This window comes from Boleophthalmus pectinirostris, unplaced genomic scaffold (genome assembly GCF_026225935.1).
Source record: "Boleophthalmus pectinirostris isolate CB_2022bp ecotype Guang Dong unplaced genomic scaffold, ASM2622593v1 HiC_scaffold_5, whole genome shotgun sequence".
NCBI lineage: Eukaryota > Metazoa > Chordata > Actinopteri > Gobiiformes > Gobiidae > Boleophthalmus > Boleophthalmus pectinirostris.
Genome location: NW_026571404.1, coordinates 24212982 through 24334096, shown reverse-complemented (window position 1 = coordinate 24334096; position 121115 = coordinate 24212982). Strand labels below are relative to the sequence as shown.

Genomic DNA, 121115 nt, shown 5'->3' with positions numbered 1-121115 from the left:
TCAGAGACCCGAGCTTCTATGGTGACACCATTATTCTACAGTATTGGTTAAACAAGTGAAAAGCATAAAGCTTTAACTTTGCATTATTCATTTAAAATTGTGTCACAGCGGCAAAAAAACATTTGGAGCTTTTCAGAAGAAAAAAGAGTAATCCTTGCTCAAAAGCAGGCATTTCATTAGCTGGACAGAGAAAATATAATTTTAAATGAAAATCAATTACAGAAAAACAAGCTGAGCAAGATTTCTGAGCAGTCTGAAGTTATAGTTCGTATGACTCATATGTGCAAATCAAATAGGCCTAGGCTGTCTTTATCTCACAGAAGATATCCATGGAGCACAGGAAGGTGACTAAGATAATGTGAAAATGAAGTATGCACGGTGTGTGTGTTGGACGGTATCTGTTTGTGAGGCAGAGCAGAGTTTTAGTGCCCTCTTGCGTTAATTTCAGGGAAATATAGTGCTCCCCTAGAGCTCAGTGAGAAGGACGCTCTAGTTATTTTGCTCACTGCACGTTAATTTAGGCTGGTTGTATTTTGTTTGATGTTTTGCTCACTCATTTAATAATAGGCAAATTCACTATAATAGGTCTGATATTGATGCATAACTCTATAAAAACTACTTTTTATAGTAACTAAATATATCGTTTCCCACAAAAAAGCGCCTGAAACTGAATACATAGTTCTAAATGATCAGTACTGAGAGCCTTTCATTGAGAACAAACGGTGAATGGGGTGAAGGCTGTAAGATACACAAGACTCTAATTCACCTGGCTAAAATCAGTGCAGATTATAAATCCGCTACTTTGCTAGCCCAAACATATCGCGATGTAAACTCCTTGAACATAAACGATTGTGACTGAACAGTGAATACAGAGGAGATTTGTGTGGACCGTCGCCAGTGCATCTTCGCCGACTGCAGCCGCGGAGCAGCGGTGGTGGCAGCGCGCCTGCGCAGAGCATCCAGGGCTCGGCGGTGTTCGGTGCTGAAGTGGGGCGGATGGCAGAAAAACAGCGGCGATGGACATTAAACCGCGGGATTACCATATACGATGTCGTTAAAGGAGCATCGGACCTGCACATTTCACCAGCTATCAGCCTAGGACACTGACAGGCCGCCGCAAAGGGGTAAGAGAGTGATTCTTGTGCTCCACAGAGCAGGCTAGCTGTCGTTAGCACAGCGCTAGCTTCTGCTCTGCCACCGCCTCCTCTCTGCTGCCACACATAACGGACCTGGGGCCGTGGAGCTTGAACCAACAAAGTGGGTGGTGTTTGATTTTGTGCAATGTGGCTACGACAGCGAGCGTCGAGCCGCCCTCTGTGCCCGGGTCTGACAGCGGAGAGGGAGTCTCCTCTCTCCTGCCGCTGTCTGCCCCCAGCTGCAGGACGGGCTAGCAGTGGACTAAGGGTCCGAGCAGCGGCTCCTGTTATGCTCAGAGGCCCCAGACACAGGCTGCGACACTGTAGTCCATCCATTAAGACTACATATGCACCTCTGTCCACTTTGACAGGCGGTGTAGCAGCGTGCGCGTACTGCTCACGGGTGGATCTGATGGTCATGTGTCTGCTGCCTCCCCTGGGCGTGAGTCACTGGAGCTTATGCCACTACATCCTGACAGACTTCCTCATTCGATTGATTCAGCCATTCACACTCAGCACAGACATAATGTTTGCTGTGTAGAACTGTCACTTGGAGGAGATTTATAGCATGTTAATAAAGGCTTGTTATACATACATTAGTAATATATAATTTTAATTATTTGGTACAGCTTTCTTCTTTAGATATAGACCCCCTTTTCTGTGCAATAGTGTATGCGAGACAGTAATGTACTAAAGTAAATAGGTAATATATGACCCATTCCCTATAACCTGAAAGACAGATCTTAGTAACATGTCAAGTTTCATACTATTGCACATCCTTAAGATCAGACAAGAAAATGGCTTTTACTGTAGAAACTTTTCTTGTTAATGTGCCACAAAAGTTAACTGATCTTTATTATGTCGATGTAATAGAACCACTGATCTCGGTGTGTCCTAAAACACATTTGATCTTCTTGATTTCCAGATGCTGTTTTTTCACTGCCCCATCTGTAAATGACCCATTCTCCAAGTTATAAAGAAGTTTAGGAAGAAACGGTTGAAGCAACCACCAGAGTCACGGAACAAGACGACAAAAAGAGAAATGGTTGTTGTTCAGTCCAGCTCTTGAGTCTTACTGAAGTCTGTCAGGGATGGTGAATCCAAGCAGTAACCTCTCTTCTCTGTGGTCCAGCCAACCTCATTGCTACATTTACAGCCAGTGTCAGAGCCATCAGTCACTTCAGCCAGCCCTCTATCATCCAGCAACAAGTTACCTCAGCGCCATGACTGCTTTGTCTCAGCTGGTTTTAGAAAATAACTAATTCATGGTAAGTTTACAATATGTTGAAAAATTGCAACCTTTTCGAAAGCTAGGTCAGGCACATTTACACTTACACAATGATTTTATGATTTTGTTCAGTGTCTGAATCTTCTCACTTCAGCACCAACCACAATCAGCCATGTGTTGTGTTTGTCTCTACTCCTGCCCTTTTCTAGTTCCTCTTCACATTTGTATGTCCTGGTTGTGTGGCCTCCATCTCGACATTTGGGACAGGTGTTGTTTGCATCTCCTAAACCTGTTTCTCGACATCTACTGGCAGGACACTACATAACTGAAAGTTGCTCCATCTCTGTGGCAAAATATTTGCATATGAGTCAGTACAACAGAAGCTTTACATTTAGGAAGACCAAACACAAGTTGGTCTGAAAGGATTAAAAGGATGTGCTATTTTGTTGCTCTGTGCTGATTTTCTTATAGTGAGCCATGGCTTTACAGGTAAGACTGTTGTAATTTTCTTTGAGCTATGGTCTAGTAATGCATTACACTGTGGGAGGATAAAGATCCCTGAAAGAGCAGTCAGAGTTTACAATAACGGCTCAGTCTACCTCCATGGCCTTTTAGCTCACGAGCAGCACATTTTCTTTTCCCCAGTACAGGCTGTTAACAGTACATACACACAGGTTCTTCACTGAGTTCTAAGAAGATGATTTCCTTTTATTTACACTAGCCTAAAGGACTTTCAGTTCCACTGTATTATCATTTAGAAGCCGCTTTTTGATGTTAAAGTATTTACTCTTGATCTACCTTGGCACATTTCCATACCTAAACACATTCACCTTCAAAGTCTGTAAAGGCCATGGAAACCCCATGGTGACATCATAGTGGCAGGCTTACATTAATTGACACAGCATCTTATACACCCAACTGAAAAAGCTATATTTCCATAACCTTACTTTTAAAAGAGTTGTTATAATATGTATAGATTTTTCTTTTTAAATATAATTCAAGTTCAGATGTGCAATTTTTTTTATGTGGATTTCCATTTGGCCATCTCCATTTCCTTTTTCCTTATTATTTCTAGTTAAACAGGAAGACCTGAAATGAGCAGCAGTGTACAGTTAACAATTTGTCAGAACATTAAAACAAACATTTTATTGATACTAATATCATAAGACTGTCATTTCGTCATCTGCGTTTGTTTTGTAATTTCTATTTGATAATTCCACACATTTATTTCTTTTTTTTTTTGATGATGATGATTTTGTTAAATTCTAAAGTATTTAATATAATCAACATTTTTGTGTATAACTTCAACTCTAAATTGAACCGAAAATTGGTTGGATAATGAGGACAACATGCATGTGTGTGGATGTGTGAATTTGTTTATAAGTGGTGCCTTTGTGTCTATTCATGTCTGTCATGCACAGAGCCTGTTTGTTTGTGTGTGTTTGCAGCCCTTGAAATGCATGTGCAGTGTGCTCAGTCTGTTAAAGCCAAGTGAAAACTCTGGACCACTGCCAAAAACCTTCACACCGTACAAGGAAGGGAATCCTCTCTATCCTGCTTGAGTGCGCTCCCTCCCCCTTGCTCCAAAACAATCATTTTGGCAATTTTTTTACACACTTCATTCTCCTGCTATTAATACACAGAAAATAAATGGATCCCAGTGTGACATTTAACTTTTCCAAAAATCTCCACACTTAAAGGTACACAGTATAGCTTTTTGGTTTGGGATTCATCACCTGCTTGTTGCTGTAAATAAGTTTTTGCTCTGCCTGGAATGTTCCACAGTATGACATTAAACATCTCTACCTTACTTTCAATTACAGATGGTTTTATATCTCAATAATAGATCCACAGATCTGACCTGTAACTTGGTCTGGTTTGGTTTCCATGATGATAAAAAGGTTTGTAACCATAATGTGAAACTTTCCAGATGAAGCAATAACATCTCCATGAAGAAAAGCTTTTGACGGACCCTCCACCAGAAAAGTTACACAATGATCCTTTAATGTTTTGTTTAATTTTGTCCCCATTTTGCTAAGTATCATGTTTGTGTCCCTAGCCCCGCAGTGTGAGTGGAGTGGAGATGAGAAAAAGGCAGGCGGCACACATCGAGGCTCCAGCCCAGGCCCCCGGACAGCCACGACCCAACACCTGTTGCCTGTGCTGGTGCGGCTGCTGCAAGTGTCTGTGGTGAGAACTCACATCTGCATTCTGTCCACAAACCACCTTTGCATGGCACTCTGCATTGTACTGTCACACGGAAACTTAGACTAGCAGATATTCACGAGATTTTGAAAGATATCAAAGGAACAATCAGCTGTTCTGCTCTAAAAAAACAACCATGTGCATTAAAGGTGCAATGTGTAACTTTTGTGGCGGAGAATCCATTATTGCTGTGGTTCGACTGGATGGCATTAAAGTAATCTCTCTTGCATTGATTTTATTACTAGTGTTTTATTGCTCAGAAACCTTACTTACATACTTGTTTTTATTGAGATAGATACATTTAATGCCATACTGTCGAATATCTAAATGAAGACAAGTCAATGTCAGATCCTCCATGAGAAAAGTTATATAGTGCTCTTTTAACATTTGTCATTGAAATTCATACATTTTAGTGATTTTGTTTGAACCCTTACTGTAATGAGAGTGAGATATAAAATGTCCAATTTAATTTTATTTAAAAGTGAATAAATATGACTCTAATTACTGTACTAGTTATAGTAGTTTGTTATTAGTTATTTAGATTTAAGCCTAAACTCCAAAAAATATGCTTTTACTGACAGCTGATTTGTTTTAACATTTGAATCATGCACTGCTCTCTTGGATCCTGTGCAGCTATGGGACAGTGTGAGCAGCAGAGCCTTACTCGCAGAATTGTCCCCAGAGCTCAGACTGTGCTCTGTCCCTCTGCACACAGCCACTGTAGAGGAGCATCTGTGCTCAGAAATACTGTCCATGGGGAACTCTGTGTAATTTACTTGTGCTTCTCACTCTGTGCAGTCCTTTCAGCAGTACATGTTCACTTCCACTGTATAACTGACCTGGGCTTGTCAATATACAAAGTAAAGAATTTACACAGACAGATTATTTTTTCTTATGGCCTCAAGTCTATATTGGATAGAACAGCTGTAGTGTGAAAAGGGGAGAAAAAGAGTGAACCCATGGTAGTATCAACCACACATGTGCAACGCCCTTAACCACTACACCACTGGCATGCACACACAGCCAGTTCATTTAGGAATAAATTGTGATTTTTTTGTTGATACTTGTAGATTGTGTGAAAAGTGTTTTTATACAAATGAGAAGGAAGGCTGAAAAGTCACACTGTCTGAGACCCTTGAGCAAGGCACTAAAAACAACATGCCCTGTGCAGCTCATCCAGCCGCCTCTCTCTTTAGCTGCTCCTGAGTGAGGAGTGAAAGAAAACATTGTTTTCACTGGTGAATGGTGAATGTGCCTCTTCTTTCACACTACTTAATCTGAAGTGGTGGCAGCTTGTGGACTGAACATGGAGTGAGTGGTCTGTGACGCTGCAATAAAAAGAACAGCTTGAGAATTAGCTTGTAAATAAATTTTGTTTATTTATGTTTCCTGCCATCATAAAACTCTGACTGAATAATCTGTCACTTACTGTAAACTTTCTTTCAGTTACACTGAGTGTAATGTAATAGTCTGCATGCTTAATTAGTCTGGGGCAGATGTACATACATTCTAATTCGTGGTCGTTTTATGGAACAATGGTGTATGAGATCTAGAGCTGTTTAAGTGGAATTAATTTTAAACCCAGTTTTACTTTTCCTCTTTGTTACCTGTAATCTCTCCCTTCATACTCACTAACCTATCCTCATTCATTGGCCTTATCTGGTCTGGGAGCTTTCTATTTCCATCCTCACATCACATGCAAAACAGCTGTGAAGAACAGCCCGTATATTTAGCTGTATTGTGAGGGCGCCCAGGGGCTGGGGCTAGCTTAGCCCATTACTGGTGCACAATGGGGACTTTGACAAGAGACAGGGAGAGGAAGGAAAGATCCTCTATGGTGGGATAAAAATAGACAGTTTGATGTGTATAATATTGTGATTGGGCTTGTGTGACTGAAAGGCCACTGTGTACGCATTCGTTATGAGTTTACATGAAGCCTTTAACTGAACCTTTGTTGTTCACTTTGAATCTGAGGCGCTGTGACTCTAGTGTTTATTATATGAGGCAACAGGGTCATGCTGATAACCAGTGTGCTCAAGAACTCAAAAGGGAGCCATGCTTCAGAAGACAGTTCTATTAGGTACACTAATGGTTTGAGGCCATACATTGGACTGTAGTTGATATACTTTCTTTTCCCAAAAACCTTTGCATTACTATCATGTGATCATGTTTCATCTATCATACTGGGCTTAAAATGTTTTCAAACGTAAATTATGTATGTTTGCAGGAATGAAGACAGGATGGAAAGGAGTGAACGCCAAACCTGCAAAATGGACACTATTGAGGCTGGAGATGAACAGTAAGTTCCTCACAATTTAAAATACACTGGTCTTGCATTGTTGTATTCAGTGTCCTATCTTCAATTACAGACACCCCACTTTGGACGAGGTGCTGTCGTGGGCTCGGAGCTTTGAGCTGATGCTTCGATCTTTAGAAGGCCGAGAGGTGTTCCGTGAGTTCCTGCGCTCCGAGTACAGTGAGGACAACCTGCTCTTCTGGTTGGCCTGTGATGAGCTTAAGAGTGAAACCAATCCTACAGTGGTGGAAGAAAAGGCTAGGATCATATACGAAGATTATGTGTCCATATTGTCACCCAAAGAGGTAAAGTGATGTTTACTTTTAAAGGTGCATTGTGTAACTTTTCTGATGGAGGGTCCAATCAAATGCTTTACTTCATGGAGATGTTATGTCTGGAATGTTTCACAGTATGGTATTAAACCTTTCTACCCTCCACCAAAAAAGCTATACATGATGCACCTTTATGTAAAGTTTTGGATAACCTAGCTAGAATGCTTGCATTATAATTCAATATGGATCTTCTTTTGTTCTTGAGACATTGTATTTTGATGAAGCCACAAACTGTGCCTGTGTCCTCAGGTGAGTCTGGACTCTCGGGTCAGAGAAGGAATCAATCAGAGTCTAGCAGAGCCCAGTAACCTGATGTACGAAGAGGCCCAGCTGCAGATCTACACCTTGATGCACCGCGACTCCTACCCCCGCTTCCTCAACTCCTCCGTTTACAGAGACCTCCTGGCCAGCAGGAGGCGCACTTGCCTCGACACCTAAGCACTCCTCTATTGCCATCCTATACCAACGATACTACTACTTAAACTTCAAATACTACTATGGTGCCAGAAGTCGGGTTTGAAAAAATCTTTACCTGGTTTGTGGTTGAAGAGACTGTATGACATCCAAAATAGCTGGTTGTTTTTTTAATTTATATTTTTAAGCAATTTATATCCAGTTCTCTGCTGGAATTTAAGTTGGCCTTAGCTGGTTGATTATTGGACAAATTATGGCTCTAATGCTGGCCAGTGATTGTGTAGCTAAGAGTTTGTGGTTTGGGGTGGCTGACTGGCCAGGCCGCTTCTCAGCATGTGTTTGAAATGGCCAACCACATGGCCAGCGGTGGGTAACTGGATAAGAAGCTAGACAAAGAAAGAGACACATAAGGACAAGCCAACTGTTCCTGTACTGTAATCCTGTATTAAGACCTTATCTTTTTTATCCTGACTCCATGTCTTCACTGATCATTGTTTCATACTTTTATCTTTTCTTTTATCACTTGTGGAAGTTAGGGCTTTACTGGGAAGCACTGGCTTTGCATGCAGCTCTTTTTCTCTACAGTAATTTGACTAAATCTGCCATGGACTGCAACAGTTGAATATGTAATGATTTGGACAGGCTACCTGTCTCTTCTTCAGACTGTTTACTTTCAGTGAAGGGAAAATACTTGCCAATTGAAGCTTAAGCTGGAGTATAGCCTCTGAAACTGTGGCAAAGACGCAGGCTGCCCATGTCCTTCCACCTGTGCATCCGTCTGTCCATCCGTCCGTCCAAACACTTTTCCTTTTTTAACATTACTGGGAGAAGTAAGGGCTATTGTGGTTGGGCAGCTACATGTACTAGTAACTCTCATGAACTTAAAAATGCCTTCAGATCTAAGGAAAGAGTTATGTGAAAAGCAACCACAGTTTGTCCATCAAATCCTGCCCTACCATCCCTTACCTGTTAACCCTCCTTCTCAAATTCAGGCCATCCTAGCCTAAGCACAGGTGCCCAGTGGAAGGAGCCACACCCACTTTGATTACAAATCCTTCTGTACATTTTCAGTAGAGAAGACAAGTTTACATTTTAGTATTTTATTACTACTGGGCTAAGGACAGATTGGTTTTGAATGGGTAAAAACACCCATGCTATCGTCTGTAAGGCGTTTCTAAAACAGCTGATGGTGGTGGTCTTATGTGACACTTCAGGTTAACCAGGTGCCAAACATGATGTCATGAAGCAGGGAGACCTTAGATGTGACCTTTAGAAAGACCACTTTGGGCTGTTGTCTGTTTTGGTCACAGACTAGAAAAGTATAGTGGTTATTGGTGGAGTCTTTTAGTGCTAGTGAGGGGAGTCTGCAAATTAATGCTAACAAGCTAATGGACTAGCCTAGAGGTAGTTGTAACACATTAGCCTTATTGTACAAGGCTACCTAGGTTTCAGCATGCAGTAGACAAGCAGTTAGCATGCTTGTGCTAGCCATGCTAATCCTTCATCCCACAGCCAGCCATTACACACTCTGGATTGTTTCATCCAAATTTGCCAGCATGCTATGATAATAAATTTATCAATGTATGATACAGTTACACACCTAACAGAAAAAAGTAAAAACTAAAGAAACAAAAAAGATATAAAAAGGAGCCTTGCCAAATGTCCCATTAACAGTTTAGTTTTTGATGATGTGAACTTTGTTCTTGGCCTGTGGATGTGCAGTAGAAAGTGCATGAGTGCAGTATATGCTATTTTAACTGGGTCTCCAGATACACCATGGTGTTACATGATGGGCTGACAACCCAAGGTTTAGTTGGTTGGTATAAAACAGTGCCACTTCTCACTTTAGTAGCTACCTGAAATCTATGTGCCAAGTATCTGATACAATTAAAGAGAAAACCCTTGCACAATATCCAAGAATAGTTGGGTCTCTTGAAGTTGTGCTAAAATTTCAATCAAAACATAGTTTATTAAGTTCAGATCTTTTCTGATTGACTTACAACTTCTGGTTTGGAATCAGAAATGTGTTCATTTTTGCCAATCACAGTTCAAGGGTAAATTCTCCTTTTTACTGAACTTTTGAAGTTTTGACATATTAGTTTTGGTTGTGTGTCAAGTTTTAGAGCCAACCAAACTTTCTGATTTGTGGTTGTATTAAAATAAATTGTTTGTACTTTAATATTTGGCAATACAGTACTACTTACAGAGGACTACATTAATATTTAAGGGCTTGACTGAGTGCTTAGCTGCTTTATTGAAGAGCTGTGCATGCCTGCCCTGTGGGGAAGCAGAGGTTATAACCTGATTCCTTCTCTCTTTTGGAACTGTTCCACGTTTTTGGGGGGGAAAAAATGTAAAATCTGACTTGGTAAAGAAATGCCAAAATGTCACTTATAACTAACAAACAAATCCCCCTCTACACAGTTCTGTCTCCTTCTTACCAAGTCTGCCGCTGTTCAGAAGAATGTTTTACCTACAAACCGATAGATACTGAAATCATGGTGCAATTAAACATGTTTACATGTATACATAGTGAAGTGTGTGCTTTACCAGTACTAAGGGTCAAAGGTCAACTGTCGCTGTGCACTCAAGTCTGGATGTGTCTTACAACCATGACTTGGATAGCAGAAACCTAGATTTATGCTTTTTGTCATTCTCACCTTATTTGTTATGACATAAATACAGTGTATATATATATATATATATATATATATATATATATATATATATATATATACATACACATAAATGTTGTTTATCTAAACAACATTTCAAATAAATATTTTACAAGCAATGAAGATTATACTAAGTGATATAGTATGTTTACGGCCTCTCCCTTGTGTCTTTATATTTCCAAGGGTTCCAAGTGAGCAGGATTTCAAACAAGGCTGATCTTTTCTCAACCAATAAAGGAGATCTGTTTCATTAAGGCAGACGAGGTTGGTAAAGATTTGGCCTTATTGACACCTTTCATTTCTCTTTTAATACAAACAAATACAGTATACATACTTGTATATATATATATGTATATATATATATATATATATATATATATATATATATATATATATATATATATATATATATATATATATATATATATATATAAAGCGTCTTTGTAGGCTTTTCACTACCTCTCATGTTGGTTAATTTATTTCACCTCTTATTGTTAATGTACGAGTTGTTTTAGATCTACTTGAAGCCTAACACTGTAAACAAAATGTGCACAGAAACATGTATTGAAAAGGGGTTGAAGAGCTTGGCCTAGTGGACATTATTGTTATTATCTTATGTTTGTATGTTTGTTTTAGATTTTATTGAGCTGAAATAGATTTGACATCTCTATAAAGAATTCAGGAAATCCACTGTCTAAGGGCTAATCCCATTTTGCCTATGCAAATCTGTTAACTGTGGCTGAGTTGAGAAAGAGGCAAGCTCGCGCCTCTTTCCCTTGTTGTAGATGGACCATGGTTTACTTTGCCCTTTGCTGATATTCTTCAATCCTGTTTGGCAAAAATGATGATATATAATGACAAGTAATATACAGAGAAAATGGCATATAGCTAAAAGAAACCTTGCTGAAAACAAATAAATGTGTTGTCTGACAATATGTGGCTGTGTGCTGGAGTCTTGGTGAGACTGGAAACAAGCAGGCTACTAATGGTAGCTCACTCTGTGCAGTATTTCTATTTCTGAGGGAAAACTGTTTAACATACAGTGCTGTGCCAACATTTAAAGGTGCATTGTGTAACTTTTCTGGTGAAGGCCCTGTCAAATGCTTTATTCCATTCAGATGTTATTGCTTTGTCTGGAATGTTTCACAATATGGTGTTAAACTTTTCTATCTTCATAGAGACCAAACCAGACCAAGTTACAGGTCAGATCTGTGGAGAGGCAGCCTAGCTCACAGTCAGAATGCCTGCTTTTTTTTTTTTTTAGGTATTTTTGAGCTATAAAACAGTAATGTGTAATTTAATAAATGTAAGAGCAGTTTAATGTCAGACTGTGGAACATTCCAGTTAGAGCAATGACATATCCATAGAAACAAGCAGATGACGAATCCCCAACCAAAAAATTACACAATGCACCTTTAAAACGAGAGACAAAGAGATTACATTATATTATTCTGTAAATGCTGCTATGAAAATTGCATGTGGGCAAAATCATGTTTCTAGATCATGTTAATATCTAGTGAAAGACATCTCACCATTTTTACATATTGAAGATCAATGTTAAAATACAGAAAATGCCGAACTTGGCAACTTTTTTATTCTGACCAGAACCAGCTGAGGTCAGGTCCCTTCGTAAAGTAAACTCTTTTTTACTATTCTTTCTGTGAAGCTGAATTAAGACAGTGGCACAGTACTGTATAACCTATCCATTCACAATTTCACAGTCTTTTCCATCCTTTTAGTGGTACTGGGGCAAACCTGGAAAACAAACTGAAAGGTCCTCTGCCTTTTTGGGATGTGCACTGTTTGTTAAGTAACATACCATTCTCTGGCTGGAAGATGCACAGTGTTGTCGTGAATTTGTCTAAATGAGTACAGCATGGTATCATCCCCAGTGTTTTCCATCCTGTTTGACTCTTTTTTTTTTTTTTTTTTTGTAGCCACATCTTACAAAAGATGATCACTGTGTTATTTGCAGTAGCGTTGGTGTGCATCAGCAGAAGTGGGTTTCCTCTTTTTTATTTGTCCACTAATGCAATGATGTTAGAGACACAAAAGACATAAATGACCATTTTAACTTAGCTCAATGGCCAATTTAAGGTTTGACGCTGAGTCTTTATTTAGGTCTGTAAAGGTCTTGTTTTTTAAAACTTTGTACAGATGTTTTAATTCCACATCTGGAATGGGAAAAATTGTTCATGTGTCCTCCCAGTGCATTGTGGGCAGTGATAACTCTTATAAGTTAATAGTTTGGCAGAGTGTTCCCTCAGATGGATTTGGTGCCTCTTTTCACTTCACGACCGACCTCAACTTTTTCAAAAGCTTTTTCAAAGTCTTTCTCACTTCCTTCCTCTCAGTGTCATCACACACACAACAGTTTAAGTGCAAAGACAACAGCGCCATGTGTAACAGCAAAAATCACACTTTGTTTCAACATTGTTATCTTTGCTGGGGTCTTTGTGATACTTTGGGAAGAAGATATTTTTCGAAGCTGGTGAAACTGAAAAAAATAATTCTCCAGATTTTAGGCAATCACTTTTCTCTTTATTGATTTCGATGCCTAAGCCTCTTGGTTCTGTCATGCCTTTGTAGATAGATAGTTGTCCTAAAAGTGACCCGCTGGTGAAAAGAACTTTACTGTCACTCAAGTCATTGAATAGTGACATTTTTCTATTCAGCATGCTTTTTGCTAAATAAATGAAATAATTCAGTTATTTGCTATAAACGATACTGTATGAGTATGTATTCAAGTACTGCAGTATGCAGACTATTAAAACACCAGAAACTCTTTTGAGAGCTTCACTGTTGTATGTTTCAGAAAATATTTGTTTTTCATTTTCTGTTTAACATCTGTCATCATTTCAGTGACCCCCTAAAACAATAGTTAATTTAACATTAACACGTTCCTCTATGGTGTTTAAAAGCATATTGTTGATAATATATTATCTTCCACAACTACAGTTAAAAAGTGTGATTTTATTAAAATATTACATCAGTGTACTATGAAATCGCAAAAAGAGGGGAAAAAAGACCAAGCATTGGCTAATTCTGGCTTTTTGGGAGCCCTATGCATGATCCTCTTTGGGGTACCTACATTGCCAGTGGTAGAATACCACAGTCATTCAAACAGGATTTTAAGGACGTGACAGTAACATAAGCTCACAGAGAGATGGCCCTGCTCACAGCAGAAGTGCCATGGTCCTGAATTGGCTCTAATGAATCATTTCTTCAACAGTCTGTAGCAGCAAGAGCTTACTGAGGCTCTGGTTTGACATGTTGACATGATTAATAATTGTATTGTCTCATGCAGCTTTGTACTTGAGAAACATTCACACAAAATTGTAATTTCATACATTTCAAAAGTATGTCAGTTCAAATATGTTGCCTTTGTTTCAGATTAGCCATACACACTGCAGATAAACGTGTGTGGAGTTAACTGAATTAGAAAATAACACAAGAACATAACACAAGAACAATTTTGTGCCAAACATATATAGGGTTAAAGGTTATTAGATTTGTGTTGTGTTTACTGTTAAAGGTCATCTACAACCATTATCACAGTTACACAATGTAAAACTAGCACTGATATTTTTGATCAACTGAAATTATGACTGTCACAAATGCTGTTCACGATTTTATCATGTACTGTTTTTAATTTATTTTAATCTAAGGGTAGTGTTAGCCCTTCAGTTCTGTCCATGCACATTTCAGAAGACAGCCCTGTGACTTCAGGCAGTACACGGTCACGCCATGTTCACTTGTATTTTGTCTGTTTACATTACGACCACATTTTGCATTAACAGAGAAACTCCATATATGTTAACTGCCCTTGAATATCTGTAATAAAAATAGTGCTGCTAGAGAAAGAAATCTAACTGTAACATCTTACAATAAATACTTATTAGATTTTTCCCAGATGTGACTGTGTCTTCATTTTGTTTTCAATTGGAATAGTGCCCACTATGTTACTAATACAATTACATTATGCTTTTAGTAAAGAGACCATATTAGGCTATTTTCTGATCTGTTATAATGTTGTTTCCTCATCAGAAACATACCTGAAGTTCTGTTTAGTTTCATTCACACGTATAACATACAAACCCTGTATATTTAGATTCTCAAGTCCTGCTCTCAAACAAAAAACACTCTGTTCCACTTTGTGAAGTCATGTGGAAGTGTTCCACTGTGTTCTGTACTCCATACACTTTCACTAAAATCATTTGGATGATTTCAACCCTGGATTTGATGCTCTCTACTGAGCAAAAGGTAAAAAGTAGGTGCTAACTTGAAAACTACCACTTCATGACATCACAAAGTGGAAAAGAGCATTTTGAGCTATGGAGATGTAGTCAGACCAGTAACAAAGGATTACTCAAACGTGAAAATATCTTTAACCCAGAGGCTCTGAAAAAATTGTATCTAAACATAAGATGTGGAGGAATACTTTTATAATAGCATGTTGAAAGATGCACTGTGTAACTTGTTATTGTATGTTATTGTAATAGGTCAGGTCTGTGGAGATGGGGAGACCATTCACAGTAAGAATACATACTTATTCTTTGGCAAGTAAAACACCAGTTAAATGACTGCAAATGCGATACTAGTGACTTTCCTGGCAAAACAATAGCATCTCCACAGAAACAAGCAGGTGGCAGAACCTCCAATGGAAAAGCGCACCTACAAAAGTGAAATGTGTAAAGGTTAAATTTTTTTTTTTTTTCATTTTTTCCCCAAATTTTGAAGTTTTATATAATAAAATAAAATAAAAAAATAAAAAACTCTCTCCACACTACAAAAAGTGGTGGTTCTTAAAACAACAAATAGACAATTTCAGAAAAGTTTCTCTTAAAAACATATTTATTCCATCATCAATATTTCCATTCTGCTTTGACTTTACATTCAGAGCCTGGGCACAACCACATGCAGAGGACAGATACCATTTCGTCCTCTCATCATATCTCATAATACCATGTGGGTTTTTTATTTGCAGTCTTTTCTGTTTATAGGCATTAGTTTGGGCACTGTGAGTGGTTTAGTTATTTCCTTCAGTCAGTTTTTTGATCTGCTATAGGCTCTGGGACAGTTGAGGCAGACTCGGACTCTTCCTGGGTCTTGTCCAATCCTGGAGCTCCGTCTCGGTCACCTGACTGTGAGGCGTCTTTCACACAAACTGCAGTATTTGAAGAGGAGGCATCTATACTCTCATATGGCTCAGATGTCCACTAAAATCAAACAAAAACATCATCAATTTTGGTATAATATATTATGAGGAGCCAAGTATTATATATTTTTAATCAATAAATATGTAAAAAGTGTGGATTGATATGTTTATTTTTTTTAATGTTGCCAAATAACTTGAATGAATAGCCAAATTTTTATATTTCTGGTGTATATTTGATTTTGTATTTACCATCTACCATTTAATGTTAACTCAATAGAGATTTTAAGTTGTTACTTTAGCTTTGACACTATAATGAGATCAATGTATTCATCCCGCAGGTAATGGTGTGCATCCGTGGCTCTTTATTGAATACATCTCTATGGACATTTTACCAGCTTACAACAAATATGGAAACAACCATCTGGTGATGTTGTGTCCTTAGGCAAGACATATTGCCTAGTAAAGCCATGCTGTGATCGTGTTAATGGTGGTCAGAGGGGCCGAAAGCACAGATTGGCAGCCTCATTATCATTAGTCTGCCCCAGGACATCTGTGGCTAAAACAGCATCTTGCCACCATCGATTGTGAATGAATAATGCACTGTAGTGCTTTGGCGGTCTTGAAAGTCGCTATAAAAATCCAGTGATTAACCAATTAGTTAATTACAATTTTGGGCAATAGCATTTGATTTATAACATTCAATCCCAATCTTTTTAGGTGCCTTTCATATGTTATACTCCCAAATGGTTTTTTTTTTCATATTTCTTAAATTGGAATTTATAAGAAATATTCAAAAAGAAAATCCACAAATTTGTTTGTTCATATTAGTGACTACAAGGTCCTTGAATTTACTGCATTATAGTAAATATTATTTGCCCACCTATAAGAATTCTAGTTGTACCTGTGTAGCGCGGCTGCTGGAGCGGTGTGAGGGTCCAGTGAGGGCGATGTTGACACTGGATGATGACTGAGTATCTGTGGTGTTTCCCCCTTCAGCTGCAGACAGGCCAGAGATAACCAGCCCACTGGAGAAACTCCTCTTGCCAAACAGAAGGCTCAGGGTGGACGAGGATGATGAGACCTGGAGCATGCACAAAATGGTAAAAACAATAAAAAAAACATACATAGTTCAATGTTTCCCAAACTGTAGTATTGCACATGGTCTGCCTCTGTGTTTATGTAAAGACAAATCTTTAATCATTATTTAGAACTACATTATCATGATTTAGGAATGTTTTACATGATTTAGTCTTATTTAAACCTGGTTTAGTTTTATATTCAGCTCTAATTTAGGCCTGATATAGTTTGGGTTTAGACCTAGTGGTACTCAGAAAGTCAAATATTGTCTTAGGCACAAAAATAAACAAATTTTAAAGAGATGCCTGTAAATGTCATAGGCAGTAAAATATGAGTATAGGTATATTTCTACTTTTTCGGAGGAGAAATTTAATTTATTAACTGGACAACGGTTTGTTGATAGAATATGTTTCGCAGCTCATCCAAGCTGCTTCTTCAGTCCTGGTCAGGTTGCTGGAGGATGAACTGCGAAACATATTTGATCAAAAAACTTTTGTCCAGTTGACAAATTGAATTTCTCCTTTGCCATGACATTTACATTTTTTTTATTTTGTATTATTATTATTATTGTTGCACTAATGATTACAATAGGATTTTTATCTCCCACTCCAATAATAATAATGTAATGCTAGTTAAAGTATATTCACCTGACTGGAGCGCTGCTGCTGTTGTGTGGCCTGTAGCTGTGAACTGATCCCACCTGCCCCCGAGAGACGAGGGACCTGAATAAACAGAAAACCCAATGTTATTACAATAGTTTCTATTGTAATTAAAAGGGCTTAAAGCTGTTTGTACCTGTGAGAATATTGAGGCAATAGAAGTGTTAAAAGATAGCTGACTGTTGGACAGACGCTGCACCAGTCCGTGGGTGGAGCCTGTGTCCAAGATGGGTCCTGACTGGCTGGTGACAGGAGGGCGCTGGCTCTGAGGCTGCACTGAGCGACTCCGGTACTCTCTCCTGCCTACAACGATGAACACAAAAAACAAACTTCTGTGTAACTTTTCTAAGCTCTGCCAAATGCATATATATCTAAAGCATATAAAATGTCACTTACACTTTTTCATACAGTTCTTACTGTATGTGTTCAAAAATCCATTCTATTGTTTTGCAGCTTTTTTTTTTATTATTGTAATCAGTATCAAGTATCAGGTTTATTGATATATTTTAGTGACATCAAGCTGGGGATGTTCTACATGTACGTGTATTGGTGTAATGTTGACCAGTTACCATGGAGACAAAATGCACACATTAGCAAACAATGTCACAAACTGTTTTTGTTAGATTATCTGAAAATTTAAAAAAACCAACCACAATTTCAGGAGCCTGTGATCAATATGAGCATTCATGGTCCTCTTTAGGAGATTGATTTTTCAAAAAAGATGGTGAGATTGATAAACTAAAAAACTGTTGTATCTAGCTTGTGACTGTAATTTAATGTGTGAGAGACTTGTTAAAGAGCAAAAATCACCTCACCTTTTGTAGTTCCAGCTAAATCAGTTCTTTATGGTCAGATTGTTAAAATAAAGATCAGATTTAAGTCTAACTTGAATAACAGAGCTTCAGAGAGAGCAATGTCTACAGTTAGCTTCACACCCCAGGTAATGTTGATGACATCAGCTGCAAATTATTCATTCCTTTCTATCAAAATCAAGTTTCAAATGTGTGTATCGTGATACTACAAGCTTGTGTAGATACCAGAATTGTGATGTCTCCGGCTGTGTGAGCTGCGTGCTCTGTTCTGGTACAGACTCAGACTGTTGGAGGTCACAGACGAGGGCCTATTGTGGCTCAGAGACGAAGACCCTCCTGCTCCACAGTCCACGTCCTCCATGTTGACACCACTGTTACAGCTGGTCAGGTTGTCCTTCCGCACTCTGTAAACACACACGCTTTATTTATTTATTATCTATTTATTCATGTGTGCATCTGTGTAACCAAACAGATAGGCATCAAATATTCAGACGGCACTGTGAACACATGCACTGAGACACAGGGATTACATCAGTCTAAGATACAACAGCGTTCATCCCTAAATGATTTGTCTGACCAGTGAGTTCATCTCCTTGGCTCTGTGGCTACTTAGTAAAATTAAGAGACAACAACTTTAACTTGATGCCAAAGAAACAGGATTAACTATCTAATCTGATCTGAAAGGAAAATTTAGCCTTTAAGAAGCTTAACACAGAGCAGAGACAAACACTTAAGATAACCCAGAGAGATTAATGCAAAGTGTATATAATAGCTACATTATAGAAAATAGAAGACAGTTATTGAGAAGGTCTAGACATAAAAGTGAAAATGATAAAAGGGTCTTGGGAGAGAGCAGCCCAAAGTCAAAGTATTTGACCGGAGTCTCAGTCTGTTTCAGTGGACACACCTATTGCACCGTGTTTTATTTAAAGTCCATTAAGGCAGCACTGAAGTCCCAAGAATGACTTTTGTTCAATCAATAAGTGTAAATCAGAGCCAGAGAGTCACTCAGTCTGCAGACACCTCTTGAATTACAATGTTATATTTACAATTCACCCAAACAGAGATTTAGGACTACCACAATGCCTAGTTGGTTATGCCATTAACACATTACTGACCTTAACCATTTTGAGCAGAACCATGTGCGGATGGCATCCAGACTTAAAGCTCCTCCCCCGATGCTGCGCAGTGTCCTGTGTGTCCCTGCAAATGATGTAGTCAGAGGAGACACATACCTGTAACACAAAACAAAACACTATTTCATTTAGGATATTAATTAGCTTCATAGATCCTTCCACTGAAGACAACAAGATGAATTCATTTATTCATTAATCATTGCATTTATATAGCACCTTTCAAGACACCCAAAGCACTTTACAGAGCATTAGTCATTCACTCCACACTGGGCGGTATGCTACTATTGTAGCCACAGTTGCCCTGAGGCAAACTGACAGAAGTCAGGCTACCAATCTGTGCCATCCGTCCCTCCAACCAGAACCAATCACACACGCACACACTACTCTCTTACTCGGCAATGCGGGTGAAGTGTCTTGCCTAAGGACACAATGCCCACCTGGTATTCCCAATGGTATCCCATCCAAGTACTAATCAGGCCCAGTCCTGCTTTTCTTCTGATATCTGACCAGATCAGGCTTTTGACTAGCCGAATACAACACATTTAAAATTTACCTTTAAATATATGTTAGCATATGTTAACTAGATATAGTAAATACTATGTTCCACCTCTGTTTTCTCACTTTTAAAAGATATTTTTGTAAATCCACACTCTACTCACACCCAGGCTCTAATCATAACCATAACCCTACAACCCAACAAATGTGTGAACTTAGAGCTGTGCGAACATAGAGCTTACACCATTAACTACAACTACACTAAACTACACTCAGTTATGTTTTTATTTAGTGTATTATTTAATCTTATAGCATACCATTTCCTGTGTTATACATATTACTGTAAGATTGTCAATTGTCATGCTCTAAAAAGGCATAAAAATGTAATAATGATGGAAGATGATGTAAGAAGATGAAGATGTAAATAGCCTCCAGTCTCGCATTGGCCTTACATGGGGTATCCCAGAGGCTGGTCGCAGGATGAGTTGACCATGTTCCTTAGAGCCTGTTTGGAGTTTTGGATGCTGCCGCGCTCAGGGTTACGATTCCTTAAAAACACCAACTCCTGTTGTTGTCCTGCCCACAGGCCTCGCACACACTCTTTATTGATCTGCACCAACAAATGTCAAGAAAGACAAGGTAAGTCAGAAGACATGGGGCTAATGCTTTAAGAGGACAGACAGTCTAAGGCAGGGGTCCCCAACTACCAGTCTGAAGCCCAAAACCGGGCTGTGGGTCATCTGGTACCAGGCCCTATGGGAAAATAGTATATATCTTTAAAAAGGAATTTTACTATTTACTATTTCAATATTTAACCTGCTAAACACCAAATGTGAGTATTCAGACCTTTTTGCAAACTATGGAGTTACACTCATTTTGCATTATTATTACTGCCTTGTCTCCTTCCACCCATCCCTGAAAAATGTTTTATGTTTATTACCGGTCTTTATGAGAAAAAAGGTTAGAGACTGTTTGTCTAAAGGTGTAATGTGACCTACAATATAACCAGGACGGCAATTGTGGGGTGGTAAATAGTGTATGTGATATGTGTTAATGTTTTCGTATGTTGCTCCCATAAGTAGGTAGCTCTCTAAAATCTAGATCTAGTAGGTGTCAAAACTTGACAAATCTTGAGCAGTTGCCACATCATAACTAGGCCTGTCACAATAAATACTGTATCAACTTATTGTTCAATACATTTACAGTGGGGACTTTTTCTTAGCAGGAAAATGTTGGTTATTTTTCTGTACTATAAGATTTGAGCTGTAGAGGGTTGAATTATTATTATTATTAATATTATTATTGTTAATCATCATACAAACTAACTGCTTAAGTGTTGCATTGTGTTATTTATTTATTTATTGCAGTTTTTGTTTTTTAACAATATTGTACATTAACAATATTTTTGGGGATTAATTTCTGCTTTATGGTTTGGTTTCAATATTATTGTTTATTGTATTTAGAATCTAGTGGGTTAGCTATGTCCATTTATTTATATAGTCTATGATCGCACTTCAAAATTTGTTATGGTGACCGGCTTAATCACAGCTATCAGCTTATTCATGGGGTTCAGCTTTCGTTGTAAACATGCCATTTATCAAACAGTTACAGTGTGGTGCTATAACCTTTTCTTTCAAGCTGCTTTTTATAATCAAGATAAATGAAATACCCTCAAGCAGGATACAAATACACTGCTTTTAACAATATAAAAGTTAAGTCATTGCTATATTTCATGAAGTGAATAGTGACTGCTGCCTTTCCTCTGTCCTGTTCATCTGACCTTAAATACATCCATCCATCACAGACACAAACACATGAGTAGATGTTTTACCTTGATGACCTTGAAGCTGAGGTGGCGTTTGTATAGCATGATGATCTTGTACTCGTCTGTACCATCATCGATCATGTGACGAAGCGTGAGCAGAGTATCACGACTCGAGAGCACCGCCTTACGCCACGCCGGGTCGCTCTCATGGCAGATCACCAGGCTGCTGCGGTAGTTTGTGATGGCTTCATACAAGATGGATGCCTCCTCTGTTTCCTCCAGGCAGGTGAAGTGATCCTGACAGGACAAGAGTGACACCAATTTTTGTATTTATTTTTTGCTACTAAACTGTGTTTCATTAGAACTGTTTAGCTCTTGTTTTTAAAACTAAGGTAAAAGCATTAGAGACTGCCTCAATAATCTACAATTGTTTTTTCTAATCGCTGATCCATGTCATTTCATTGTTATTTGTATGAATGTTGTAACTATTTGTTTAACAGCTGCTTAATCTCAATAGGATTTTTTCCTGTTTAAATAAAGTCTCTTGTTCCTCATAATTTTTTGGTGAAAACTAAATTTATTGGCAGATTTGTGGTACCTCCATTTAGGCCTATCACCATAATAGTTACTATATCAACTTATTATTCAGTATATAACAGCTGGAACAATATATTGTGGGGCTCAATATTTTTCTTTTTTTTTTCTTCTTTTTTTTTTGCAAGAATGGGGAGATTTTAGTAATTTTTGTTACAATAAGATACTATTTGAGCTGCTGGGGGGCTCGCAGGCCCTGCCCAGTTTAACAGCTCGGTTTGGACAGTGCTGTGGGTGGAATTTAGGCTTGTTCCATTTTAATAATTGTCATTATTATATTTTTAATTTTACAAAAAATCTAAAATTCTAATTGGGTTTGTAGGGGTGTTTGCATTTACCTGGTGTAATTTCAGGCTCATTCTGACAGCTGGAGCTACAACCTTCTGCAGGAGGTCCAGATCAGCAAAGACCCACTCGTCTTTGGAGCCAATGCGGAAGTCTCCTTTAAACAGTGTATTGAACCCATATAGGAATGACTCCAAGCTTTGATAAACAGAGGGGAAAAAGTTGCAAAAAAGCTTATTAGCTATAGTTAAATCAGACACATAATACAAAAGGTGCCATCTTCAGGATAATGTATCTAATTACACATCCTGGTAATCAATCTGCACAACTTTATACCTGTAGTAGAGATAAAAGTTAACTTTTTTTTTAGTTCAGTATCATCTCTTCATATTATGTTGTTTTCTGATATATGCTATAATGTTGTTTCCTCATAAAAAACATATCTGGAGTTGTGTTTTGTTTCATTCACACATGTTTAACACACACACCCCATCAGAGTGTTTTCTCAAACAGAAAATACTCTGTTCCACCTTGTGATGCCATGTGGTAATACAAGGTGCAGCACTGTGTTTTTAAATTCAGTACATCTTCATTAGAATCATTTGGATAATTTCAGCCCTAGAATTGGCAATCTCAATCTCTGAACAAAAACTAAAGGATGGATGTTAACTTGAAAACCTCTGCTTTATGACAAAATGTGGCATTTTGAGCTTTGGAGATGAAGACAGAATAATGAAGGGTTACTCAGATATGTGGGAATGAATCCAAACGTAACTCCAGGTATGTTTTGTAAGGAGGTAGCAGGCAGCAATATAGGACCTTTAACTACAACAAATACATCTGACTGTTTTGTCCTTATCACTTTCTTCCATAATTTTCTTGATTAAAAATGACAAATATTTACCTGTTGGACATATTGTGAGATGCTGTACCAAGAGATCTTCTTCCCAGAACAGAGAGAGCATAAGAAAGAGTGACTAAAGTAGAGTCTTCATCACACTCCACAGGCTACAAAAAAAGAAGAGACAAAGTTAACCAGTGGCCATTACCTCAACAGAGACTTAACATATTTAGATTATGTTAAGTACAGTTTCCATTTTGCCTGCGCAGTACTGGATCCACTCCAGGTAGACATTGCAGAAGCTAGCCCGGGTCACTCCCTGCAGACAGTGCACGTAGTCTTCATCGATCTTCACACTGAACACCTGTGGGTCACGCTCAATGTGGTGCCACTTGGTGTACGACTGCAGCGCCTCCTGGATCGACTCATCCTTCAACCAGGTGGGCAGTTTGGGAGAGTGCACCAAGTAGTAAATAATACTCTGGGAACAGAAAACGCACATTGACAAACTTTTTGCTCATGTCTTATCAGATGTTGTAGGAATTATAAATGACCTGCCATGGACTCTGTTTCTAAAAATTCACTGAAAAGCTTATCACATTAAACACTTCATAGGCTTCTGCCCAATATGATAAATTGTTCTATACTTTTGCAAATATGTTATGACTTGAAAAAGTTCCCAGTTTTCAACACTTCTTAAGGTTACAAGTAGGGATGCGCCAGATCAATACTGGTATCTGATATCGGTACCAGTATCAAAAAGCCTGCTGGATTGGATATTGGATACCAAATATTGGTATATCCCAAATCGGTATATCTCAAATTGATGTAATAAGTCTATTTACTGGTTGTAGTTGGCCCAGAAAGTCTCAGACTATTTTAACTGTCAGTTACATAACACATTTGGATCAGATTTGTCTCATTTTATTTTAGTTCATTTTAAATAAATGCAGTTTTCAGACATGGTGGTGTTGATTGATACTGGGTATCGGCAGATAATTAAAGCTAATATTGAAAGATGTATTAGAACAGAAAAAGCTGCATAGTTATAAGCTTTATTTGTCATTATAGATATAATTTAAAGTGTATAAGGACATTGCATAGATCAAATAAAGGGCTAGAAGCAGGGAGCAGCAAACTCCCCACACAAAAGCACATTCAGTTTGAAAATACAAATTAGGATCTTCTCATTGTCAAGAAACAATGCTCTAATTGTGTCACTCTAGGTAACCAGTGTTGGCCTATGAGTCTCCAACTATGTATCCCACCTGATCAAATAACATTAAAAAGATATTCACACACATTCACAGGTAATTGCTGGACAGCTTTTCCCGTACCTTCAGGTAGTATGTGATGAGTAGCTTGCGCAGGTCGTACACTTGTAGCATAGTAGCAGCGTTGTTCTCACTAATGCTGTATCCCTCCAGCAGATACTTGGTGGCCATCACCTCCCAGGCCAGCCAGCGCAGATTAAAGGCTGCATTGCATGACAACATGTGAGGAAGGTGTCCTGGCTCACAGCAGCAACAGGCATCATCCTCCTCAACCCCTTCTGTAATAGCCTCTACCTCCCTCTGCTGGCAATATGTACCTACAACAAGAGCCACAGTCAGAGATTGGGCAGAGATCGGACTTGTAGTAAGAGTTGATGTGAGACATGGAGGTGATTATACTATTATCTCTTGGATTATAAACAATAAATACTAATAAAAAAAAAACTACAGCTCTTTGATATTGATGTTGCAGTGACATCATGCTGTGGGTGTTCTACATGTATCTCTATTGGCAGAATGTTCAGTATTTACCATAGTGACACAATGCACACATTAGAAAAAACACTGTTAACAAAGTTTTAAGGTCTCAAGAAAAACTTACAAAATGGATTAAAAGAACACATTTTCAAAGTCCCGTTTAGAAGTTTGATTGTTTTTATGTGTGACTTGTTAACACTACAAATCATTTCACCTGCTGTAGTTCCAACCAAGAAAGTTCTTTCTGGTCAGATTGTGTAAAAATAAAGATCAGATTAAGTTTTACAGAGCTTCTAAAAGAGTAGTTAGCTTCACACCCTCAGAGAATATGGATGACATCAGCTGCAAAGTACCAGTAAACAGGGTCCAAAAACCATATTGGTCAGCTGGTAAAGATTACAGCTGGTGTATTTGTAATGTTGTGTACAGTGGTCATTCAGACATACCTCTGAATTCCAATCCTCTGAGTTGGAAGGTGACCAGACCATTCCCAATTTCTATCAGATGGACCAGGGCATTGAGGTAATCTGAAGCCAGAATGAAGCAGTCTCCAGCGCTGTAGTTGCCCCAGCGACCCAGCAACAAATCTCCACAGAGTGAGTGCTGCAGTGAACGCGTCAGGTACTCATAGAAGATGGAATTTAAGTTGTTATCATCACAGCCTGGGAATATGGGGACAGTGGAATAATCAATAAAATAATATATATAAAACTAAGACTTGTATGTAGAAGTCCAAAATAAAGAGTAAATATTCTCACCTGTTTCTTTGTCCACTTGGGAAACCAGCCGACTGTTGGAGTTGTCAATACGCTTTGTGCTATATTAGGATGGAGGTAAAAATAACTGTGATATTTTAAAAACACTTATTTGTGATTTTGTTCTCTAAAAGTAGATAAACATATTCGAAGTTTCCAAAAAGTAGTAGGCTGTCAAATGAAGGCTATCAGTTTTACCATTTCAGTTTTTTTTTTTTTTTTACTCACCTAAAACTGTTTACAAAATAAAATAAAACATAAAATGAAACATCAAAGCTGAATATGCTGCAACAGAATTGCATCAGTAAAAAGGAATTGATGAGTGGAGCTATTTGCGTTCCCAGAACAACAAAGAGAGGCATTAAGAGCAAATTCAGTGCAACCTTTATACATGATCAAAGTAAGGTATCAAACAAATGAACAATTGTGCTTTCTTTCTGCTTCCTGTTTATATCTTACTTGTAGTTGCGCTCCCAGAACTTGATCGGCCGCGGATAAGAGGAGATGAAGATGGCACTACCCAAGAAAGGAGCCAGAGGTGTGTAAAAGACAGTGGTGAGCAGAGTTTGTAACAGCAGCATGGCAGAGTCTGGGATCACACCTGAGTCAAGGACATCACAAATACACTTTAACAGTTAAAGGTGTATTGTGTAACTTTTCTGGTGGAGGGTCCGTCAAACTCTTTTCTCCATGGAGATGTTACAGGTCAGATCAGTGGAGAGGCAACCCCGATCACAGTCAGAATGCCTGTTTTACTAGATATTTTCGAGCTATAAAACCACCTGTAGTTGAATAAATGTAAGGTAGAGCTGTTTAACGTCACACTGTTTAAGATTCCAGGTAAACAAGCAGGTGACTGACCCACCACCAGAAAAGTTACACAATGCACCTTTAAACTGCATTAACAGATATCTCAGATTTGAATAATTACAAAAAAGTATTATTCCTTTTGTTACCATCTCCTATAGACTTTATCAATGAATACAATTTCTAGTGGATTTAATAAAGGAGGGATAGATTCATATTTTTAAAAATGTATTGTAAAAAAAAAGTATTGTCTTCAAAATTGACTTTTGAAGACAATACTAGGCAAAGAGAACTGCAAGCCTCCTATGACTTTTTCAAAAGGCACATATCTGTTTTTCCAAATGAACTGTTTACTTGTAAGTTTATATTTTTTCCAAACTTTTGTGTAAGGATACGAGGCACAGCAAAGGGCTGAGCAAACGCATGAAATGCACTTCCCCAAGCGATCTGCCAGGGAGCGATGTACACCAGAATGAAATGCAGCTTCAGCAGTAACTCGCGCATCTGTTCAGAAATAAACAACAGGTATTGAGATGAAATAATAGTATTCTTTGAAAGTCAACTATATTAAGTTCTCACTTTATGGAAGACAATGGACATGATGAAGAAATCCAAAAGGAAGCTCTCTGAGGCATGTGGACAGTCGAAGTGGAAAAAGACCAGTGTGAAGAGAAGTGTTAGGAAATGAAAACTGGGATCACAGAAAGATGAGCGGAGGAGTTTCAGCCCAGCAACCGTTGTCAGGAGAACATCACAACTGAAGTGAGACAAAACAATATTAGGTCTGTGTTTTTCATGTGCAGCAGACAGATACAACTCATGTCAAATATTATCAAGATAGAACAATAATAGTAATTTGTCTTACTGGATTCCAAGCTTCTTGCGGTGACTGAGAGCGAACCCATCATTGGTGAGCGCACTCAGGATGATGGCCGGATAGACCACATACTTCTCAAAGCACAAGAGTCCAACATAGAGACGCTCAAACCACATCAGCACTGCATCCTCTGCAATGCAAACATTATATTATCTTGTAATGTATATAGTATGTAATAGAAAAGCAAAATGAGCAAAAGACATACAGGAAAATTGTTACACAATTTACCATTACAAAATAGAGTACCAACCTCTGGGTTCAAACTGATAGTACTCTTTGGTCTTCAAAACTGGATGGGAGATCCAGAGCCAGGGGTGATGCTTTCTAAGCTGTGGAATCAGATAGTGGGTCACAAAGCCCACTGTTCCCGCCAGAGCATACAGCACGATTGTCACAAAAGGCTGTGCACAAAATAAACATAAAACAAATTAATTATGAAATATATTTTTTTAATGAAGAGTTACACCAGGAGTGGACCATACTTTCAGAGAGAGAAACACTGTACTTGCTGTGATGGCAAAAGTGAGAATGTAGGCAACTGAGCACACCACCAGGTCAGAAAGCAATATATCCTTCTATAAGAGAAAACAGATTACAAATTATTAACTATTAATACAAAATTAATAAAGTATAAACTGTGTTTATATAGTGCTTTTCTATCTCCATTAGACATTCAGAGAGCTTTATATTAATTAAATACTCTTTCACCCATTCACATATTTCTATAATAGGCTGGACCTACACTGTTGTTGTAAATTTTAAACATGGCATATCCAATCAATAAACATAAAAAATCAATTATGCAGTATTTTATCGTAAGGTATAGCATGCATTGTTTTTAACCATGGAGTTTTGCAGTTTTTCTGGCAGAGGGTCTTTGATGTCAGTGTCTTCCTCCTCTCCCTCCTCCTCTTCCTCACTCTCTACTAAAGACGGCATGAGCTTTGACTTGACCAAAGACCTGTTACAAGACAACATTATTCAGCTGAGTCAAACAGGAAATCTTTTAGTAGTTCAACAACGAGTGCCGTACATTAGCACAGTAGGGTCACTGCTCTGCCGGCTGAGGTGATATGAAAAGACCACAAGAAGGCCACAGAAACTGGAGAATAATGCAGGAGTGTGCTGCTCGTCCCAAGGCTCCTGTAACAACAAAACCTAAAGTATTAAATATTGTATGAAATGTTTTAAATTAATTATTATCATTATTATTATTGTGTTTTACCTTGAGAGCACCAAAGCAGAAACCATAAAGAAGAAAAAGGGCTATCAGGCTGCGCAGGATGCTGTAGACTGCAGAGACGAGACTTGTAGCAGCTGAAACACAAGAAGAGAGCGTACGAATTGTAAAAGTAAATAAACATGATCATCACAGGGTAGTAACAAATGCACAAAATTATAAGTCTATAATGTGGAATAATAAATGTAAAAAGAAAGAAAAGAAAGATCGTTTAAAACTATTTGTATCATCTTTTTAGAATTTTTCACTGACCTGTCCCACCAAAAAAGTGCATGTCAATCTGCTCTAACAGGTAGATAGTGAAAGTGTTGATCTGAGGAAAGAGGCCCACTAAGAACGTGATGGGGAAGCAGTAGGTGAAGCCTGTTTAGAGACAAGACAAGCATTGGACAGTGTTTGATAAGTGAGCATTTTGTCAGGTAGAAAAGGCCTACAGTTTATATTTTGTATTATTATTATTATCTCTGCACTGCCTCTTACCTACTAACATGTCCCTTATGAAACTGAGAGCATCATGGCAGACAATCGTGACTCCATACAGGTTGGAGCTGGGGAGATCTTTTATTACAAGCAGCTGCTCCAACACCCAGATCAAAGCACAGAAGATACAGAAGTAGGCTGCACGACTGTAGGCCACCAACTGATTATGACCCTAAAGACAAAATGCAAGAAAAAAAAAACAAAAAAACAAATACAATAAGACAATACTATGAATAAAATAAAGATGAACAAAAATGATCATAAGCATCATTCACTTACATGAGTAGGGGAAGCTGCATCTGGTTGAACACTCTAAAAAAAAAAAAAAAAAACACAAGTTTTACAAGATAATTTCACAAGAATGTATGAAACAAACAGAAAGCGGCACTGAAATAGAGATGTTGAACTGAAATAGTGAACTAAAGCTTGGTGATTTGTTTAGATGAAAACCTTAAAATAATCTGGTACACAAAAACCATTATCTTTTTCACAAAACAGTTCCTCCTTGCTCATTACCTTTAGTAAAGAATAATGGCAGCTGGCAATAACCAGGCAGAACTGGAAGACCCAGAAGTCTTTGAAACAGCCGTGATTGAGAAGCACAAAACCCAGAAAGGACACCAGAAATGCCATGAAGACGGCCACAAGATTCTCCAAGACATCTTGATTTCTGCATAAGACAAACCCATATATATGCTGTCATATCATAGCAGGATAATTAAAGGTGCACTGTGCAACTTTTCTGGTGAGTCCATGTTACGGCCCCAGGCCTTAGTTCCAATTTGTTTGTGTGATTTTTGCCAAATTCTCCTAATTCCTGCTGCAGGAGCCCTGGTCCATGATTGGTGGGGCAGGTAGACCCCCACCTCACCTGCAGCCACCTCCTCCTATTTAAGGAGATTGCCAGCACCTGTTCGGGGCTGCTGGCCTTGGTGGCCAGTATGCCATTTTGTTTCGTGTGTGTGTAGTTTAGTTTAGTTCTGTTTTGTGCCTTTTTTGATTTGGTCACTCGATTCTGTTTGTGGGTTTATGTGGTTTAATTTGGGGAACTTGTGTTTTAGTTTAGTGTGTGTCCCTAAGTTTTACCACTCGTTTCTGTAAGCCTGCGTGACCCCTTTTGTGGCACAAAACTCTGTTTATTCTGTTGTTCTGTTTCTTAGTTTAGGTTGTTTTCTGTATATTTTAGTCTGTCTTGTTAATTTACCTTTACATTCCTGTTAATTAAACATTATTTAATTTATTCCATTTTACATCTTGGTTTTAATTTTGTTACTTCCCTCACCCCAAACGAGCTGGGTCTGTCACCTACTTGTCTCCATTATTATGTTTTTTACTATTATTATGCTTTGCTTTGTCTGGAATGTTCCATGGTATGACATTAAACATCCATCTAGAGTGTATTCATTGTGGATGTTTCTCTTGCTCAAAAATACAATAATTCTGTGAACAGAGGTGACTCTCCACAGATCTGACTTGTGCTGTAAATTGTTGTCTCCCTTGTGATAGATCGGTTGAATCTATAATGTCGGACATTCTAGACAAGGTAGTACATTTCCATGGAGAGAGGTGGCGGACCCTCCACTAAAAATGTTATGCAGTGCACCTTTAATGTAAAATGTAAATATTATATTTATACACATATTATGTGTACCTGTCCAGTAGCGCCATCAAGGTCAACCGGTCATACAGGATATTTATCCATTTACCAGGAAATAATCTCAGTTTATAATAAATTTTCTGTTTTGGCTTTTCCTGTGTGGATGCTTCTGATGACTCGTCTAAGGAGTCTTCTTCCTAATAAAAAGACATAGAGACAATTATTGTATTTTAATAAGATTTCTGGACTGTACAGACTCTGAAACAAATGCAAAAATGTGTTTTAGAATAAACTATTTCAGATTTTCATCAATATACACTTTTTTATTAATGAATATACTCTAACTAGCCTTTAGTCACCATATGTCAACCTTTACTTAGTTAAAATATACTGGTACTTAAAAGCTAAATGTATAAATTTAAACGGTATGACCTGTACACTAATAGAAACAATAAATGCTGACAGATCAACTACTAAACAGTTGTTAATTGCAACCCTTATGCACACAAAATTAATTAATAGATCAAAGACAAAGAAATAATGATGAAATGCATAACTGGAAATAACCTGAAAGATCTCGGGGTGTGTCCTCCTCGGCCTGAGCCTGTGAGCTGGGATGATGCGCCGCTGGAAAGGACAGTCGGAGTGACCCATGAGTCCATCCTGACACTCCGAGTTGGATGAAGTGGACAGTAGGTCACTTCAGATGCAGAGAAATACATAAATAAGGATAAAGGACATTTTCACAAACATAACGAACAGTTTAGGAAGATTAAATACAGTTATATTAAAACTCAAAAGAAGCTGTAGTAAAGAAAGATAATACCACATATTTCCTGTAATGAGCTCAGCTCCAAGTGGCAAGTTTAGGGCTCTTTCTGCATATAGCTTACGTGGCCTATCTCCTGGTGGAATAAAGTAAAATGTTAGAAAACACATTTTGTAATTGATCACATAATTTAAAGGTGCACTGTGTAACTTTTCTTCAAAGGGTCTGCAAACTGTTTGCCTCAGTAGAGATGTTAATGCTTTGGTTTAAATTGTCCATTGTATGGCATTAAATGGTTTTGCAGCTACAGGTGTTTAAGGACTCAAAAAAAAAAAAAAAAAAAAAAGCAAAAAAAAAGTGGGGTCACCTCTCCACAAATCTAACCTGTAATTAGATATAAGGCAGTGTCCAACAGCAATCTGACCAGAATTGAAGAAGCAGCTTGGATGAGCTGTGAAAGGTATTCAACCAAAAAAACCTTTGTCCATTTGACAAATAAAATTTCCTTTGCCAACCTGTAATTACATTTGCAAGTCTCCATGAAGATTCATATATTTATGACCATACTGCGGAACATTCTAGGCACATCCCCATGGAGACAACTGGTGACGAACTCTCCACCAGACAAGTTATACAATGCACTTTTTAACTAAAACAATATGCGTGCACTAGTATTATCCACTTACTGTGTACAGTGTGGAAAGTGTATGCCTCTTCTTTGTTGGTGGCTTCTGGTCTGCAGATGACCTGCAGCATGGAGCTCTCAGACTGAGAGGTTTGTGATGGCAACGAGTCATAATCCGGGTCTTTCTCTGTCTGCGGACTGAAGAACAACAGTCAAAAATACTGTATAGGTTAGAGTGAAAAACCATAAAGTCATATATCTTGATAGTGATAATGCAGTGTTATATACCTGTCTGGCGAGACTATGGGGATGTGTGTAGGGGGTATGGCCTGTCTGGTGGACAGACTGGTCGGAGGTTGAGGTCTTTCTGGTTTGATATTTTCACTGGTTTCTGTAACTGCCTCCTCTGGTGGGGAGGCGGTACTCAGATTGCCTATATATATGAAAGCATTACACTTTACACATACTTATTACACTACCAGTCAAAAGTTTGCACACACCCTCTAATTTAATGTTTTTCTCTATATGTTTACTACTTTCTACATTTATACACACAGAAGACATTAAATATATGAAGCAAAATATATTGAATTACCATTTAATCTATGACACTACACTGTAATGCAATTACCTTTGGAAGCCGCCACTTCCTTTTTGTCTTCTGATGTGTCTTTCTCTTGTGCACTTGCCCCTCCCATTCGAGTGTTTAATGAGCCAATCAATGAAACAAATTCCAGGAAATTGGATTCATTGGGAAGCTGGCCTTCCTTTGCTTCCAGGTCAGACTTGGAACTTGTCATTGTTGTCTGAAAAATAAATAATGATCACTGGGTATCAAAAGCTCCCCTGCTTGTGCAAACAGATCCACATCGACAAATACTAATAAAAAAATATGACTGTATAAATAAAACATGACATTTACTTTAATTATATATTTTAGAAGTGACAGATTAAATTAGAAATTATAGTTTCTAAGAGGCCTAGTTAAAGGTGCACTGTGCAACTTTTCTGGTGGAGGGTCTGTCATCAGCTTTTCTCCATGGAGATATTGCCTGGAATGTTCTGTAGTATGACTTTACACATAATAATTTCTATAGAGACAGCAGGTGACATCATGGGGCCAAGTTAAATGTCTGAGCTGTGGAGAGGCAAGGCCACTCAAAGTAACTGTAACTGAGTAAATGCAAGATGGATACGTTTAATGCCATACCGGGACATTCCAGACAACGCAACATCTCCATGAAGACAAACAGAAGGCGGACCCTCCAGCTACACAGTGCACCATTAAGTAATTTTCATGGTGTATAATAGTAACATACTGTATTGGAGCGATCTGACAGCAGCACTGCATCTTTCCCACTGTCCATGCTGAGCCCTCGGATATGAGTCCTTCCTCCTGGTCCATATCGGCCCAGTGCAGGGGGGATACGCAGAAACCCTCTCCTGTCTGTCTTCGCCTCAAGGGGGTCTGTGTCATCAGGATGTGAATTCATATCGATACCAGAGGAACTGTTGTCATTGGTGATCTGTTGGCTGGGTGTGCTCTCTGAGGTCAATTGCAGTCCCATGTTATCCAGCCCTGCTTCAGGACACTCTACCGTGGGGAAATCTGAGCTAGTTGTTTCCCTGCAAAGATGAAACTCTTCAGTGGGACTTATTTGTTGTTTGGGTGTGTCTTCGTCCTCTGACTCCTTAGCCTCTTCTCGGCCTTTTATGTCCTGCTGTTCCTCATCTGGACAGTCAAAAGTTATGACAGGGATCTTGATGTGGCATTCTCCAGAATCCTTCTGTGCCTAAAAGTTCACAGACATAATTTAGCATTGTGAGGCACAATCCAGCCACAACATTTGACAGAGACAAGAAATTTGTGGTGATATAAGTTATTGTGTTGTATTTAGCCAAAAAATCAAGGTGAATACATCTTCTTACACACTGACTAAAAGAAATATTAAATATCTAAGATATGGGGAGTGCTGATGGAAACAAGCTCTAGCTCAAACAAGTATCTCTTCTTTCACAATATGAATATGTTTACAAATTGTCCCTGTTAAATAAACTCCATGTATCCATCTATCCATCTTCCATTTATATAGCGACCGCATCACTGCAAACACTGCACTGACCTGCCTGTCACGCTCACAAAGTACATGTGTTGCTTGAAACAGTGCAATACTCATAAAAAGTGAAACTGCACCTGTGCATTTTCAAGCAAGCTCTGCTTCACACTCTCCTCCAGCTGAGCAGCAGTCTGAGGGTCACATGACATGGTGATGATGATTTTCACTGTGTCGCTGTCGTCCAGGTGAGATGAGCTAGGGCCTGGTCTAGAGTTATCCACCAGAACCACTTCTATCTCATCTGAGCAGAAGGCCTCCTCTGCTTCTTCACACTAAAAGGAACAAAAGTACACACTTATTTGTGTATAGGACACTGTGTTAAGATTAGATCAGTGGGTGAACTGATGGTGTACCTGTAGAGGCAGTTCTGGGATGTCCACAAACTCGTCTTCATCATGCTGCGAGCTCAGCACCGAGTTGTTATTCGCATCTGAGTCTTTTTGTATTTGATTTTCCTCCTCACTCTCATCTCCACTTCCTTTGGAGGGAGGCAGGCCTTCATCGGCTGTTTCCTGGTCTGATGCCTCTTTACTGTCACAATCTTTCTCTTCGTCTCTTTTTTCTGAATCTGGTGATTTTTGTTTTTCAGTCCTTGTGAACCTTGTATGAGAGCTCTCACCGTCCTCTTCTCTTTTCGTTGTTGTTTTAATTGTTTCTGCTCCCGCAGTAGTCCCACTAGAAGAGTCAGGACACACCTCCTCCCTCTCAGCTTTGGATGGGGGTCTCTGCTGGGCCAGCAGCAGAGGGGCGGCTTGGTCAGGATTGGGGCTGGAGAGGTCCTCAGGAGATGGCTCTGGACTCAGCTGCAGGCCTACTGCCAATGGCCTCTGCTCAGCAGTGCTCAAACCTTGTCCTTGATAGATTGATAGAATTTAAAATGAGAAAACAATTTGACCATCATGGGTTATCCTCATTATTAAGTCTCACTGTACATATAAGTAAACTGGCAGCATCACAGAAAAGTTGAAAGTGTTGCCTGAGGTAACTATATGAGTTAGCCAATAAGGAAGTTCCTTGTATAAAATGTACAATTGGAGAAGTGGAAATCAACTCTTCAACTAACTTTGTTTATATACTGCACATGCAACTCCATTAGTGCTTCAGTGCTTTGTCAAATGTGTGAGTCTAGTTAGAAAGAAATGATAATTCAAAATTTAAATATTACCTTCTGGTAAAATAATCTCACCTTCAGGAGCTTTCATTTCATCTGATTTTAAGCCCTCCTGAACAGAAGACATATTAGAAACATTTTATTTATGACTTGTTTTGGTATCTATTGTTAACTTACCACTCCTATCAGCCCTGGGTCAGTTTCAGTCTGCTTTACGGTTACTTGAATCACTGGACTGGTGCGTTTCCGACCAAGCATGGACATAGGGACACTGTCTGGCACAGTACTGCTTTTCCTGACAAACAAAAGATCAGGATGGGCAAATAACATGCATTGTTTACAAACACTGAAATTACTGAACAAATTAATAAGACTGCTCCCAACCCTGCATGAACTAATCTGGGGTCATAATTTTGCTTCATTCACCGGAAATAATTCCATTGACCTATATTTAATAATAACTTCCTTTGGGGAACACCACTGGGTCATTACAAAATGAAAATAACATTGTCTGGCTTGTATTATACCACATACTTTTTGTAGGTTCTTAGACTTCTGAAATCACAATTGATCATAATTGTCCATCAATAACACAATATCAGGACTTACCTTATACCAGCAGAACATGCATCTGAGGCATTGCTCTTCTTGTCTTGAGCTTTACTGAGGTCAGAGAGGCTGTTCCGGATCACTGCCTCGCCTTCATCGAACATCACGTGGAGCCGGTAGTTGGCCATCTTGATTAGGATGAAGAAAACAGTGACAGAGGAGCAGTATATGCTTAAAGCCATAGTTGTGGGAGGTAGTGCCTGGGAGAAAAAAACAACAACAATTTGGAGAGGTTATATTTCATGCTAAATCTCACACAAATACTAGACATTTTCTACTATTTTCTAATAGAAAAAAATCTGTTATTTTCTGATACAATGTCAGGTGTGTTGTAATAATATTTTTTTTTTCTTACAGACAAATGTGAGAAAATGTGTGAAATGTCCACATATGATTAGATATAATCTTAGGATGCTGGTATGTGTTTGCTGTGTCATGTGTACTCATGATCGATAAACTTTGAAATATTAAACATGGCAGATGCTCTGAGAAGATGACATGCCTCAGAATGTGTTCACCCTATAATTAAATTAAGTTGTTCCTCCTAGCTTTCTGAAGTAGCCTTTTCTTAATTCTAGATCCCGGTTCTTCCTGGGGTTTTCAGATTTTGACCTAAAAGGCAGCATGCCACAAGCATATGCCACAAAACACAATTGTGTAACGTAAAGCAGACCTAGGGCTTACATAAATGCTAATAAAGAATGTGAAAACAAAAACTGTAATACAATGTCGGTTTGATGTTACTGCTCTATTCCTCAGTTATAGCTAATAATTAAGGCCAGAGCCTTACAGGACAATAGCGAACTACACAAACAGAGCTACACCACTACACTACATCCAGGGCAGCCATGCGTCCTCTCACTGCATGCGGGAAACACTGCGACAATGTCCATTTCTCTGGCCCTGTGTTTTCCAGTGAGCAATAAGACAACCACGACAACTTTGTTTGAACCGCAGTGTTCTTCAACGAAGAAAACAACGCATGGCACCTTCTGCTCCCTTTAGGCAGCCTATAGCGGCCTTGAACGTCATGTTATGAGTGCACACTACTCACCAGATGGAGAGACAAAGGTAACATGAGCAGGAAAATCCACAAATAGAGGTGGCATGAGTTGTTAAATTTGTTCTGATCCGGATCGTGGTACCAGCCTCCAGTCAGAGATGCCCAGACCCCCTGGCGCAGGGTCTGCACAACCTGGGAGCCCATGTCTCCCTCGCTCTCCTCCTCCCCGCTCAGGTTGGACGGATGAATGGTGCTGCTGCTAGGCTACAATAAAATACAGTTTATGGTGCGCAGCTTACGCTACGCCTCCATGTCGGAGCGATGCAGCTCTTCTCCTTATCTTTCATGGCTTAGCTCGTCCTCGGCGTCGTCAGATAGCCCTTCTTTTTCTGTTCCTCCGATGCTGCTATCTCGATCCTCATCTTGTCCTGTTCACCTCTCTGCCTCCAGCAGCCTGTTTGGTGCGCAGCATCCGTCGCGTCCTTCCCACAATTCCTCGCCCCCTCCCCCCCTTTTATCCCCATCCTCGAATAATAATAATAACAATATATTCGAAGAGGTGAAGGGGAAGTATTAGCTGATTATTATTATTATTATTATTATTATTATTCTCATTATTATTGTTGTTGTTGTGTTCTTGCCATCATTACAGAGATTATTTTAGTCTACTAGACTTACACATAGCACATTGTTCATGACTCCTGCAGAAGTGTCCAGGCCGTGATGGTCCATGGTCACAGGGCTCTTTTCCCACAGCTTTAAGGCGCTCTCGCGCGCTGCGCTCTCACATTCCTCCGCAGACTCCTCCCCCTCCCCCGGTGTTGCGGCGGTCACGTGATACTGAGCTGACCAATCAGTGTCCTCCAGCGCCAGCAGCAGAGCGCAGCGTCTCGGACTCTTCCACTGCTGCGTTGGGCTCCGAATGAGGACTATGCGATGGGGGTTGTTTTGATTAAAACGGACGAATAACTCCAGCTTTTCTTTTTTGCTATATTGAAAACAAGATGTTTTTAAGGCATTTCGATCCTCGCGATTACAACTGGTGCATACAGTACAGTATAGTTTGGTAATAATTCTTGTTAAAACAACTGAACAACTTTTTTCAAGTGCGGTATTAGACAGCGGTTCTATGCTAAGCTAACTTGCTAGCTAAAAGTGTGGTATGTACTAAAGATATGGATGTAACTTATGCAAACAGCTATTTAAATCTTACATATCAAAATATCTGCTGAACGACCTTTGCGGTGCCCTTCAGATCGGAGCCTCTTGCAGTAGTTTGAGCGCTCCGAGAGCAGGGGCAGGTGCACCTCCTGCGGCACCTGCGAAAACTTTGCAACCAACCCATCAGTGAAGTAGAGGCTAGCTTTAGCTCCTGCGCGTTAGCTTTCATCAGACCAGGGGTGATATGCTTGAGATCATTGTACGATTTGCCTGTTTATGAGAGCACCGCTTACTAAGCATTTATTACTGATGACGCTAGTCACATATTCTCGCTTTTGAAGTAACTTTGCTCTGGAGTGACCGTGGGACATTTGAGGAGCGGCGACGTGGATACGGAGTGGGTGCTCTCAGGACTTTGGACACAGGGAGCCTGCACTGCGCAGGGCAGGGAATTCCCCTTTGCTCTCATTTTCTCCTGTCATGTCAGATGCGACATAACAATGCTATTTAAACATACTTTTTACCGTCAATATTCTACAGTTTGACCTAAAGGCTCTGCACCCTATGGTGCCGCTACGGCCACTAAGATATGGATGTCTCTCAGGCCGCTTTCCCAAACGGTGAAGGGCGGCCGGAAGGCGGTGGGACGGGGGAGCATGGCTGGACTGAGCCCCCCACAGCGCGGTCATGGGCCCACTCTGCCCCTCTGTGCCCATCTCGGTCCCTGTGGACAGCTGCTTATGACTATGAGGCCAGCGGGGAAGACGAGCTCAGTCTGCGTCGTGGGGACGTGGTGGAGGTTCTGTCCAAGGACGCTGCTATATCTGGTGACGAGGGCTGGTGGACGGGTAAAGTTAACCACCGGGTCGGGATTTTTCCATCGAACTATGTCACTTATCAGCCTGCAATTTATCGTATCCCTGCCACCACTACGCCAGAGCGAGTGCCAGGCTCTCCTGTACAGATTCCATTCAGTGAACTGGTTTTAGAAGAAATCATAGGCGTGGGCGGATTTGGCAAAGTTTACCGGGGAACATGGAAAGATCAGGAGGTGGCTGTGAAGGCCGCTCGGCAAGATCCAGACGAGGACATAACAGCTACCGCTGCCAGTGTTAAACAAGAAGCAAAACTATTTTCAATGCTGCAGCACCCGAACATTATCAAGCTAGAGGGCGTTTGTTTGGAGGAGCCAAACCTGTGTCTGGTCATGGAATATGCCCGAGGTGGGACTCTAAACCGGGCACTGACGGGAAGACGTATCCCACCTCACATCTTGGTTAATTGGGCCGTGCAAATCGCTAGAGGGATGCACTATCTGCACGAAGGAGCCGTAGTACCCATCATTCACCGGGACCTAAAGTCTAGTAACAGTAAGTACAGTTGTAGCTGTTTTCATTTATTATTTTATTTAACTGATGACAAATTACCTCAATTTTTATTTGAGGCAAACATCTGGTATGCATAAAACAGGCCCATTTGAGAGGTTTTAATTGTATACTGGGCATACTCTTATCCAGAGCTGCACAAAATGCTGTCTTTATTCTTATTTGGAGTACTTAAGTTATCAGTTTTAGTTAAGATAGATCTATTAGGATAGGCAGTGGGAGGGGGTATACTGTCATGAGGATGTGAAATCGGGTCAGTTTGCTCAGCTGCACCCCAGTTCCCATCCCCTCACTCTTTTACACACACAACACACCTTCCCAGCCCCCTCATCACCTCAGGCTCTCCCTGTGTTCAAATATTCAAAGATTTACTAAACACTAACCATATCAACCCACTGTCAGGCCATGGTTTTAGTCAACTGCGTTGTTTACCACTGATAATGAGGTCATAGGGTATGACAAGCTCCAGGCATGATCAAAGACCACATTTCAGGTGTTAAACTCTGCTTATGAGCAGTATCTGGCATTCCATTTTTACAGAAATGGAATATAAACCTTTTTCTGAATTTATTTACTGACTGTGGATAGTGACATCTGACAACAAAAAGATTAGAGTCTTTGTTTGATGAGTAAATGAAAGAAGACTGCATAATATATTCACAGTGAGTCACGTAGCCCCTTCCTCCAGGTGTGTGAGTGTAACACGACCCCTGCACTTTGTCAGTGTTCCGGTGCCTCACCTGTCTGAGGCTCAGAAGCATCAAAGCAGAGTGTGCAACAGACTTAAAGTCATGGACAAACATGCAGGCATAGATCATACTTTTGCATATATTATACTTGCACGTATCTCTATTTGGTCAGTGCAGAGCAGAGTCACATCTGCTGGAAACTCATAACCTAAATTGTCTTGTATTATTATGAAAACATGTCAGCATTTGGAACACTTGTAAAGTAGAGTAAAAGTAAATGTTCAATTGTGTGATTATTTCATTCAAATGGCACAACCGAATATAATAACAATATAGAAGGCCATTGTAGTGAGCCCAGCAGATAACAGCAGGGAGCTGAGAGCGCTTGGGTCAGGAGCCTGAACATCTGTATCAATATGAGTGTTGACTTAAATGTGAATGAGTGCAGGTTTGTGTTTGCCTGTAAAGAGGACAGAGGGTTCAGAAAACACTGCTCCACATACACGCACGCGTGCACACACATGTGCTGCCATGTTTTTGCCCTGTGTGTTTAGAAAAGTTTTATAGAAGTAATCAGCCCACTCTGCAGCCCCTCGGCTAAAGGGCCGGCTGAGGTGCTGGGTGTGTGACACATCTCGGGAAGCCCATTTTTAGACTTTGCACTGTTGTACTCACAGTCAACAAAGACCCAAAATAACAGCCAAAACACCTCATCTTAGTCTGGACTCAACTTCTCAGCCTGAGCCAGTCAGTTATCAGCTCACAGAGTACACACTCTCACACAGACAAACATGCAGCTATTTGATCAATGATTAGCCTGTAAAGTAATATGTTGGAAGTCAGTGAGATTTGGCCAATCTCTTTTGTGTTTTTCAACCTAATCTGGAAAATCCCAGCCTGCAGGGAGGAATGTTGCTAATGAGGGATAAAAGCTTAACATACGTTTGCACAATGGACTGGTCAAGCAGCGGTTGCTAGGCTACTGTGGCCAAAAGAATGGCTAGAACTCGGAGGGTCTCAAAGCCCTGGTTTTGTTTTGTTCCGTTCATATTTAATCTCCCATAGAGCAGCTCCTCTTTTATTAGCTCTGACTGAGGGTTTCCTTCCCATTTCTTTCCCCTCTTAACTTACCTTTCCTCTCATGTCAGTATCTTTAGCTTTTGGGCTTGCACAAACTCAAACAGAAAAGAAAGTTGACATTAACTTGATTTAAGCAGTATGTGGCTCATACATTTCCAGTGCTATTACATGTATGTCATTACTAAAATAAAATTGAATTATCTTTTAGATTTGTGCTTTGTTTACCTTCATTTCTTTTGCTGTTTCCAAGTGATTCTCGTCAGGTGAGGAGTGGCAGCGCATTACAGAGCACTTGATAAGGTAAAAAATAATAACTGTGAAACTTGGCTTGGGGCCAGGAGCCCAAGCCCACATAAACTAGAGTTTCACTTCTGTGCAGCAGTCACTCACTATGTGAGGAATGTGTGTAGAATGCCATTGGAACTGTTGCAGTGTGCTTGGAGCATGTGCACTTACACTGTCTTATGTCATTGTCTAGGCTAATTAGGGCTTGGTAATATGTAAACAATCAGGCAGAGAAAACAGCCAAATGTAATCTTTTGTAATGTAATTTGTTATATATTATTATGAATGTATTACGATTATATATTAGGCTAAGGGGTTGTATTGCCAAAGCTTGACGTGTTGCAGGGTAGCTTTGCTCTAGCTTCCCCACAATTACCCCGGTGACACTCGGACAGTTAGTGCCTGTCCTTGTGTGCTCAGAGAATGGGCAGAGGGAGAGAGGAGGAGTGGAGATGCTTTCACACTGTTTTTTATGACCTCTCCCTGACTGCACCTATTGTTGGGGGACAGGCTGAAAAGGGAAAAGGCCCACAGCTGAGAGAGAAGCTACCTTCAAAATCCACCAATGGCCTTGCTGGCCCACTGGCACTTTAATAGATGCTAACATGGCAGAAAGGTCCTTGTGCTACACATTTTGGCTTGAATGCCTGTGTTATGAGCTGATTTGAACTTAAACACCAGAAGAGGAAGTGAGCAGACAAAGCGACCCAGAGAGACGTGACCATGATAGATGGATTTAGGCAGCCTTTAGCCTTGATCCTTTTCCCAGCATCCCCAGGGCCTGGGGGCTCTCTGGTTTCAACAGGCACACCAGAGTTTAGCAGCCTGTTAGTAAAGCAAGCACTCTTAGGTCTGGGACTCATTTGCTTCTAAAATGGAGCTAATGGCACTAATCTTCCATTAAAAGTACAGTAAAATTGGAGGAAGTAAAATGTATTACATGGTAAGAGGAACCGATTACAATCTTACATATTCAATATTATTATTTTTTGAATGGTTACTACTTGCAAATCTCATTGGTTTTACACCATTTAATACTTATACTTTACACAAGAACAGAAAGAAAAAAAAATCTCAAATTGTGCACTCAAGATGGTGTGTATAAAAGTTTAAAAAAAAGTTTTTGAAACATAATAAATCTGATTTCAACATTGATGGTTAATGAGAGTTTTCAAAAACAGCCTCCACTCACCTGGAGGCTTTTCGGGCAAAGGGAAGAAGCGTGAGAGCAGCTTTGAAGACACAGCTCTGTGTATGATCTTCCCTCTGCTGCTCATGAAAGATGGGCCTGCCTGAAGACCAGGACGGGATGGACCCAGGGTGGGGTCTGCCTCGGGGCTGCAGCCAGCTCCAGTTGCGTTGCACTGTTGTCTACACTTTTGGAAGAATAAGAAAATATAGAAGAAAGGGAGTCGGACACCTCAAAACAGTATCTGTAGATACACAGTTAAGTTTGTGTGCTCTTTCTTAGACAAATTAAAAACACCATTCCAATGGTCACAAATAATATCCCGTCTCTTTTGCACAAAACCTGCTTACTCCGCAGTTTAGAGTTGCAAGCATGTTCTTAAATGCATGATATTGTCACATATTGGTGCTCCTGGATGCGTCGTGCCCTCTGAAGTCTGAACTGATTCCTGCTGTTAAAACATACTACTACTGCATAACACAAATCTAATTGTGATTGCAATTTTTTTCAGAAAAAATAGCACAGTTTGGTATATTTCCAATCCACTATCTCCTATGCTTACATTAATATGTTAGTCTTATTGGCACATCTACTTCAGTCATATTTTTTGTTCATATGGAAACAGTATTTTATTTCATGTGAATGGAGCTCTCGATCTTGTTAGAGCTTGTTTGTCTTTGAGAGACCCTAGAAATTAGAGGAGGTCATGGGAGGTGGGCTTCAAAGTGGGGTTAGTAACAAAGCCAGGCTGGAGCACAGCCATACAGAGTGAAGAGACCAGTGTGGGTCCTGTGCTTTTGGCAAGATTGTCTCATAGTTTGGTCCACTCGCTTTTGTCCTCAATACTTTCTCAGTAGTGTGGGTTTACGCTCTGAGGCAGATAATCTATTTATAAAACATATTTACATTTTTATATAGTTCAGCTTTAATGGAACGCCATCATAAATCCACAATAAGTACTAAACCCGGACAAAAAGGGTTGTGTCCAAAAGTGTCACTTAAACCAGAAGCACACTAAAGACTGTACGATGCCATGTGAGCTGTTGTGGTTACTTAAACACAAATGTCCAAATCACTTACTTTTGGCACAAATTTTTCAGTCTTCTTTTAAGATATATTTTTATAACATTTGGACAACAATCCTACTTCTTGTACTTAAGGCTATGTCTGTGAGTCATATTTTTCATACAATATACAAAAAGACATAATTTGTGCCACAATACTTAAATACATAAATGTGTGTAAAATTGCTGTTTGCAATACTAATACACACGGCTAAATAAGATGACACAATGTAAGTGCGTGTTGATATATTCAGAGTCATATTGTACTATATGTAGCACACAGTTCAGATAGAGAGGCAATATAAGAAAAAAAGGCAGTGAAAGCATGGCAATCGTGATACTTTTCAGACTTTACAATTTGTTGATGTCCTGTGAGGTTCCTGCAGTTGTAATTTAGTGCTCTGCAAAATAATTCGATTGACTTGTTATGCTTCTTGTGTATTCATTTTAATGGCATGATAACAATATTAATGTCTTGGATATACTGCGCTTTTCAAGGTTAGTGCTTTGCAATGCATTATTCATTCAGTCCATAAACATCAGAGTTAACCACTGATTGCTATATACTTAAGACCTAATTTTCTGGTGTACCAGCAGCTCTTTCTTGAGCCCAGTGACAAAATGGCTGTACTAAAAGGTGTTTTTGTGTGATGGACGTCAGCATGGAGTCATGTGGACAAAAGATACTGTCTTTTATCAGAGATTTCTAGAGGGCTGACACTGAAGTACCAGGGAGCCACAAAGAAAGTATTTGGCATGATATTCTAGAGGCCAATCAGCGCAGACCGGGTTTATCCCCAAACCACTGTTCTGCTGGGTTGTGTAACTAAGCCACCATAAGTCATTATGAACCTACAGAGCCTGCTGGGAGGAATCTATGGAATCACTGAGAGAGAGCTTGACAACAGGAAGTAGAGGAGTATATCATTGGTGCAATGAAACCTGTTTGTAATGGAAATCCCATTGTTGCGACCTGGGTAGAGGATCCCCTTAGTGCCCAAGGCTAGTAATGGCACCATTAGCTGTGTTTTAATGCAGACCCAGAGGAGCTACATAGCGCCACACTACACTGTAGACTACTGACATAGGCCACTGTAAAGTCCACTGCAAGAATCAAATCACATAAACATGACAGATATTTGTCAAGTACACTGTTTTATTTCCACTTAAGTCAGTTTAAGTTTAAAGAAAGGACATTTTTAAGTCAATGATACAGTGACCACACAGGGTTATCAAAAATGTTATGTGTCAGCCTGTCATCATGATAATTATTATATTGACTTATTGTTCAATACGTGAAAGCAAGAACAGTATATTTTTGGGCTCTGTATTGATCCTGTATACATTTTCTTGGGCATCATGGGCAGATTTTTGTTATTTTTGTTATATTACAATAATGTTTGAGCTGTAGAGGGTAGAATAAGTAACTTATGGCTATTTATTAGTTGATTCAGGCCTTTTAATGTTAGTCTCTTATTAAAATTAAATTATTATTGGTTAAATTATTAAAATTGGTTTACCTGCTTTCTGTCAGTGGCACAAAGTAGTTTCTATATTATCGTTTATCTCTGTAGCAGTATATCGTGCTTCAAAATGTATTATAGTGACAGCCAGGCCTTTTTATGTTACAATATATACTGAGCATTTACCGATACAACCTGCTATACTGACCTGCAATTTTGAGTTCATTTATGAAATAATAGAATATACTGATTTTGAAAGAAAATAAGTAAAGAAAATAAGACCTTATATATTGTAGTATATAGTTTTGTAGTTGCTAAGTAGTGTGTGTGTTTTTTCACGTTATCATTTTGTAGGAGTTTGGTCCAAGGTCACTGAAGCAGTGATAATGCAGCCAGCTCATTCAGCATCTATGTAGTGTTGAAAGCTTTTAATTGATAAGACCAAAAATAATAACATGTAACTTTCTTTGTACAAACACTGAAAAAATCCAAAGTGTATCTTTAACCTTATCATTCTGTTGTTTTTCCCATGGGAATCTGACCACAAGGTCCAAGTATGGACAAAGGAAACAGACTGGTTTTATCACCTCCTTTTGTCTCCCTGTACAATATTTTCCCTTTAAGTTGCTCGGTTAAGGTACCTAAAGGGGCTTTTTAAACAGCTTTGAGAATCACCGCTGGAGCAGAGGAGACTATAAAAAGGTTGAGTTGCGGTAGGATCTTTGCGTGTCAATAATGAAATGGGACAGTCGGTAATGTGAGTAGATCTTGGCAGGGGTTAAAAACAAAATGTTGAAAATAACACCACAAGCATCAAAGGATCAAAGAGTCTTAAGTAGTGTGCTCACGCGATTCCATTTTACAATCACCATACCACAACAAATTATTCATATTTGTTGAAGACTGGATCTTTATTATGATCAGAGATATTTAACATGCAAATATTGAAGGTCCTATGTTGCTCAAAATTTACCTTACTAAGTTTTAAGCCTTGTTAGAATGTTGTTACCCTCATCAAAAATATACCTGAAGTTGTGTTTTGTTTCATTCACACATGTTTGAGTAATCTTTTTATTAGTAGTCTGTCTATAACTCCAAAGCTCAAATGCTCTGTTCCATCTTGTGATGTCATGAAGTGCTAGTTTTCAAGCTATCATTTACCTTTCATTTACCTTTTCAGCTATCATTTACCTTTAGTTCAATAGAGATTGGCAATTGCAGGGCTGAAATTATCCAAATGATTCTAGTGTAGGTGTATGGAGTTTAAAAACACAGTGGAGCACTTCTTGTATTATCACATGACATCACAAGGTGGAGAGGAGGGGATTGAGAGAAGAACACTGTCGAAATATGTAGGGTTTGTGTGTAAAAAAGCGTGTAAATAAAACTCCGGGTATGTTTTTGATTATAACACAGAATTTTTTTTATCTGTTATACAAATATATTATACAGATTTTAAAAAAAATCTGTATAATATAGGCCTTTTAAGCTCTAAAATCCTCACAAAAAATGGTCAAAGTTGTCTTTAAAATTGTTAACAAAAATCAGTGTATAGTTGCCTTTTTTGGTTGAGATTGTCCACTCTTGGGTTCACATGTCACAACCTTGTACCCTGGGCCTAGTGTAGTGTTACTGTGAAGTTTGGAGGGATCTTTAATGTGCTAAACACTTCTAGGACCCGAGGACAGGTGCTTTGTGGCTCTGTCAGCCTCTTGTTTCTACAGTAATATATGACCTGCGTACTGCTTTTGGCCTTTACATATCCACTGTCATCTCCTCCACTCACCCACACACTGCAGCAGGTCTTTACGATGTTATAGCTCTAAAGGTTTTTAAAGAATGTACTTTTAAATCATGACTTAACTGATAAGTTCATAGTTACACAGCATACAGAAAAGCATAAATTGAAAAAAACATAAGATCTGTGCTTTTCGCAAAGTAATTGAATTGTAATCTCATCTTGCAATTTGAAGCAATACAATGTGTATTAATGTTGCTGTTAAATACAAACATTTTATTCAGTTAAAGGGCCCATATTACATTATTTTCTGATCTATGCCACAGTGTTGTATCCTCATCACAAACATATCCGGAGTTGTGTTTTGTTTCATTCACACATGTTTAATACAAATCTTGCATTTAGGCTGAGTTCTTCTCTCAAATGGAAAACACTCTGGCCACCTTGTGATGTCATGTGATAATACAGGAAGTGCTCCACTGTGTTTCAAACTCCATACACCTTCACTAGAATCATCTGGATAATTTCAGCCCTGGAAATGCCAATCTCTATTGAACTAAAGGTAAAAGGTAGCTGTTAACTTTGGAGATGTAAACAGACTAATAATAATAAAAAAAACTTACTCAAACATGTTTGAATTAAACAAAACATGACTCCAGATGTTTTTGAGAAGGTAACAACATTATAACGTGGCTAAAAATCTCACAAAACTAAATTTTATGTGATATAGGATCTTTAAAGTATCATTGCCACCCTCCTAATAATTGCCAGTAGCCCTTATAATTTATAATTCTGAGTCTGTGTCTTACTGTGCTGTTTGTTGTTGTGTCTTTTTAGTTTTTATTACTTGAAAGGATTGAGAATGATGACATCGGGAGGAAGACATTGAAGATCACAGATTTCGGCCTGGCTCGGGAGTGGCACAAAACTACAAAGATGTCTGCCGCCGGAACGTACTCCTGGATGGCCCCAGAGGTCATCAAGTCGTCCCTCTTCTCCAAAGGCAGTGACGTATGGAGGTACGCTGTCATCTGGTCTTCTTTGAGCCTGTGATACAATATTGACTTATCATTACGCATATGATAGCTAGAACAATATATTTTGGGGGAGATTTTTGCCATTTCTTTGTAATAAAGAAAGATATTAGCTGTAGAGTGTAGAAAAAATAACTGCAATGGCTGATTATCGGTTAATTCTGCAGCTCAGGCTTTTTAATGACACTGTATATTTCAAAATGTGTTTACCAGGATCATCCTGCTTTGTGACAGTGACATAAACCAGTCTCAGTATTATCATTTATCACAGTATATATGTCTGTAGCTATATATCGTGCTTAAAAATGTGTTATCGTGACATGAAATATTGATTCATGCTGTCTTTTGTAGCTATGGTGTTTTGCTGTGGGAGCTGTTGACTGGAGAAGTGCCATACAGAGGGATTGATGGCCTTGCAGTTGCATATGGTGTTGCGGTCAATAAACTAACGTTACCCATCCCATCCACATGTCCTGAACCCTTTGCCAAGCTCATGGAAGGTGAATCACACAGCACAAGTCTGCACAAAAACAAAGGATTACAATGCATCCAGTGTGTCAATTTTGTTACACAATTCTAATAGCTTAAGTTGTCTTTGTAAAGTGGGCGTTTTTGTCCTGGCATGTCCTGTCTCATATAATTACAGATTATATTACAGATTAATTGCTTCTTTGCCATAATTCCCTGTGTAATTATGTGCTTGTCATGATTATTATAGCAGATGTTGCAACACAAGAAAAACAAATGTGATATTCATGAATGATGTTGTTCAGAATGCTGGGACCAGGACCCCCACGTGCGCCCCTCCTTCTCCTGTATCCTGGAGCAGCTGTCGGCCATAGAGGAGGCTGTGATGGCCACTATGCCCCAGGACTCCTTCCATATTATGCAGGACGACTGGCGTGTGGAAATCCAAGAAATGTTTGATGAGCTTAGGACCAAAGAGAAGGTAACAGCACCAAAGTTCCTGTTTAGGTTCATATTTCTGTTTCAGATTGGGTCAAGTCAAGTCAAATCAAGCAGAAAACTGACAACCACTGTATTATGATTTTACATTAGTGCAGTACTATTGACAAGGCTTGCCACAATACATTTTTTTTTCAATATATGACAGCTGGAACAATATTTTTTGGGGTCAATATTTATTGTGGGTATTTTTTTTTCTTTGTGCTACTGGGAAATTTTTTCTTATTTTTTGGCTATACAATAAGATTTAACTGATAAAAGGTTAAATCTTATTAGAGATCCTTAGATATCCTTGGATATCTTAAACGATGTCCAAGTCTCACGATATGATATCGTCACGGTATGAACATGAACGATATCGATATTTATTACTATATCGTGGGAAAGCTCACGATATGGTGGGGAGGCTCACTATTAGGGATGTAACAATATCCAAATCTCTTGGTACGATATTTTCACGAGATACATCTCACAGTATATTTATTGTGATATTTTGTGGAGGCAAACAAAACTGTTAATATGCTACTTCTTCTTAAAATGCCTTGACAAGATTTAGTCCAAAGAACTAAGACTTAAAAGTGCTTAGAACAATTATTTCTTCTTGTAGTCTACACTGAAATGGAGCAAAGGATCATGGTCTTTGTAGTTCCCTTTGTCTTTTTATTAGCTATTGCTGCACCATAACTCTTAATTTAAGCAAAGAGACTTATAATTCAGTATATTGTGATGGTCCACGATATTATTGTGAGAGTTTTGACGATACAATATCACGATATTTCAGTTATTGTTACATCCCTTCTCATTACAGAAGCAAACTAAGTACTAAAGTGTTTAATTCTGCTATTTATTCTTTACAGCTCTTGATATTTTTTAATAATATTGTACATTTAGAATATTTTTTGTGATTTAAATCTGCCCTTGGGTTATTGTGTCAGTGGTATAAATTAGATTCAATATTATGTTTAATCATCTCTTTTTACTTCTGCAATATTGCACTTCAAAATTTGTTATCGTGACAGGCCTGGCTATAGCACATATATTTGAAGTGTGACTATTTTGTTTATGGCCACTATTACATTGTTATATACCATGGGCATACATGTACTAAAACACATAGTAGTAATAGTCCATGGTGTCACTCTGGGAAAAGCTTAACCAGCCCAAGGTTAACCAGTTGTATTGAGTGAGCAGAATAATCGCCTGTTTAACAAAACCAGCCATTAGAGTTGAGGCGTTCAGCGGACTTCCCCTTGTTAAGACCTTAATCTGCTTTCTGTACAAGTTCCCCGTCACTGGCTTAAAGTGGGGGGTTCATTAGTGTTTGGAGAAACTGCAGGATCAGCAAATGGATCAGCCAATGGTGGACTTAATCACATTTTTTCTGCTTTATTAATAGCTTAATACTAGTTGTTTGTTGATAGATTTTTCTCATCATTCTCTTCACATGCTTTTGATTGTGATTTTTCTGCTCTGGTATATTAAGAGAAGTGCGGGGTTATTAATTCATATTAGTAATGAAAATGTCTGAAATTATGAAGAGTCAAAAATCCACAGCTGTCAATGTTGTAATTAAATGTTTTGGTCTAAATTAATTCTGGATTATATATTCTTTCTTAAAGGTGCACTGTGTAACTTTTCGGTTGGGGTCCGTCACCGTCTTGTTTCTATGGATATGACATTGCTCTGCTTCAAATGTTCCACAGCATGACATTAAACAGCTCTACCTTACATCTATTAAATTACAGATGGTTTTATAGCTCTAAAATACCTAGAAACACAGATGCTCTGTGAGCTGGGTTGCTTCTCCACAGATCTGACCTGTTACTTGTTCTGGTATGGTCTCCATGAAGGTAGAAAGGTTTAATGCTGTACTGTGAAACATTTCAGACAAAGCAATAACATTTCCATGAAGAAAAGCATCTGACAGACCCTCTACCAGAAAACGTACACAATACATTTAAATATCACACAACCTCTGTCTATTCAGATTTATATAGCTTTTCTAATTGCTCTTGTTCATTAAGAACTGATTGGGCATTATACTTTTTGAGTTTTATACTTGTCTTAGTGATTTTCCTCATAGATCAATAAAAGTAGTGTTGACGAATTTAAGAGAGAAGCTGGGTAGTTTGCTAATAAGATTGATAAATATTTTTTTCCCGTTTCCCCTAGACAAACTTGTGCTAGTTCAAATGCAGTGTTTTTGTTAGTTTTTTTAACACTTTACCACACAAACAAGAACAATTAAACAACATAAAAATTATACTAATAATACCGGGGGTGCAGTAGGAACAAATGCAGTCTTTATGTGCCATTTTATATTGTGACATGTGAGCTACTGTATCCAAGTAATTTTAATTCTAGTTTTGAGTACAAATGTAGTGTCTGTGTGCGTGTGTAGGAGCTGCGTTCGCGAGAGGAGGAGCTGACGAGAGCTGCTCTTCAGCAGAAGTCTCAGGAGGAGTTGTTGAAGCGCAGGGAGCAGCAGCTGGCAGAAAGAGAGATCAATGTGCTGGAGAGAGAGCTCAACATCCTCATCTTCCAACTGAACAAAGACAAGCCCAACGTCAAGAAGAGGAAGGGCAAATTCAAACGCTCCCGCCTCAAACTTAAGGATGGGAACCGCATCAGTTTGCCCTCAGGTTAGAATTGGGGGTCTTATCCATTGTACCCCAGATGGGACAAAGTAACTGAATTTTTGTAATTAGTTTCTTGATTTCGAGCTATGTCACAGCAGAACAAACAGAAAGTACAGCGATTAATGCAATCGGTATTATTTGAGTCTAAGATTGACTCATACAAATGAAGATTGATGCTTGAAATGGAGTGGGAAGAAGTAAGACTTTTTTTTACCCACTCCAGTGTGAATCATTTACCTAGATATATCTATCCACTTTATGTATATAGCTAGGCCAGTCATGGTAATTACCATATTGACTCAAAATGTGTTATCGTCACAGGCCTATATATAGCACATTTGTATAAACATACAGCAGTTTTTAAGTGCTGCACTAGGTCACTTTGAATGAAAGAGTCTTTATTCAGCTCTACCAGACATTATTAAGAATATAAAAAGAAGCAGAACAAAATAAGAACCACATTAAATAAACTATTAAATTAAAAACTATAAATAGACTAAAATATGGAACAATAAAATAAGACAATACGACCAAATTAATAAAAACAATAGGACAATATAAAGTTTTGGAGCAACTATGAAAAAGCTTACAATACATAAATATTTGATGCCACAACAATTCACAGTGATTTTGAATTAGTTTAGTCTGTGTATGTGCACTAAAACTGGTCCTGCTTTATTACATTATGGAAGAAAATTCATTATCTCTGTTGTTTTTAGTCTAGTGAAAATGCTGCTGTAGTCTCCTATTGTGAAACTAAACCACCAATGGCCATCTTCAAGTTTTGGAGCAACTATGAAAATGCTTACAATACATAAACATTTGCTGCCACAACAATTCACAGTGCTTTTGAATTAGTTTAGTGTGCGCTAAAACCGGTCCTATTTTATTACTTTATGGCAGAAACTTCATTAACTGCTATTGTGAAACTAAGAATAAAAAAAATTGCAGACCCAAATAAGATCCACATTAACTAAGAATTAAAACACACAAATAGACTAAAATATGGAACAATAAAGAAGACAATAGAAAGTTTTGCAGCAAATATTCACAGTTTCACAATGATTTTGAATTAGTTAAGTCTGGTCTTGCTTAATTACTTTTAGGGAACTGCTATTGTGAAGCTAAACCACTAATTGTGTTGTAGATTTCCAGCACAAGATCACAGTGCAGCCATCGCCCTCCATGGACAAGAGGCGGAGTCTGGGCACCAGCTCGTCCCCCCCCAGCAGTCCCACTCTCATCCCACGGCTACGGGCCATTCAGCGTGAGTGTCACAGCCCGCCACCCGCTCACTCAGCCGCTTGTATAACTTGCTATGGCTCTGAGCTGGGTCAAGAGCATAAATTGTAACTCGGTCAAATCTTTGTGTCAACAGTGAGCACTATTTGGAATGTTTCTCCCGTGTGCTTCTCTCCAAACTTTATGGGAGCTGTAACGTTCACAGTGAAAGGGTGCCGCAGACAAAGGACTCAGAGCCACAAGCTGACAGCCAGTTGTTTGAACAGTTTGATAATGGCTTTAGTCACGCATCGACGCCCCTGCAATAACTGGAGCAAATTCCTCCGCCGCATTTTATAGACGCTCTCACATTTGACATTTAGACGAGAGGTGTGTGAAGATCAGCTATTGTTTAAAACACACAGGCACGCTTTCATATTTTTACTGTGAGAAGAAGAAACTATTTATATAACACCACAATATAAACAAGAAACTTACCTGAAAGTAAAGGTGCACTCAACCAGCTTTTTCAGTTCTGATATCGATTCCGATACTATGTAAGTATCAACCAGCCTATAGCGGCGCAGAAACTGAAAACAGTATTTATTACCTTTAAACAAAAATAAAATAAGACTACACTGATCCAATTGTGTTATGTAGCTGTTATTTATCTGTCAAGTAACTTCAGAACAGCTTTGTATAAGTAAAAGTTCAAACATTATGAGAGTTTCTGGGCGCAAGACTAAGACCAGGGAATAGTCTTATTACATCAATGTATGTCCAGCAGGATACCAGCTGAACCAGTATTTGTACACCAATATCTGTTCCAATAAATTTTCCAGTATCAGCATATAATAATAATATTTGTTACAAGTATCAGATATCTGCATCCCTACCTGAAAAAAAAACACATGACAATACTAGATACACTAGTTATAGATATATTAATTTGATACTGGAAAAAGAATCACCAAAACTGGACCTGACTATTTTTAGGATATTTTTGCAGTATTTCATGTTTGCTGAGGTAACTCCAATGTGTGCCCCTTTTAGTGACGTCCTATGTGCAGAGGGACAGTATGTATGTCTATGAACAGGAAGTTGATCTGACCAGCGAGCACTACTCAGGGGTCCACGAGAAAGGCAAGGACTGGGCTCGAACATTGTAACAGTGGTGTGGTTCTGAACAGTGCGGTGGCTAACAGCGTCAAACTCCTCCTGTATAAGATGTGTGGTGCTTTGGTACTTAACAGCTTCCCTTCACTGGGTTTTGTGTGGAAAAATATACAGTTACATTTCTGGCTTCTTTAACATTGTCACTAACAAATCAAGGGATTTGAGCTGAGGCAGGCTTCAGCAACAAAGCCATATTTTTGGTAGTGAGAACAGTCAAGCATTTCTCAATGTATAGATTAAAAAGTTAATATTAAAGCAGCACAGTTTTCATTTCATTTTTAACTGCTACAGACTCTTTATTCAACAGTTACTAAAGATGAGAGCAATCGTACATGGGGCCGCAGCTCCCTCTTCAGGCCGGAGGAGTTTGATGATGTGAAGAAGGGAATCAAAAAGAAAGGGAGAACATGGGGACCCAGTTCAGTGCAGACCAAGGAGAGGCCGAATGCAACAGAGAGGTATTGTCCAATGTCCACACACCTTTTACTGTCCACTGTTAAGTTATGGTTTACGGTGTTTTATGTTTGTGTGGTTTCAGAGTGCGGCCTCTCTCTGACGGCAGTAACCCCTGGTCCACCACTCTGGATAAGTGTCAGAAGAATGCCCCACTAGCTGCTCTTTTTGCTGAACAAGGTGAGCTGAAGACACATTTGTAAAAGGTTGTTTGATAATAAAAGAGAATGAATTTAATTAATGGTTTCCTTGTTTGTTTTTTCAGCTGGTCTCAGTAAAGATGAAATGTTTCCTTTGGACTTTTCTGACAGTAGCATCAAACCAAAGCAGCTGAAGTTCCCCAACCAGGTCTATATAGATCTACCTCTGTGGAGGGACGAGCAGCAGCCACAGAGTCCCAGTGGACAAAGTGGGTTGGGGGACAGCAGCGCAGGTTCAGTGAGTCTGAGTGGTCCCTCGGAGACTCCTGAAGACACCACCACCACGTCGACCTCCTCTGCCTCCACCACACCTCAGCATACCCCCACCAACAGTCTGAAGAGGACTGCTGCCCGCCGTAAAACTGACACAGTGCTGTATGGGTGTGGCTCTCTGTTAGCATCGGTCGTCCTAGGGTACGACCTACGGGAGGCACTTAAGAACTCTGCCCCTGCGGAGGAGTCCGAGCCACAGAAGGAAGAGAAGAAAAAGAAGGAGGGGCTTTTCCAACGCGCCACCAGGTTTCGGCGAAGCACCTCACCTCCAAACACCCGGCCCCGGAAAGACGAGGCGCCCAATCACACCACATCCACAGCCACCGCGGTCAACTTGCTTTCCATGTCAGCTATCATGGAGTGTAACTCCACCAAATGTCTTTTACAGTCTGAGGCAGAGCTCCCTCAGACTAGCCCTGTGAAGGAGGAGCCATCCGTCACCAACAGCTCCTCACAACCTCTCAAGCAAGACCCTACAGTGAACAGTCCAAGCAATAAATCCACAGTACACACAGTACATACAGCACAGCAGAACACAGCACAGAGCAGACACCCCCCAGAGGTCACCAACAACAACCCAGCAACACGCCTGCGCCGTAAGAAGTACAACAACCATATCAGTGAGTCTAACCAACACTGGCCCTTGTCCAGCTGTTGCTGCCATTTAAGAATTAAACTCTTTATGATGTGATGTGAATGTAACACCCCCCATAGTGTTGTAAATTAGTAAATAACTAATGTCACTGTATTATCTTATTTTTATCCTTGTGTAATTAATAATAATATTGGCATCTGTTAATGTTTCAGCAAATGGCCCAACCACACTACCAAACCCCATGACAGTGCAGAAGAAGCAGGAGAAGAATGGTGGGACAGATGCGCCCCCTGCAGGCGAAGGCGGGCCCAAACCTCGGCCTGTGTCTTTGAGGGCCCTGCTGAGGGGCAGTAAAAAAAGCTACTCTCTGGGCCACCTGACTGGAGATAAGGCAGCCCAGAGCTTGAGTATGGTGCTGGGCTCAGAGGTGTCTGTGGGCTGCTCTCTGCTGGACATGGACACAGAGGGACAGAAGAGAGACTGCACTGTGCCTCTCTGCCGCATTCAGAGCTCCCCCGGGAGACCCTCGCTCTTTGAACTGGAGAAAGAGTTCCTCTCATAGATGTCCCATAGGTGACCGTGGACCAGATGTGGTTTAGAGACAGGATACTGCCTTATTGTTCTTTACTGTAGAAGCAGTCATGTTGTTTCTGCTAAGTTTTCTAGTGCCTCTCCAAGTCTCAAGGAAAGTGCTCTCCCTCAGATGAGTTGTGTAAGGCCTTAGATGTGGAACAGGATTTGCTTATTTCCACCTTTGTTCACACTTCTGCCTTCACCTTTCTCTGTTCTGTTCGTGCAGCTAAACGTTGACCGCAGCTGCACCCTTTGCAACAAAAACCCTCACCTTTATATTTATATATATTTTTATAGGTAATTTAATATGAAGAAACTTGACTTTAGCAGAGTCATGTACCTATGCTTTTAGATTTTGGCTGAGAATCATGCATGTGCCCTAAAATGTTGAACACATTTTCTTCTTATTTGTACATATGTCTTACTTCTTGATTTCTTCCAATGCTGCAAGCTGTTTGTGCTGCATATGCAGTACAGTCTGTACGGGTGCCTAAACCTGGTCTTCCCAAAATGCCAGAGTTACTACTGAGTCTTTTATTCAAAACCCGGATTGGTTTTACTGGGTCACATGTTTCTAATATAGATTATGTAAAAGTATTAGAAATAGCCTTCTCTTTTTTCTACTTTATTTTTTGTATGGTCAATTTTTAAATTCTAGTCATTGAAAGATTGCACAGTCTGGGAGTGGTCATAACAGAAAAAGCAATACTGTCACAGCAGGTGTATTATGCAACAAATGCATTTCTAAAAGTATGTACATGTCTTAGTGCCTTTCAAATATGCACATCTGAGTTTACAAAACGTTTACATTGAAGTCTTGCTCTCCCAAACACATGGGTGCTGTGTAAAAAAAAAAAAAAAAAGGACAGTGTTGAAATTGTTCAGTGCCACAGGTATATTATGTCCTCTAGTTGAAGTAGGGCTCACACTGTACACAGTTCAAAATGGCCACTCCCACATACTTCCTTAAAAACAAATATAACATCTTTTCTCTGAGCTATTGACTGATGATTGCTGATTGCAAACTTAAATCACTGTTCTTCTGAAATTGTTTTTTTTGTTTGTTTGTTTGTTTGTTTTATTGTACACTTTTGGAGCATCGACTTCCAAATTGTGTATATACTGTATTATTTTCCTTGGCTGTGTATATGGTCTTTTCAGCTCATGTTGAATGTGAACTGCTGTGTATTGTATGACTGCTGTTGCAACACTGTCAAGGCCCCACTGATCAACAGGTGCAACCGTAAACGCCTGCTATGAAGTCCAGTCAGTGCGACAGTTGAGTTCGGCCCCACAAATCATGGTTATAAAAGTGTATGTTGCCATATTTGGGCGAAACGTTGATGCTAGTGACCACTGTGCCTATGACATTCCATTCAGTTTGACATAACTGTAGCAATAATGTGAGACTGTTGGCTATGGGACCAAATTACTATTCAAGACTAAGGTGTCTTTCTCCAGGACCAAAACCACTGATCCTAGCTGCTATTGGGGAGTTTTGAACTTCTCTGTCTAAAATGTAATGAACAACCCCTCATTGTGAGCATTTGTGTATCACTGGCATTACATCAGTGATCGGTTAACTTAACAGTATTGGTTACTTCACCACTGATTCAAGTATCAACATTTTAAATAAAGGCTAAATTAAGCTCAGTGTTTCTGTGTTTTTATGGACATGTGAAGATATTTTAACACACACTGCAAAGCAAGGTAAGTTAAAGGTCCACTGTGTAACTTTTCTGGTAGAGGCTCCTCCACCTTTTTGGCTCCATGGTGTTTTTTCCTGGGATGTTCTACAGCATGGCATTTAAAGGTTGTATGGAGGATTTTTTTTGTTTTGTTTCAAATTGTCAACGAAAGTTGAAAATACAGAGACACAGCAGCCTTGTAATTATGATGACCAAAAAAAAAAAAAAAAGAATGAAAATCGTTCAACTGTGGACATAGTGAGGCCAGATAAACATCAGCCAATAGATAACGAGGCTACCTCATTTTCTATTGGCTGTTAGGTTGTCAAACTCCCTACGTTTCTAGTGTAACTGATTCGCGGCGTGCGGGGATTATGTGGTTTATGCAGCGGTTCTTAGAGGCTTTTTCAAACTGTCGCTTCCTTGCAATTCGCACAAAGTTTGTTGAGATGATGGACAAGAATCCACAACCAGTTCGCCGCAAAAGAAAATCAGTTTTTGAGGTCGCTGAAAGAAGAAGAGAAGGGGAAAAGGAGCGAAGCCAAACTGAGGTGATTATTGGAGATTCTTTCCAGCGATGGCGCGACTGAAGCAGACGAAGAAAAACTGACACCGGTCACTAAATTACTTCTAGACAGGTCACTTCAACAGTAATTCTGAACACGCACTGGATGTAAACAAGCATGATTTCTGGAGTAAGGAGGCGGGAGGAGGTGTTTCTACTGAGGGAGCAGTGGAGGAGGATGCACAACATTTGAAAAAGGACTGTCACTGTGTTTCACTTCCCTAAAAATCCTCTGTACAACCTTTAAATTCACTATCTCCATGGAGACAAGGGGGCGACATCGCCAGGCCAAGGTACAGGTCAGATCTGAGAAGGGGACCTGCTCACTGTAATAATGCGTGTTTTTTGTGGTAGTTCTGAAAAATAGAAACACAGGTAATTGAATAAATACAACATATAATATATTTGTGTAATATGATACTATGGAACATCCCAGGCAAAGCAATAACATCACTATGGAGACAAGCAGACCAGAAAAGTTACACAGTGCACTGTGTGAATCACTTAAATTAAGAACATTTTACTTTATTCAACTTGTTAATTAAAATTATTTACCAATGGAATCAGTGTGTATTTTCAGATTTTAAGTATAAAAAATTCTTATTCCTTTGATAGATCATTTCATTTGTGAAATTCAAGTGAAATCTACTGAAATCATGATAAAACTTAATCATCAATCAATAAATCTTAATTCAAATTATCTTAACTTGGCTAGATTTTTTTGTTTACATCACAGCATCATATTCCAAAGTATAATGTAATAAGTACACACATCACTTGGTTAACTATCATTTATTTACTATAAGATTTATTAGTTCAATTTTTTCAAGTAGTGTAAAAAGTTTTTCAATTGCACAATATAAGATAAACACCCATCAGGCAGTGACATGTAACACAGTAGTAGTTCACTTTAGAATAATGGTTCAATTCCCACTTCTTGCTTCCTGCAATGCTGCTGTTGTGTCTCTGGGCAAGACTCCTACTTATGGCCTTGTGTGAGCGCATGTATATAATAGTATAGGAATGGTGCCTAATTGAGGTAGAAAAGTACAGTATAAATTGAACCCTTTAATAATTTTAGCTGCATCATATGTGTACTGTACATAACAGTATTGCCAGGTGATCGTGAGATTTGCCTGATCTGTGTAACATTCAATGGCAGTCTGTAAAGGTAGCATTGGTTGTTTTTTCAAGATGTAGAGGTGTTGCATTAGTCCCATGAAGTCATTCAGAGCTCGAGGTCCCTCATTTATCTTCAGTGATGGCAGGTGAGATGAAGAGGGAGGAGAGAGAGGAGCAAACGTCAGTGAGTATAACAGAGAAGAATGTATTTGCGTATGTCCGTGTCTGTTACTGATCTAAAAATAACATGGACAGACATAATTATAGCTATTGTAAAGAATCAGAACATCTTGGATTTCTCATTGAGGAGTTTCTGTGCCCCTCCCTTTCTGTGTCTCTACGCCGCAGGCTCTTAGTGGGTGACAGTGGACATTTGACTCCTCATTTTGTCATCTTTTGTTAACACAGAGGTTGGCTTTCACTGACGATACTGCCCAGAACGTCTGTTTCAAAATGATCAGAGCTACAATTTAAACATGCAAATGAAATCAGCATGCTCTTACTTTCACTACTGGAAGAACTGCTTGATTTGTTTACTTAAAGGTGCACTGTGTAACTTTCTGGGTGGAGAATCTGCTACCATGGAGAAATTTTTGACATTATGACATTAAAATTATCTATTAAACAAGCACCAAGCCAATTTACATTTACAATTTTAATTTGTGGAGAGGCTGGCCCGTTTACAGTAGAATGTATATTTTCAAGGTATTATTTTATTGTTAAAAATAGAAAAAAAAAAACAACAACACCAACAACAGAATAATAATAATTAATGAGTAAATTTAATCCCATACTGCCGTAGAGGGAAAAACTATCTGCATACAACCAGGTGCTGGATTCTTACCAGAAAAGTTACAACATAATGCACTTTTAAGTAATCCCTAAGTATCACATGAAAAAAAAATTGCTTAGAAACAATTCAATCAATAGTTGTTTTTTTTTCTAGCTGTTTTAACTTGTATATTTTTGTTTGCTCAAACTACATACATGTTCAAAATAAACCCTCGCTGTCTTCAGCAGGTCTCAGACAATAATAAAAAATACTTTTACTTTTCAGTCCTGTTCAAAAAGGTAGTGGAGAAGAAAAGCACAGATATGTCACTACATTTGAGAGCAGGCAACAGTAAAAAGTATTTAAATGTACTTAAGTAAGATACAAATAACTATATTTGTATATGTACAGTACTTTACTACTTTTACTTTGTTTCGTTTCACCACTGCTTACTTTAAGGTGATGCATTTGACCTGGCTGCGGATGCTGCTTCGGGCCTGCAGGGGGAGTATGGTCTGGGCCTGAAAACAGTACTTCGTCTTGCGTTTGACGTCCTTTAGACTGAGTTTGTGAAAGCAGCAGTTCATCTCCAATTCCTTCTATACAAAAAAGAAATACACAGGTACATTTACACAGGTGAGCTCCAAATGATTGACAGCAACATTTTCAATAGGATTTAACTGCATACAGGCATGACAAAATAGGCCTATATCATTAGAAAACACTAAAGGTTAAAATATGTTGGAGGATGTATTGTTGTTATGTTCTTGTATTGTTGTTATTCTGTGCTCTTCCCCTTTTTTTCTTCTGTTTGCGTTTGGTATCAACAGGATTATTAAAGGTCATGTAGGTTCATCTCCAAAATGTTATAGCACAGATATTGAGTTTTACTAGCCCTCACTAGTTCTCCATTCATATATGCAACTGGTGGTGTTCTATTTACTTCATTTCTCAAACAACAACAAAATTATGCATGTAAAATACATATTAAAAGTACATGGTGTGAAAGTGTCTTGTCCAAAAACACAATAACAGTATATGCAAAGTTTCTAACTCAACCACAAACCTTTGGGTAAGTGAGCAGATGTCAACTGAGCAACTGTTCTCTCTCTTGTGTTAAAGGTGCACCATATAATTTTTTGGTTGGGGGTCCGTCATTTGCTTGTTTCTATGGATATGTCATCGCTTCGCCTGGAATGTTCCACAGTCTGACATTAAACAACTCTACCTTACAATTATTCAATTACAAGTGGTTTTATAGCTCAAAAATACTTAGAAAAACAGGTACTGTGACTGTGAGTGGGGTTGTCTCTCTACAGATCTGACCTGTAATTTAGTCTCGTTTGGTCTCCATGAAGACAGAAGATAGAAATAGAAATGTTTAATACCATAATGTGAAACATTCCGGACAAAGCAATAACATCTCCACGGAGAAAAGAATTTGACAGAAGTTACACAGTGCACCTTTAATGTGTATTTTCTATTGTATTTTCTAGTGTTAATCAGTATGGTGTACCTCTTGTCCATTCTCTTTCAAGAGATAGATCTTGTAGTACAGATCGCTGTGTTTCTTTCGGACCTGTGCACGTGGGGGTTTCACACGGACCACAATGCCTTTCTGTGTGGTATTCAACCTCAGTAAAGGTGGGCTAATTTGGGCTGAAAAAAGAAGCATGCATAAATTAAGAAAATTTAAAAAATAAAAATTGAGAATGTAAAAAATTATTAATTTTAAAAAAGTATTTGCCATACAGTCCCAACGCGGGCTGAATCTGCGAGACACAGCCCAGGTTGATTCAGCAGCTGGTGAGGTCGCTTGCACTCGGGCGTAGTACCACTCGGTGATGTCAGAGGTCACTTCACTGAGGTCACACTTGGGCTTCTCGATGCCCTGGCAGTCGTCCACGTTCACCCACTGAGGTTCGCCATAGCTGCAGACATACATCAGTCAATTAGAAAACAGTATGTGATGACATAATGCGTTTGAACGAATATCCTTACATCTTCCATTGGACGTTGTATTTGAGTGAGGAGCTGTTGGAGGACGGGGTCCACGCTACTGTGGTTTTGTAGTCCACAGAGTCAAACCTCAAATGGGCAGGAGGCAGAAGTCCCTCTAAGAAATTAAAGATTATCGTCCAAATCACCGGTGTGGTTAAAAAAAGCAATAAATATATTAAACGGTCTGACACATTATAAAGAGCCACTAGTGCTACATATACTAACATTATTTTAACAATGCTGAGACAATTTTATATTCAAAAAGTCAGTTTTTTGTTTTTTTGTTTTGTTTTTGTTTTTTTTGCCATGGACTACTAGGCTACTCCTTGTGCTCCTGGTGCTACTTGTACCTAGTACTAGTTTCTTTTCCTCTCACAGAGCAACAATATCTGCCATTTTTGTTGCTTATTAAATAAAACTAATGATTTAACAAAACAAAAATAGCTCTGCAAGTGTGCTTAAAACAGGCAAAATTGTTAAAAAAAAAAAAAAAAAAAAAAAGAGTTGAAAACATACCTTCTTCAGTGAAACCCCCTCCTATGGTCCCCAGCAGCACAGCGGCCCACAGCAGAAGTAGAGCTGTCATATTTATCATGTCACACTGACACTGAACTGGAGCTCCGAGCATCACTGGTTTTTAAAGCAGCCTCTTCTATACTTCCTCTTTTTTGGACACCTTATAAGGATACAGTTCCACCTGTGTCATTTCTGAGCACCCAAAAGATACTAGCATGGCTTTTTGTGATTTTACCAGTATCACTTTTCTTAACTGGACTCAAAATACATGCCCTGTGGTCAAGTGGTTTGCGTACAACAAAGGCAGCTTTATTTATGGAGTACCTAATGACAGACTGCAGTATTTACTTACCTGTACAATGTTGTTATATAACAACTGCAAATTTAAAGAAAACATACACAATAACACACATACACAAATAGGACAAGTAGGGTGAAAGCAACCATGGCTCCTCAAAGTGTAAAATCAGGTGCTTCTCTAGGAAAAGCAAATAACAATAAAATACTAGACCAGCCTCTTACTGTAGCACAAATGGAATGTCAATATGTAAAAAATAAAGGACTTTTATATTTGTGATCAGTGTGCACTTTATTCAAGCCCTATATGACATATATTGGGTTAAGACACTAAGAGGTTGATCTTTTATTTTTAAATATTTAAAATACCTGGGCCTCAACGTGCCTTCAGGCGATGCTTCCCGGTAGGATCACTGTCCTGTTGTTTTACTAGAAGTGAGCATAGACATTTTATTGTGCAATATATGAAATGTTGCCCTCACCATGACTGGGCAATAATGAAGGTTAGGGTTAGAAGTATTAGAAGAAGGGTTAAGAAGTATTAGACCTTATTGTATATTGTATTTTAAAGTGGAGCAAACTCATAACTTTAGTATACAAGTATATAAGTATTCCCTCTTCTGTATATGTAATGTATTTTTTATAATTATTTTTCAGATATTTTGAATGTATTCATATTTAAATAGTACAACAACAAAAAAATCATTTTCAGATTATAAAAGGAAAGCATATTCTCTTTGAACATTTAATTTTGGCTTTTCAGTTTTAAAACTGGCACTTAATTTCACATCAAATGCTCCTAACAGTGGGCACATTTACACCTCCCTACAACTTATAGTTTGTCCACATCCCTATTGTGAAATCAATTAATTACTGACATTATAGATCAGGAAGCCATGGCGAGGTAGTCACTTCTATTACAATAAGCCAAAATATTTTTCTGTAGTAGGAAAAAAGGTCCTACTCCCACGCAGTACGTACAGCAAAGAGGAAGATGAACACAACCCCATGGTCACAGTTAATCAGAGGAACAACATGGAAGCCTAAAATGTCACCACACATGTGCTTCTTCTTTACTCATGTATACTGTACCCATTATATAAATGATTAAGTGAACTGAATATGAGTCTACACCTACAGTGCTATAAATGGAATGTTGAAAAGAAATACACAAATCCAGTCCCAAGTAAATAAGCAGGGCATTCATTCTTTTATACCTGAAGCAGACAAACTTTGCACATGTATTAACAATGTGAATACAGAAGAAAGAAGTAACAATAAAAAATAAAAAAAACACAATTATTCTTACTTAATGACACAGCAGAATGACAACATAGTGGATACTGATTCACAAAGATGCTAAAACCTGCAGTATTAAAATACAGAAATTAAAAAGGCAAAAACAGACAAATAAAATCATACAATTCCAAGTGCATGTTAAGATAATGGCACAAGCCCAAACATGAAGTATTGTAAGACAAGATATGTAGATTATATACACACCCAACGCAACTTCAATAACTTACAACTCCATCTCTCAGAGCACTGCTGAGAGACGTCTTGGCTCTTAGGCCTTTACAGCACCACAGGGATGAGGAATATACATCTGCTCAGATTATAGATTATGTGCAACTTTTGAGGTCCACCTCACATTGGCTTCTATAATAAACCATTAAGCCCTGTGTGGTTTGACATTTCCTGTACATAACATGGAAGCAATGTTCAACTGTGTGAGAATTAGAGCCAACATGATCATATATCACTTAGTGTAGAAATGTAGTTTTAGTTGAACTTGGGAAAAATTTCAGTGCAACAGGATTCAAAGTGCAAATTATTTACTTGGGAGTTTTAGTTTTGGGGTCTTTCCAGACACCACAACAATAGTTTACATCTATGATGTGTTCATACTGTTTAATGCATTAAGCACTTTTGATGTTAAGATTCATCTGGTAAAAATCAAAAGGCACTATTTAAATTATTTTTATACAAGGTGCTAACACAAATCAGAGCTTGCTCTCATTTAAAGTGACATTATCTTTTGAAATGTTAGGGTTTGACAGTCAGAACAAAACAAAAAAGTATAAAATTAAAACATTTGAAAATCCTATAGCCGATATCCATACTCCTTTAGCCAAAATCTGTTCCAGTAAATGGTGTATGGTTATATCTGCGTAACAATCCCACTATTACAAATGATACAAATATCATGACATTTGTTTTGGGGAATTTAAATGAATGATAGTGAATTTACATGTCATTGCATTCTCAGTCATTATTCGCTTCAGCAGTGTTGCGCGGCTCATACGGAATAGGGGCTTCCTCATCTTCATCTAAGTACTTGCCGTCTGAGTAGCCCGTGTCTAGTGGCATTACTGCTTCCTCAGACTCCAGTTGGATTTCATTGTCTTCTTCTTTTATTCCAAGACGCAGTCGTATGGTGCATTCACCTGAACTACTGTAATCTGCTGTGTCCTGGTTTGGTGTGGATGAGTAATGTAGGGGAAGAAGGGTCCAGATGTGCAGAAGAATACTCTGACTCATGTGATTTTTGTTCCGGCCGATGACCATTGCTCTTAGAAATGTTCTTTAACACAAATAAAAAATGTGATATTAGTACGTTACAAGAAGACACTAACTAATATATTATGTTATTACAATATAGAAAAGTGGAAACTACCAAAGACTGCATAAGAAGAAAACATAGTAACCCCACAGTTAAAAAGCAAACAAAACATTCATGCACGCATGTGATTTAGAGAGTATTTACACCAAAAACAAAAAACAAAAATGTAAGAGCATTTAAATTTGAACTGTGAACTTACCAGAGAGCTTGGAAGTAAAGGCATTGATTTTGTTTTCTTGACAAACACCATTAAAACAATGAGGAGACCACCAACCACCACCAGAACAATAGGTAAAATGTAGGCAAGGGCACCTAAAAGAAGTACGGAACATCAAAATAATTAGATCACGGCTCTAAAAAAATGATTATAATAATACATACAGGACAATACAAAATAAAAAATAAAGTCTCAACTGATTCCTGCAGCTTTCAGAGGCTTCGAACAGTACTTCTCTGTAGCTTGTACAGATATTTTCTTCATCTCTCCACTCATGATCAAACAATAGATTTTCTCACTGTCATGCACTGGGAGCTTGTCCTGACATACACTCTCTGAGCAGCTGTGTTTATGTGACTCAGTCTACAAGAGGCATAAAACGTTCAATTAGAAATAATTAAAACAATTTCAATGAAAAAGTGCAAATACTGACCTGGTTAATGATGTGAATATCGTAGTGAAAGATGGGCAGGCGCATCTGGGAGTCTAGGCTTTTCTTCTTCTTGGATTTGTGACCAGGGGAATATAGAACTGCTGGGTGTGTGAAGCTCAAGTGAAGGTGTTTGTCCTCTCTGGTTACACTGACAAAGGGAAAGTCCACTTTACCTGTCGGCCAGAAGCAAAAGAACATCTGTTTACTAAGTCAAGGAAATAACCAGGAGACACAGATTTAAGGAAGGGAGTAGTAGTGTGGCATTGGCTTATGCTTTTCTCTTTACTCACATCACCATTTTTTTTAAGTCACTCCTCACTCAAAAAACACCATTCCCAATTACAACAAACAAATGCACTAATCCAAGCACAGTGCTGTCTCTTTACCAAGGACACGACTATAAGAAGAAGCAATATTTTAATGACTGTGTTCCATCTACTGCAATATAGCACGGAGAAACTCAAAAACTATACTATACTATATCTCAGCATAAATGAGTACACCCCATTTGAAAAGTAACATTTTATACAATATGTTAATGAACACAGCCAGCCATCTCAGTTTAGAAAAGTGCAGTATTAGGAACAGCAAAGAGACTGAGCAGAACACCCAGGCCTCTGGTAGAGGACCCAGGCTAGATGAGGGGGAGAGACCAACCACCGTGGAAGGTGAACTTTTTTTTTTTTTTACATATAAAATCACCCCGCATTTGGGTTACAACAATACAATACTTATATCTTCTTTCTCATTCAAAGTAGAGATACAGGTGTAGTTTTATATACTCAATAACTATTAACACTGTTGTCTCTGATACAAGCCTTCTTTGTCACACAGCCGCACATTTTACTGTTCTTTGTTTACAAAAGACATTCTTATGCAATTAACATGAATACACTTTACTAAAGTTTCAAGAGATCCAAAAGTTAAAGAATTAAATTTTTCTAGCTTACATATCATTGGTGATACGGCGTCTTTGTAATAGCTGTACTCAATCCCATCCTCAGGTACTTCTTCAGATTTTTCACTGCCGTTCACAGCAGACACCCACACTGCATAGTCTCTGTCTGGGTCTGAATACTTGGACAGGTCAATGGATGTAGCTGATGTGCTCAGTGACTCAGGTTCACTAAAAGAAAAGAAAAATATTTTATAAGTTGACGTTTATTAAAACGAAATCATGATTAGGAATTTCAACTGACCTATTAATTGACCTCACAGTCACTGTAAACGTTATACCATCAGACAGCTGGTCATACGTCCACTGTAGAGTGTTTTGCATGTTATGGCAATCCAGTGTCACATTAGTTGGAGAAGGCACTGTAGAAAAGGACAATGAATTTTAATGTAATGTACTAATGTAATGTTACCTGAACTACACTAGAGGGAGCCAAACAAATAAAAGTTATGCTTATATATATATATATATATATATATATATATATATATTTCATTTGAGATTTTAAGTGTCCATTTAGCTATTTACATGAGTATAAGCACATCCATATATATCACACATTATATACATATATATATATATATATATATATATATACACACACACACCTACACATACATATATACACATATGCATACACATACACATTATCTATGTTCATTTACCTTATGTTCATAACAATACCCCTTATTTATATACATGTGTTATGCATTTTACTTAACAGTTAATAAATTATGGGTGCCCAAAGTATGGCTTAAGGGGAAAATGCCGTCCTCTTACCAACTGTTAATTTTTTAAATTTTTGTTTATTTGAAAGGGACTTTGGACAATAAATGTATTGCATACACCAGATTTAGCTACAAGTTCAGTTTCATGTATAGTCCCTGGGCAGAAGCACAGTGACAGTAGGTAACAGTGTACAGGTACTGTATACGGCCCATGTAACAAGTACATCTTAAAAAAAAAAGCCACTGTTGTTGGCCCTCAAGCCTCCTACTGAAAATAAATCACATTTGTGAATTCACTCTTTGATTAATCCTTGTGAAAATACAATGCAATCAAGGGGGAAATCTGTCTCTTCCCATCAGGGAGATGACACCACATTTTAGAATCTAAAAACCACCAGTAGGCCTAAATGATCATATGCAGATGTACTGCAAATGTAAGTAATTCTACCACTATAAACTCAATTACCTCACATTATATTATGATACAGACCTAAAATGAATGTCCCAGGGCTTATTATGAAAGAGTGCTTTTGTGATAATTAATTAATCTCAATGACTCACTGTATTGTGATCCTCCTTTAGCTTCACCTTAATATGTGGTCAGCATACATAAAATGTTATTTTTCTTAATTCCAAAAATGAATCCAAATGTGTGACAGAGATCATTTAATAATTGGCTTGGTTTTGCTTCAGGAAACTGAAAAGGATTTCAGCCACTGCAGAATCAGCTGCCTGACCAGCCCTGCTGACCAGCAAAGGTCTGAAATCTGGGGCTGCAGTGTAGTGCCACTTCCTTGGAAAAAGCTCTAAAAACCATTACGTAGCTCTGTATCTGGCCTGAACTGCACACAGAAGACTTCAAATGCAAAGGAGTATTGTTTGCAACCAGCAGAGATGATATGGAATAGTGTTTTTCTGGCCCTTTGGTGGATTCTCTGGAAAACGCCAGTCCAGGAGCTTTTTTTTGTGTTTGTATTTCCACTTTTTAAAGACAGTGAGTTATCCCTAGCTAGATCTCAAGAGTAAAGTATGTTCAATATGTTGAGTCAATTGTTGTAATACTTTTGCTGCACAAGATTAATAGAGAAGATTTTGTAAGCTTTACATGATTTGCACAAATGAGATGAGATTTGCACTCATGAATACATTAGCTTAGCCACATAGCTAGGTATGAGAAACGAAAGAATCTCAGGGATAAATTGTTTTCTGAACGATATCAACAGATAGGGCTGGGTATCATTAAGTAGTCACCAATACCATACATACCTCGATACATAGACGACAATACGATACATATCTCGATACAGTGAGCTTTTGATTTCGATAGGATACATTTCAAATCGATTAGATACGGTTCAATAAAAATTAAAGGCTAAATCATGGCTGTGATACACAAAGTCTTTGTTAAACCACTTCTTGTGCTAGGTTAATATAAAACACAAACATTTTAATCCTCAAAACAGTGAAAATGTCAAATGTGTTGCATAAATGAGTTTCCTTCCTTTAAACAAACAACAAAACTGTTGCGCTCTAAGAAAAAAAATTAGTTAAATATACCAAAAAATACTCTTGGCAACATATTGATACAGCAGCCCATGATATCGATACCGTACCATCACATTAAATAATACGATATATCAATATTTAGATATTTTTGCACACCCCTATCAATGACAGAATACTTTTTAATTTGTTTGTGTTGGTTTTAATTGCAAATGAGGAATTCCCCACACCCGAGTCAGTACTGAGTCATAACACTCTTTCATTTTCGAAAATATGGAGCCGATAAATGACCTTAAATATAGTGAGGCATACACACGTGAAGAGACACTGAAAGAAAAAAAATCACTGAGATGTGGGTGTTAAAACCACTAGTGAGTAAGTGGGGGCTGTGGTTTACACAAGTCACATGACAAACCACAACATTAGTTTTCAAAGGATGCTCAAATTAGACCTTTGAAAATAATGTTGCCTCAAAAAGCATAACTACTGCACTATTGATTTCTTGCTCATCTATATCAGACAATAGAGGTAGGAAATTATGACATAGAATTACCCGGACATGTTTCAATGGTCAAGCCAATACACCATTTCTTACCTCTATTGTCTGATACAGATGAACAACTGTATTATTGCATATTATTGGCCAAGATTGTTATTGCTTAACTAATTTGCTAAGCAGTGTAGTAGTTATAGGCAAAACACTGTTCTGCACTTTTTAAAGAGTCCCAGTAAGTATATTATTATTAAAACCATCTAAAGTAAAAATAAGAAATGAAGGACCAATTATAAAACTGCTGACCAGGTCAATACTACAGCTATGTTAGACAAGCACTGGGGGGTATTTTGGGTGAGTCAACTGATATCATTATAATGTTTTGACTTGCGATTAATAATAGAAAACTGCTAGAGAACGAAAGAAAAAAATCGGTGCCCACATGGATAGTCCCTTTGTAGTGACATTGCGTACGATTTATTATGACTTTTGCTTTGACTACTAGTAAATCTTGTCTTACATATGTCTCTAATATATTGCTGATTCATGGGAAGTATACTTGCCTATAGTACTCCAGACAAAAAACATCTGACCGGCATAAATACTCAAAGCTGCGAAATAGATGTAAGCCTAAAAACATAAAGTTTATATACAAAAGGTACTCAACGTGTATGGCACTGAAATATGTGAGAAGCAGGCCTTCCAATTCTAAGCAGTCTTCAGTAACTTATAAATCCCAGAACCTATTGTCATGAAAAGTTAAACAGGAATTGATTACACTACTCAAAGGGCCTGGGCTGTACACAGAAATCCGAAAAGAGGAACTATGAAGTGCAAAAAGAACAAATGAGACGTTTCAAAGACTCTATGAAAGTTCAAATAAATAGTTAATGCGCAATATCAACATTATCTGTTGGACTTGTACGTACATTCTGTGGACTCTCAAGCTATTCAGCAAAACATTAGCAGGTCTACCGCATGCTACTTGGGAAGCGGCTAGCAAGATATTAGCAAGGGGCAATGCTTCCTAGTGGCTCAATATTGTCTCTTTAAATCTAACAGATGAGGTTAAACTTGGCGTTTTGGTGCCTTTATAACGAAATGCGAATGCAGCTTAGCTTTACCAAAATTCTGGAGGATACTTACGCTTGGCTCCTACCACATGTATCCAAAAACAGAACAGGATAAGGAAGGTGGGAATTGCGCTGTCCATGTTCGCGTGGCTAGCTCGTATATTAGTTACGTCTACAACCTGAAACACAAGCAGCCTTCTTCTCGTTGAATCATTGTTGGCTTATAGACCGCAGAAACCTGACTCGAAAGGACAAATAAAAAAATATGGGACTCAACAAAGGTGCGTAGACAGAGAGAGATTAGCTATAATAATCAGCCCCACTGCCCAAGAGCGTCAGACAATGGCTACGCCCCTCTGCGTCTCCTTACGTTCATCCACTCCACAGTCTGTGTTCCACACTGTTCATGTAAAATGCTCAAAAACCAAATACTGTCGACAAAACTATCAATAATGTGTGAGTACGGTCTAATTGGTGAGTTTTTATTTTACTTTTTCTTTATTTTACTTCTTTTCTTCTTCTTCTTTTTTTTTTTTTTTTTTTTTTTTTTGCTAGAACACGTGACTATGGCAGCTGTGAGGGACCTGTAATCTACGGGGAATTTTTGGTCTTCCCTTGAGCAATATGATACAGTAAAACACATTATTTACCGCTAGTTTAGACCCAGAACAGTACTATTTTAGACCTTTTGAGACTCAGAAAACCAAACAGGTTTGAGAAGCACTAGTCTAGGCGACGAGGCCAGGCTTATAGGTTTAGGGCTGATGAATAATTAAAGGGCCCATATTATGCTCTTTTAAAATCTATGTCATAATGTTTCCTCATCAAAAATATTATACCCTCACCCTTGAATTGTCTTTTGTTTCATTCCAACATGAATGATACACAAATCTTATGTTTCACCTTGTCAGGTCATGTGGTAACACGTCTACAGGAAGTGCTCCACTATATTTTTAAACTCCATACACCTTCACTATAATCATTTGGATAATTTCAGCCCCACTGAACTAAAAGTAAAGCCAAAAGTACTTGTAAACTTGAAAACTACAGGTTTCTGACATCACAAGGTGGAACTGAGCTACAGAATAATAGACTAATAAAGGGATACTCAAACGTGTATGAAACTTAACACATCTCCAGCTATCTTTTTGGTGAGGCTACAACACTGTATCATGGCTAAAAGCTCACAAGAGTACATTTCTGCATGATATAGGACCTTTAAGGCTGTGCGGTTCAACAGTTTAGAAAGGTCTAATGTGAACTAATCTGATAATGCTAATTGTGATTTTTTTTTTTTATTAAAACAAATCAAACAATTCATATCTGTATATGCATTTTGCATGAACAGGCCCTAAAGATTAGATTTATAGATTTATTAAAATAGATTAAAATGTCACACTCACCTGAAGCCCTTAAGGATTTGTAGTTCTTAGGCAGAGGAATGATGACAAACACCAAGCTTATCTGCACAACCTTTAGAGATGCAGCGTACCAACACCAAGATTTGGTTTGCACTTAAGATACAGATGTAACTTCAACTTCTGAACACACACACACACACACATATATATATATATATAAACAGATAGATAGATATAGATATATATAGATAGAGAGAGAGAGAGAGAGAGAGAATTTAAAGGTATAGGCTACTATTTATACTTTGCAGTTGTCATTATTTATTTTATTCAGTATTATTTATTTTATTTATGCATAAGCTTGTACATTATCATCATGAAAAGCAGAACTGTGTTTATTAGAATTAGTCTTCTCAGGCCTTGGCCCCACTGTGAAAGTGAAGTGTTCTCTTCATTTACAGCTTCCTCTGGTGGATTCTTTCCCAGAGTCTGACGTCATCTCCATGTGTGCTGCTTTTTCTTCCCCATCTGAGCCGAAAGTGAGTCACTCACATCTGAGCTCCAACTGCAGCACACTAAGGTAGGTTTTACACAACTATTCTACTTAAACTATACTTTGTGAGCATTTACTCTCATGTAAAGGACAACAAACTTTGTTTTCCCTTTATGGACTGTGTTTTCAATGAGTAGTACTACAGCTGCCCGTTGCTCATACTGATTTGCATTCCTGTCCATGTTATGTAACATTTTTGTCAGAAATGAAAAAAGTATACAGTTATTTCTAAAGAGAACCTCATTTTAGTTTTCATTATCATCAGTTGTTCCTTTTTACTTCTAAATGTTGTAAAATGCAACAAATATGGTCATTATGAATGCAAAATTTATGGACAGCAACATAAAAAACATACCTCATTTGTTAAAAGTCTGAGGATTCATTTGAATTGACTATGTGTAATGACTCATGTTTTTATAATTTTTACCAAAACAAAACTTTACATAAATTAATTTATAAAGTTTTCTACAAATAACCAAACCAATTAAAGACATATGTTGAAATAAGTCCAGACAAAGAAAAAGTATGAAACACGATTGGCCAATTATTCATAAACAGAAACCTAGAACTTTGGAAAGCCACCATTTGAAAACAATGTCTTCCGAGAAAATGTTTTCGTTGGAGCTTTGGTCTGGGTTGTTATAATTGTATGTGGGCGGTGATGCTTTTGTACAGCTAAAAGAATCATGTTTAAAATTACAGATCTCATTATGGAACAATTTTGCATCTCACATCTTTTACAGTTTGACTCTTTTATAGCTGTAGTTCGATTAGGGGACAGCTATGCGCTATTTACTTTTCTATTATGTGCAATCCAAGTCTTACTTTTTGGCACAAGCCCCGGTGTGTGTGAGTTCAGTGTCCACTTCAACAAGAGCTCTTGCCATGTCCGTGACTGCAGTCTGGAGGAACACACCCAGGTCAAGCTAACTGTGTGCGCCCTCAAAGACTGATCGAAGCCAGCTGTCAGTATGTCCACTTCTTTCTCTTCACATCTTGGCAATGAAATAACTCACGGATAAGAACGACCTCACAGCTTTTCACTCGAGACAGAGTGCGTGCAACAGGAATATCACCTTGTAAAAAAGAAAAAGCAATACACATGTGAGTCTGTATGAGTGAGTAACATGGTTGTTAAGCATAAGATGTTATTTTATGCAACATTTGAGTTTAAAGGTGCATTGAGTAACTTTACTGGTGGAGGGTCCATCAAATGATTTTCTTCATGGAGATGCTATTGCTTTGTCTAGAATGTTTCACAGTATGGCATTAAACCTTTCTATCATCATGGAGACCAAACCAGAACAAGTTACAGAACAGATCTGTGGAGAGGCACCCCTATTCACAGTCAGAATGCCTGTTTTACTAGGTATTTTTGAGAAATAAAACCACCTGTAAAGCAGAGCTGTTTAATGTCATACTGTGGAGCATTCCAGGCAGAGAAGTTACATATCCATAGATACAAGCAAATGATGGACCCCCAACCAAAAAGTTACACAGTGCAAATTTAATATATGAGATGTGACACAATATTTATGTTTTTTAGCTTCCATTCAAAGGCAAGAAAAAGAAGAATGAAAGTAACCAAGCTTGATAACACTAAAATTTAGCTTTTTTTTTTTTTTTTTTTAACTTTCACACTTTTCTTCTACTTCTGTTTTCAAGTATGTGGGGACATATACTTGAAAACAGAAGTCAAACTGCATTAGCGTCTTTTTAAACACCATCAGGGCATATCTGTTGGTGACTTCAGTGAAGTGCTTAGCTAAAGTTATTGTGTAGTGGTATTTTGGTTACGGACCAAAACACCACTACACAAACTCCACCAACAAAAGCCTTACGCAATCTGGTAATCATGAACAGGACTTCAGTCCTTGGGTTTTAAAATGATGACGCGAGTAACAGCTTTGGCACTGTGACAAACTGTTTTTAAACAGTCCATTATGGTTTTGTTTTGCAGACATCATGGTGTGAGACACTCTTCAGCAGTGATGGCTGCTCTCAGCCCACCTGCCTGTCTGTGGTGTGCCCTGCTTTCAGTGGCAGTGTCCCTGGACCTGCGCGTGGCCTATGTTACTCACAGTGGTCTGTACTATTACTCCTGCTTGCATGAGCCTCCTCCCTGCAGCCAGGCCACGCTCTCAGACTGTAGTTGTGAGGACCTGCAACTGTCCTCCCCTGCCCTTCAGGTTACACGTCTCACAGTTTGGTACACTTCAGCTGCCAGCACGGCACGACTTCTCAACAACTCAGTGGTGAGAAATCTGACTCTTATTCGCTGTGGAGCAGGTGGGCCCAGAGGAGCCGCCCCTCAAGACACTCTGAGCCAAGACAGATACTTTGCAGTGCAGCAGTTAGAGTGGCTGAGTGTGGTAAATCTACAGAGGAAACCCATTCTGGAAGAAGCCCGAAACACAGGACCAGAGATTGAGAATGGAGCAGACCTGAGCACTTTTGTCAACAACAGGGTCACAGACACACACCAGGACTTAAACACAGAGGCAAAAAAAGAGTTCTTCGATTTACTTCCTCCACAAAGCCAGGACCTCTTCCTTGGAAGGGAGATGGGTGCTCCGTTCTATGAGCAGGTCAGACTGGGAGTCATCTACAGCTCAGTGCTGGATTCTGGGGCAGAGCTCAAAGCCTACACTGTGCAGACGCACATCGGCAGTGATGGGCTGCTGCCTTTCCCTGAACTCCACCTGCCCCACCTCGAGGAGACCTCCACCATATATGTCAGCTTTGTGTACTGACGCTAATTGCTACTCAACGCAAAAATACCCTGTTCCTCACTCCCAAAAAACATTTGCACAAGAACATTTGGCATTGTTTTAACTGTACATTTACCATTTGACAGTTTGTGTTTTGTGGTGTGATCCAAATGCCTTGAAATAGAACCTGAAAGTGTTTTATGTGTTGTCTACTTTGGCAGCCTGCCAATATTCCAGCGACTTATTTATATTTCCTCAAGAGGCATATCGTGTTCATTTGCACAATAGTAAATTATCTGCCCATAAAAGAGGTGGTTCAAAGAAACATAAAAACAATGCTAATAATATAGGCTATATATATATTCCACATATGTCAGTGTTCCTTACTATAAACTATAGTTTACATCTCTCCCCAAATGATTAAAATGCAAAAAAAAAAAGGACAACAGAAAGATTGTTTACAGGAAACAAAACTTCCTTATGTCCACCACAAGATGGCAGCAGATGCAATTTGATAAGCGGTACATTTAGATAGGCCTATCCCAAACGACCTCTAACAGCTGCAGAAAAGAGCCCTCGTATGTTGATGTTTTATTTTTATAAAGCGTGCAATTTAAAGGTTAGGTTACTGTTCAGGTTCCATGTTGGGTTTACGAAGCTTAATTTATTTACAGGTAAAATACAAAAGGTGTATCAAGAAAATAAACTGCATTATTTCACTTTTTCATGCTTTTTATTGTGCAAACAAATATATTAATTAAAGATAAGTTGTTGTTGTTGTTTTACTGTAGCCTAAACAGTATTCAGCCACTTTCCGCTGCTGGTTCATGATTATTGATGAGCAATTTTACATTATTTTACATAACGGTTAATTTTATTCTTGGATAATCGTTGTTTCAAGACGGACGCAGCTTTCGCCCTCTTGAAGCAGCCGCACCTGCAGAGGCTGGTGAGCGCACTGAATAGCGCTAATGGCGCCTGTTGATCCTGCACCTGAGAGGTCAGTCACGTGCGCTGGAGGACGCGGCACATTCTTTCAATTAAGACATCGAATTGTATTGAGCCCAAGGCCAAGGCGATGCCTAGTTTGACACTTAGTTATGGTGCAGTTATTCTGGGCCTAGGGCATCATGGTCGAGGCCTACTCCGTGAAGCGTTTTGAGCGTGAAGGCGCACATCACCAAATCAGAAGAAAATGTTACCGCCCCCGTCCCTCAGAGCGTCGTTCTTGAACCACCCTGCCGCCGTCTACTGCGCGCCAGTTAAGCCCTAAAACATTTTTATAATCAGGCGTTATTGTTCGCTGTCTCCTTGTGGGAGATGCGCCCATGTTCATTTTTAAAAGGGCAAATCAGCCATAATTCAGTTTATAAACTGCGGCTCGCGGGGGAGAAATGTCTGGATGAATATTCATTAGAAGTGGCAGCCCAGTGATTCATTAGGCATATGTAAATATCACTCACTTTAATTGCCCCTAAACTGACTCAACATAATGTTGTCATTAGCAAATTATTACTTATTTGTGATACTAATGGTACGGTATGGCGCACCGACTGCGGGGCTACATATACGATTGTAATTGCAGCTCTTTTTATTCACGGGGCGTCTGCGAGATCTGATGGATCTTTCACGCACACGCACGTGTACGGCCATCTATTTCTTGCTGTGGGACATACTGTACTGAGTTAATGGGCCATTTATGGAGCTAAGTTCCTATTCAGAGAGGGCCAGACAGACTAAAGATAATATGAAACTTTAAAGATAAACGTTCTAATTTAATAAAAGATGAGTCAAACTAAATGTGTGCTCAGTCATGTGAAATACCGTGACGGTTCAGTCAGACTAATAGCAATGTATAGGGCTTGTTTTGTCTTACAGAGGTTTATTTGACTCTGCAATAAATGCCCCACAGTTTGTCGCAAGTAGCTTTTATTAGTGGCGTTTACTTGTGTCCCATGCCTCACCTCCTGCACTGAGACTGTCACATCTTCAGAACAAACGACAGTTTAAAAAAGTCCCAGGCTTACTGTCACTGAGTGCAAAAAAAGGACTGTTTGGAGCAGTTTTATAGAGGCAGCAGCAGTTTGAAATAGCCACCATGACAAAACAGGCCACAAACCAGAGCAGGGAGACTCATGGCGGAGGGAGGGCTGCTAATGAATGTGTGTGTGTAGGGGAGCTAATAAAGAACTGTGATGGATGATGTCCCTTCTCCCAGAGGGACCAGTACCATGTAAATTGGCCCACACAATGCATTATGGATAAGGCAGTTGAGATTATAGCTTGTTAATGTGTCCTCCCCTCTCCCCCCCTCCTCTTACATCCCCTCTGCTTAGGCTCAGGCACTGACATGGTCACCTCATGGTCGGCCGCGAGGGTCTTTTAGGTGCAGATGGAGCAGGAGAGGAGCGGGCGGCACAGATCTGGCAGGCTTCAACCACCAACTTTGTGAATGTGTATAATTCATTACTGTGCAGGGGACATAAATCAGCCCAGCCACATCATGGGAACTCAGCTCCCATTTGTAAAGCACAGAGATGTGTAGTTACAAGGGGAAAGGATTATGTGGAGGAGGGTACGCAGGAACACATAAAACTCAATTACAAATGACTGACAGCTTCATAGTTCTTTAGAATAAACTTTCCTTGTCAATGAATGTAATTGATCAACTTGTGGATAGCAGTTTTGCAGTCTGTCAAAATGCGCCCTCTTACCACTGGGTACTCAGGCCAAATCACACCAGAGTGGATCACTATGCAGTGATGCCCCGCATGAAAGAGAAATCAGGTGAAATAATATTTTTTTTAAAAGAAAGACAAGAAAGACACAACTGTGGAACTTCATTAACAATCTTTGCATTTGGCACACCTTCCTGGCTTATATAATTGTATAATCTTTCAGATAACAGACGGAGCATGTTTTAGGGATGATGGTTAAAACCCTGCTGTCCTAGTACTAGTTTTAGCCCAGTTTGTGTCCAAATGTAAACTGGTCCCATTCCAGTCCTGGTTTAGTCCTGGTCTAGTCCAAATTTGGTTCCAAATTTAGTCGCAATTTAAATATGGTGATTGATTTTTAAAGTGAAAACACCCTTAATTAGTGGCTATGTCTGACTGTGGCTGTGGGATGATGTTGCTTCAGACCATAAATGTGGAGTAAAATAATAACGGGCATAAGTTTAAAGCACTTGTGATGTATAGAAAAGAGTCATGGCTCATCATTATTTCCTGCCTGTAAATGTTGTGGTTTAGTTTCACAAAGCCTACGCCAAAAAGTTAAGTTAACCACGAAGTGTAGAAAAAATCAATCATTTTATGACCTAACTTAGACAATTACAAAGGTGGTGATATAGCTGATACTGAAATTCATCCCCCCAAAAAACTATTGCAATCTACATAAAATGCAGTGTGCAAAATGTGTATGATGTCCTTACTGTGTTGTGTGATCTGTTTTATAACCAGGGCCTGTGGACATATGTACCCTAAAGATGTCAACTGTGGTGCAAGCGGATTAGTCTCATTACTCTAAGATATTTCATTCAACTCATTTACATAGGAACTGGAAACTTTCAAGTTTTTTTTTTTTTTTTTTACATGTATAAGAAATGAAATGTTTTGTCTAACTCTAAATTCCTCCACTTTGTCCATATCTGCTCCCGTCATGTTAATTTGACTGAAGTGTACACACAGTCCCTATACAAAGATTAAATGCAAAAAGATCATAACAAAGTTATGGTTAGAATAAATACAGCATTTTAAGTTAGTGGTAACTATGCAATCCCTAACTTTTCCTTTTTACTTGGGAGGCCAGTTTTCAAAATGACATGACCCTGAAATTTTAATGATGGACTATAAATCTTTTCTGGTGTAGAAGCTGTCGCCTGCTTGTCTCCCTGGAGATCTAATTGCTTCATCTGAAATGTTCCACAGTATGGCATTAGTCTTACCTACATGACTTAAATTCAATGATATGAAAAAACATGCACAGTTACACTGCACAGGGTCACCTCTCCACAGATCTTACATATAACTTGGACAGGTGGTGTCACTTGCTTGTTTCAATGGAGAAAGATAAGTTTAATGCCATATTGTGGAACATTCTAGGTAAAGCAATTTCAGAAAAAACAAGCAGGGGACAAACTCTTCACTAGGACCACCTTTAAATGACATTTTATCTCTGCCTTATGAAAATGTATTTAAATCAAGATAAATACATTTTAAAGTCCTATTTTACATCACATCATCATCATACTATGTTAGTCAATGTTGTTACCTCATCAGAAAAATACAATGAGTTGTGTTTTATTTCATTAACACATGTTGAGTAATCATTTTTTATTAATCTGTCTGTATTTCCATAACTTAAAATGCTCTATTCCACCTTGTGATGTCACCTTGTCATGTAGCAGTAGTTTTTAAGTTACCAGCTCCTTTTTGCCTTTTGTTCAGTAGATACTGACAATTCTAGGGCTGAAATGATCCAGATAATTATATTATTTGTATGGTAAGTGTTTTTAGTTTGAGAGATGAAGTCAGCCTAAATATGTCGGGTTTGTGTGTTAAACGTGTGAATGAAACAAAACACAACTCCAGGTATGTTTTTTGATGAGGAAACAACATTATATACAGAAGAAAGCATAATGCAGGCCCATTAATTCAAGCTACTTTAACTTATTTAAGATATTTTTGGCAAGTCGCTTAACTCCATCCAAACACAGCAGCAGACGCGTAGGCCTATGTGCGCCATCCCGCCCTGACCCGCCTATTCTACCCTCACCAGCGTTCATCCACCGTCTCTTATGGAAGTGCTGTTAAGGCCAAATCAGGCTAATAATGTAGGTCTGGACAATGCTGCTCTATCCAGCTGACCACGACCCCTTACAAAGTACACTAAGCCCAGATGAGGCGCGCTGTGTTTTGGTGTGTGCCTTTGGCCAGACCCTCCAGGGCTCCAGTTTGTGGGTGGTGGCCTAGGCCTATTAGAACGGGTCAGCTCTCTCTCATGGACTGTTTTCACGGCTGTGGAGCGGATTAGGAGCAGCCAGAGAGAGGGAGACTAAGATTATGGAGAGCATGGAGAGAGGACGCAGAGGCGAGGAGAAAGACAGCGTTACAGCAAACACTTGGACATTTTGGAGAAGAGTGGGGAGTGGTCAGTGGAGTATGTGTACACTGAGAATAAACAGACAAATGAACGTATAGTCACATATAGTTTAAAGTACTACAGATGAAGGAGTGGAGTAAGATTAGGGAATTGAAATGATGAGGATAATGATCACCATGGGAGTCAGAGGAGATCCCCTTTACAGTACCATACATAAAGTATCAGAAAAACATAGTAACAAATTACTATTACACATTATCTGTTATAAAGTCTGAATCACATATTTTCTAATAGCCGGATCAATTCAGACAAGTGGTTCGATCACAGCAATTCAACTGTCAACAAAGTCTTTGGTCAACGTCTTGAAAAAGTAGCATTTGTTTGGTGAAATACAAATAGGTCATTCACACATGCTCTTATTTGTTCTATAAATGTTCATGATTAAATTAAACTTTCAATGTGGTGAAGGATGCTGATAAAGACATACTGCCATTGTGTCCTTGGGCAAAACAATTGTCTGACTTGCCTCTTTGAGCACACTGGCATATGATTAAATATTTCTATGAAATCCTTGTGTTGGTTTTATTTACAATGAACAGAAATGTTTAACTTATAACTAGAGTAAAAAGTTCGGGAGGTTAATGCTAAACACAACGCAATAACTATCAACATGCTGAACAGAGCGAGAGCTCCTTAAAGTGTCACTGAACCCATTGCATTCCCATAATGCATTGCTGCTTTGACAGACTGCACTGCTTTAACTGTAATACATAGCTGCATTTATGGACTTCATATATTGTCGTGTTTCTGAATCACCTTCCATAGAGATAATGACTCTGGGCAGAGCTGAACATTACAGCAGTCTGAACTATTGTTTTAACTGTGTCCATAAAAAAACAAACACACACATACAAAAGCAGCAGTCGCCAGTTGGTCTTAAAGAGGAAAATTTCTTCCACATTTCCTCAACATCGTAAAGCGTTCGCAGTTAAGTTTTTTTTTTTTTTTTATCCGTCTGCTCACAGATAAGGCGGCCGTTGTTTTGATTTGGGGAGACCATATGCTGCTATGTCAAACACCTGAATTTAAAGGACAACTGGATCCACATCCCCGGCTAATCGCCGCATCATTGGGAGCTTGTTTATCTAATGTGCCTGTTAATGTTATTTATTGGGAGTCTGCCCGCTCTCCGGCTCCTGCGTGCATGCTAAGGAGACAGACATAAGATATGCAAATGCTAGCATCGCCTCCAACTTTGCAGCAGTAAAACAGAACATTTGCATTTGATGTAGCACATAATAAACTGGTTATTAGCATTTTAAATACGTCAAACAAACTTGAAAAATGTGGCTTGTGTTGTTGTGCTTTTTATTATGGCTGCTTGTGGTCAAAAACACACATACACCATACAGGAAGTGCATAATTCTATACCCCAGGTTCATAAATACAGTACTCTATAGGAGCAGGAGATAAACTACATCTCTGTTTGATAAAGTTCTTTTGTCTGTTCTATTCTTGGGCCATAAACTTTCTGGTGGAGCGCTAAAATATGCAGGGAATTAATTTTATGGAGGATTTATCATCTATTCTCAGAAAGTATAAGGTCTGATTTGAGTTTGGACAGGCTCCAGCAATATACCATGGGAGTCTTATGTTTCACTTTTGATTTACTTACAGCAATTTAATGAACTTGATAATGGACTTATAGGTCAGTATTTGTAAACCAAAGTCTAATCCCTTTTATTTATGAACATTTAATCAATGGATGGTCTATACAGAGAGAAAACATTTAATAGTCTTAAATTACATATTAGTCTGTTCACTCAGAAGGAGCTTGGAGTAGAGTCACTGCTCCATCAAATCAAGAGGAGCCAAGTGGTGTGTCTATGGCATTTTTTGAGTCAGTTATATTTCTGTTTGTGATCAGCTACAGTAGTCTGACCGCAATCAACTCATTTTCTCTCCTAATAGAAGCCTGGCCATCTCAGACTTTTTATTGTTGACTTTCTATGCAGCTATAGATTGTCAAATATATGGGTCACCTTATTCCATGATATGTTTGTACATCAGCTGCTTTTTGGAGTATTCTAGATGTTGGCTGATTTTTTTTTCACTTAGTTTACCAATTCACTAAAGCTGAGGTGAGACTGGTTCTTTATCTTATTACGTAATCAATCATCTTCATAACGTTAATTAATACCTGTCTATAGACTTTTGTATGTTTGTTTGAAAAAGCAATGTATCATTTCAACTCACTTTGTATAGAGATGCAATGACAAGTCTTTCAAACTTGTTTTCTAAAATGTTTTCTGTATTTTAATTAGTTTATATATAATTCGTGCAGCTTTCTTCTATGTATTCTAATACTGATGTATTTGTTTCGTAGGGTGGGTTTACCATTTACTCAAAAATTAATGAAAGTATATGGTCCCAATAAAATAAACTAATAAATACATGAAACTGAATACATTTGGTTAGTTAACTTCTATACCAACCCCAAGCCAGCTTGGACTAACTAGTAATTTTATCATTTCTAAATAACTATTTCACCAGAAATGGAAAAGATTTTGTGGTATCACTTAATAATAACAACACCTGCATGAACAAATACTTGAAGGTGCATTGCGCAAGCACTATCTACTCATTTCCATGGAGATGTTATTGCTTTGCATGGAATGTTCCATGGTATGACATTAAACATATCCATCTAGAATTTATTCATTACAGGTGTTTCGTTGCTCAATAATTCCTTCTGTGAGTAGAGACGTTTCTCCACAGATATGAACTGTTATATAGCATAGTGCTGTAACTAGATTGTGGAACATAATAGACAAAGCAAAAAAACATTTCCATGGAGACAAGCAGGTGGCAGGCCCTCCACTAGAAATGTTACACAATGCACCTTTAATTAAGCCCTTTAATTAAGTAAAAAAACTTAATTAAAGAGTTAGGTTACAGTAAATAATATGTAGTTATAAGCCTGACTCATTCTTAATAAACTATTTGTTAATTATGAATTAGTCTTAAATCAGGCTTTATTAAGGCTATTAAAAGTGTAGTTACACCAAAGTGTAAATGATTTCTTCAAGTATTCCCTTTTCTTACAAGATTGTTTTAGAGAGTCCTCATTGTATCACTGTCACTCATAGAAACTAATACTCACTTATGCCACACGCAGACCACTGCCATAGCTACAATCCTTCTCCAGCTTTTACTTCTCTTTTTAAACATCTCATTCAACTCTGGACAATCGACCACCTCCCTGTTTCTCTCCTCTCAGCTCCTCGTCTCCTCTCCTGCTCATTCTACTGGCTGTGTCACTTTGTGTCCGCTTGGGCCCAGAGCAATGGGTGCACATGACCAGAAAATAAGGCAGGGGTCCCCATACAAGGCGCTGTTTGTGGGTTAGGAGAGATTAAACATGTGTGGTGTAAGACATGAGTGAGGGGGTAAACGGGACCCATGTCTGGATGTAGGTTACCACTCAACAGCTGGAGTGTCAATGCAGTTACAAGTGACATATGCTCTTTCCTTTTGTCACTTTTACAGGGAGTCTGATACAAAATGCATTTTATTGCTGCAGTGTTCTTCAGTAAATTACAAGGGAATAAGTGAAAAACTATTGAAGTTACCAACAATAACTAAAGCAATTGTTCAATACAGTGCACAAAACAGAGAAAAGCTTATTATAAATTTACTCTAGAAATGGCACAAAATTATGAAAAAAGTGATCCATAGGTCTCCTGGAAAGTTGCATACTCACTGCTGAAGGTCATGGCTAATGTTCTTCATTTGGATCTATCCACAAGTCTAGAACAAAGATATGGAGAGGGCTGCTCACTGCTTCTAACAGGTTGATCCAGTGCATTCCAATGGGGCAAATGTAGTGCCTAAACAGCCACTACATCTCAGATGTCAGAAGCTAAGCAGAGTTGGGCCTGGTTAGTACTTAGATGAGAGACCACCAGGAAAATCACATGCCACGCACTCCTACACCAACAATCAATGTTGGTGTAGGAGAGAAGCTGATGGCACAGATTGGCAGCCTCACTTCCATCAGTCTGCCCCAGGGCAACTGTGGCTACAATAGTATCTTATCACCACTAGGTATGGAGTGAATGAATAATGCACCAAACTGTAAAGTTTGAGCCTCTGGAAAAGTGCTATATAAGACTTTTTCATAGGACATTTTTTTTACAAGCTTTCCCAAAGAGGTTCATTTGGTCTCAGCACTTTCAACTCTGCACTGCTTTTATTTTCATTAGATCAGTGTTTGTTTGCTCTCACAGAGATAAAGCAAAATAAATAAGTTAACAGCACAGTTCAGAACACATCCTGTGATGACCACAGGAAACAAGCAGTCGACCATTGTCAAGGTGAGACAACAAACAAACACTGGACTTATAAAGAGTTTAAGTTTCTTCAAGCTTTGTCAGAAAAGTCATCAGGAGAGATCGAAGTTCTACAGAAAGATTCCATAAATAACAGTGGGATACTAGCTAAGAAATTTATTTTAAAAATTGTCTAATCTCCTCACCACCATGCTTCATGTACTGTACTTTCTAAAGTTGTGATTGTATTAAAACATTTCTACCAAATGAAACAAGACATGAAGGTTTGTTTTATAGAATTTTCAAAACATTAGTTTCACTTGTTTTTGCCTAATTAAAGCCTGTGTCTTCCTGAGAACAAAACAGACTCACAGATATTAATGAGTCTGGCCATATTCATGCTCCTTAGCGCTGTAGTGTTTGATCATTCTTTTAATTAAAGGCTGCCCATAATTTGAAGGTTTGTTTACTTTGTGCTACACAGAGGAGAAAGACACAAATCTTATTGATATCCACTTTTAGGCAGAATTAGTCCAAGAAGAATCAGCCAAAAAAGTCTTCTTTCAAAAGTTATTCAAAGTGTTTTACCTACAAACTAATGGTGAAGATGAGGCTTTAATGTGGTTCCACTTTTCCGTAATCCATCTGCCATTCAAATGCTACGGCTTCAGGCTCTGACTTCAAAAGTGAAAGTAAAACTAATTTTGTTATGAAGCTGAATGGCTGTTCCTTGGAAAATGTTTTTCTTCCAATTGGGCAGGTCATGTCTGGGGTCACTGTATCAGTCTGGAGTGACCTTGGCCTTAGCCACGGCTGCCCCTGTACTTTTACATCTCTCCTCCTACCTCTCCTGTGCACAGAGCCCCCGGGGCGGCTCTCAGGGCAGCTCTCAGGGCAGCTCTCAGGGCCCTCGCTGTACACTGGGGCACCCCTCACTTCTTCTGTCCTGCCCTGGGCTCATTAGGCCTGGCCCACCCACCACAGGGACTGCCCCCACCCACTGCTGTGGGTCTGATATTAAGGAGCACATCTCTGTTAAAGCTGTGACTCTGCAGACTGACCGCTGCCGCCTGAGAAACTGTAAGTGCACTTCTGTAGGAGAGCTTATACTCCAGGGGAACATGGGAGGGATCTGCACTCCCTGCACACAGGGACTGGAAGACATTTAAAAGGATTTGATTAAATAGGAAATTTAATAATCCAAATGTATAAATAGGTTGGCAACAACAAATAGGCTAACAATATCAGCATGCAGTTTATCTTACAATTTTTTTTTACTGTGAATACAAAAAAACAACAGCTGGCGGCTAGCAGCAAACACATGTCAAGAAGGTTAAAAAAAAAAAAAATAAAATAATAATAATAATAATAATATATATATATATATATATATATATATATATATATATATATATATATATATATATATATATATATATATATATATATTTATTCATTTATTTTTTGAGAAAAAAAAATCTACAAAAATAATAATAAAAATAATGGCTTCGTTTAAAAAAACATTTCAGTTTAAAGGCTGTTTATAGCTTATTGAACTAATGATGTGAATAGTATGACACAAAATTTGAATTAAAACTAGTGTATTTTAATTTTACAAAACAATATGTATGCAAGATTTGCTACTACAATTCAGTTTACAGTCTTATGTGATTTGTGTGTTTTTAGTGTCACTATTTTTGAATGAAATTTCTATATAACTGAATATTCTAGCAATCGTCATATACCTGCCTTCACAGACACATGTTGGTCCTATAGGCCCCCTCAGTGTCCTCTCCAGTTTATCGGAGCAGTTTGGCGGGATTAGGGACACTTTCTCTGTGGTGTATGGGGAAGCCCCCTCCACACAAAGAAACACTCGGGGACAGGATTAGCAGGCTTACAGCGGATTCACATATGTCCCGTTCAAGCAATTGGTATTCAAAGCTTTACACTTTCTAATGCCACCAAGAGAGAGCAAAGGCACTGGCCGCACCTTTATGAGCTGGTCTCTTTTGCTGGACCAACAATAAGGAACGTGAATGCAGTTTTTTTAATGCTTTGACCAAGGGGATCTCATTGGTGGAGAATAATCTGTGACAGTTTTTATGTGGGTGGGAGGCAGGAGCGGGTGCAGATGGAGAACGGCAGGGGGATGTGGAGTTGGTGGTGGTCAGAGTTTGTCCACATGTTTTTGTTAAGGCCTTCTCTGGCTCTCCATCAGCACACAACAGATCTGGAGTGGACCCTTCAGAGTGGAGAGAGCACAGAGTGGAACAATGCTAAAAGTCTTAACGTCTAGTGTTTTAAGTCTCATGTAGCCTACTTGACCAGTTATTGTCTACATCTGTCACTAACAAAGTTTTTGTTTTGTTAAGTACAGTTTGCAAATATTGAAGTGAAAACTCAGGGGCAAGTTAATAAAACTAATACATAAAATTATAGCACTTTTTTTTTTTCAAAAATTAAACAGAGTGGACTCTTTGTTATCTGTCGTAAAATAGGTAATCAATGATGACTAATAAAAACAAATGTATTATTATTATTATTATTATTATTATTATATGCCTATTAATTATATATATTTTTTTATTACTATTCTTTCAGCAGTACCTCCTCTGGTGCGTGCCTTTACGCAGCAGAGCTTCCCGCGTTCCACTGCTCTCCAACAGAGAATCAGCTCAACGCTGGAGGCATAAAAATAAGTAATAATACATTTGAGGAAATTATTCTGCTTAGCATCCATTTTCCTTATTATAAAGATGAATGGTATACTCTGCATAAAATGGGTTATTTTTACAGGTCGTCCAAAGCAAATCACGATGCTTTCTGTAAAATGCCATCAAAAACAGTTTAAACCAAAAGAAGTAAACAGAATGAAATACAACTGACCGTTCATGAGACCACAGAGAAATAGTTTGGGTAATACAGAATCACATTGCACACAATGTAGCCTATGATACGGGAGAAGTATAAATCTATAAACTACATCAAGATATATATTTACGTTAAGAAGAAAAAAGAAAAGAGAAAGCAGAGCGCGGGGAACAGAGGAGCGGCATTGCGCCCCCGACCGCGCACTGATAATGGCAGTGAATGGGACAGTCCCAGCTCACCGCCCCTTCCCCGTCAACCCTTCAACCCGCGGCCGAATAGGAAAGCTCTGAGCCTTGCGCGCGTATAAATAGCCTGTGAACGAGCCTCACAGCACAGACACACAGTGACACAGTGGACGGTATAACAGCTGACGCCGCGCACTCCGCAGAGACAGAGGAGAGAGAGTAAAGGAGAGAGAGAGGACCTGGGCCCAGGCGCACATAAAATGAATTCCGATTCGAGCGCGAGCAGCAGAGCATCTTCCCCGGACATGGATGACATGTTCTTGCGCGAGCACCATCATCTCCCGCACCACCACGTGGCTTCCTCCGTGTCCTCCACTTCAAACACCGAGCGTCACAAGATGACCCCCGAGCACCTGCGGTCCGGCGACAGCAAAGGCAGCAGTAAGTACAAGCTGAAGAAGCAGGTCACTGAGGAAGAGATGTACCAACTTCGCCTTAAGATCAACGGCCGAGAGCGCAAACGCATGCATGACCTGAACCTCGCCATGGATGGGCTACGCGAGGTGATGCCCTATGCGCACGGGCCCTCGGTGCGGAAGCTGTCAAAGATCGCTACACTTCTCCTCGCGCGGAACTACATCCTGATGCTCACGAGCTCCCTGGATGAAATGAAGCGGCTAGTTGGAGAGATCTACGGCGGGCAACACTCCGCGTTCCACTGCGGGACAGTCGCCGGGGCTCACTCTGGAGGACACTCGGGAGGGCCAGTGGCTGCAGCAGTAGCAGCAGCAGCGGCAGCGGCACATCAGGTTCATCCGTTGCTCTCCACCTCTGCCTCCGGGTCGCTGCCTGGCTCTCTCCCCGGACTGGCCTCTATGAGACCCCCGCACTCTCTGATGAAGGGCTCGCCCCCTGCTCCACCCGCGCTGCCACTGGGCTCGGGCTTCCAGCACTGGGCAGGACTGCCGTGTCCCTGCGCCATCTGCCAGCCTCCTCCGCACATCCCCATCTCATCCAGCGGCCTCACGAGGCTCACTGCCGACAGCAAGGACACCATGAAATAACGCACTAACAGACAGAGACTGTGTCAAACACTGTATAAAGTTTATATAGAAAATGTACATAGGTTGTACAGATTATAGGGAGTGTCTGGGCATCGCTGCATGCTGTGTGTGTTTTCTTGATTTGACTAAAAGAAAAACTTTATTTTTCCTTGTAACAAGGACGTATAATTTTGCCAGAGGTAAAAGGTTGACCTGGTCTTGAGTGTCTTGTGTTATGCAGTGGCACCGGAATCTGCTGCATGGACGTTTATTTTATCCTCATTTTGTGAAATCGAAGAGTGCTGTGCCTTGTACAAGGACTGACTGTTGTGCGTCATGTGATTTTGTGCGTCCCTCATGCGCGCTCCTTCTTTTCTGCATGGTGTATACAGCAATGACCCCAGCATGGCTGTTTTGCTGAACAGAATTTGTTATGCCAGAGACCAGTGTCTTTATTTTTGTACATTGTTGATTAATGATGATATTTATTATTGCCAGCTCCTGGAGAATATTTCAATAAAATGCAGATTATGATCATATCTTTGGAAGTTTCTCTCTTTTCTGCAGCATCAATTGTCACAATGTCCTGGCCCTATACATTTAGCGAACTAAACAAAAATATATACAACTGACAACTAACATATTTTAAAAATGATTTTTCTCTGCATGCGCACAAAGTCTGACATTTTCCAATAGGCCTAAATTATGTTCACTCAAAATAAATGGCCTTCTACTGGTATTGAGCCACATCAAACATATACTTTATTATTATTATTATTATTATTATTATCATCATCATTTGCCTAAAAAAAAGGTATGACTGAGATAAATAATATTACTAATAAATACACTTTTAGAGAACATGTTTTATATTTGCTTTGCAACTATAAGGCCATCCCCACATTTGTTAATGATAAAGGCTAGTGAAATTTAGAACGCGCACTTTCTTTTACATATTTGAGTGTAGGCCTGTTGGCCTTCAGTAGGCCTATAGTCCCATACCCGCAGCTCTCAGAGGCAGCCACCTCATCCACAATATTTTACAGAAACATTTTCACACAGAGAACACACTATTTGGTAAAAGGCGAATGATGAAGCGCAAAGGGACTCACGTTACGCCGCTAATGGAGCCCAGCTGAACACGTCCCTGCGCACCCGAGCGGTTTGTTGCGCGCCGTGTCCCTTGGGTGCTCGCTTTTCTCATCTCCGCGCAGACAGAATGTATGTTTGTGGAGATTACAAGTTAATTGTTCACGGGGGACCAGCTGAGGGAAAGACATCAGAGACTGAAGCGCACGGGATTACAGGTTCCTAAACTATACTAGATATATTCAGACCACCGCCGCGGCCTCGGCCAATGTGTAAATGAGCACGGATTAAAACAGAGCGAGGCCTTTTGTAACTTATTGGGAGCTCGGTGTGTGTTTGTGTCTGAGTCGGGGCAGCGCTGAAAGACTTCGCACTTTTCTTTTTGTCTTTAGGAATGAGCACAGAGCGCGCGCACTGCCAGATGGGATGTAAATAGCTGGGAAGCTGCAATGGCCTTTTAAGCGCATAACACTGACGCGGATGTTGTCAAGGGAAGCTGGCAGTTTGTGAGTTAATAGTCATGAGCCCGGGTAATTACTTAAGGTTTATTATGCCCGGCTTTCAAAGGAAATGGACTCTTCAATGGGCGCAGAAATACTTCTTAATTCTGGCTAATTAGGAGCCGAGTTAAGCAAAGACAACTGCTGCTGCCACAGAGCGGTGGTACAGGCTGACAGACCCACACGCTCAAACACTGATGTTAATAATATGCAGGACAAATGGGAGCAAATGTAAATGAGGAGATTTCAGGGCCTGACTACAAACGGGACAGTGTAAAATAAATGTCTCTCCACAAGCAACGGCTTGTTTGGCCAGGTGCCATAACTCTGTTTGCTTCATGCAAAGTTAAACTGGACTTATTATGGACATGGTTATATTTGTTTCAAATCATACAATAAATGCAGATTTTTCAAAATATTGCAGATTACATCCAACCACTCAATGTAATAACACATGACATGTATTTTACAGGGCAGGTTTATTTCCTTCCAGTTTCTCTGTTGCAAGGCCCGAAGCAGCTGCGGCCCATTGCATTAACCCTGAATGAACGGCCAGATGACCATAGCCTCCACATAAATCCTGTGTACTTTGCTTTTACAACAGTGATGACTGAGTGGACTTGTAGATGTCACAGGGTCTTTTCAGGGGGCTTGATAAAGTGCAGCTTCATCCACAGAGCGCACACCTGTTACTATAGGAGTCAGTGAGCTCTAACACTTTAGAGAGGGACAGCCTTTGTCTGGACACTTCTTTTGGATCTTGGACACATGCTAACAAGGGCCTATACAAGACACTGCCCTATGAATTACAACTCAATTTATAATCATTTAAAAACAGTATGAGGTGCAATGCTTAGCACCTATGGGCAAGATATGACCAAACAAAAGTTAAAGGTCAAACCATTACCTAGGGTGCTTTTTTAAAAAATGTAAAAAACAAAACAAACACCTGAAGATTATTTGAAAATATAGTTACATGTTTTATACATTAGAGTATTTCTAATTTGGTTCATTCAATATGGAATTTTATAAACATTTTCGGTCGTTCAACATGTGCTAAATAGACCAGAATTAATCAGAGAAAGAATGTATGGAACAGTAACAGAGTGATGAAGCATTTTTGATTTTTTTCTATTGGAAGAGGTTGAGCTGGTGTGTTTTCTTGCTTCTAGACCTGTGCCTGAGGCTCACTATTGAAAATAAATGTCCCCATGATCAGGGTCAGTGGCCTGAAGCACAAGTCTCTGTGTAGAACAAAAGCAGTTGAGTGGATAACTTATGGACCATGTGTGACAGCTGATTAGAAGCGCCGCCCGTCCTCTGTCTAGATGTAGTTAGTGAAGCAGGTGCATGGTCCATTCTCTCTCTTCTACCCCACACTGCCCTAAGGGAAGTCCCCAGGGACCCCTCCCACCCCTGCCCCATAACCCACTGCTCCCTCAGCTGATTCTGCACATAATGTTTAACCCATACTGCCAAAACAGAAAGCATATTTCCATCATAAGAGCTGCTCTGCCATCGCCATTAGCGACAGGCCTCATTTGCATGTTAATTGTGCAGTGAGGAGGTGCTGTTGACACTTCTCTTTGTCCATCAGGGCGGCGGCGACCAAGCAGGAGGAGAGCGACATACGAGAGCGGTCTTTTAAATCAGGCCGGACGTGTCATCTGCTGCTGGAGTCTGCCACTGATTATGAGGTGTGGATACACTGTATGATACAGGGCTGAGCCTATGCTAAAGACAGGAGTCAAATAAGGGCACCGATGGACAGAGGTGACATTTTAAATAAATACTTCTCAACATAAATGAAACCAATCCAGATGTTGGCCAGTGCATATTGATGTTGTGCTGTTGAACAAGATACTTCACCCACCTGGCCAACAGTTCACTCACTTTGCCATGAATGGATGGTGTGAATGACAGGTGGTCCAGAGCACTTTTTAAGGAAAGGGAAAAGCTGACACGGTGGACTTGATAGCTCAAATATAGAAGTTTAAGTTTAGTGTAATAAAAAGTGAAATAAGATTGATACCTTTTGAGAGAAATATGTTCAGTATTAGTACCAGTAAAATGTTTTAAATTTTGCAAACCAAACCAAACACAATTCTACAGACAGTCCTTATGACATGCTTAAATTTTAAAAATGCATGTATTCTAAAAAGTTCTATTTCACAGACACGAGGTCTAGGAACAAACTTTAAACAAAAATCAATTGTGGCTGGAACTTATCACCACTTAAAACCAACAGATGCTGCAGGCGGAATTTGTCACTGTCATTTTAAAATATATGAAAAGCAGCAGACAATGGATTTTTCACCACCTAGCAACACATTGTCTGTAATGAATGGCCTGGACCACATCTGTAACACATTAGTAAACGCTTAATACAGCTATCTATCACACCTTATGGATACTTTCACAAACATTTGCACCATAATTCATCCAAAAGTTTCACCTCAACCATTTACTCCACACTGATGTCACACAATTGGACTTGATATTTGCAAATCTTTTTTATAGCAAAAAACATAACACAAATTAGGCATGCTGCATTCAAACTCTGCAGAATAAATAGACTGACGCTGCCATTGGTGGACACACAGGCTCGTTCTGGTGCAACATAAATACAGCTTTGGGTGGACAGAAAGTGGCCGTATGTGGAGCCGGTAATGTCCTCCCACAGTGACTGACAGATGGCGTTCAGTGCCCGGCCGTAAAAAAACGCTCGCTCCGAGTGTTTGACAGCGTGCCAGTGCGCCCGCCGTTTGGAGACTCCCCGTGAGAGGGAAACTGTCCTGACACCGCTCAAAACCAACTGTCCTTGATTGTCAACTGTGTGTAAATGAGTTAGCGAGGCCAGGGGGACACAGATGTTAAAGGGACGCCATTCCCAATTTGTATAGATTGGAGGAAACCTATGATTACCTAATAGAAAAGATTTGTTTAAAAATGTGTAAAACATCCTGTATGACTTAAAAGCTTAATTGTGCAGTGTTTCCCATTGATACAGGAGATTATCGCAGGCCCACATAGTCTTAAAGGCGCACTATGTAACTTTTTGGTAGGGGATCTGTCACCTGCTTGTTTCTACGGAGATGTCACTGGTCTGTCTGGAATGTTCCAGTTTGAAACTAAATAGCTCAACCTTGCATTTACTGAATTACAGGAGAGTTTATAACTCAAAAATACCTAGAAAATCTGGCATTCTGGTTGTGAGTGTGGCCTCTCCACAGATCTGACCAATAACTTGGCCTAGTTTAGTCTCCATGACGATAGAAATGTTTAATGTCATACTGTGAAACATCCCAGACAAAGCAATAACATCTTCACTGGGGAATGCATTTGACTGGCCCTCGACCAGAAAAGTTACACAAAGCACCTTAAAATTCTCCCATATAAAAAAACTAAACAAAACTGGACATTACTAGTATATCGGCATAAAAACTTTTGACTTTGTTGCTCACTGTATCATAATAACCTTTTAAAAGACAATAAATAAATTCAATAAAAAATAATTTGTGCCACTATAATCTTAAAGGTGCACTGCACAACTTTTCTTGTCTCCATGGAGATGTTACTGTTTTGCCTGGAATCATCCATGGTATGATGTTAAAGATATCCATCTAGCATTTCTAATCTATATTTACTTGCACCTCAAACTTTTTTATTGTGTCACGGCTAAAGATCACATAGAAAGGTTGGCTGGATTTCACGATGTAGTTTCCTTGATTCATACTGTATATTGAAACCCCAGACTGCCTGCTTCAAAGTGAGACAGCAGAACGTATTTGTCTGTGTGCAGTTGCCTGGGCCTGGCAGAGAGCTGGGTGACAGTCCCCTCTCAGCAGGAAGAGCCAAGCCACAAAGTCAAACATGGAAGTCAACAGAGAGCCTCCACTGAAGCCAACTACAGACACACAAATAAAGAGATCAGAGTCCACTGTTCGCAAGCCAGAGCAGAGGCGTTTGAAAATGGGCCTATGTCAAAAGTGTTATGTAAAAGTTCAAGGATGGAAACAAATTTTCAGTGGTGCTAGTCAGACCTGTCATGATAACACATTTTGAAGCAAGCTACTATATATTGTTGAAATAAATATAGATGATAAACGATACTGAAACTAATTTATACAGAAACCGAAGAGCAGATTTAAATGTGCATTGTGTAACTTTTCTGGTGGAGGGTTCGTCAAATGCTTGTCTCTGTGGGGATGTTATTGCCTTGTCTGGAATGTTTCACAGTATGGTATTAAATGGACCAAGTCAGACCAAGTTACAGGTCAGATCTGTGGCGAGGCAACCCTGCTCAGTCAGAATGCCTGTTTTTCTACTGTTGTTGAATAAATGTAAGATTATGTAAGGGACAGTCCAGAATTTTGGACACAGGACCTCATTTCCTAGTGAGCCAGAGTGCTGGAGACGTGTGGAGACACTTTTTAAAATATTCCATTCAGTCCTTGTATTTGCAGAGGTCACTGGTGCTACGCTAACACATGTCAATGGCAATAGTTAACCTGCCGCTAAAAACTTTCTTACCCACTCCACAAAGCATCCGAAGCAAATCTATTATTACGCCAGAATGTTGATGTGAATGTCTGTGTTGATAAAATAATTATAGAAGTTAAACCAACCTGGCATTTGAAGGACTTATGTTTGAGCAGCAGCAGCGAGGTGAAAGCTTGGCAGCGGCAGACTGATATCACCTAGCACCTCGGCAAAGTAAAATTCTGCTGTTGCTGAGAAAATAGTCCCTCAACATGCGACGATTCATGCAATGCAAGTTTAGTTTTATTTCAAACATTATTCTATTATCACAGACATTGACAGTCTGGCGTAATAATAGATTTGCTTTGTTTGTTTTTTTTTGGAGTGGGTAAGACTGTTTTTTGTGGCAGGCTAACTACAGCCATTGACATGTGCTAGCCTAGCACCAGCGACCTCTGGACTGGGTGGAATATTTTAAAAAGTGTCTCCCCACGTCTCCAACAGTCTGGCTAACTAGGAAATGAGGACCTATTTCCAAAATTCCAGACTGTCCCTTTAATGTTATACTGTGGAACATTCCAGGCAGAGCAATGGCATATCTTAAAAACAAGTAGGTGACAGACCCCCAACTAAAAACTTACAGAGTGCACCATTAAACCATAAAAACAACTCCAAATGTACAATACTGTAAAAAAAATAAAAATAAAAATTATAAGCTGTAATAAATGTAATGAGTCATAGCAGTTATTAAAACAATCTTTTACAGCTTAAATCTGACCATATACCCAAAAAGTAACCACAAATGTCTCCCTTGTGCAAAGAAAATGTACAATATTATTCTTGCATTTATATTTTGAACAATAAGTTGATAAAGTAATTATGACAAAACTAGTATTAGTATGGTTCTGTCTATATATAAAAGTCAACGAGGCAATGCAGACAGTGACCAAAGTTCAGCACCCAACAATTCTGACCCACATTTGAAGCGGGATTTTAGTGAAGAAATAGATCAAGATAAATAGATAGACAGACAGATAGATAGATATTAAAAACAACACTATGTAGCATAATAAATGGCCTTTTCACATGAAGAAATATAATTAACAAATACATCCTTACTTTTATGTTTGACTATAGCAAACTATTTTCATAACTAATCATAGCAAATTTTAAGATTAATATATAAAGTACACAGTAAACATGTAAACAAGGATTGGTGACACCTGGCTGACCCTTGACCTCCTGCTCTCTCTCCTCTGATTGCCGCAGGTATGTGATTGTGTTGTAATTAGCCCCGATTAAGACATGGCACCTCTGTAGTGTTGAATCCGAAGCTTGGCACAGACCCACGCACGCTGCTCTCTGTGGGCTGACCTTTCTGTCTGTCAGGGCGCGCTGGCAGAGGCATATACATTACACCTCTCACTCACTCCCTCTGCCCATATGCTGCACCACTGGCCCCTGCCAACTGCCCCCATCAAACCCCATCTGTAAAAGTCACCACAAAGAAACTCCGTCACCTCCAGCACGTGCTCCTCTGAGGACCAACACTACTTCATTAAACACATTACAAAGGAACAAAGTTTGAATAAAGTTGGAATACTGTGTGTCTGAGATCTGAAATAACCTAATTTAAAATTCCCAATAGCTTGATTCCCTTGCAGATAATTGACTAATGACGGACAAAGGTTTGATTCTAGTCCCTGCGTACAATTTAAAATAAAAACAGAATGCAGCAACATATAGAGGTCTGCTTTGTACCAATCCTGAGTGAAGCAGAAAGGTTGCATCAAAAAAGACATCTCCAAATGAACATGTAGATAAATGTTGTTGATAACTGCTTAGAAAACATTTTGATGGGAAAAATACTCCTCCAGAAAAGCGAAACTGGATAAGAGGATCACAATTCGACACTTAAAACTGCATTAACCAACTTTTCTGGACATGGATTCTGGACATTTTGGACAAAAACTCTATGCATGTGAATACTAGCAGCATGCAAAGGGTTTGTAAGAGCTAACAATATTCAAACAACAACATCCTCCTTTCAAGGCTGTAGTATATGGAGAATTATAATACTACATCTAATACTTTCTGACAATCATTTACCAATCATCTGACCTCAAAGGGCCCAAAGGGCCCATATTAAACTATTTTCAGGTCTATGTTATACTGTTTCCTCATCAAAAATATTCCAGGAGTTGTGTTTTGTTTCATTTGCACGTTTAACACACAAATCGTGCATATTTAGGCTGAGTTCTAAATAACAGAAAACACTGTTTCGCCTTGTGATGTCATGTGGTAATACAGGAAGTGCTCCACTGTGTTTTTAAACTCTATACATTCTATACAACTCTATACAATCATTTGGATATTTCAGCCCTGGATTGCCAAGCTCTACTGAACTAAAAGTAAAAGGTAGCTCTTAACTTGAAAACTATCATTAGATGACATCATGAAGTGGAACAGAGCATTTTGAGCTTTGGAGATGTAGACTGACTTATAATACAGGGATACCCAAACATGTGTAAATAAAACAAAACACAACTCTGGGCATGTTTCTGTTGAGGGAACACAATTCTAACATGGCTTAAAGCTCACAATAGTCAATTTAGTATAATATAGAACCTTTAAATACATATAAAAGTAGCTCTGACCCAGAGATGCCTAAGGTGTGTCTGGATCATGATCACGTGATTGAGTGGTTGCCTGTGTTGAGTGTGTGAGCTAAAAGCAGACTTTAGCCTGCTCCTCCCTCTGGCCTGCTTTCAGCTGGCATGCCACAGCCTCATTGATGGAGCTGCCAGGCCCACTCCGTCACAGTTGGTGATTTTGATCAATATCAATGCTAACAACACCCAGACAGCTTGTTGGAGAACAAACAAATGTAAATAATCTGTCAGCGCGTGCGGCTGACATCCTGGACGTGGGTGGCTTGTGGAGAATGATAACAGCATTTCACCCAGAAAAACAAGAGTCATTTAGAAAAGTTTAATTTCAGTTTTGATCCTGCTCCCAACAACTAAAAGGGAGATGTATATAAAACTGGATTCAGTTTACAATTAGGGATGCAATGATCCAGATTTTTCTCTTCTGATACTGATGTCTGATATCAAACCATTACTAAGGAAGCAACTTTAAATATAATTATTTCCTTTAAACAAAAAACAGCATAAGATTTAAAAAATCCAAATGTGTTTTGTTACTACAGAACAGCTTTGTAACAAGTTTAATATGATGAGATGTTTTGCGCCAATGTTGGCTAGTAAATCATCTTATTACACCAATTTGTAGACCAAAATTGGCTGAACCAATATCCCATCCACCAAAATGTTTTATATTTTAAATGTTAAATGTTCAGTATCTGCAGTGATATTTGAGACCAATATTTGACACCAATATTGTGTCAGTGCATCCCTATTTAAAGCATTTACAAAATGCTAAAAATTATCTTAATTTCAAGCATTTTCAGCAATTCTCAATGACTTCACAATATTTTTACCTCACACTTTCTTTAAACTTAAACACCACGACACTATAGTTATTTAATAAGTATCCATATACAATACATGTTATTATATATGGATATTTTATAGTTCATGGAAATAAGAAAAGGACCAGACTTGTCAAAAACATGAATTCTGTTTCTCAAACCCACTGACAGCACCAATGGGAACTGAACCATCAATTTACAGGAGCGAGGACCAATCTTTAACAAATGTTGACAGAATGACGAGGGAGAATTGCTTGGACATAATTTGCATCCATTTTGCAGGGTTAAGTATTTTTTTATATTGTGGGTGGAGTGGTCAATGAGCAATGTTAAGCTCCAAGTCAATTACTAAAATGTTTTGTGGCTACATAGCTTGTCAATAACCTCTCCAATCAATGACACAGGGAAGGTACCTCTGCTTATAACAGAGTACAAACGCAAAGCAATGCAAATGAGCAAAGGAGAGAGAACTAGACTCATGCAGATTATGTTGCCAAAACAGTTATTTATTTATTCAAGCAGAGATTAGTAGAAGATCCCATCAAACAGAAGCTCTGAGCTGCAGCTAACCACATTTTTTTTTTAAATACATGTATCATTATTATTATTTTTATTTATTTAAGTTGCCAGCCTTAATCAAAGACATAGCAGCAATAACATTAACCTCTTTTAACTCAAATCTTTATTTTAAATTATTAGGTGATCTGATACAATGATTTTTTTTATTCAGCTCTCAATGATGTGAGTGTGTAAACAGATTTGATACACACACATGCATGCACGCACACACACACTCACCCACACACACACGCACCCACGCACACACACGCACACACAAACTAACCTTTACCTAAACACTAATATTAACCTCTTTTGACTCAAATCTTTATTTAAAGTTATTTGGTTGATTTTATACTACATTTAACAAACCTGATTTTTGAATGAAAGTCTCCATAATGTGAGTGTGTATATTTGAATCCCCACATTGTTGTAAATACCCTCTGACACACACACAGACGAGCCGGTGTCATCAAATGGACAAATCACAACTGCTCTGGCTCTGTAATGTTTGGCAGATGTTAGCGCTTTGTACCTAATGACTCCCCCGAGGCCTCACCCAATCAGGCCTCAGCGATGGGCAAGACGGCGGTGAGCGGGCCGGGCCTGTCTGTGAGCCTCTGATCTCTGTATACATACATGTAATGAACAGATGCGAGGGCCACACTGGGGCTTTCATCTGAGGTACTGTAAGTGAGAGAGGTGGGACACTTCTGGCTGCAACAAGCAATGTCAAGTCATTTGTGAAGTTTGATTTGACAAGTAGGCAACATAAAAAACACAAAAGAGGGAATTGTATGCTTTTCTTTTCCTTTCTAAACCAATTATAATCATGAATAATGCAGGATTGTGTATTTTTATTTTATTTGAAATACATTATCATCCCAAAATGTGTTGAACAGGTTGTTGACTCTACCCTTTCTTTTCAAAAACAGATCCAATTCATTTTTCAATTATTTTAAAACATTAAAACCTAAATAAACTCAAGAAAACTAGCTGTCTGGATTAAGAGAGAATAAGAAAAGTAGGTGGAGATAAGTGAAAGACACAGATGAGAGGCACCTAAAATGAATTACTTTACTGCATATGACTTAAAGGGGCCATATTAGGCTATTTTCTGAGCTATGTTATAATGTTGTTTCCTCACAAACAAACCTGGAGTTGAGTTTTGTTTCATTCACACATGTTTAACACAGAAACTCTGCATATTTAGACTGTGTTCTTCTCTCACAAACAGAAAACTCTCTGATCTACCCTGTCATGTCATTAGGTAATACAGGAAGTGCTCCACTGTGTTTTTAAACTCAATACATTTTCACTAGAATCCTTTGGATAATTTTAGTCTTGAATTTAAAATCTATACTGAACAAAAGGTCAATGGCTGTTAACTTGAAAATGACCATTTTATGGCATCAATATGTGGAACAGCATTTGAAGATTTAGCGATGTAGATGTATGTAATGCAAGATTATTCAACCATTTGCAAATAAAACAAAACACAACTCCAGGTCTGGTATGTTTTTTGATGAGGTAACTACATTTTAAAGCTCACAAGAATCAATTTTGCATAATGCAGCACATTTAAATATTCCAGGTTTGTTTTCTGAAGATGGAACTTCACTTAATATTGTGACAGAAAGCTAAAAATCTGTAAAACAATTAGTAACAATAATTTTCAAACTGATTGAAAATAGAAAACGCTCAAAACAGAGACAAAAATATGGCTGTATGTGGCTGCATGTTGGTATAATAAAATCTATATCCTCATTCACATTCACATCCCACCACAGTATTTCTGGTCCTTCACTCCCTCACTGGGGCTGTCCTGGAAGCAGCAGTGCTCTGATTTGCGATATTGAAGATGTCAGGAGCAGCAGATGTTGTGCTAATAGCCACTGGATGCTGCGCTGGAATCTAACAGCTGGTAACCAGGACAACACCAACACCCCAACACTTCATCACACACTCTTTGGGCCAATGCTGGGATTATGGGCTCCTTATAGGCCCATAGAATAATGTTATTTTCAACAGAATACTTTCAAAATAATTTTGTTGAGTATTACTATGGCATCCCCTCCTTGAACCGTCACCTTATCGTGGTGGAGGGGTTTGAGTGCCCGAATGATCCCGGGAGCTATGTTGTCGGGGGCTTCATGCCCCTGGTAGGGTCACCCAAGGCAAACAGGTCCGGGGGGACGGGTCAGACGAAGAACGGTTCAGAAGCCCCTATGATGAGTGTACGAGCAAGGCCAGTTACGTCGCCCGGATTGGCGTCACCGGGGCCTCACCCTGGAGCCAGGCCTGGGGTGGGTGCTCGCCAGCGAGCGCCTGGTGGCCGAGCCTCCCCCCACGGGGCTCGGCCGGGCTCAGCCCGAAGGAGCGACGTGGGGCCGTCCTCACGTGGGCCCACCACCCGCAGGAGGATCCATATGGGGCCGGTGCAGAGAGATCTGGGCAGCAGTCGACGGCGGGGGCCTCGGCGACCGGATCTCCGGACATGGAGACTAGCTCTGGGGACATGGAATGTCACCTCGCTGGGGGGGAAGGAGCCTGAGCTTGTGCGGGAGGTTGAGCGTTACCGACTAGATATAGTCGGCCTCACCTCCACGCACAGTTTGGGCTCTGGAACCCAACTCCTTGAGAGGGGCTGGACTCTCCATTTCTCTGGCGTTGGCCGCGGGGAGCGGCGGCGGGCTGGTGTGGGCCTGCTCATTGCCCCACAGCTCAGCCGCTGTGTGTTGGAGTTCACCCCGGTGAACGAGAGGGTCGCGTCCCTGCGCCTTCGGGTCGGGGACAGGTCTCTCACTGTGGTGTCGGCCTACGGGCCGAACAGCAGTGCTGAGTACCCGGCCTTCTTGGAGTCCTTGGGAGGGGTACTAGACAGTGCACCGACCGGGGACTCCGTTGTTCTCCTGGGGGACTTCAACGCCCACGTGGGCAACGACAGTGACACTTGGAGAGGGGTGATTGGGAGGAACGGCCTCCCCGATCTGAACCCGAGTGGTGTTTTGTTATTGGACTTCTGTGCTAGTCACAGTTTGTCCATAACAAACACCATGTTCGAGCACAAGGGTGTCCATAAGTGCACGTGGCACCAGGACACCCTAGGCCGGAGGTCGATGATCGACTTTGTCGTCGTGTCATCTGATCTCCGGCCGCGTGTCTTGGACACTCGGGTGAAGAGAGGGGCTGAGCTGTCAACTGATCACCACCTGGTCGTGAGTTGGGTTCGCTGGCGGAGGAGGAAGCCGGAAAGACCTGGCAGGCCCAAGCGTGTAGTGAGGGTCTGTTGGGAACGTCTGGCGGAGCCCTCTGTCAGAGGGACCTTCAACTCGCACCTCCGGGAGGACTTCTCCCGGATTCCGGGGGAGGCTGGAGATATGGAGTCCGAGTGGGCTTCATTCTCGGCCTCTATTGTCAATGCAGCTGCTCGGAGCTGTGGGCGTAAGGTCTGTGGTGCCTGTCGCGGCGGCAACCCCAGAACCCGGTGGTGGACACCGGAAGTAAGGGATGCTGTCAAGCTGAAGAAGGAGTCCTATCGGGCCTTGCTGGCTCGGGGGACTCCTGAGGCAGCTGACAGGTACCGGCGGGCCAAGCGTGCTGCAGCCCATGTGGTCGCGGAGGCAAAAACTCGGAGCTGGGAGGAGTTCGGGGAGGCCATGGAGAAGGACTATCGGACGGCCTCAAAGAGATTCTGGCAAACCGTCCGGCGCCTCAGGAGGGGAAAGCAGTTCTTCACCAACACTGTTTACAGTGCGGGGGGAGAGCTGTTGACCTCGACTGGGGACGTTGTCCGGCGGTGGAAGGAATACTTTGAGGATCTCCTCAATCCCACCGTCACGTCCTCCGAGGAGGAGGCCGAGGCTGGGGACTCAGAGGCGGACTCATCCATCACCCTGGCCGAAGTCACTGAGGTGGTTGGCAAGCTCCTTGGTGGCAAGGCTCCGGGGTTGGATGAGATCCGTCCTGAGTACCTGAAGTCTCTGGATGTTGTGGGGCTGTCTTGGCTGACACGCCTCTTCAACATCGCGTGGCGGTCGGGGACAGTACCTCTGGACTGGCAAACCGGGGTGGTGGTCCCTCTGTATAAGAAGGGGGACCGGAGGGTGTGTTCCAACTATAGGGGGATCACACTTCTCAGCCTTCCCGGTAAGGTCTATGCCAGGGTACTGGAGAGGAGAATCCGGCCGATAGTCGAACCTCGGATTCAGGAGGAGCAGTGTGGTTTTCGTCCTGGCCGTGGAACACTGGACCAGCTCTACACTCTCCATAGGGTGCTCGAGGGTTCATGGGAGTTTGCCCAACCAGTCCACATGTGTTTTGTGGATCTGGAGAAGGCATTCGACCGTGTCCCTCGTGGTGTCCTGTGGGGGGTGCTCTGGGAGTATGGGGTCCGGGACCCTTTGCTAAGGGCTGTCCGGTCCCTGTATGACCGGAGCAGGAGCTGTGTTCGCATTGCCGGCAGTAAGTCAGACCTGTTCCCGGTGCATGTTGGACTCCGCCAGGGCTGCCCTTTGTCACCGGTTCTGTTCATTGTATTTATGGACAGAATTTCTAGGCGCAGCCAGGGGCTGGAGGGGGTTCGGTTTGGGGACCACAGGATTTCATCTCTGCTGTTTGCAGACGATGTTGTCCTGTTGGCTTCATCGAACCAGGACCTGCAATGTGCACTGGGGCGGTTTGCAGCCGAGTGTGAAGCGGCTGGGATGAAGATCAGCTCTTCCAAGTCCGAGGCCATGGTTCTCGACCGGAAAAAGGTGGCTTGCTCTCTCCGGGTGGGTGGGGAGTCTTTGCCTCAAGTGGAGGAGTTCAAGTATCTCGGGGTCTTGTTCACGAGTGAGGGAAGGACGGAACGTGAGATTGACAGGCGGATCGGTGCAGCTTCGGCAGTGATGCGGTCGCTGTATCGGACCGTTGTGGTGAAGAGGGAGCTGAGTCGAAAGGCGAAGCTCTCGATTTACCGGTCAGTCTTCGTTCCTACTCTCACCTATGGTCATGAGCTCTGGGTAGTGACCGAAAGGACGAGATCGCGGATACAAGCGCTCGAAATGAGTTTCCTCCGCAGGGTGGCTGGGCGCTCCCTTAGAGATAGGGTGAGGAGCTCAGTCACACGGGAGGAGCTCGGAGTAGAGCCGCTGCTCCTCCACGTCGAGAGGAGCCAGCTGAGGTGGCTCGGGCATCTGTTCCGGATGCCTCCTGGGCGCCTCCCTCAGGAGGTGTTCCGGGCATGTCCCGCCGGGAGGAGGCCCCGGGGAAGACCCAGGACACGCTGGAGGGACTATGTCTCTCGGCTGGCCTGGGAACGCCTCGGGGTCCCCCCGGAGGAGCTGGAGGACGTGTCTGGGGTGAAGGAAGTCTGGGAGTCCCTGCTTAGGCTGCTCCCCCCGCAACCCGGCCCCGGATAAGCGGACGAAAATGGATGGATGGATGGATTACTATGGCATGTGGTCTTATACTAGTTATAAGATCAAGCCAAAATTATTCAGGAAAGGCGTTATTATTAAGGTATTATAGTACTAATTGAATTTTGTTTAAATCTAGTTTTTATTCAAGTTATCATATAATATATAACTTTGTCAAGCCTTACATTTTTGTCAACCCTAGAAGCCAGAGTTGTAAGTCGTGACCTGGACTCAAGTCAGACTTACTGTAAGTCACTATTTTTAGAACTTAAGACTTGACTTGATGAAATGGACTAAGACTTGGGACTCGACTTGGACTTGAAGCTCAGTGACTTGGGATTTGACTCGGACTTGAGGCCTGTGACTTGAGAAGACTTGATGCAACTCCTAAAAGAATATATGTTTGTAGACAATACTTTTCTCTTCACAGTTGATACATGTGATGCTTAATTTTACAGGATTTGTTACAGTTTGTTACTTTGGATGTAACTGAAGTACTGTGATATCCTCAAACTACTACAGTAATATACAGTACAATACAGTAAAACAGAACTACATAAAACATGATCCTTCCATTTCAGTGCAGACTACATAACAAATAACTGTATTTTTAAATCTGAATTATTTCTATTCTGACCGTAATGATTCACACTAAGATCTTGTCAAGACATTTAAAAAGGAAAAAGTATAATTTCTACTCTACTCTATAAACTCTTATATAAATACTTATATAAATATACCATGACTTAAGTACAATTTAGTTAAAAATTCATATAAATTACTCAAATCTGAGCTATATTTGGTACTTTGGTTTAAAGACTTGAAATGACTTGAAGCTCAAAGCAGACGACTTGGACTTGACTCGGACTTATGGGCCAGTGGCTTGAGACTCGACTTGGACTTGCTTATCTTTGACATGGGACTTGACTCAGACTTAAGGTCAAAGATTTGAGACTTACTTGAGACTTGCAAAATAATGACTTGGTCCCACCTCTACTAGAAGCTGATGCTGTGGCTGTTCCAATAATACTTAGGACATTGGCCTCTATGTTGCATTATTTGTTTTCATTTGTGTATTTGTGAAAAGGATGTTGACTATCGAGCTTATCCCAGATATCAAGAGCACCTGATAAATTGTGTTTTGAAAAAGGGATATATACATTTTTTTAAACATTTATATCAAACAAATGTTGTAATTAGAGTTACTTAAGCACAACTCTCAAAGTGCATGACTGTTATCAGTGACTTGGCAGACAGACTTGGAATTGTTCTGGTTTTGCCATTATTTTCTAAATTATATTTGTATTTATTTTATTGAGTAATTAATTATTTATAAATATATTTTTGGTAAAATTTCCAAAGTGTAATATATACAAATATATACATTATATATTGTATATTACATGTTTGTCGGCATTCAGTTACCTTAATTAGCAGTCTCTAATTTTGCCTTGGGTAAAGTGAAAATTGCTAATTGTTGTGTTTTGGTTTCACTTTTTCTCTGAAGCAACAGTGGAGTGACTACCTTCTTTTTTCGGCCAATGCTCCACTTACTGCATATGGCTTGCACTGGTCCTAACACAGGAAAGGTCGGCTGGTTCCCCATTAAAAACTGAATTAAACAAACCAGTTGTTTGAAAAACCTGTAAAACTGTCACACTGTCACTTTCTGACGCCTCTCCAGGACCTGTCAGTCACTCACGCCCCCCACAGGTCCTCTCCTCCTCCCCTCTCCCTGTGTCCATCAAACACATCTGTCCCATCAAGTGTGGGGGGTCAGGGGGGTTGTCCCAGGGCTGGTCATCCCGTTAGTGGTCCATTAACAGTGGCTATCCTCTCTGCTGGGGCACATCCATATGAATAAGTGTATGCTCAAACAGGACAGTGCAGAGAGGATGGGGCGTCGAGTGAAAGCGTGGTACTGCTGTCACTCTTCCTCTTCCTCTGGCAGATCAGACAAAAGCAGGGTTTGATTTGGCACACTTCCTTGGTCTGGTGCCATCTTTAAGAGCATTTGTGGCACATCTGGCCTGCAGCAGGCTACTTCCTCTGTCAAAGAAGACCACAGAGGAAACTGCAGAGGAGAGGAGGGAGAAAGAAAGAGCTAAAACCTGCTCCACAGAAGAGCTACAGAGTTTTGGAATCTGCAGGCTTTGGATGAGTTACTTAACACATTCCAACATTGTCATAATGTGTTTATCTGTTTGTCTTGAGCTCGTAGCAAACAGGTCCACAATGAAAGAAACAAACCCAAAGTCCTGTCGGTGTGTTTTGGGAACATTTTTGTAGTCTATAATGTTGCTTTGCTTATTTGTTATATTTATTACAAATATAAATACAACAATTTTATATCCATTATTTGTTTAATGACCATGAAATTGTTCAATAAAAATACACATTTATTGTAAAAAAAAAAAAAAGTAAAAAAATAATAATAATTCCAATTGATTCATGCATTAAAATGACTTTTCAAACTTTTCAAATATTTTCAAATACTTTTGTCTTTCTTTGTCTACTGATAAAATGTATCTAAGAGTCTGTGAAGTGTCTTTTTTCTCCTGAACAGGAAGACATGGCAACCAAACTTTTATTCAAACTCTCAGTGCCAAATAGAGTTGTAAAGGAGATGTGTGCTTAGAGGAGTTTGATCAGTGCTGCACTTCAGAGTGCCATCTTTAATTTCACAGATCTGTGTATGTTAAACTCCCATTGATGTTGAATGGCTGCTGCCAGTGTTTCTTCTCTGCTCAGAGCTAATGAGATCTTGTCTTGTCTCATCCGTCATATCAGTAGGAAGTGTAAAACAAACATGGCGCGTGTGTCCATCTGTCTTGATGTAAGCGCAGAATAGAGGTCTGTTTCCTCATTAGCAGCTTATTAACGCCCCAGCTCAGCAGAGAGCACTCTCCCTGAGGACAGGGGCTCTGGAGGAGGCTCCACCACACCACACAGGCCTTTGTCTGTGGGCCTGGCCTCCAAGTCTGCCCCCCTGTCCCAAACTGCCCAGGGGACTCTGTGTTATGCAAGGAGAAGAGAGGCAGAGCCAGAGGAGGAGAGCTGAGCAAACTGAGCCCATTTCAGGTCATCCATCAAACCTGCTGTCACGTCTCCTCCTCCAGGGAGAAGTTAAGAAAAGAGAAATAATCTGATTTATTTAAAGCTCTGTGCTTAGGTAAAGGTTAGTCATTCTCTTGTCATGTTACAGTAGCTCATTATGTACAGCCCATTCCCCTGAGTGAGGAGCTGATCCTAACTCACTGTATTTCTCTACAGTCACTTGGGTTAATGTTATCTTCTATGGCAGTACCATCTTGTTCTATAGTGACTAGCAGACCTACATGGTCATCGACTGGGACCATCACAACTCAAAAGCTCAATATTCCTCTATTTGATCGGTTCAATGAATAACCAGCTGCTCTGAAGGTCCCCCTCTACTTAATTACACCAAAGAAAGTTAAATGTGATGTCTCAAATACACTGATTCAAAAACTACATTATGACCATTTAACCTAAACTAGATTTGTTACTCAGTCTATACCAACACCAACTCTGTGAGTTTGAGTTATATTCAATTTACGTAGTTGGTTTTAATTTATATTAGCTATATTCTCAAGTAGTCTAATAATTTACTGCAAGTCTTTCACAGTTTCTACAAAAGGGGTCAAATCTATATAAGGGCAGTTTATTTGTGCTTATTTAATCAGATACACATATGTTAATTTCTGTATTGTTACTTCCTAAATGTGCAGCTGCGGGTTAAACATTTTCTATACAAAAGTTGTTTTTTTGTTTGTTTTGTTTTTTTATTTCTCTGCTTCAGAAACACCTAATTATTTCATTGTACGTTCTACATTAAGCGTTTCTATACTTCTTGGAAACCAAAGCCTGAAAAGTGTGTTTTCGGCTCTGATTTCCAGAGTTAAATGCTGCATCTGTTCAGTGTTTCCATGTGCCAAAAGCAGACATGTGTTCAGCAGTGAGCAGAGCTGGACCCTAAATGCCTCGTGGTATTTACTGGTTTGTACTGACCACAGGGTTCAGGTCTCTGTTGATCACACCCATGCAGTGCCCATCTGTCCAGCGGGCAGTGAAGCCCTCAGCACAAATGTATACAGTATGACAATAGACTTGGCGGCACATATGCTCACATGTACCAGCATATTGTAGCATACACGCACTTACTGGAAAGCATCCCGCACATTTTAACAAGGAAAACACCATATTCCACAGATAGGCAGCTAATTATGCTCCAGTCCAGGGTTAGTATTGTTTTAGAGGCCGGCACAAGCTGGCTGTGTCTGTGTGTGAGCTATGGAGACAGCTGCTGAGCAGAGATGCTGCAGAGACAAGCAACAACTGCTTCAATCAAACTCTACAAATACTACTGGGGCACATTAACTGAACACTACATTAACATATCAGGTGCAAAACTTGAATAAATATTAATGGTTATAAATTAAGATGCAAGTGTTCAAAAACACTGCTGTTTCTATTGTAAAAGCACACACTGTTTTTACAACATAATACATTTGAGATCAGCAATAAGCATTTGGACAAAGGTGAGTTTCTGCTTGAGATAAGAAATAAAATACTCTCACTTTTTTCCTCTCAATTTGACATATATAAGATTTAGTGTAGGCATCTGTACACTGGGACAAAAAGGGTAGGACAGACTTGTTGAAACATTGAAACTCTGCAAAGCAGCCATACAAACAGCTAAAAACTTATGAGTTGAATCTCTGATCGCATTCAAAAAAATTTTGTTTTATAATTGGCATGTCACGTTAGGTCAGAGTGAACATAAGCAATGAATTATCAAACACAAACACATCAAAATGTTTTTATTTTTTATTTTACAGTATGGATTCAGTCCTCTTCCTCTCAACCCCTTGTGTCCCCCTCTCCTTCTTTCGAAAGGCCACCTTTCCCAGCCTGCTTTGCGGCCCCGTAGGCGCCAGCCGCGCCCTGCTCCGTGCAGTCTCCTGCCGTCCCACTGAAGACCGTGAAATCAGCATGATTAATAATTATAATTATTGGCAAACGTGCCAGCTGCTCTGTGGCAATGGGCACCTCTGATTTATGGTTCTGTAAATGCAAACAGTCATTGTCCATATTCAGAGAAGCACAGGGGGGGTGAAGCAACGTGAGGGGGGGTCTTGGACGTCTGCCCTCCAAATATGATTTTATCTTCGGAAGTGGGCAACCCTGTCCCACAGCCATTGTCTTCATCCCTCCCTCCGCTGTCCAGCCTGCGGTGTCGTGTTGGGCCATGCTCCTTACCTAGACTGTGCACGGCCAGCTCTGCTGTTTGATCTCAGTCGGCTTCAAAGAGAGCTGAGGCCAAGGCCTTCAGGCTTTGTGCACACAGACCACTGTTCTGTAGACAGCTCCTCCTCATTGTACTTCATCTAGAGCTGATCTATGTCATTATCCAAAATGCAATCCGTCAATTAGGCTGGCATAATGTACTGTGTCCACCTTCATAATAAAGTGGGCTAACACAAGGAGTGTGTCACAGGACGAGCAGTTGATGTTAGTGTAAAGTGAGCCACAGCCTTGTTCCTCAGGTTCTGTGTCTGTATGTATCTGTGTATGTGTGTTTGACTGTATATTTGTGTGTTTGAATGTGTGTCTGTTTGTGTGTGTAACTGTATAGTTGTATGCAACTATGCATGTATGTGTGTGATTGTATATTTGTATGTCTGTGTGTGTGTATGTGTGTGTGTGTGTGCATGTGGTGTGTGTGTGACTATATGTCTGTGTCTGTGTGTATGTGTGTATGTGAATGTCAGAATGAGGGTATGGATTAGCTCACTCATTAATCACCATCACACAGCCTGGTGTCACATGGAGCTGCGCTCATATCTGTGGATGTCTGCAGACACAGGCAGAGCGCTTGTGACAGCTACTGGCCACCAACCTGTCCGCAGCATAATCTCATTAGGCTGCTCTGGCATCTGGGCAAGCTCGGGGCTGGATGGACCCTGATGGAGTGGAGGAGACAGGCCGCTCAAGCGTATAATGGATGTCTAAATCATCTGGCTGCTGCCTCCCTTATTTCACAGACACATGTGCAGAAAAAGGTAGAGTTATACAGGAGGATCTCTCTGTGACCCCTGTATGTGTGAAAACTGTCTCACAGAGTAAGTACTGACAGTGGCTCTCGTCACAGCGGCCGGCTGTGGGACTGTCCTGTCCATTCTGTACCTGTCAGTGCAGATGGGCTCTGGCTCCCAATGGTACCTGGACTAAATACCCGTCATTAATCACCACATAAAGCCTCCCCAGTGGGACATGCCCCAGGTTAGACTGCATCACGAAATAAATTGGCTGAAAAATGGCTCTGGATTGAGCTGGTGTCCCAGGAGAGGAGCAGAGGAAGCTGAGGAGAAGCAGAGAGTCTGTGGAACTGTCCAGGCACTAAGTGATCTGTCAAAGCACTAAGCGACATCATCATTCAGCGCCCGGCCATGGCCCTGTGGTGTTGACACTCTCGCCTGTTTGCTTTCAGATTTGTACACATTCATCTTCTTTATTTGTGCTTAGGCAAAAAGCAATGCACCTGACCTGCAGCAAGAAAGGGTCCAGGGCTTCATCAGGGACTGAATAAACACAGCAGAATATAGAGTACGGACTCAGGGGGGAGGACCACACTGCTTCTGTGGAGTCATCCTCCTCCACTGCACACTACAGCTACTAAATCTGAATGAACGTTAAATCTGACCATGGTCATTTCGCGATATTGAAGATGGATAAAAAGTGTGTTTATGTTACTGTAACCACACAGTGGTTTAAATATGTTTTTTCACTCAAACAAATATAACAACAAGGTGAGTTCTACCATCAAAACATGTCAGTTAAATGAGCATTAGCTTTTTTAACAGTATTTGTAAAATAAAAATGCAATGTTTGTTATAAAAGAAAAGACAAAATTTATTTTCTAAACATATATATTCCGCATGCATTTACTACTCTAGGTAATTAATGGAGGAGGATCATTAATAGCACTATTTTCCAATAAGGTATTGGATACAGTATGTCATTGTGGAACTGCCACATTTAGCAGACTATAAAATAAGGCCTCAACTCAACTGTAGTGAGTGACCACCTGTGTTCACACACTACACCTTTTAAGTAAGGGTTAATAATCTGGATGGGTCCGTCTCAGGGTCCTGAGCTACATCTGAGAACAACACAGTTCTGGGTCTTATTTTAGAGCAATAGTAACTGACACTTTGTACTGCTGAAAGTTTATAGTTGCCAAGTTTGATTCTCATTTTCAAACATAAACATGAAAAAGCTTTTACAGTCATAATACAATCTCTCAGACATCTACAGGATTCTGTCCCTGAGACCTGTCCTATCCCAAAGAGCTTGTCCAGGGCTGTCCACTACAATGATAAATGACCAAAGGGACTTCATGGTCAGTCGTTGGACCTCTGATCTATTGACACTGTCCACCTCTCACTGGCCTTTCTGTGATGTTGATGTTATTGTGAGGAAGATGACATAGGCCTGGGGCAGTGTTGTACTGTACTGTAAACCTCACCAGTCACATCAAACCTCCCATTTAAGATGAGATAAGAAGCATTAACTTCACAGACTATTATTTCATTACTGTATATGAGTATAGAATGAGAGTATATGATCGCCACATAAAGTTTAGGATTTAAGGATACATATGTTTATCAAGGTGTTTACACATTTATTCATTTTATTTAATCAGCACTATTAGTGCTGTTGTACTATTGTATACTATGGGTATATATATAGTATAGCAATAATCTCACTACAGTATAGCCTAAAAAATGTATTCCCTGCATAAATAAAGCCCACCTGAGATAAAAGTTAATATATAGGAAAGAAATGCAACAGCAGGACTTTCAAGGGTGGCTGTAGATGCAAATGTTTATGGCAATTGTCAGTGTTTATAATCAATTCATTTAATCTACATTTCAAAAAAGATAAACACGAATGTGAATCATTTTGGAATGAAATTTCCTGTTCCATTATTATTATCAGACATCAGTAAAAATCAGAAGCCTGGATAAGACCAGGTCTGCGTCTCTGTCCTCCCCTCTGCACCCCGGCAGAGTGGTCCATGTCAGTTGGAGACGTGGGGACAATGGAGGTACTCTCTCTGATCTCAGTGCTGCTTTTGTTACTTCTGATATTATTAATGTTCATGTGAGAGAAAGCCATGGCCTCTGCTCTGAGCTCTTGCCTCTCCTGCTCGGCTGGGATCCTCCATCTCACTTTGTCTCCAACTACTAGCTACATGTGACTCTGAGCTGGATTTGAGCTGTAAAAAGTCCTCTTACAGATGTAGGGATAGACAGGGAATGTTAAAAGCATTCCTATGACTATAACTTCTCCATTATAGATGATAGCACTGGATTACAGTCACTGGACTGAATATCTCAAGTCTCCTTCCCTGCAAGCCACGGGCAGTGAGGTTGATCTGAGTACATTTGGTAACAATTTAGTTAGCTGTTTATAGACTAGAAGATGATCTGGTTAATTAATAATTGTGATTATTCAAATAGAGACAATATAACTGTAAGAACCTCAAACTCAAGAACCTCAGATATATATATATATATATATATATATATATATATATATATATATATATATATATATATATATATATATATATGTTTCTCACCTTCCATGGTGGTTGGTCTCTCTCACTCTCATTCAGCTCGGCTCCTCTACATTTACTATTTGCTGTTTTTTGTACATTAACTTTGTTTTATCATGAAGAAAGTTAAATTTTTAGATATACATTTTAAATAGTTGGTCACATACTTTTATATTGTATTTTTATATTTTAGGTACAGTTTAGATTTCAGTTTAGTTTAGCTTGGGTCATGGTAAATAATTATTACATTATGATGTTTCTTCTCACAATAATCATGACACTATAATCTTTCATATCATGACATCTCCAATCGTGACATTACACACAAAACCATTTCATCTCCTTTGAAGTTTTCTTTTGTTCTTGTAAAAACAGCAGTAGTGTGAAGGTATGCTGTCCACACCAGAGGTGGGATCCCCGGAGCCATGGTTCATTTATCAGTGCCTGCAACCCCAGAGTCACACTGTGTGGAGCTGGAGGTCAGGTGTCTCCTCTGAACACCAAGGTAATGATTAACTCAGAGGATTGTTACTGATCGAGAGCGCGAGTGTCTGTCAGAAAGGGTCACACGCCAACTGATCTGAGGAGGGACACAGGGAATAATGGGCCCAAATATAATAGAGCTTAAAAGTGTCAAAGGGATTATTCAGTATAGGGAAAAGGCTTAAATATGCATCTACATGATATATGATATGTATCTATGGTACTTCAAAAACAAGGGTGTAAATAGTGTAAATATATATTCATTATTATGTAAAGTTATCAGCTGACAATATCAGAGACATTACAGTGATCTCTTGGCACCATTTTAACATTTTCTTACAAATCCACTACCTTCAAAATACAGCAGATAACAATAGTAATGTACCATAACACTGTTAAAAACAAACACTTTTCACTTACTTATACTGCAGAAACTTCTCACATGAATTCAACAAATACTTCACAACTATCTGTTTGAACAATGATCCTTTTCCATTTTCCATCAAAGCTACATTCTGTTGCATTCATTCTTTAAACAATTATAAACAGCACAAAACATTCAGTGATATCCATGACTCAGTTATGAGGAGACCAGTGAGATACTAATTCTGATCCAGTGCCATACTGTTAAAAATGTGAAAATTTAGCAGACCAAAATAATATTGAGCTAAGAGTTTTTAGTAATATCTTGTTGACCAGTTTGTTCTTTGTTTGATCTTTGCTATCTGTGTCAACAAATGTCTCTCATAAAGAACTGACATACAGTGGAGTGAAAGCTTTGTACTAATGTATAGTTTGTTTATAGTGAATTAAGCCCATTATAAGTTAGTCACACCCTTTAGTTAGTGCAGCTTTAACAAACATGACAATGTGAGTGATGCAGTAGTCTCGTACATGCCCCCCTGGCCGACCCCTGTCTGTGACATAACCTGGGAACAGTGTCTGTCCTGTCACAGGAGGGGCATCCTGTGGACCCTCTAGAGAAAGCACCACCTCAGACCTGTGTAATTTATACTGCTGCTGAGGCATTGTGCGAGCTCCTTTGTGAGGCACATCTTCTAAAGATGTTTGGGTTGTGTGAGAAATAAATTGTGAGTTTGTGTGCGCAGCAGCTGTAGATCATATTCTGCGTGGCTGTGGGTGCCACTGAGGTGCTGAATGGGCGAGAGGAGGCCCAGGCTCTGGCGGGTGGTCTGACACCAAAGGTTAAATATGGTTCAGCCTCGGACACTCTCAAAGAGCCTCGCTGTTCTAAAATAACTTATATGGGCCCTATGTCTTCATGCAGTCAGGAAATTGACAATACTGGCGCAGTTAGGCTCTGGGCTGTCCCAGGCCTGAACTTCATGGTCCTCCTCAGCACACATCAGCAGTCACACTGCACTTGTTTCCGGTGGATTTATAGAACGCCCAGACGAGACACAACATGTAAAATACACACAATAGTCCATATAACGGCCATTTATGTCCAGGACTGGAGACAGGATACACTTGAACTCAGCTAACTAATCCAAGATAGTGACCTTTAAGCTTTTTAGGGAGCAATACAATGTGCCTACAATTCCTTAATCATCATAAAAATGGAAAACAACATTAGTGTGTCCTCAAGTCTTTCTCATGTAGAATATATATGGAGTATGTAAACAGAAGTCTGTTGTCGGAGGTCTAAGCCGGAGGCTGAAAATGTTTCAAAATGTATTCATTCTTTAGTGAGTGTTTTTGACAGGGATCATGCCACCTCACAGTGCCATGCAGTTGTGGGAAATTCCATGCCATTGTGACTCCAAAAAAGATATGTGGATGTCGAGGGTGGAAGTGTGTTTTGTGTTTGTGTGCAGGAGGGGTCCAGGGAACAGTATGGGAAGGGTCTTCAAAGAGCAGAGGAGAGGTCTGAGCCCCCCACTGCAGCCTTGTTCACATGAGAATCAATCTGGTGCCAGCGTTTGATGTGAACCGCACATAAAAGACTCAGCACAAAGAGGACAGCAGGAGAGACGCAGCGAAGGACCTGACATACACACACACACACACACACACACGCACACACACACGTACCCACACACATGCACACAAACACACATACACAAACAAACATACACACACACACATACACATGCACACATTCATTAAGGTGCATCAAGTGGAAAGGTAGGGTGCAGCCATAGACTCCTCTGCTGTTTGAATTTGAATAACAAGAAAATAGTTACAGGTAGTATTAGTATTATTTATGCTATATAGCAAAATTATACAGGACATGATTTTAAGTGAAATTGCCATTAAAAAAACTCTAGCTAGCTTGTTTCTCAAAATAAGTAAGAAATGAGCTAGCCAGAGTTTTGTATACTTTATAATCAACAAAGCTGAGACCAATCAAGAAACATTACCAACTACCCAGAAGAATTGTACACTGGAGAATAAAATGATGCTACTTGAGATATGTGCTATATATCAGTAATGCTAAGTACTTCCTAACCCAACTATATTGGGTTGAGTACTTCTTAACCCAACTATTTTCCATCTATGAACAGCGTATATAATGGTATACATGATTGACAGAAACAAGCAAAGATAGAGGACACGCTCCATCAGTCTGTCACATGAAGAGATGAGGTTCAAAGCCAATGTGTCTCCTTCCTTTGAACTCCCATTTCCATCACAAAGAAAACTCCATCATTACCATCATCACCCTCAGCGCCCTTATCATGAAAAATGACCATCTCTGTTTGGTGCTAAACTTTGTGTCAAACTGACAGACTGGCATCGCTATCAAGTACTTAATGTAAATGACAATAAATCAGATTAAACTTGTAAACGCAGCCAGCCCACAGCAGACACGCCTCTCTCTGCTCTTTTTGTTTATCAGTTTATCTTGTCTATGCGCAGTCGTCATGCCTCTCACGAAACACTGTCAGAATGTTGTTTTATTGGAACTGAGTAACAGAAAAGTCACTACTGCTGGACAATAAGGGGCGGTCCAAGCACCTTTTCAGGCTTTTTCTGTTTTTCTATAGCTCCAAACACGCTGGACATTGTTGTTCTTTCTGCTAATTAAGCTGTTAGGCAGAGGGGCTGGTCTGACAGGGCCTAGCTTGGCGGGAGGCACGAAGTCAATGGGCCGGAGCTGAACTGGGGACATTTATGGTCTGCCTTTTAGCTATTGTTTAACCCCACGGAGGAGCTCGGAGGTCGGACGCCCCTGTCTCGCTGACCTGGACAAAGGGAAGAATGCCACAAAGAGCCGCCCCGCTCGCAGATTTCACGGCACTGGGCCCAATCCGGATGCTGCCAAGATTCCACAGATATTCTCGCTTCTTCTGAGAGTCAGCAACAGTCAGCGTTCTTAATCTGTTTGCTTATCTGGTGACAGTTCAGATATTGTTCTATTCAAACTAATGGTGCACCGTTTCAGCTTTTTCAGTTACGATACCAATCTCGATACTATAGCTTTAAATGCCTGCAACTTCCTGATAACAACCAATACCAGTGCAGAGACTGAAAACAGCACTTATTTTCCTTAAAACAAAATAAAATAAGACAAAACTGATTTAAATGTATCAAGTAGCTGTTATTTATCCCTCAAGTAATGACAAAACAACTTTATATACGGTAAATAAAAGTTCAAACATTATGTGACTTTCTAGACTAACATCAATTTATATGCCAAACTAAGATATCAACTGAATCGATATTTTGAAGTTGATATCAGACACCAGTATTGGATCGGTGCAACCCTAATTCAAACTAATTATGTCTGTGAAGTATGTGCAAAAGCCAAGTATGAGTAGCATGTAAAAATACTTAAATAGATCACCATCAGTGTTGAGAAGAATATTTTGAAAATGTATTTAGTTAAAGAAAACTGAATACCCAAATTAAAATGTATTTTGAAATGTATTCTGATACATGGGTCACCAGCGTAATGTATTCCCGAATACTTTACATCAAGGTGTATTATTATTATTATTATATATTTTAGTGAAAAAAATACTACACAGTGTTACAAACTGCTTTATTTCTGTGGCCCTGTTTGTAATTAATTAACTTCTGTCTAATTAGAAAAGGAAAAAATACATGCACACCCATTGGAAGAGCAAGATTTTCTTTTTTTTTCTCACTAACAACCTGTAGTACAAAGCCAAAATTACATGATAAAGTACCACCGTGTATTCAGTTAGTTCCTTCCCAACACTGATCACCATTTGCTATGAATGAAGGTCTGTGTTTTCCACATTCTTTCTTGCAAAATGTGATTTACAATAGCTTATCCATTTCAATAAGAGAATTCCTGAAAGATAAATGCTTAAGAAAATATTTAATTTAGCATGTCTCTCAGTTGCAACTTTGATTAACAAGCAAAACAACAAATTTCTATTCTTTTAAAAAATGTCCCCATCAACTCAAATGCAGCGTATCTTCCAATAAAGTGTACCTTAAATTCTACAGTAAATCCAGCATCATAGTTTCACTTCCAAAAATTAAGCGTCTGCCTATTTTCTAATGATCCAAATACTGCTCATAAATCCACTGTCAGTCATTCAAGTTTTGGGCCATTTGAGAATCTTTATACTTGTCTTCATACTTCACTAAGAAGTATTAAAAGTTGTCAACACTGAGCAAAACACAAGATTAAAAGAAACGTTCAACTAATATTCTAAAATCTTTGACAAAATTCATTACACTGTTTTCCCAGTTGTGCAGCCACCTGTTTGTGCAACTGAATTTTTAACCCAGCTTCACACATTAAACAGGTGAGATTAAGACTTTAGCACAGGCAGCTTCCACAAGTCAGAGCAAGCTACAATCAGCCTTCTGTGTAAATACGGACACATTTGATGGCCTTCCAAGCTTCTCTGTTGGACTCTCTCACACAATCACACAGCTTTGGCCCCAAGACGAATTTGCGATCTGTTTATTTGTTGCTCAAACTTTCTTGTTTTTTCCTAAATAGCGACTTAAAACACGCCATTCCCTCATCGGCACCACCTGCTTCAGTCTTTCCGCTCTGCCAGTTTTCGGAATCTTCTTTAGCTCCGTGCCATGTGTTGTCATAATGTAACTCCATTTAGCACTACGGCACTTTCAGACCAGCCAGCTTCCCTCGGCACAACAAAGCCAGCCCAATTATAGAGCCATTTATGTTGTTTGTCAGGGGCTTCAAATGGGCACTGCTTTCACTGGGCGGCCATATTGGAGAGGTCAGGACATACAGACAGTTTTATTAACAGAACGGGCCATCGCATTTTTCTCAGATGGACGCCCAAAGAATAGCTAAAAAGGAGATAAAAAAATGACAACTTTGTTCTTTATAAGCGTTTGGCTGCGCTGTGCGGTCTGGCTGCTCGGTGGCGCGCAGCAGCATGTGTTTTAGGGATTGTTCTGGAAGGGGGAGAGCGCAAACAGCAGGGAGCAGAAGACAAACAGGCAATTCGTGACTCATTAAACGCGGCGGCGGCGGTGGCCAGGAACAGCGGAGGGGCGCGAGGAGCCACCGGCCAACCGGGCGATAAACCCCCCCTCGGCACCAGCTGGAGCGGGCATCTGTCGGCCGCACCAAGCCATGCATTAGCAGCAACAAGACGGGTACTGGGGAGAGGACCCATGGACAACCCTTACATAAGCCCGCCTCCAGGTTTAGGTTTGAGGTACAAAAGTTTGGGCAGAGAAAAGAGCGAAGTTTAAAGGGGCACTGCGTTACTTTTCTGGAGGAGGGTCCACTACCTGCTTGTCTCCATGGAAAAGTTATTGCTTTGGCAGGAATGTTCCATGGTATGACTTTAAATATATCCATGTAGCTTTTTTTTTTTTTTTATTACGGGTGTTTCTTTTGCTTAAAAATACAATCATTCCTTCTGTGAATAGGGGCGACTCTCCACAAATCTGAATTGTAATGTAGCGTAGTGCTGTAACCTGCTTGTCTCCTTTGTGAAAGATACAGCATGTTTAGTCTATAGTGTGGAACATTCAAGACAAAGCAATAACATTTCCATGGAGACAAGCATTTGGCGGACCCTCCATTAGAAATGTTACACAGTGCACCTTTAAGCATTGACAATTTTACAGGTCAAAATGCTGTGTGTCGTTTGGTCATTTTGGGCTTTTATTGAGCGTACCAGGTTGGCAGTTTGGTTTATGGAGCAGTCTGTGCTCCGTAGTGGGGAGGAGTTGGACCAAATTGTAACAAGAACTCACACAATGGGTGCCTCATTACAGGCCCACACTGACATATTCTCAGAGATAATGTCATATTGAGTCATGTTTTATTTATTTTCTTTTACAGTGGGCAACTAGATTTTAAGTACCAATGGAGTGATGGATACAATAGCCTGGAGGGGAAATCAATATTATACTGTATGCACTTTTGTACTGATATTTGGCATTCATTGTCAGAGGAGTTAAATATTCTTAAAATGATTAAAATACATGAGTGGATTTGTGCAAAGCCACCCTAGTGATAAAAATAGCATATTTAACCAGGAAATATGCATCTTAATAACACAAGCAAGCTGAATAATTAGCAACCATGAAAGATTAGTTAGGAAAATAAGTTTCTCCCTGTGACTTGGGCATGGTGAAGATGAGTTGGAGAGGGAAGGGCGACATGGTTTTGCTGCTGCGGTGGAGAATGAGTTGTGCCACTGAGCTGAAACAGCAGAATGATGAGAAAAGAGAGTGCATTTATATGAATGATTTGAAAGCTTAATGCAGAACACTGAGATTAGCTGACAGCAACACAGGTGATTAGAAAATGCAACATTTTGCTTTTGCAACATGCTAGTGATACTTTGCAGCTCATGTCATTGACTCTAGGCTCTGCCCTGTCTGAAGCTCTGTTGTCCAAGTTAGACTTTAATTTGAGTTTTCTGAGTTTCAATCTGATCAGAAAGACCTGATTTAGATGGAATTACAATAGGAGAGATGATTTGTGCACTTAAAAAATCTCTCACATAAAACTACAGCCACAAGCTAGCTAGCATTAGCCTGCAGATTTTCATGTTAGTCACGTTCACCTTTTTTTATTGAAAATCAAACACTTAAGCAGGACCGTGGACGTTCCTATCAATCACAGACTTATGAAAATGTGTTTAAATCTAATGTATTATGTATTTTTTTCTTTTTTCCTTTTTGGACAGTCTAGACTTTTTTGGTAGTTATTGTTAATGTGTGCATTGTGTCACCATAGTAACTGATAGACATTCAGCCATAGAAATACATAAAAGTATACCCCGAGTACGATGTCACTGTAAAGTAGGCTATCAATTAAATTAAATGCATGTAATGATATCCAAA

The 121115-nt window shown here is 39.7% G+C and overlaps 7 protein-coding genes across 12 annotated transcripts; 4 read left to right on the top strand and 3 right to left on the bottom strand.

The window, feature by feature from the left end:
- The first annotated feature begins 946 nt into the window (after positions 1–946).
- rgs17 (regulator of G protein signaling 17) lies at positions 947–8082 on the top strand. 2 transcript variants are annotated; one of them, XM_055162885.1, is made up of 7 exons: positions 947–1124; positions 2062–2181; positions 2269–2404; positions 4424–4554; positions 6797–6868; positions 6939–7170; positions 7447–8082. In XM_055162885.1, exons 3-7 carry the CDS (start codon positions 2402–2404, stop codon positions 7633–7635), a joined length of 627 nt encoding a protein of 208 aa, XP_055018860.1. In that variant the 5' UTR covers positions 947–1124; positions 2062–2181; positions 2269–2401; the 3' UTR covers positions 7636–8082. The 2 variants fall into 2 exon arrangements, with proteins under 2 accessions (XP_055018860.1, XP_055018859.1); XM_055162884.1 differs by having other exon boundaries at positions 2062–2404.
- Positions 8083–15122: 7040 nt separating this feature from the next.
- On the bottom strand, positions 15123–37558 carry pcnx2 (pecanex 2). The gene is made up of 41 exons (XM_055162615.1): positions 37528–37558; positions 36901–37113; positions 35847–36046; positions 35415–35532; positions 35313–35349; positions 34480–34979; positions 34204–34398; positions 33329–33802; positions 32641–32815; positions 32298–32442; positions 32071–32207; positions 31445–31520; positions 31183–31315; positions 30670–30812; positions 29535–29688; positions 29298–29330; positions 29019–29190; positions 28791–28901; positions 28524–28615; positions 28332–28441; positions 28142–28259; positions 27781–27873; positions 27549–27699; positions 27287–27428; positions 27001–27178; positions 26817–26925; positions 26074–26203; positions 25618–25676; positions 25306–25521; positions 24446–24699; positions 23356–23589; positions 23172–23275; positions 22321–22465; positions 21455–21685; positions 20076–20233; positions 19111–19227; positions 18218–18396; positions 17317–17483; positions 17169–17243; positions 16346–16525; positions 15123–15505 (listed from the first exon to the last, which is right to left on the bottom strand). Exons 1-41 carry the CDS (start codon positions 37543–37545, stop codon positions 15329–15331), a joined length of 6453 nt encoding a protein of 2150 aa, XP_055018590.1. The 5' UTR covers positions 37546–37558; the 3' UTR covers positions 15123–15328.
- A 208-nt stretch (positions 37559–37766) lies between these two features.
- On the top strand, positions 37767–57681 carry map3k21 (mitogen-activated protein kinase kinase kinase 21). The gene is made up of 10 exons (XM_055162637.1): positions 37767–39380; positions 47742–47922; positions 48289–48437; positions 48711–48886; positions 51305–51545; positions 52690–52809; positions 54247–54397; positions 54478–54572; positions 54658–55485; positions 55673–57681. The coding sequence occupies exons 1-10, from the start codon at positions 38600–38602 to the stop codon at positions 56020–56022; spliced, it is 3072 nt and encodes a 1023-aa protein (XP_055018612.1). The 5' UTR covers positions 37767–38599; the 3' UTR covers positions 56023–57681.
- Positions 57682–59063: 1382 nt separating this feature from the next.
- On the bottom strand, positions 59064–62806 carry il22ra2 (interleukin 22 receptor, alpha 2). Of its 2 annotated transcripts, XM_020921353.2 has the most exons (6): positions 62698–62806; positions 62182–62296; positions 61933–62111; positions 61697–61839; positions 60634–60779; positions 59064–59539 (listed from the first exon to the last, which is right to left on the bottom strand). In XM_020921353.2, the coding sequence occupies exons 1-6, from the start codon at positions 62774–62776 to the stop codon at positions 59536–59538; spliced, it is 666 nt and encodes a 221-aa protein (XP_020777012.2). In that variant the 5' UTR covers positions 62777–62806; the 3' UTR covers positions 59064–59535. The 2 variants fall into 2 exon arrangements, with proteins under 2 accessions (XP_020777012.2, XP_055018482.1); XM_055162507.1 differs by lacking the exons at positions 59064–59539; positions 60634–60779 and adding an exon at positions 61253–61603.
- Positions 62807–64181: 1375 nt separating this feature from the next.
- ifngr1l (interferon gamma receptor 1-like) lies at positions 64182–71229 on the bottom strand. Its single transcript, XM_020921281.2, has 7 exons — positions 71093–71229; positions 67467–67584; positions 67218–67393; positions 66268–66440; positions 66032–66197; positions 65817–65929; positions 64182–65578 (listed from the first exon to the last, which is right to left on the bottom strand). The coding sequence occupies exons 1-7, from the start codon at positions 71157–71159 to the stop codon at positions 65447–65449; spliced, it is 945 nt and encodes a 314-aa protein (XP_020776940.2). The 5' UTR covers positions 71160–71229; the 3' UTR covers positions 64182–65446.
- si:ch73-52p7.1 (uncharacterized protein LOC100321084 homolog) lies at positions 69941–76408 on the top strand. Of its 4 annotated transcripts, none has more exons than XM_055162504.1 (3): positions 69941–70181; positions 72839–72957; positions 74891–76408. In XM_055162504.1, exons 2-3 carry the CDS (start codon positions 72881–72883, stop codon positions 75681–75683), a joined length of 870 nt encoding a protein of 289 aa, XP_055018479.1. In that variant the 5' UTR covers positions 69941–70181; positions 72839–72880; the 3' UTR covers positions 75684–76408. The 4 variants fall into 4 exon arrangements, with proteins under 4 accessions (XP_055018479.1, XP_055018480.1, XP_020777175.2 ...); XM_055162505.1 differs by lacking the exon at positions 69941–70181 and adding an exon at positions 71378–71475; XM_020921516.2 differs by lacking the exon at positions 69941–70181 and adding an exon at positions 71378–71493.
- An 11986-nt stretch (positions 76409–88394) lies between these two features.
- On the top strand, positions 88395–89198 carry olig3 (oligodendrocyte transcription factor 3). The gene has a single exon (XM_020921551.1). It carries the CDS (start codon positions 88395–88397, stop codon positions 89196–89198), a length of 804 nt encoding a protein of 267 aa, XP_020777210.1.
- The last annotated feature ends 31917 nt before the right edge of the window (positions 89199–121115 follow it).

What these genes read in the sequence shown, in the direction of transcription:
- rgs17 (XM_055162885.1), top strand. An exon ending in ATTGAGGCTGGAGATGAACA is followed by an intron (nt 6,869 to 6,938) that starts GTAAGTTCCTCA and finishes CTTCAATTACAG; the next exon opens with ACACCCCACTTTGGACGAGG. An exon ending in CCATATTGTCACCCAAAGAG is followed by an intron (nt 7,171 to 7,446) that starts GTAAAGTGATGT and finishes CTGTGTCCTCAG; the next exon opens with GTGAGTCTGGACTCTCGGGT.
- pcnx2 (XM_055162615.1), bottom strand. An exon ending in TCTGCTTTGGTGCTCTCAAG is followed by an intron (nt 28,442 to 28,523) that starts GTAAAACACAAT and finishes TTGTTGTTACAG; the next exon opens with GAGCCTTGGGACGAGCAGCA. An exon ending in TTGCCTCAATATTCTCACAG is followed by an intron (nt 17,244 to 17,316) that starts GTACAAACAGCT and finishes CTGTTTATTCAG; the next exon opens with GTCCCTCGTCTCTCGGGGGC.
- map3k21 (XM_055162637.1), top strand. Translation starts at nt 38,600, where the DNA reads ATGGATGTCTCTCAGGCCGCTTTCCCAAACGGTGAAGGGCGGCCGGAA. An exon ending in CTTTGCCAAGCTCATGGAAG is followed by an intron (nt 48,438 to 48,710) that starts GTGAATCACACA and finishes GATGTTGTTCAG; the next exon opens with AATGCTGGGACCAGGACCCC. An exon ending in ACGGCTACGGGCCATTCAGC is followed by an intron (nt 52,810 to 54,246) that starts GTGAGTGTCACA and finishes TTTATTCAACAG; the next exon opens with TTACTAAAGATGAGAGCAAT.
- il22ra2 (XM_020921353.2), bottom strand. Translation starts at nt 62,776, where the DNA reads ATGATAAATATGACAGCTCTACTTCTGCTGTGGGCCGCTGTGCTGCTG. An exon ending in AGGGGGTTTCACTGAAGAAG is followed by an intron (nt 62,297 to 62,697) that starts GTATGTTTTCAA and finishes TTAATTTCTTAG; the next exon opens with AGGGACTTCTGCCTCCTGCC. An exon ending in TACAACGTCCAATGGAAGAT is followed by an intron (nt 62,112 to 62,181) that starts GTAAGGATATTC and finishes GTATGTCTGCAG; the next exon opens with CTATGGCGAACCTCAGTGGG.
- ifngr1l (XM_020921281.2), bottom strand. Translation starts at nt 71,159, where the DNA reads ATGGACAGCGCAATTCCCACCTTCCTTATCCTGTTCTGTTTTTGGATA. An exon ending in ACATGTGGTAGGAGCCAAGC is followed by an intron (nt 67,585 to 71,092) that starts GTAAGTATCCTC and finishes CCTTTTCTACAG; the next exon opens with TGCCTTCTCCAACTAATGTG. An exon ending in CTTTACTTCCAAGCTCTCTG is followed by an intron (nt 65,579 to 65,816) that starts GTAAGTTCACAG and finishes TTTGTGTTAAAG; the next exon opens with AACATTTCTAAGAGCAATGG.
- si:ch73-52p7.1 (XM_055162504.1), top strand. Translation starts at nt 72,881, where the DNA reads ATGTGTGCTGCTTTTTCTTCCCCATCTGAGCCGAAAGTGAGTCACTCA. An exon ending in TCCAACTGCAGCACACTAAG is followed by an intron (nt 72,958 to 74,890) that starts GTAGGTTTTACA and finishes TTTGTTTTGCAG; the next exon opens with ACATCATGGTGTGAGACACT.
- olig3 (XM_020921551.1), top strand. Translation starts at nt 88,395, where the DNA reads ATGAATTCCGATTCGAGCGCGAGCAGCAGAGCATCTTCCCCGGACATG.